At 37.5% G+C, this 107,852-nt stretch overlaps 7 protein-coding genes and 2 pseudogenes across 10 annotated transcripts; 4 read left to right on the plus strand and 5 right to left on the minus strand.

Moving 5' to 3' along the window:
• Window positions 1-5,261: 5,261 nt before the first annotated feature.
• On the plus strand, window positions 5,262-5,945 carry LOC113046462 (transcription factor SOX-14). Its single transcript, XM_026207311.1, has one exon. The coding sequence runs from the start codon at window positions 5,262-5,264 to the stop codon at window positions 5,943-5,945; it is 684 nt and encodes a 227-aa protein (XP_026063096.1).
• Window positions 5,946-7,964: 2,019 nt separating this feature from the next.
• LOC113046421 (claudin-18-like) lies at window positions 7,965-9,711 on the plus strand. The gene is made up of 5 exons (XM_026207278.1): window positions 7,965-8,222; window positions 8,560-8,724; window positions 8,868-9,039; window positions 9,134-9,232; window positions 9,347-9,711. Exons 1-5 carry the CDS (start codon window positions 8,003-8,005, stop codon window positions 9,447-9,449), a joined length of 759 nt encoding a protein of 252 aa, XP_026063063.1. The 5' UTR covers window positions 7,965-8,002; the 3' UTR covers window positions 9,450-9,711.
• Window positions 9,712-9,803: 92 nt separating this feature from the next.
• Window positions 9,804-38,588, minus strand: hfm1 (helicase for meiosis 1). Of its 3 annotated transcripts, none has more exons than XM_026206524.1 (40): window positions 38,435-38,588; window positions 37,769-37,860; window positions 37,575-37,687; window positions 31,510-31,729; window positions 31,134-31,384; window positions 30,368-30,409; window positions 29,932-30,002; window positions 29,721-29,853; window positions 29,457-29,608; window positions 29,296-29,373; window positions 29,054-29,209; window positions 28,768-28,968; window positions 28,588-28,676; window positions 24,526-24,569; window positions 24,328-24,429; window positions 24,082-24,227; window positions 22,956-23,050; window positions 22,706-22,839; window positions 22,580-22,627; window positions 22,414-22,494; window positions 22,180-22,271; window positions 21,972-22,078; window positions 21,608-21,655; window positions 21,412-21,509; window positions 21,134-21,268; window positions 20,941-21,026; window positions 20,744-20,827; window positions 20,217-20,374; window positions 20,024-20,127; window positions 19,678-19,842; window positions 16,740-16,817; window positions 15,471-15,583; window positions 15,224-15,306; window positions 15,006-15,112; window positions 13,490-13,573; window positions 13,112-13,384; window positions 12,921-12,993; window positions 10,608-10,638; window positions 10,336-10,466; window positions 9,804-10,260 (listed from the first exon to the last, which is right to left on the minus strand). In XM_026206524.1, exons 2-40 carry the CDS (start codon window positions 37,837-37,839, stop codon window positions 10,194-10,196), a joined length of 4,344 nt encoding a protein of 1,447 aa, XP_026062309.1. In that variant the 5' UTR covers window positions 37,840-37,860; window positions 38,435-38,588; the 3' UTR covers window positions 9,804-10,193. The 3 variants fall into 3 exon arrangements, with proteins under 3 accessions (XP_026062309.1, XP_026062308.1, XP_026062307.1); XM_026206523.1 differs by lacking the exon at window positions 38,435-38,588 and adding an exon at window positions 38,128-38,206; XM_026206522.1 differs by lacking the exon at window positions 38,435-38,588 and adding an exon at window positions 38,128-38,198 and having other exon boundaries at window positions 37,769-37,873.
• On the minus strand, window positions 34,771-34,887 carry LOC113046494 (uncharacterized; annotated as a pseudogene).
• A 265-nt stretch (window positions 38,589-38,853) lies between the features above and the next one.
• On the plus strand, window positions 38,854-58,845 carry znf644a (zinc finger protein 644a). Its single transcript, XM_026206525.1, has 6 exons — window positions 38,854-38,966; window positions 49,378-52,021; window positions 53,114-53,647; window positions 55,656-55,781; window positions 56,431-56,533; window positions 57,858-58,845. The coding sequence occupies exons 2-6, from the start codon at window positions 49,402-49,404 to the stop codon at window positions 58,048-58,050; spliced, it is 3,576 nt and encodes a 1,191-aa protein (XP_026062310.1). The 5' UTR covers window positions 38,854-38,966; window positions 49,378-49,401; the 3' UTR covers window positions 58,051-58,845.
• Window positions 58,846-60,761: 1,916 nt separating this feature from the next.
• On the minus strand, window positions 60,762-65,148 carry lrrc8da (leucine rich repeat containing 8 VRAC subunit Da). Of its 2 annotated transcripts, none has more exons than XM_026206526.1 (2): window positions 64,850-65,148; window positions 60,762-63,970 (listed from the first exon to the last, which is right to left on the minus strand). In XM_026206526.1, the coding sequence occupies exon 2, from the start codon at window positions 63,966-63,968 to the stop codon at window positions 61,494-61,496; it is 2,475 nt and encodes an 824-aa protein (XP_026062311.1). In that variant the 5' UTR covers window positions 63,969-63,970; window positions 64,850-65,148; the 3' UTR covers window positions 60,762-61,493. The 2 variants fall into 2 exon arrangements, with proteins under 2 accessions (XP_026062311.1, XP_026062312.1); XM_026206527.1 differs by lacking the exon at window positions 64,850-65,148 and having other exon boundaries at window positions 60,762-63,642; window positions 63,752-63,768.
• Window positions 65,149-66,432: 1,284 nt separating this feature from the next.
• gtf2b (general transcription factor IIB) lies at window positions 66,433-70,701 on the plus strand. Its single transcript, XM_026206529.1, has 7 exons — window positions 66,433-66,538; window positions 67,550-67,656; window positions 67,748-67,881; window positions 67,964-68,110; window positions 68,772-68,901; window positions 69,550-69,831; window positions 69,926-70,701. The coding sequence occupies exons 1-7, from the start codon at window positions 66,522-66,524 to the stop codon at window positions 70,057-70,059; spliced, it is 951 nt and encodes a 316-aa protein (XP_026062314.1). The 5' UTR covers window positions 66,433-66,521; the 3' UTR covers window positions 70,060-70,701.
• A 12-nt stretch (window positions 70,702-70,713) lies between these two features.
• On the minus strand, window positions 70,714-95,502 carry pkn2a (protein kinase N2a). The gene is made up of 22 exons (XM_026206528.1): window positions 95,109-95,502; window positions 90,865-91,156; window positions 88,117-88,271; window positions 86,085-86,214; window positions 85,852-85,997; window positions 80,586-80,814; window positions 79,771-79,953; window positions 79,533-79,642; window positions 79,262-79,405; window positions 78,954-79,029; window positions 76,116-76,275; window positions 75,902-76,019; window positions 75,515-75,636; window positions 75,354-75,438; window positions 74,233-74,324; window positions 73,966-74,142; window positions 73,817-73,879; window positions 73,642-73,718; window positions 73,424-73,566; window positions 73,015-73,122; window positions 72,844-72,924; window positions 70,714-72,738 (listed from the first exon to the last, which is right to left on the minus strand). The coding sequence occupies exons 1-22, from the start codon at window positions 95,127-95,129 to the stop codon at window positions 72,535-72,537; spliced, it is 2,916 nt and encodes a 971-aa protein (XP_026062313.1). The 5' UTR covers window positions 95,130-95,502; the 3' UTR covers window positions 70,714-72,534.
• A 2,402-nt stretch (window positions 95,503-97,904) lies between these two features.
• LOC113046463 (LIM domain transcription factor LMO4.2-like) lies at window positions 97,905-99,252 on the minus strand (annotated as a pseudogene).
• Between the last annotated feature and the right edge of the window lie 8,600 nt (window positions 99,253-107,852).

Genomic DNA, 107,852 nt, shown 5'->3' on the forward strand with positions numbered 1-107,852 from the left:
GGTTTCAGCCACATGCCCTATATTCAGAATCTCACAGATACAGTCATGACCACAAATATTGGCACCCTTGGCAAATATGATCAAAAAAGGCTGTGAAAATTCATCTGCATTGTTAATCCTTTTGATTTTTTATTTAAAAAATTCACAAAAATGTATATTTTCATTGGAAAATAAGAATTTAAAACGGAGGGGAAATATCATTATGAAATTAATGTTTTTCTCAAATACTCGTTGGACACAATTATTGGCACCCCTAGAAATTCTTATGAGTAAAATATCTCTGAAGTATATTCCCATTCATATTCACAATTTTGAGCACTCCAGCATGATTATAAACATGAAATTATCCAGCCATTGCTTCCTGTTTCACAGAAATATAAAGTGGAGGGAAAACAAAGCCCAAATTCCCTTAATCATCCATCAAAATGAGAAAAACCAAAGAATATTTTTCTGATGTGCAGCAACAGATAGTTGAGCTTCACAAATTGGTGAAGCGGCTTTAAGAAAAGAGCTAGAGCAGTGACAATTCCCATTTCCACCATCAGGGCAATAATTAAGAATTTCCAACCAACAGAAAATGTTACAAAACTGCCTGGAAGAGGACGTGTATCTATATTGTCCTAATGCACGGTGAGAAAGAGAGTTTGATTAGCTAAAGACTCTCCAACGGTCACAGCTGGAGAATTGCAGAAAATTGTTGAGTTTCTGGTTCAGAAAACCTTTAAAAAAATAGTCAAACATAACCTACATCATCACATGTTGTTTGGGAGGGTTACAAGAAAAATTCTCCTAGCTCATTCAAAAACAAACTAAAGCATATTCAGTTATCAGACACGACTGGAACTTCAAATAGGACCGGCTTCTATGATCAGATGAAACTAAAAAATGAGCTTTTTAGCAGTAAACACTCAAGATGGGTTTGGTGAAAACAGGGATAAAAAGTACACCATATGTACAATAAAATATAATGCTGTATTTTTGATGTTGTGGGCCTATATTTCTGCTGGAGGTCTGGGACATCTTTTTCAGATACATGGCATCATGGATTCTATCAAATACCAACAGATAAAAAAAACTCTAAGTGACTGACTCTGTTAGAAATCTTATAATGGGCCATGTTTGGATTTTCCAACTTTACAATAATCCAAACACAAACCTCAAAAACAACACAGAAATGGGTCACTGAGCACAAATCAAGCTTCAGCTATAGCCATTCCAGTTCTCTAACCTGAACCCTACAGAAAATGAGAGGAGTGAACTGAAGAAGGAGAAGCATCAACATGGAGCTGGGAATGTAAAGGGTCTTGAGTGATTCTGGATGAAGGAATGGTCTCTGATCTCTTGTCAGGTGTTCTCTAGCCTCATCAGGCATCACAGAAGACAGTTTTGAGCCGTTAAACTGGCAAATGGAGGTTTAAAAAATAATTCAATAAAAGGGTGTCCTTAATTGTGGCCAATGTGTATTAGAGAAAAACATTTATTTCAGAATGATATTTCTCCCCATTTTAAATTCTTATTATCCAATGTAAGGATACATTTTTGTGAATTTTTCAAATAAAACATTAAAGAATTAACAATGCAGATTAATTTTCACAGCCTTATTTGATCATATTTGCCAAGGGTGCCAATATTTGTGGGCATGACTGTATAACATTTATGATTGGCAGTGACCTCTAGTGGTTATAAACAGTAGGCAGTTGGTCATTATGAATTTTACAGAAAAACAAAGGTACAGGATGTTATTGAACGTAATAAACGTCATAAAGGATAAACGTCACAGGATGTTACTGAAAATGTGAAAAATACTCTACTTGTATTTAAAAATATATATTCTAATTTATCATAATGAATGGTGATTACTTTTTTCCTTGTTAAGAGTAAATGTACAGATTATCAGACTTATCTTTCTTTCTTTCTTTCTTTCTCTCTCATGCACACACAAAAAAATACCTGCATCTAAAACTGCATCTAAAAACTCAAAATATTTTTCTTTTCCTAACAAAGGTCAAGCATACCAAAGCAAGTAACATGCCATGATAAACAGCAACAAAGATTATTTTAGATATATGGAAAATAAATAAAACCTTCTGGATTACATATTTAATTGTAATGACATGACACTGATATGTGACAAACACTGCATTCTGTTCATCCCCCATCAACTCAAACTGAGTAAGTATTGCAATGCTTACAGAGCACCTTTCACGTAAAAGCTCCGTTTAATTTGCTCTGGCACATTTGAAGTCTTTAGACTGCATTTAGTGCTTTTCGCAGAAATGCCTTATTGCAAATGTCTCTAACTGACTGCTGACTGCTATGATTTGGGGCTTGCAGATAGGCAGGCAATAATGTCCCCCGGCTTTATCTCCAGTATTAATTTCACAGGGACGAGAGAGTGGCTGGGATAGATCATGACACCTAAGGATTTGAGCTGTCTCCGTCAGTCCTCCAACACCAATATTTCCATGAAAGGCTATTAAAGCAAAGCTTGACTTCTCTCAAATATGATTAAAATAAGCACAAGATTTATCCCCCAGAGCACAGGAAATCTGAAGGATTGCTCTTGAAGAGGTTTTCAAAATGCACCGCTTGAAGATGTCACTAATGCTTTACTATACTGAAGAAAGTCCAAGAGTAATCAGAGTCAGAATTTTATTTCATGATTGAATGCCTGTATTTACAGATTCATGCAACATGCAGAGAAAACGCTGTAGAAATTGCTTGAAATAATTTTGAGTGGTCAAAGGATTTTTGGGGCGTCAAACTGTATGTGCATATATTTATGTATATGTAGGTAGATGTTTGTGCATTTATATAGTTTTTGAATGATACAAATGTTTATATGCGCATAAATGCACACTTTGCCTTTACATACACTTTTTCTCACATTTCAGTACAATTTATTACAGTGTTTGTTACTTTCCCTTTTAATCTATTAAATACCTTTTATTGATTATCATTTTCATTATTATTATTATATATATTGCAATGATGCAGATATTTGTCAATCCTCCTGGGTAGTGGGAATTTAATTTAAATATATATATATATATTTTCTTTCCAACTTCATTTAGTTAAATGCAGAGAAAAAAAAAAATTATATATATATATATATATATATATATATATATATATATATATATATATATATATATATATATATATATATATATATATATAAAAGAAGAAGAAAGTTCCTTTAATGATTCTATCTCCTGGACACTCTCCTTTTATGTCTTTTTTCTCAAGCATTGTGTTTTCCATCTTCCTTATTAATTTGAAAAGATACTTCTGACATGAACCTGGGTTACAATATCACTTTTGCTTAGAGGAAGAACATATTATTCTGGTCAATTTGTGCTGTTAGCGACTTTAATCTAGCTAATCACTCTCTACAGGGGGCATATTGTCACATGCATTAGATTTCTCTTTCTCTCTTTCTGAGAATGCATCCATAGATGCAGACACAGCAATATAAACTATATATTGATAAAACTGCACTTAACATTTTTTACCTGGTGCAATGACCAAATATTTAACATATAAACATATAAAGTAAACATATTATACTTATGATTACTTATTTTAAACCTAAATGAATTAAAATGTTATAAACATTTGTCATTTTAAAGAAAAGTGCCTTATATTTATTAGTGAATGCTAAACTCTTTTCACACTATACTTGTCATTTGAGGTGATAAAAGAAGGCATCTAAAAGCAGGGTCTGGATTTGATAGCTCTTTCAATGGCTATTTTTTCTACCTGTAAAAGGCAAATGAAAAGCAATCAGCTTCCCAGCATGATCAGTGCCACCCTGTGTCAAAAATCCCTCAGTCAGGGAATACAATCTCATGATGGACACAGCAAATCACCAGCTGTCCTGTGGTCAGTTCATGCCCCTCTCATTTATCTGAACAATTCACACAAGCAGTGGGCTCGAGGCATGCATTAGGAAGGAATCTTTCTTTGACATGTAAGGATTATTCATGGCTAACGTGTTTATCCGTGGCAAGAAAATCCAGGCGTCTGCAGATGTTCCTTTTTGGACGTAATGGAAAATCATTTCTTTAGACTTCAGTCATTCTCATGCACTTTGCATTTTTACAAAGACACAACAGTTGGAAGGGTCAATTATCTGAGTATTATTTTGTTTCTTTTCTGCATGGTAAATAATCCAGTTCTTTATTCATACATCGGTTTATGATTAAAACAAAAACCGGCTATTAATAGAGGAAAATGTTGTTTTTGAGAATTTAACACATCTTCTACATGTTTATAAATTGCTATGCCATACTTGCATTTGTAACACTTGTGCAGATAAAAGTGGGGGAAAAAAGTTTAAAATGTTTTAGCTTGTAGCAAAACGTTGTGTGATAAACGTATAGCCTAAACATAATTGTCAAAGCAACCAGGAAATAATACTTTTTTAATGCTTTTTTTTTTAAGAAGTCTCTTGCTCACAAGAGGCTGAATTTATTTGATGAAAAATATATAACAAATAGTAATATAGTGAATCTAAAGTAACTGTTTTCCCTTTGAAAATATTTTAAATTATAGGCCTAATTTATTCTTTTCATTAAAGGATGAAATTTCAGCATCATTTCCAGCATCAGCATCTTCAGTGTCAAATGATCCTTCACCCTAATATGATAATTTGCTGCTCAAGAAACATTATTAATATTGTTAATTATTATTTCATTAAAAATTATTAACATTTTGATATGTATGCATGTATGCATTCAGGTTTGTTATGCCTATGATAGCTTTTGTTGTAAATAATCACTTAGTTTACTTAGTGTCCTCTTCGCACTGTAAGTTCAAGTGTGTGTGTGTGTGTGTGTGTGTGTGTGTGTTTGAGAGAGCGGCTTACCTAAACTTTTATAGGCAGCTTTAAAGTCATTTTTATTTCATTGAGTCTCTCTTTTTGAAGAAATCACTCTTTCTGGTGTTATTGTAAATGTATTATGTCGCTCACGCGCTGATTGGGCACGAGAGGTGATGATGTGTCAGAGCGCGCACCTCGCGGCAAAGCTTTCTTTGAAACTCTTAAAGAGATTTGAAACAAACATCCCACAGACCAAGCAGTCCTTCTCACACACTTAAGTTTCAGTGGCAAAACCCCTGCCTTTTAACCACCGCTGCACATCTCACCTCACTTCACCAGAGGAAGAACCCTCTCTTTCCACAGATGATTTCAATGGACTTTCAGGTGTTATATTAACTTTTTTTTATTATTATTATTGTGTGACACAAAGCAGCAAATGAACTCGAGAAACACGATGAAGCAGCCCATGGAGCACATCAAGAGACCAATGAACGCGTTCATGGTGTGGTCGCGAGGTCAGAGGAGACAGATAGCACTGGAGAACCCAAAGATGCACAACTCTGAGATCAGCAAGAGACTCGGCGCCGAGTGGAAGCTGCTCTCTGAGCTCGAAAAAAGACCGTACATCGACGAGGCCAAAAGACTGCGCGCCCAACACATGAGAGAGCACCCAGACTACAAATATCGACCGAGACGCAAAACTAAAGGACTGCTGAGGAGAGACACGCTGTTGACTTTACCGCGTCACGGCGAGCGAGAACTTCAAGCCATCTCAAATTTGGACAAACCTCGACCCCTTTATTCAGCTGCGTCCATGCAACAACCTTTCATGGAGCCGAGCCGGGCAAGTGTTAGCACTGGTTTTCAACATGAAAAACTTGCTTTAACCCCGGGCTCTTTGTCTTTCTCTTCAGCTTTTGGCTGTCAGAGTGGACACCGGTCCTTCGGGAGTCTGGGATGCTCGGGTCAGTACGCGCACACTCACTTGTCACCTGCAAACCCCGGATACCTGCTGCCCTGTAACTGTTCGCCCTGGTCTTCTTCCAGTCTCACACCTCCACTTGCCTATATAGTGTTTCCAGGTATGAGCCAGACTGCGGTCAGCTCTACAGCGCTGTGACTCAGTCCTTAAAATGTCATTAGTATCGCAGAAAGTTTTTTTTTCTCTCGAAGAGAGAAACAGATTTGTCTTTTCTTAGTTCAAGTTCAAGTTCAAGTGCAGCTCGTATAAATGTTGATTAAAATACGTTTAACTATTATTATTATTATTTACAATTGTATTTATTTGTTTGTTTGTATAGCTTACAGGATATTTGTTTTCACATTGTTATAAAGTCAATTTGCTAAACTATTATTGTAATAATGATAAATGTTACTGCCCAGAGTCAAAGATGACTTTTAACACAATCAAATGCAATGCACTGAGTTATGATTTGAATAGTCTTTGTATATTGACATTTTATCTTTGGAAATGTGAAGGCTGTATCATTGGAGCGAATAACTCGTTCGAAGACATTTTCTACATGCTAAACAGCAACAACAACACACACACTCATTATGATGTTAGTAATTTAAAATGCCCTGTTGATTTGTCCAGTATCTGTAAGTATTTTTAGCAGTAACTACGCATTTCAAATAAAACTTTATTTTTATTTTATTTTATTTTTTTATATATAATTACCGTATAGGCTACACGATATTTTAATATTATACAAAATAACCGAAATTTTTACTTACATTTAATTCGCAGTATTTGACCTGTGATAATTGCTATTTATTGACATTAGTCTTATGATTCATCCACAGGGTGTTATATGAAACATCCTTTGACCGCGTTCATAAGCTGTGACTGAAATGCTTAAGGGAACAAAACATTGTCATTAATTTTTCAATTGTAAACACATTTTCAATTGTCTGGTAAATGCTTGTCGGTTCTGTTTTCCATAATAAAGGCATATGTTAGTTCGGATTCCCTGGTTTCAACAAGTGCACTTTTGTGCTTCTGCCATTGTTTTCTTTCCCATATCCTGAACTCTTTTGCATGTTATTTAATCTTTATGTCGTTTATCTGTCCTCTGCCCTTAAAGTATGAATGATGAATGTTGTTCTAATTACAAATATGGGTTGCAAATCAGGGTTGAATATTTAGCCCAGTGAATAAAGCTCTATGGCTTTTTTTTGGGATCAACCTTTTATTGGTTTTCCACAATTCCATTTTTTTTTCTCCAATTCAATTTAACTGTATTGATAATCTATGAATATGTGTCATTGTAATATGTGAATTAATAGAAGCACAAGAGATGGGGGAGGGAATATCTATCTATCTATCTACCTATCTATCTATGCCAATTCTTTAGATCATAGATCATTTATATATATATATATATATATATATATATATATATATATATATATATACAGTTCATCTAACATTTGTAATTTCTTGCTAAAGCACTACACACACACACGTTTTCTACAGAAACTGCAGATTATATCTGGAACATATCCAAATGATTAACTACAATAAACAAGCTACAACTGCATGATATCATGCACAATCATAAAGGTGTTAATTTTTCCCCCCATAATTTATTGGATGATGTACAGCACTATACATCTTATCACATGCATCTTAATGTTATTAAATGCTATAACATCTTTGAAATCCTTGCTCATTCCACAATGGCTCATGTTTTCTAGGCTGTCCTCACAAATGTCATTAATTACGGTTATTAAGACTCTTTCATCATCTGCTGATTGTTCATGCATCAGTAATTGTCAAGTATTAAGCAGAGGAACAATCAGAGGTGAAGAAAAGGCAAAGAAAAGACTTTGTCTCGAGTTCAATGTTTACTCACCAAGTCAAAATGATCCTATAACTAGGTGTGCATTGTAAGGCCTGTCTGAACTGTTCTTAGATATTACACATCAAGTGACTTCAGGAATAATTTGCGTTAGTGTTCAGAGAGATGGGGCTTACGATGACTCCTTTCATATTTTTGTTGAAAGTAGGTGGAACTATGACAACTCAATGCTCATTCAGCATCACTTTATGAGTGTGCATGTGAGCTTTCACACTATAAAAAGCAGTTTCACCCTGTCCAGCTTCAGTCAACCTCAACACTTGTCACCACCAGCTTCACCAGATCATAGACAAGAAACGAAGACAGAGGCAGAATGAGTGCAACAGCGCTGCAGACCACAGGTTTTGTATCAGGCGCCATTGGTACGGTTGGAGTTCTTGCTGCCACGGTTATGGATGTCTGGTGCACCGAAGATCAGCAAGAGCACAGGCCAACCTACAGCCACCATTATAAGAGCCTGTGGAAGGACTGTGAGGTGTCCCAGACTGGACTCCCTGAGTGCCAACCTCTCAACAGCTACCTGAGCTACTCAAGTAGGTTAACATAATGTGATTATCTGTGTACAAACCCAGTAATGACATCCTATTCATCAATTCTATTTCTGAAATTAAATTTGTAAATTGTGCTGGAAATGATAAATTTTCACTAAACATTTCTAGTCCAAAAATACTGGTAAATAAAAAGTTTTTCCATGTCTCTGAAGAGGCGGTATCATCTGATTAAGTCCATTTTTAAAGGGACAGTTCACCTAAACATGAACATTCTGTCATCATTTACTCACCCTCATTGTATGGAATGCAAAAGATATTTAAAAATGTTAGTAACCAAACAGTTTTGATTCCTTTCTTTTCTTTTCCCTGTATTTTTCAGGAATTCTTCAGGCTATAAGAGCTCTGATGATTGTAGCGATTTTAGTAGGTGTGATTGCAGTGTTCATTGGATTCTTCTGCCTAAAGTGCCTCAATATGAGAAGCATGGATCTATTCACCAAGGGCAAACTGGTGCTGAGTGCAGGGATTTTGTTTATCATTGCTGGTAAACAAAAGCTTATTATTACTCAGTATTTAAACTAAACCCCACTGATCTTTCAACTGGTTTCTATTATGTTTACAAACTGTTATTGTTACAATAATTCCCAATATAATACACATGGCCCACATCAACTTTGTTCTTTTCAGGCATTTTTGATATTTCTGGATCATCAGTGTATGCTGATCAAATAGTGCCTAGTTTCATGATGCAATACCCAACCCAATACAATCAAAAGCAAGGAGAGAAGGGAGGAGTACACTGTGGGAATGGCATGGGCACCGGCACGGGTATGGGCGGACTTGATTCATTTGCTTCCAGGTAAGATGAAAAAAAAATCATATGATTCACAGGTGTCTGTTAAATGCTGAATGTCCAACTTCCTGTTATGTCTATCTTTGTTTTGAATGGTCAGGTACACATTTGGTCCTGCCCTCTATGTAGCCTGGGTAGGTGGAGCTTTGTTAATTTTGGGCGGAATTTTGAAATGCATCGCATTCAATACAATGCAAACGTAAGTTTCATTCCAACACAGAACTTCTATCTATCTATCTATCTATCTAAATATACTTTCTGTGATGCATATTAGGTTGATGGGTCATAAGCTAACTAGAATGTTCTATTTTAGCAACACTGATACGAGAGAGAGCTATTTTTACACAGCCCAGCGCAGTGGAACAAATGAAGACTGTCGCCTCCAGAGAATGAGAGGAGAACAACAACAAATTTAATCAAAGAAAACAAAAATCTTGTCAGACCTATGTAATGCCTTGCACTGATGAACTGATGTAATCTTTTTGAATGCTGATGATATTTGCATTTAAAATGTGTTCAGTGATTTGTAATGACTTTATTGTATAAGGGTGAATTGGCCAGATAAGGTGTGTGACACAGGGAGTGTCACAGGTGCTTAAGATTCAATAGGTCATCATTGGAAATAATTTGCCGTTTAAAATAATAATAAATTTTGCCACAACTATAATTGGCATGATGCAGCTTATTTTCTTGGCTGAGCCCAAATCATTTTCATCAATTAACAGAGGATGGAGAAGAGGGGGAAAAAATAGTCAAACTAAATGCTGATATTTTACAAGGTAGATATATTTTTTAAGGCACAAATAAACATCTTAAGGTGTATTCAGCTATGTAGATATCATAACATAGACTTGAATTTTTATATAAAGCTAATCAAAACTAACCCTAACCCTTAAAAAAAGGCCAGAGACAAAAACTTTTATCATTCATGACAATTTTGGACGTACTAAAAATCTGTGTCTTACAAATGTAATATTTACAGAGCAATTTTCCAATATTTCTTAAATATTCAATCTTAAAATACAGTTCAGCCCTTTCAAAATTGATAGAAAGCTCTTTGCCAACATATAACTTTTCTTTTGGTCATTCACATTCAACGTTAAACCAAGAACATTCTTACACAACAGTGTTAAATGTGCCAGGGATCCTTTACACCAACTCTAAAAAAGGCCATCAAACATACCCAGAAAAACACTGGTCTCATTGCAGATGTCCTTTGTGTGATCCCTGAAATTATTAAACAATGTTAACACACAGTAAATCTGTAATATGATAATTCAAGTTCTTTATTTCTTAAAATACCTGCTAACAGGTGTGTTTTCCTTCAAAGTTGCATCTGTCCATGTGATAAAATCAAATCTTCTTTGGACTGAAGGTGTTTTGGCTTGACTCTGGTTTGAAAGGGACTTCATACTCATTTCTGAACACACCGGCTGTGAGATGATTAATAAAACCAGCTAATAGTGACAAACACAGATACTGAGATCTTTTCTAGTACATACAAAATACATGGTACCATATTTTTCTTGAACAATTTGGGGGAAATATTCAAATAAGTAATTATGTATACTTACAATTTGAGAGGTAGAAGCCATTGGTAGGATCCTGAAAAATAAATATAGAAATGAATACATACATGAATAAAATGTTTTGATTTCATTTATTAATTTACTATTTAATTAAACCTTTTGGGGATTTCAACCAATACCACTACTGATTTTCCGTCATCACGACACATATAGTCTCCTAGAATTCACACTTTGCATTCAGTTAACTGATCCATACAATCATGCATGAAATAAAAGTTTGCATTATGTGCGTTACAGATGAACTTGAAGTCTTTATTCATTTGAAATGTCAATAGATCATCTTTGGGTTGGTAATGCAAGTTCATGATCCGATTTGTGAACAGATGATTCTTTTGAGTCAACATTTTAAAATAATCTTTTTGTTTAAAAAAAAAAACAGTGTGGAAACCAATGGTTCGCAAATTGGATAGATCTGAGGTGTAGGGCTCGCAAAATCACTAGCCCGACGTTCCGGGGCTATTGTGTTTTTCAGTCGGGCTCCAAAACTATCCCTGCCCTGCACGATGGGCTATTATGAATACTGATTTAAAATTCCTAATTTGATTCACGTTGTTTACTCGCTTGAAGGAGTGAAACGGATCGTAGCTGATCGTTTGCACTTGTTTCTAGTCTTGCCGATTCAAGTGTTTTAAACCATTCATGCGCGTTCAGAGCTTGTGTGGACTCATTCAATGTACACGCTGAGTGCAGCGTTTCAGACAATGCACTTACACAGAATTGATTACTCTTTTGCGTATCCTTGATTCTGAATATACACATACATACAAAATTATCTCAAAATAATTGTCTCTGCAAATATTCTCGGTTATGTCTTAAGTGAACGTATACAGTGGAGAAAGAAATCTCCTGTGCATTATTATATTCCTGTCCTTTTAATACCAGCTGCTCCATTAGGGGCACCTGATGTCAGAGAGTGAGATTTGCATCTCATTCACAAAGCTAAAATCGGACCATTCAGTTTTTACTTCAGTTTTTTTAATTATACAATCCAAATAACATATTTAGCATCTTTTTTTGGATAGTTATTGAAATTTTCTTGTTTAAATTGAGATAATTCTTTTAGTGGTATGATTTTTTTTAAAAATTTGATATAGGATTTGTTTTAAAATTTCAAGCTATTTTATTATTTTTATTATTTATTATTATTATTTACATTTCACAAAGAAATATGCAGCATTTTGTCTTTTGTCTAATAATGAAAGGACACATTTTCAATTATAATTTGTCTTAAATCTCATTTTGTAATAAATAAATACATATATAAATTGTAAGAAAATTGTATGGTGTAATCTGTATTGTGAATTTTATTGCATCATACGTTTATTGAATCATTACATTCCTTACATCATGCTGATTTGACCACAGTAATGTTCAGCTGACTACCAAAACCTGAAGCTACCAAAACCTGAAGAATGCCTGTCCGAAGAGGTACCAGGGATTTTGACTTTTGCCACCCCAGGCATGTTTTTCCCAAAAGCATCATTAACAACGTCATTGCTTGCGACTGTGGGAGACGAGCCCTGTCAATTTTGACTGAGCGATTCTTTTGCGACTCTTTTTCACTTAAAGTTTGGGCCATTCGTTAAATAAATCTATTGTATAACTTGGACAACTGTGCCTGTTGTTTTGGCTACTTTTATTATGTGTTTGGTGTGTCTGGATTCGTTTTGAAGCTTGGAATGCAGCACGAAACGGCCTAAAATCCCATTCATTGTATTCAAATTGAATTTATATTGATTGGAAGATTTAAATGACATAAAAAAAATTTCGTTGTTCATAGAAATTCTGTGGAAAATTTATGTTCTAAAAATAAAATGCAAAGAAAACACAAATCTTATGGCTGGTAGATGTCGGCAAGCATAAAAACAAGACATCAAGTTAATACGTTCCATTGTGTTACAAAGTATTTCAAAGTATTCTAAAGTATATAGATTAAGTTGCTAAACCTGAGTAATCTAACAAAATATGTTACTGATTACTTTTTAAAGCTTGTATTTTGTAGTCTGTAGTGAAATACATTTATATATATATATGTGTGTGTGTGTGTGTGTGTGTGTGTGTGTGTGTGTGTGTATTTCTTTCTGAGGCATTTGGCCAAAAGGATAGCTCAACAGATATTACAAATGACATAGAAACAGTTTCTTATTACACCCCCAGGACCCTAGCATTTTTGCTCTTAAATTCCTATTAAACATGTTTTTAATGAGTCGGAAGTGGACGACTTTCGGGTGATTAGAAAAATGCCCCACAACATAATTGCAATTGTACTGAAACACATTTGAATGAAGAGTGGGTTACCTTTGTGGCAAGACAGGACTTGCAGTTCCTTGTATGGTTTGTGCTGTACATTGTGAGGCTGAAGCCAAACCTCCTAATACACAAAAAACCACAAACTTTTAGTATTTAAAGTTCGACTATTTGACCAAGATTAAACATCCAAAGATACATTACAAATAGCAAAAAGTGAATGAAAAATGAGCCTAACAAACCAGCATTTGAAGATTGACCATGGTCTGTCATTGGGTTGTATAGTTTGTAATCACAGCACACCTCACTAGCTTCAACTAGGTTACCATCATCAAAATCATCCCAATCATTCACTCCCAGGTCAAAGGTCACATCAAGAGAACCAGACCAGAGCTGGTCAGAGTCAGCACTGTGCTCTGGGTTTGCATGGGCAGTATAAACACTTGCTTGATTAGCACTTATTCTGTTCATATTTCCATCTTTGCATGGCTTGAGCTGACTGTGAATCAAAACCCCTAAAAAAGATGATGTGTAACAGATTATTTCAGTTTTATGTAAGGAAAACTGCTTTACTATTATGAACAATCTATAGCAAGCATTAGATGCTCTAAAAAACATACTTTGAGGTAAAGCCAAAGGTTGAGAATGTCCTAATGCTGGGTCTCCAATTTCAGAATAAATGTCTCCCAGCTTATCATTGTAACCTGTAGAAAGTTTGACATTTTATACGTCAGACTTAAGAGCTCTTAAAAAAACTAGATGGAGGAGAAAAACGAAATATTCCTCATTTAAACTTGATGTACTAAAAAGAGTAACACTAAAATGACTAAAATAACAATCTAAGAACCTCACAGACATTCAAAAATGTGATAAGCGTTACAAAAACATTTTACTAAAATGTATAAAGCAAAATGAAATAAGAAAATCTAAAAAATAAATATTATAATATCTCAATGATAAAACGTGATCTGTGCTGGCAAAATGAGCAAAAAAAAAAGGGGGTCATTTTATTTTCTATTTTATTTTATCACTAGGTGTACCCTAGTGATTCAGGACAAGCTAAAAACACGTTTTGGAAAATGGATTCATGGTGTACTCACTTATTATGTTCATTTTTCTACATTTTGAACACAAACAAAGTTACGGACCGCAGCTCTGATTGGTTGTTTTTTTACCGGGAGCAGTCTGTAACTGCAAATGGCAATAGGACCACTGGGAGGAGCCAGAGGAGCTTGATTTTTTTCACAAATTATCTGTCTCATATTCTACTGTCAGGAAATAATGACATGTAAAAAATATTTTTTTACAAAAGTTCCCTACAGCACCTTTAATAATAATTACTTAATAATAATTGTTTTCTTAATAATAATTACTATATTAGTAAGCACAATATGGTTGTTTCTTTTTTTATATTTGTTATAATAAAAACAAATGAAATTAAAAACAGTAGAACAAATATAAGAAAAAAATAATGCATTACCTTTTCATTTTACATTTAAACAAAAACATTCAAGAATTTTTAAAAAAAATCCCTTTAATGTATTCAGTACAAATAAATTGATTATTAAAACTTCAAAAGCAGTTCAATCAAGAGCAGTGAATTTCTTTTCTCTTTTCTTTTATTTTCAGATTAACATTAGCGAGACAGACGGTCTATATATATCAATACCTACTGTAATGCACAGATCTAATATAATGCTACATATCAGAGGTTTTTCACCCAACAATTCCCCAAAATGTTCACTTAAGACATAACAGATTATGTCTGTAATGCATGAATACTTAAATAGTGTAATTATGTGTTTGTGCATATTTATTGGGATCGTGCGCTGTTGGGAGGGCCTTCATGCACGTGTTTCGGATGAGAGTCAGCATACTCCTCTCAGAAAATGTAAGCCATTGCTAGACGAGGGCTTAATTAAATTTTATTTTAGAAAACCCCAAATTCTACTAAAACAGGGGTTTTCTGGGGTTTTTTTGCCAGTAGCTCAAAAATAGCCCTTCCAACTCATTTTGCCAGCACGAGCCACAAATAATCAAATAACACTGATTCATCCTCATGTTCACTGTTAACTACAACATTTTCTGTCAAACTCTGAGTGTATGTGATAAGTATGTCATGATGAGTAAACATACCATCATGGTATGACTCAAATGATGAATTCACATGTTGAGCGTCAAAACTGGCCTCTAGATCCTTTATTTCATATGTACTTTGAGTGTAACGCTGACTTCCCTCAAACCTTAAAGAGTGAATGTCAACATCATGAATGTCAAAATAACACTATCTCAACAATGTCAACTTTATTAACATTAATAAGTTAACTTCTGTAGCCAGCAGAAAACCCATATACCTCTTGGCAGCAGGAAGTGTGTCTTTGGGTTTGTATGAGAACTGCTGCATGCTTGCAGCTGCTGTCCCATTATTCATTCTCATCTACAAGGAAAGTCAAGAAAACAGGGCCGAGACTATGACACATACACAATACAGCATACTGTGCAAAAATAAATTCTAGCAATTCAAGGGGACTATCCTTGATTATAATGGATCATATTTTTGAGAGTTATGTACATATATCCCTTGACAGTCAGAATTCTGACCTTTAAACGTTTCACAGGAGTCTCACAGAGTCTTTCGTTCCTTATTTTTAGATTGTTGAGGTACGAGGTGAAATTTGACTGACTTGCAGACCTTTTAATCACACCAATTTTGCCTATAAGAGAAACTAGATGACTCAAGCAGCACAAATAATGACAGAATGGTGTAGGATAGGGTTCCTCAATTTTTTTCCACTGAGGGCCAAATTCTGCCAACAATACCAATGGCCAATGACCATGTTAGGACAAAAATTTTTTGTTTAAAATCTGTTTTTAATTGTTGTTAAAAGATTAATATTCAAAATTTTTCCCCCAGTAGTCAAATAATTCCCCAATTATTCAAATAATTCTAAAAAAAAATTGTAATCAGACACAGAAAACAAAAGACCTTTGCTTGTAAAATATTAAAAACAAATCTGGAAGTCCTTTTCTGCCATGCAAGTCAACTGTTTCTGCTCTTTTGGATCTCTTCTCTCCACTTTCTCTAACTGCAGATTCAATTATTATATCTGTCATCATTAATATTTTTATACTTACATTTTTTGGGTGGAACTGTAACACCATGTCCCAACCATACGTGATGCGACACCATAAGAGGTAACTACTTTACTTTTCCTTGTAGTTTTTGTCCTAACCACCCACAACAGTGTCACACGACAAGTTTGAATTTTGAAACTGTTACTATTTTTTGCGATGTCACGGCTGAAGCAACATACAAACTATGACAGTAATAATCCCAGGTAATGATCCTGTGCTTCAGTGTTACAAGTGTTTAATGGGAGTTTGAATATTATTTTGCGTGACCTTTATAGCTATACTAAAAGCAACAATAGATACCTCAGATCTTAAAAATAATTTAAAGAAACTTGTGCTATGAATTCAATGTGAACCAGCACAAGTATTCCATAATTGATACGGTATCACTCACACAAAATTGTTCAGTCCAATCACATTTGAATTGTCTGTTTATTGTGTCCACTGTTCTTCATACTCGCCATGTTTTTGCTGTCACACCACATCCAGTATTGACAACATCACTGATTATAATGGAACAAATAATAATATTGTATTTTGTCATGCACACTACACTGCTCGCGTCCTGTTAGTGCACGATGTTAGTCTAATGACATTGCCTGATGAAACATTCAAATTTTCATGCCACATAATATAAAATTAGTGCAGGCCAAACATTTTTCTCTCAAGGGCTGGATGTGGCCTGCGGAGCACCTATTGAGGAACCCTGGTATAGGATCATGAGTCTTTCATACTCACAGCAGTCATGTCCACAGAGCTCCTTGTTTTTGCAAAGATGATGGCACTGTCTCTTACCTATATTCAGAGCCACTGGATCTATAAAGAAAATGACTATATTAAGTTAAATATAATCTTTGAAAGTATCCAAAAAATTAAGCTGTGGTGTTTGAGCCAAAACATTTTATACTTTATTCCATTTCAGCAGATTTATTGGAGGGTCTGGTATTAATATTAACCTTGGGGGAGAACCAAAAGATGTCTTTGAGATGGATATAACAAACACACGTATTTATTATTGTTAGGGATGCACCGGTTGACCGGCCATAAATCGGAACCGGACGGTTTTTGCTTAAAATACGCAATCGGCAATCGACAGGTTTTTGGTCTTTAGGCCGATTTTTCCGGAAGTGCGGCCGCGTGCACAGACTACATTGTAATCGTTCGCTATGTCGTTTGTGTGGAAGTATTTCGAAATATGTGCGCAGGACACGGGCAACCGTTCAGCACTGGAAGTGCAGAGCTATATGTCTGAGGCAAAGATAGCAGGGAACCATCAGCCGCTGGTGTACTGGCGCACAAATAAGAGCCCCTTTTCTGTGCACACTAAAGCTGTGCGAGCATATACTGTACCGGTCCGCGCCCTGAACACGAGTAGACGGTGTAGAGATGTTCAGATCAACTTCTCACGTGTTGGATGAGAAACTAAACGGACTTTTCGGAATTTTTTTTTTTTTGTAAAGTGGAACTTGCATACTCGTTTGAAAAGCCAGAAGTAAATGTCAGTTCTGTATAGGATGATTATTTTTATTTTACCTTAAAATTACATCGACTTGATTTAAAAATCACCTGCTGTAGCACACTGAGAAAAAGTGTTTCATTCATCCAATTAAAACATTTTAGGGTAATGATTCACATCTAAATTTTTTTTACTTGGGAGAATAGTTATTTATTTTTCATTGGCTCAAGTTAAAAAATATATAGATGTGAATCATTACCCTAATTTTTTTTTTTTTATTGGATGAATGAAAACGCTTTGCATCTTTGTTTTATTCGCACCAACATTATTTGATTTTAACATTTTGGAATAATCTATTTATATAGCATACTTTTATTTAGTCTGTAAATAAAGACATTGGTAAAGACCTTTTATTTAAAACCAAATTTAAAAACAAAAATAATGAATGCTGAACAAGAAACATCTTATTGAATGTGTGTTGACTGTGTTGTTTGGATTGTAGAACTATGCAGTTATTGCCTTTAATTTCACATGGTTACAGTCAGTGCCGGCCGAAGGGTTGTGGGGCCCTAGGCGAGATAAAAAAAAGGGCCCACAGGTGTAAAAACAGTGAGAAGAGAGCACATAAAATACAATTTCAATATTTAAGTGTATACATTTTTATTACCTGTAACAAACTCAACATGTAATACATGTATAAAAATATTTAATCAGATTTAAATTTGGAAAGAGGAGGAGACCTTTTTTTTTTTTTTTTTTTAGCATGAATTAGTGGGATGGATAATTAATAGATTATTTAATGAAACATGCTGAATGTGACCTAATTTTCTCTCACATATCACAAACGTATGCCTGTGATCATGGGCATCATCACATTTATTAAAACAAGTATTAATACTACACTAATAAATAATGTATTATGTTTATCGAAACATACCTTTACTTTGAGCCTGCTTTTCTTCATCTGCTTTTCTCTTCTTTCTTTTTTTGGCTCCCGAAAGATATCGTTTGGATGCCATTTAATTTCAAATTAAAATAGCATCAATGTGCATTGCATAAATTAGAAATACGTCGATCAAAAATAGCAACCAGACTTATGACGTTATATAACTTTAGACTTGTTTAAGACACTTTCTCGAGTATATATCGAAAGGAATTTACAGAGATATGTGGCTAAGTGGAATATGTTGAATCTGTACTAGGAATACGTTACGACATTCTAGTTCACCCAATAGCCTATTGAGGGATGTGTTATGCTAAATAGAGTGTGGTGCTGCTGTGTATGTTTCTAATCTTTTTTCCACTTTTATTTAGACAGTTTATTATTATTATTGTTATTATTATTATTATTATTGTTTTCAGCTATTTTTCATGTATGAATTATTCAGAGATATTCTTTTAATAAAATATGTTTTGTATTTTGCTCACTGTCATTGTGAATTGTATCATGTTTAATGGGGTTGTGACGAGTGGGGCGGGGCCGAGAGACGTGGGAACGAGGAGGGAGGACAGGTGTAGTGATTGGAGATGAGCTGCACCTGGCCTCCCTCCTCGTTCCCACGTCTCTCGGCCCCGACCCACTCGCCACAGGGGTCTGTGCATTACACAGGCATCATAATTGACAAATGATCACCTATGCTATTTGTTGACATTTGAAAAAATAAAACAATTAAAAATGCGTGACATCATTCGTGGGGCCCTCAAATCAAAGAGAGGTCCCAGGCGACCGCCTGTATTGTCTGTTGGACGGTCCGGCACTGGTTACAGTTCATCTTTAAATTTAAGGCCAGTTCTCTGTAGTTTCAACCCAATTCAAAAACAAAAGCTAAATGCTGATGTCTGTTACATCTATGTTTGTATTCAATGTAGGCTACTTATTGTGCAGTTACTGCTGTTAATTTCAGATGGTTGCAGTTATTGTTTTCAATAGCCAAAAGCCGGTTTGGCCTATTAAATACCAAATAATCATCTTGTTTATGCACACTTTCCTTCTTTCTTGTTTGTTGCTTAAAGATAAAAATAAAATTTAAAAAAATCGGAAATCGGAATCGGCCAGTTTGTTTGTAAAAAATCGGTATCGGTATGGGCCATGAGAAATCATGATCGGTGCATCCCTAATTATTGTGTCTTACCTACACGCTTGTAATTTAAATAGTTCAAATGTATTGTACTTCTATCTGAATCTGATCATATTGTGATCATGTTGTCAAGGAGTCTGACCTCTGTTTGACGGAGCTGGAGCTGTCAGTGTAGTGTCTTGTGTCTTCTCCATCTTGTAAATCCTCTGAACTCTCCATGTAGGGTTCTCTGTAATGCAGGACTCAGCTCCAAACCTTTTCACTCCTGAGTAGTAGACGCTGTACTTCTGCTGAACGTCCAGTCCCACTACACAATCAACGATCATTAATTAATCTAAAATATTACTAGAAATTACCAGAAGACTCTACATGAAGATATTTATGCTAGACAAATATTTAAAATTTTATTGAATTACACTATTTGAACATCCAAAAAACCATTATGGCTAGTTTAATTACTCCCAGACATGGGCTATGTGACCACTGACCGTATTCAGAGCTGATCAAATGAATGCTTAGCTCCTCTCCCTTTGGTGCTCTTGTCACCTCGATTCTCTTTGACCAGCTCCCAGATTTCGAGAGCAATGTGTTCCTTGAGAAAGAAATGAAGCATCTCTTTCATCTATTCATATTTTAAGGAAAATGAACTTGCCTTTGATTTTTCAATCACATAGATCTTACAGGATTTTCTGCTGGAAAACTACATTATTGTCACAGTCTCCAATAATGAGGGTGACATAATGGTGGTCTGGTGCTTTCTGTTTTGATGCCAACTCCTTGAAATTCATCAAGTTCACTGTGACAGAAATCTCAGCTGTGGAGAGACTGTATCGTGGAATCTAGGAAAATATGTGATTAAATACAATTATATAAGAAATAGTAAAATTATGATGGCTCAAAATGCAGTTTTTCTTATTATCTTTAATATTTTGAGATTAAGATGTTTATGTGATGTATACGCAAAATTATGTATTCTAGGTCCTGTAACAGGTTGCCATTTTCCATTTATTTGTACTTTTTTGCCTTTACTAGCTTTAATGTAGATAGTCCTGAAGGAAATTTTAAAAGTACAAATTTGTCATGTAGTCTATCATAAATGCTGCATTAATAATAATTGAAAATAATAAGCAATAGGCAGTTTAAAATAATATTTTATGGCGATTAGAAGGTTGTCAAACATAAAAAAAAACATATATATAAAATGTTACCTGTTCCAAAGTAACTTCACATTTCGGAAGTTTGCTGACAGCTTCCTTAATCTGGTTCCCAAACGGAGGGTGTCGGTTCACAATCTGACAAAAAAAAAAAGAAGTCTATAATAGTTCTGTAACAACAGAAAGACTCCATCATGAATAAATGTTCTTATAAACTTCTAAAAAAAAGTTTGCAAGATATTTTGACTTACTATTTCTAATTCTCTAGGACTGGTCTGCTCAATTTTGCTGAATGTTGTAAGCCCTGCATTCACCATAGCAGTGGCAAGTGTTAATCCTAAAAAAAAAAGACCCCAAATATAAAAAGCACACTCATTTAGCACAACAAATACACTACAATTTTAACATTTGAAAAATGTACGAATTTTAGAGATGCCACCTGACCTATCCTCTCAAGCTGTCTGGAGATGTAAGGCGAGTTCTCCCACAGTTTAGCTCGAAAACATTTGGCAAGAATTAAAGAATTGAGTCGAGCTGAGAAATTCGACTTGGAGTGATGACTGAGAAACTCAGTCAGATCTATCAGAGATCAAGAGCAGCATGTTGTTAAAACTATGATAAGTAAAAAGTGGCATGAGAAAGAATTGCACATTTACAATTTCATGGCCGTCTCATCAGACAGAGAGAGCAAAAGCTTAAAAAGAGACATGTAAGTAACATACATCTGCTGACTCTATTTCCATTTCTGAATATTCTTCCAGTGTCCTGTATGAGTCCAAACTCCTGAATGGGGATGCAGCCAAGCTGAGCTTGAATCAGACTAGGATGAGAACATAAATTAAATAAATAAATAAAAGACGCAAGCCATGCAATCAAGTGGTAAAATTGTACATCCAAAAGCTAATAGCAGGACCTTACCAATTCACTTTCATGTCATTACTTTTGATCTTTCCCTCCATAGGAAACCTAAAAAGAAAACATTACAACTCACATAATTTAGTCTAACTATTCAATATGTTAGCTACACTTAAAATAATGGTGTAGAAACAGTTTTCACTCCGAAATTGCTTTTAATTTTCACAAAAATTACAAAGAAACTACAAGTAAACCTGAATGTAACGTGAGAAAGAAAAAAAAAAAAGATATTTTCTTGTAAAACATACTCTAGAAATATTTTTATTATTACAACTTATACATATTATTTAGTATTATTTAACATTTTATTTATTACAAATACTATTTTATGGTATATGGTTATTAGGTAACTGAAGACAACTTTGACCTGATGGTGGTTCTGTTCTTATCCTTGTTCAACATGTTCAAGGTTTTCTTTTCATTTACTCTCAACTGCACATCACTGAATTCTTTCCCCTTCGATATCATTTCAATCTAGAGTGAAAAAAAGTGTTTATATTATTATATGATGTTCTGAAGTAGTTAATAATATCAATGGATCAGGAAATGCTGCAAGAACAACAACGTTTTCTTACCAGTTCGGGTAATGTTTCTGTTCCTGTCACCATACTGAACTGCTTCACAGTGTCAAAAGCAACACAGTACCTGGCCATGAGTTTTCCAATCTCTGTGTGTGTAACCATTCCATATATATGGACATTACAACCAAAGACAGATTTGATAAAGACACTAAATAATAATAAAAAGTGAGAAGGAGAGTTAAATTAAACTTCATATATTGTAAGTGGAAAAAGAGCATCATCAGCAACCTGTGGGCTTGATGTTAATGTCTTCATCCATGGTTATCAGGTTGAAAGAGGCCAAAGAGTTAAGGTTCTTCAAGCACAGCTCTAAAACACAGAGTACATTTACAAAACAAGCAGCTCAGTGTAGTCAGTTTTCAAAGTACTTATGAACTGACTCACTTTTTCATACCTTGTAATTTAGTCTCAATTCCGCATTTGTCAAGCTCAGGAGAAAAACCTGTGAAAAAATATGAGAGACTAATAAAGAACAGCTAGGAGCAAAATTTATGTTTGGGATTTAAGGTTTAGGATTTACCATAGTGTTTGGGGTTTTTCAAAGCACGGATGTACAGGAAGGTGGAGCGGATCCAGTCTAGAGCCATATTCACGTCAGATATGGTATGGAGAACTATCTCTGCATTCAAGTGCTCCACCAAGTTTGTATGCAAGCTGAAAATAGTTATTTTGTTGTATTTATCACATAAATAGATAACACATAAATAACCTATATCATATGTTTTGGGAAAATAAAAATCCTTTCTGAGACTGAACAAAATGTTTTATACCTGCTCTCAATGCTGTCTATGCCACTCAAGAAATGTGTGTATTTATCCTTTGTCTGAGATCGGGTCATGATCACTGCAGTTGCTGTTGTATCAAACTAAACAAAAAAACAAATCCAGTGTGTGCTGAGGTCTCCATCTTAAAGGGGTCATCAGATGCCCATTTTCCACAAATTTATATGATTCTTTAGCGTCTTAGGTCTCCATCTTAAAGGGGTCATCGGATGCCCATTTTCCACAAATTTATGATTCTTTTGGGTCTTAATGAAAAGTCTGGTGTCTCTAATGTCTGGTGACAAGCCATTGTCATGAGATTGTTTACTTAAGCCACATTTAGCCAAAAAAATGTCTAACTGGCACATTATTAGAAAGGCAATGTGCAAAAATTCATAAAAGAACCATATACTCACTTCTTCTCACTAACTCACTTTCATTACAAATGGATTGCGCGAGCATAAATGCATTTATGTAGATTGGGGCCACATTCCCTTTAAAAACAAAAGTAACCCACTGTGTCCTCAGCGTCTCAGATGCCAGGAGTAAATGACGACTGCTATGTTCATTATTACATCCAACAAAAAAACACCTCTAACTCTTAGGAGACATTCTTGTCTACATCTGGTCTGGCGGTCAAACAATGATGGACTGATGACAGCTCACTCAGGGCAGTTCTCAGGTAAAACTCTAGTGTCAATCAACAATTGTGGGAGTGGCCAGGGTCTGTGTGACATCGCACAGCCAAGAAGCTGAGAACAGCTTGATATAAAAAAGGGGAAATTATGTATAGGTATTTAAAAAAAAAAAAAGAGTGGATTTTTATCATTATAGGGAGCATGTATATAAAACCGTGCCAACACACATTTCAGTTCAAACAACATATGAAACTGAATTTTGCATCCGACGACCCTTCAATAGTGTGATGTGTGTTTGCATTTTCAGTTGAGATTCAGTTCAGTTGATTGTTTGAAATCTAACCACATTTTTATATATAATAAATACATATCTTGTAGCTTGGTTTGATTTGATACAACATAGTTAAATTATTTCTAGATTATTATAACCTATACATAAAGACTTTTGGGTCAGGAGGCAACTTCTGGAGTCACGCTCTGAATTGTGTTAGCAGTACCTGAGGTCTGCCAGCTCTCCCAATCATCTGTAAAAGGTCAGCTTCACTGTACTCTTCACATGCACCACCAACATAGTGCAATGTGGATTTGATTACCACAAGGTGTGCAGGCAGATTCACACCCATAGCAAGGGTGCTGGTTGTAACTGAAAAAGGCAGGGTTTTCCTATTTTTTCATTTGCTTTTTATAATACGTTATGAACTGAATAATCAAAACTAAAGTGAAAACCTATTTGCAGAACTTACATAACACTGGTAAGTCACCCACAGTAAATGCTTCTTCAGTCATTTTCCTGTCTGACACATCCATGCCAGCATGATGATATCCAATGCCACAAATAAATAGATCTGGAAGAGGTATACAAAAATGTTTAGTATACCTTCAAAAAACAGTGACCAATGTATTCATGAATGCAAAATAGCATAAGTAATTTATGTACACACCTCTGAGTTTTGCATCAAGCAGAGAGTTTGCATATTTCATCAGTCTATGAAAGAGTTAATGAGTTATAATTAGAGATGTCCACATTAAGAGTCATCTTAAAAATACAGTTCAGATCTTGCAAAGCATCTGTATGTATGTATGTATATGTACACACACACACACACGTGCGCACACACACATACTGCGGGGAAAATATTTATTTGATTCCCTGTTGATCTTTTATGTTTGCCCACTTACTAAGAAATAAAGGGTCTTTTTTTTATGGTAGGTTTATTTTGAGACAGAATACCCACCAAAAAAAACACATTATATAAAGGTTAGAGATTGATTTTCATTTCAATGAGTGAAATAAGTATTTGATCCCCCACCAACCAGCAAGAATTCTGGCTCCCACAGATTGTTTTTTTGGCCCATGTGGAACATAGATTAGTCCTGTCACTTTAAGAAGTTACTCCTAATGTCAGCTCGATAGGTGTATAAAAGACACCTGTCCACACAATCTTTATCTTCCATTCCAACCTCTCCCACCACCATGGGTAAGACCAAAGTGCTGTCAAAGGATTTCAGAGACAAGAGTGTAGGTCTGCACAAGGCTGGAATGGGCTACAAGTCCATCAGCAAGAAGCTTGGTGAGAAGGAGACAACTTTTGGTGCTATTATTCGGAAATGAAAAAAAAAAAAAAACCTCTACGCACACCGTGGCATTATAGTCGCCATTTGCTAGTAAATTTGTCAGTTTACTCGCCAGACTACTATTTTACACACACACACACACACATTTATATGATTCCAATCAGCTTATATTTGTAAAATGGCACAGCTTCTTAAATCTTAGTTTCTTAATCAGTCAGTAAAGCATTATATTATGGTTTTAAGCACTATTTAATGATATAACTTAATTGATTAGAACTCAAACTTGGTAATCATGTATGAAAGCATATTTGTCATTTTAACTGAACTTAAGACTGGTGGTGATACTTAAGTTATTGTTGGTCATTCAGGGTTTCTAAAAAAAAAATAAAAAAAAAAACATTCTACTAATTCTACTACCATACTAACAATATACAATGCACTATGGATTGATGAGCTGCTGGGTTCATGAATATTATTCACGTTGTCTGCGTTCAGTCGAACTGATTTGCTGAAATCAAAACAGGGACGGTAATAGATCAGTGCCAGCCAATGAAATTGCCGTTTGCGCATTAGCTCCGCCTACTACCAGAGAAACCGGCATACCTTCTGCTTGTTCTAAAAAGCTGAATATTTCTAAAATAACTCCATTATTTTTACAGGAAAATACAACAAAGAATATAGTTTACATGTAGTGCGTCGATTCATCATGGTAAGACTCTCGCTCTGTCTCATGGCATGTGTGAGAAAATCGCTATCAGCAAGGCAACAGCGAATCGTGCGCCTTCACACAGAGTTTAAAGTTCGGCAAATACAGGTGCGCAAGTGCTTGAAAAAGCTGTAAACTAATTCCACATTGCACAAGGTGCAAACAACCTTACGCCTGTTTCGCACATACTCCGTCTGCAGTGCGTATGCGTGGTATATTTTTTTACGCACCCATGTTAAGGTGAAGGTGAAGTGACATTCAGCCAAGTATGGTGACCCATACTCAGAATTTATTCTCTGCATTTAACCCATCCGAAATGCACACACACAGAGCAGTGAACACACACACACACACACACTGTGAGCACACACCCGGAGCAGTGGGCAGCCATTTATGCTGCGGCGCCCGGGGAGCAGTTGGGGGTTCGATGCCTTGCTCAAGGGCACCTAAGTCGTGATATTGAAGGTGAAGAGAGAGCTGTTCATGCACTCCCCCCACCCACAATTCCGTCCGGCCCGAGACTAGAACTCACAACCCTTCGATTGGAAGTCCAACCCTCTAACCATTAGGCCACGACTCCCCAGGATTCCAGTTGCATTCCAGGAGCGGTGCGTCTGCAGCAGTGCAGAGATCATTTACGTACCGAGTAGTGGACTGCAAACACGTCCTGTGTGAAAGCACATCGAGTCCGTGCTGCACCACATACGTAACGTACACGGACTGCATACGCACTGCAGACGGAATATGTGTGAAACAGGTGTGAGCAGGGCCGTAGCTGGGGTCAGTGGAGACCCGGTGAAGGTTGTACCAGTGGGCCCTGTTTGAAATTGTTTAATTTGTATGTTCGTTTATTTTTATTTATTCGTGCTTAAGTTTTTTTCAAGTTTGTAGATGTCAAGGTACAGAAACCAAATAATTAAATGTAAAATAGCACTGGATAGTCTTCAAAGTAAAAATGAAATATACAATCAAACTTACATTTATTCAGACACCTTCAACAATTCTCACATTATTACAGTTTTTCAATATATATTATATATTTTATCTGGTGTCTGAATAATTTTTGGTTTGACTGTTAAAACTACAAAGTAATTCAGTCAAGAACAGTGAGTGATTTTCCCACCACTAATATATATACACACACAGTCATGGCCAAAAATATTGGCACCCTTGGTAAATATGATCAAAGAAGGCTGTGAAAATGCATCTGCATTGTTAATCCTTTTGATCTTTTATTAAAAAATATGTATCCTTTCATTGGATAATAAGAATATAAAATGGGGGTTAATATCTTTATGAAATGAATATTCTCTTTATGAATATTCCCATTCATATTCACAATTCTGAGCATTCCAGCATGATTATAAATATGAAATTATCCAGTTATGGCTTCTTGTTTCTCAGAAATATAAAGAGGAGGGTAAACAAAGTTCAAATTCCCTTAATCATCCATCAAAATAAAAAAAACAAAGAATATTTTTCTGATGTGCAGCAACAGATAATTGAGCTTCACAAATTGGTGAAGCGGCTTTAAGAAAAGAGCTAGAGCAGTGACAATTCCCATTTCCACCATCAGGGCAATAATTAAGAATTTCCAACCAACAGAAAATGTTACAAAACTGCCTGGAAGAGGACGGGTATCTATATTGTCCTAATGCACGGTGAGAAAACGAGTTTGATTAGCTAAAGACTCTCCAACGGTCACACCTGGAGAATTGCAGAAAATTGTTGAGTCTCTGGTTAAGAAAACTTTTTAAAAAATTGTCAAACATAACCTACATCATCACATGCTGTTTGGGAGGGTTACAAGAAAAATTCTCCTAGCTCATTCAAAAACAAACTAAAGCATATTCAGTTATCAGACACGACTGGAACTTCAAATAGGACCGGCTTCTATGATCAGAAGAAACTAAAAAATGAGCTTTTTAGCAGTAAACACTCAAGATGGGTTTGGTGAAAACAGGGATAAAAAGTACACCATATGTACAATAAAATATAATGCTGTATTTTTGATGTTGTGGGCCTATATTTCTGCTGGAGGTCTGGGACATCTTTTTCAGATACATGGCATCATGGATTCTATCAAATACTAACAGATAAAAAAACTGTAAGTGACTGACTCTGTTAGAAATCTTATAATGGGTCATGTTTGGATTTTCCAACTGTACAATAACCCAAACACAAACCTCAAAAACAACACAGAAATGGGTCACTGAGCACAAATCAAGCTTCAGCTATAGCCATTCCAGTTCTCTGACCTGAACCCTACAGAAAATGAGAGGAGTGAACTGAAGAGGAGAAGCATCAACATGGAGCTGGGAATGTAAAGGGTCTTGAGTGATTCTGGATGAAGGAATGGTCTATGATCTCTTGTCAGGTGTTCTCTAACATCATGAGGCATTATAGGAGAAAATTTTGACCTGTTAAACTGGCAAATGGAGGTTTTAAAAAAGTATTGAATAAAAGGGTGCCATTAATTGTGGCCAATGTGTATTGGAGAAAAACATTTATTTCAGAATGATATTTCCCCCCATTTTAAATTCTCATTATCCAATGAAATTATACATTTTTGTGATTTGTTTTAAATAAAACACCAAAAGAATTAACAATGCAGATGAATTTTCACAGCCTTCTTTGATCACATTTACCAAGGGTGCCAATATTTTTGGCCATGACTGTATATATACACACATACATGATCTCTGCAATGTAACTATAGTACCTTTGTTTGTGGTCGAGGCTCATAATGAATCTGGCATCCTTGGCGAGCACAGAAGCAGACTGTTGAACTCCTTTTCTTGTGGAGCAAAACTGTTAAATTCAGACAAATGTATAACATTTATTTATTAATTTTTTTCAAAATACACACCCAACACATCTGCATTTACAAAGATTCACTTACCACAAGGGTTGGTTTTTGATCAGAGTAGGTTTGAATAACGTTGGCCATTTTGTAGTTGAGAGAAAGATCAAACTTGAATTCATTCTGATTATTTCCACAGGGGAACCCGAGCACCACTTTCCTCAGTTTCACAGGCCTGTGAGTCTCATCCATCTCCAAACAAGTGGCAGGCCCTGACTCATCCGAAAGCCATTCAGATACCTTTAAAATGGTAAAGAAAATAAGGAATAATCTTAATTAACCTGAAAAAATATTCATCTCTTTGGTACTTCCTCAAACAACTTACATCCTGGATGTTTGGGATGGTAGCTGAGACAGCCACAAATCGTGTTGATGCTTTTGATTTTGGATTTACAGCCAGTTGATACGAGTGCATGGTTTTCATTCTGCTGACCACAACTTCAAGAGTTGCTCCACGGGTTTTGTCTTTGACTACGTGTATCTAGAGAGGGTATGTAGACAAAAATATCATTCATTCATGAAACACTGTCATCTGTTATCAAATACTAAATCAGAAATAAATCAGACCTCATCAATGAGGAAGAGACTAACAGATGGCGATAAACGGTTATCCTTCCACCTCCTTGTCATGCTGTCCCATTTTTCCTTTCAAAGGGAAAAAACTTTAAAAGACTTAAAAGGACTTGTTGGAAATATGTTTTATGATTCTACCTTATGTAGCAACTTACAGGAGTTGTAAAAATCAGATGAGCATCTTGGATTTCAAAAATGTCATCAATCTCTGTGTCTCCAGTTAACTCCTTGCAGTTTAGTCCAAGGGGTCCAAACTTCTGTTTCCAGTTTTCAAAACGCTGACTGCAAAGAGCCTTAATTGGTGCCACTAAACCCAAAAAATGTCAAACAGTATTGTTATGAATTAGTGAATGAAAAGTCTCAAATAAAAAATGCTTAGTTATTAAGCTCAAATAATAATAGCTAGAATTGTAACTCACTGTACACAGCTCTGACATTGTGCCAGTCGTCTGAAGCCTCAATCAGTAGTTGAACAATGGCCAGCTCAAAGAGCACAGTCTTCCCAGAGCCCGTTGGAGCACAGGCAACAAAATTTTTATTGGTGTACAGAACCTGAAATAGAGCAATAATTTGCTGCACAATGTGTTTTTTGAACTTTACATTTAATAGATATAAATGCTAAAGATTTACATCATCCAGTGCTTGGGACTGCACATAGTTGAAGTAAGGAAATTCTTTAAACACACTTCTGAATTTAGCAGCTTACACATATATCAAGGAAAACAATGAATGTGATAATGCATCATTCACAGTCCAAAGGCATGAATGTAAATTGAACAATTTAAGGAATAATTTAAAGTCCCCTTGGATTCCGAGTTTTCCGTTCTAAGACTAAAACAGGATTTGGGTAGGATGTTTTGTACAATATAATTTTCTATATTCCCAGAAGTGAATCTTTCTATTTTTTTTATGTGAATGTTGCCCAAAAGTGAATTTTGTCAGTGTTTAGAATACAATAGCATATGCTATAGATTAGTTAAACAATAGTAAACCACAAAGCCACAAAACTCTGATTTCATGAGGTCTTTAATTATATTAAAATGTATTTCTTAATGAAAGAGGATACGAATTTCAGAGACTGGACGTAGTGCTCCTTTTCCAGATGACCCTTGAAAAACGATATCAATATTAAAATGACAATATTCAGATTAACACTAATTTTGTTCTCTATGTATGGAAATTGTTACAGTTTTTGCACATGCTCTAATAACTATGCTAGGAACACACTGCATGATTTTCAATGTTGCTGTTCATTTCACACCACACGATTGTCTGGGGTACCATTTATCTGCTGTTGAGTGCACACTACAAAACAAATCATCGACGTGGGTCAGACATCATATTGAGGGTAAGATGGGTTTCAAAGTACAAGTTTTGAAAATTAAACCCTTATAAACTATGAAAATGCAAACCTGAGAAAACATTTATGTCATGCACAAATGTATTATGTGTATATATTAGAAATGTGTATGTGCACAGGAAAAGTGATGTTGTCAGCTACTGGCCTGGCATGCATAACACAGTGTTTTCTGTATGTGAAACTTTTGTGTTTTTAGTATCTAATGGGCATCAGTGACGAATCTGCGCTTCTCTAAGATTGAGTCTTTGACAACACACAGCACACAATATGTGACAGTCACTCACATGCACGAGCACCAATTTGCAATTGACTTTGTGCATCTGAATGAAATCATGCAGTGTGTACCCGGCATTAAAAAGTACAGAGATTTAACTTTTTAACAGGTAGTATAGCTGGTTAAATTTGTTACAACTTTAACTCACTCTATATTTTGACATTCAAGTTAAGTAATAGTGCTACAATGATATATTACCTTCAAGTTCTGCAGGTTTGAAACCAAAATGGACATTATGGTTTGTTTTTGAAGGTGTCTCACATGTTTTTTCTGTTTGGCCAAAGTCAGTAAAAGGACTACAGGTAGCAACAGCATGTGTAGTCTGTGGACCTATGTTTGTCATGGCAACCTGACCAAGGAAACCCATGTCATTTGTTGTCGACATCATCTGATTTGGGATACTGTCTTCATCATTCCCTGAGATCCTTCTCGTGGGAGCTCTGAACAACCTAGGTTTACAGTAAAAACCTGTCTGTTTACCCACTTATTGTTCTACTGCCAATATCTATTTCACAAAGAATTGCTTGTTACATCAGCAAATTTTGTAAACTCAATCAAGATTGAGTAACCATACCGAGTCTTGAAGGGAGGAGCACTGGCAGTAGGTGAAGGCCCTGCTTCCACAAAACCCATCTGGTCGACAGCTTGATGTCTTTCTCTAGAAGGTTCATGGGTCCACAAAACCGATTCCTCCAGCTCATGTGATTTCACAGTCTGCCACTGGACACTTGCGATGGGATTGTGAATAGGTTTTTGTGCAGGAGGCAGAAATTTCTTTGATCTCTGAGAACAACCTTCATAAATGAGAAATTAAATAAAAAGTAACACTCTTCCAGTAAATTCATGCAATATACACCTGTACAAATAAATGTACACACACATTGCAATTTTAGGTTGCATTTTATATTTTAAAAGTGTCATATGATGCTTTTTTAAAGATTATTATAGAGGTGCTCCGATCACGATCGGCCGATCGTTATGCGTATCTCCTCAGTAAAGCCGGTTTTCTAATCAGCGGTTAATTCCATCAGGTGCGTGATTTCACATAGAGCAGCTGTTACTACACAGAGCCGTTGTTAATAGAGAAGATGCGCAAATCACGTTAATTTTCAGCGTTTATTGGCCCATCTTCTCAGTTAACAACGGCTCTGTGTAGTAACAGCTGCTCTATGTGAAATCACGCACCTGATGGAATTAACCGCCGATTAGAAAACCGGCTTTACTGACGAAATGCGCATTAACGATCGGCCGATCGTGATCGGAGCACCCCTAGATTATTATTTGGTGTATTTGGTGTAACAGAATATGTTGACATGCTTTCATTTTCAAAAACACATTATTTTTCATATACTGTACATTATTATATGTCCTCTATGCCCTGCCTCTCTCAAACGAGTCGTTTTCTACAAAGTCCCTACTTCCGACAAGCGCAGTCTGCTTTGATTGGTCAACTGACCCAGTGCATTGTGATTGGCCGAACACCGCAAGCACTTGTCAGAAATGTAATGCCTCTTTCCATAATGGTGAGCTTCCATCTTTCAAAATAAATGTAAAGACAGTTAATAATGTCCCTAATTTTACCATCAGTTCAAGCCCGAAAGGAGAACAGAGCGGCGTGACAGACACAGTGATGAAGCTTGTACATGTTAGCAGTACACAAGCCACAGATGGTTAAGACACCTGACTCCACTGTCTGACCATCTCTCTCTCTCTCTCTCTCTCTCTCTGTCTCTCTCTCTGTCTCTCTCTCTACGCCAGATTGTCATAGCAAAGTCAGAATTATCTCCTCTCCTAGGTTTACGAAACGGTCGTCCATAAAATGCATTGCTGTTCTGTTCTTCTTTGAATCTTAAAGATTCCTAAATGCATCTACTTTAAGAAGGCAAAATGAAGTGTTTTTGCTTTCTCCTAGATACACAGAGCATCTCCCTGACATGGCTGCTTCAACACTAACTGCAGTTACTGAAACATGGCTTTTCTTTGTGTGAACATTTGGGCGGCATTACGCAAAAATTTCCACATAGTGATGTAGACATATGGGGCGTGTTTGAATGAGCCGTTTTAGGTGGGCATGGCAGAGTCTTAACCTTCATAAATAATAATAATTCATTACATTTATATAGCGCTTTTCTAGGCACTCAAAGCACTTACATAGTCAGGGGCTATCTCATCATCCACCACCAGTGTGCAGCATCCACCTGGATGATGCGACAGCAGCCATATTGCGCCAAAACGCCTACCACACACCCATAGACAGTAAAAGAAATGGACACAGCGACCCCATAGGAACTCAATTGAGACAAGTGAAGCATATTTTTAGCCATTTTTAGCACTTCCGTTTCTGACGCACAGACTCAAACCAAGCTTAATGACATCAGCAACCTGTCTGACAGATGTAAATCTTCTAGTAGCTGTAAGTGCAAACTCCCATCGTTAATCTTGCAGAGACGGCGAGCTTGAGCGGGGAGTTCATCGGCGTGAGTGAGCAGGAGTAAGTATTCTGATTAATTATTTTGTATAGTATTTTAAAATGTAACGCCAGTACGCCATATTAAGTTAATTGCCTGCGAGCTTCTCCTCCTGTCTATACGGTAATTTCTGTACAGTGCGACAGAGAGTCGAGTGGTTATGACGCAATCGTTAGCCTATTTTTACAAAGACTGTTTCTACGGGGCCATAATGTAACATAGAAGGTAATGGAGCCCTTTATACATTGTCGTGTATCTTTAGAAATAAATAATGGACAAATGGAGTCTTTAAACACCTCAGATGTAAAGTTATTCACTGTGAAAGTGACAGCAAAATGAATGCAAAGTCAATGGGATGCTAACTGTGCGTTCACACCGCCAGCGTCGAGAGCGTCAAAAATCGCTCTTGCTGCTCTGCTAACGACGCTGCAGAAACATTCGTGAGCGCAGATGCTCTGACGTAGATCGAATGCTTATTTTGTATTTTAAGTGGCCACAAAGCAAACAAGCTTGCTGATCTTGTGCAGACTAACCACAAGGAGGGTAACGTTATAAGTTAATCTCATTAAATATTGTTGTGGACGAAATATTAAGATCCTTTACTTAAAATGAACAAGCTCAGACACCTTGGTCCACGTATCACTTTTAATTTATTTTTTATGTCCCTGTACGCAAACAGGGACACATTATAGATTATTGCGAACGCGAAACAGCAATAATCAACCTGTCCTCCATTGTGCTTGGGAACTAATGTGGTCGGAGCTGCGTTCTATGGAATCCTCTCAAGCGGTGGACTTCTACGTTCCGATTGGTTGCTGCCCAACCGCGTCATAGCTCATTACCATAAAGTTGCCTTGATTTCAACTCTTCTCGACGCTGTCAACGGCCAAGTCGCGCCGCGCCGCTCCTCGCCGCTGCTCGACACTGACTTACATTGAAAATGCATGACTTCCGGCCACTTTGACGCTGGCGGTGTGAACGCACAGTAGCGCAAGTGACGTTCTGCTACAAGATGGCAGCTCGCGGCCGACTTTAACTTCCGGTTGACTTCCTTGCTGCCTGCACACACCAGCCTACTGGTGGAGAGGAGACAGAGTGATGAAGCCAATCAGCAGATATGGGGATGATTGGGAGGCCATGATGGTCAGAGGCCAATGGGCGAATTTAGCCAGGATGCCGAGGTCACACCTCTAGTCTATTCAGAAGACATCCTGGGATTTTTAATGACCAGAGAGTCAGGACCTCGGTTTAACGTCTCATCCGAAGGATGGTGCTTGTTGACAGTAGTGTCCCCATCACTACACTGGGGCGCTAGGACCCACACAGACCACAGGGTGAGCGTCCCCTGCTGGCCTCACTAGCACCTCTTCCAGCAGCAACCTAGTTTTCCCAGGAGGTCTCCCATCCAGGTACTGACCAGGCTCAGCCCTGCTTAGCTTCAGTGGGAAACCGGTCTTGGGCTCCAGGGTGATATGGCTGCTGGCCTTGATAAAGAATATCTCTTTGGATTTGTGACTTTAGTCTTTACAACTTTACAGTTCTTCTTTATGCACCAAGAGGTTGATATACTCCAAATTCAAAAACTTTTGACTGGTAGTGTAAGATGATTATTCTTATAGATTGAAACAGCAAAAAGTATAAATAGATGATTGTCTGCCATCAGGAACTGAGTTACAAGAATGCAGTATTGTACAGAGTACAGAATTCTTCTGCTCACCAAGCCTGCATTTATTTGATCCAAAGTACCGGTACAGCAAAAACAGTTAATTTTTTACTATATAAAATAACTGCTTTATTTAAAAATGTAGTTTATTCCTGAGATCAAAACTGAATTTTCACATCATTACTCCATTACTTCAGTGTCACATGATCCAGAAATCATTCTAATATGCTAATTTGGTGATTATCAATTATCAGAGTTGAAATTTTTTTTTTCAAGATTCTTTGATGAATTTAAAGATCCAAAGATTAGCATTTATCTGAAATAAAAAAAAACTTTTGTAACATTATACACTATTCCATTCAAAAGCTTTGAGTCAGTATGATTTCTTTCTTTCTTTTTTTTGGAAGTAAATGATATACATGCAAGGATGCTAAATAAAAGGATCAAAATTGGATTGATCAAAAGTGATGATTAAGACATTTATAATGTTACAATTTCTATTTCAGATAAATCCTGTTCTTCTGAACTTTCTATTCATCAAAGAAACCTGAAAAAAAATCTGCTCAGCTGTTCAACAAAATAAATTATTTTTGAACAGCAAATCAGAATATAAGAATGATTTCTGAAGGATTATGTGACTCGAGTAATGATGCTAAAAATATAGCTTTGAAATCACAGGAATAAATTAAATTTGAAAATATTTCCATATTTTCTTATATTTCTCAAATATTTTCTTGCTGTATTTTGGATCAAATAAATGCAGGCTTGGTGAGCAGAAGATAATTTTTTTAAAAACATTAAAAATATACTGTTCAAAAACGTTAGACCGGTAGTGTATATTAGGCTATAGTTTGAAGTTAGATATTAATATTAATTAGGTGAGTCTGAGACATATATTTGACAGTGATTTCACATTTATTGTTTGTATGAAGGCTTAATAAAAAATAAAATAAAAACATTAACATGAACATTAACTTTGTGCTGGGATTTTTTTTCTAAAATATTATATGGTTTTAAATAAGCTGTCATAGACTTGGCAAATTCATTTTTCATAAGTTTGTATGCACAGACATCTGTTGTGGACATTCTTGGCCGTTTTTACGAGGCTTATTTAATAGTGTTAGAATTATATTCTACTGACCGAAATTAAGAAATATATTATGATATAAATTTGGGGCATATCGTCCAGCCCTACTGGAAGAGGATGTGTATCTATATTGTCTTAATGCAAAGAAAGGTAGTTGCCAAAACTCTCCATGAAGAACACCTGGAGAATTGTGGAAAATAGTTGAGTCTTGGGGTCAGAAAGCCTAATAATAAAATATCAAACAGCACCTATATCACCCCAAGCTGTTTGGGAGAGTTTCAAGAAAATACTAACTCCAGCATAATCAGTTTCCAGAAACTACTGGCATTTCAAATGGGACTTGGTGTTATGGTCAGATGATAATAAAAAATTAGATTTTTAGCAGCAGAAACTCAAGATTGGTTTGGTGCCCACCGCCCACCAGGGATGAAAAGTACCATACAGTGAATGAAACATACAGTACTTCTATATCTTTAATGTTTTGGATAAAGAATGTTCTGTCCTAGCCTGTTCTTCCCTGACCTGAACCTTATAGAAATTGAATGGGGTGAACTGAAGAGGAGAAGCACCAACATGAAGCTGGGAATCTAAAAGGTCTGGAGTGTCTGAAGGAATGGTCTGACCTCTTGTCTGACCTCTGACCTCACATGTTCTCCAAACTCATCAGGCATTATATAAGTGAAGATTCAGAGCTGTTATCTTGACAAAAAGTATTGAATAAATAAGTATTTTTAATAAAAGACCAATATGATTAACAATGCAAATTTACTTTCACATGTTTCTTTGCTCATATTTACCAAGGATAAATATGGAATAAGGATTACCAACACAACAGTATGTATGTGTGTGTGTTTGTGTATATACAACCTAAATGTACACAGTTTTAGGTTGTGTGATATTTTATATATGTATTATATATATATATATATATATATATATATATATATATGATTTTAGGTTTATTTTTAAAAATCTTTTTTTTATTAAATATTTAAATAGATAGATAGATAGACAGATAGATAGATAGATAGATAAGGGTGACCAGATGTCCCTGTTTGCAGGGAACAGTCCCAGTTTTTGGTGTCCTGTCTCCGACTGGAGTTCTCAAAAACCACTGTATCAACTATGATATTAATGTATGGAACCCACAACAATAAATAAATTTAAAAAAAAAACATTGTCCCTGTTTCAGTGATTTCAGTGATATTTTGACCACTGAACTAGGAAATGTCCCCGATTTTCATTTCATACATCTGTTTACTGATAGATAGATAGAAAGATAGATAGATAGATAGATACACTTATTATAAAAATAAAACTTTTCAAACTATCAATCCTGATGTTGATAAAAAATGGATATGATATGCTGAAACTACCCAAACCTCTAATCTTATTTTATCTTAAATACAAACAGGACTCACTAAGTGAGAAAAGGTGTGCTGCCTCTCCCTGGATGTCTTGAGTTGCAGGTATTTGTGATAATGAGGGTGGAGCATCAAACGTCCAGGAGCCCTGTCCCTGACATAATGGTTTCCTAAACAGAGTCATAAGAATAACCAGTTTCTCGATTTATTCAGTCTTAGATAACTGACATAATGTTTAAAGGCCTACTCACACTTTATGAATTACTGGCCCGTCATAAAACAGGTTATCCACTGACGAAACGCCTTCTTCTGAGTCTAACATCGTGTGGTTGTCACTGACATCCTAAAAAAAACAACTGTGATATAGAATATTGAAATATTAAGCTGTTCTTAGGCATTGCAACATATTGAAGTAACGCAAGTTCACTGTAACGTTAGTACTGTGAACCACCGAGTGTAGCTTGTAGCCACTGGCTATCGTTTCTCTGAGGTAAACTAATTAGCTGAACACGTAAAGCAAGCGGTGGACTGTCTGTTAGTAACGTTACACTCTGTTTGGCAAAAGTAGAAAAGCGATTATTAACCTTCTTAAAATAGTCCATATACGTACGTTTTAACAAACTAATTTGTTAGTAATGTATCTGGCGCTCTCGTGAAGGCGGCAAGTGAGCCCGCGAGCTGTGATAGGTGTGAATCGCGCGCAAGGTCACGCGATCATCTTCACAAAATTAAATACTGGCATTTTATTATAGAAAAAATATAATATCTGCTGAAATGCTCATTACATTACATTTCACGGATTTAAAGAGAAGAAAGCCACAATATTGATACTGAATTCATAAATACAACGCATTTAAAATTCTTTAGTATGATATAACGTTAGCTGTCTGACTAGACGTATTTTTATGAAAAAACACCTTTGATGGAATTTGTTGTGTTTCTCCAGTTCAGACTTGATGTATAAATGCATTCATTACTTAACACAAACGTTGGGCTGTGATATACCGGGCTATGAGTGTTATTTTGTTTTTAATAATTGGTTGAGAGAGCCATTGCCATTATTTCTGCTTATCCTCTTCTGTTCACTTTACCGTCAGTATTTCTACTTGCCACCTATCGAATTTGGAATAGTCCACTTTTTGTTTGGGGGGCATTATTTACAGGACTCATACAAATAATTAATTTTCTCCCGATTAAATGTATCTAACATGTTTATGTTTTGTAAGATTATATCACACATAAGTGGTTGCCAGTGGGTAATCACAATATTAACATTATTTTTTAATACATTTGATGAAATTTTTGGAACTCCCCTCGTTGTGGCACAGTGCCTTTGTCTGTGGACCATCGAGCAAATATGGCGGCTTCGCAATAGATGGAAAGCTTGAGCGAGCAAAAATGAAATGATTTCACTTCAGTGTTATTTTACACAATCGCAGCTGCATAAAGGTAGGCTAAAATGCATTTGGAAACAACATTAAAAGGTGAAAACATCAAAGTGCCGCCTATATTTTGATAGGGGCAAGGGGTTTTAAGCTTGATGTTGAACATAATGGGGCTTGACTGCTACCTTGCTAGCACACTCTCATAGTATGTAGTAACAGCAATCCCTAAACATAAAGATGTCAGTGATAAATATAAGTTATTAATGCACGTTAATGTTGATCTTAACTGCATCTCTGAATTATAAAAATTACTGTTTATGAGTAAATTTTTTGCAGGGTTGAGTGCATGTTATGTTTTGTGAACCACTAATTGTACAAAATAGAACTTGATCCACAAAGATATAATGTGTTTTTTAAGAACTTTAATCACAACAAGAATACCATGATAACTGTTAATGCCTTTAAACGTGTTCTTATATATCCATACATAAATGTTTTACTAAAGGTACTTTTCTCGGAGCATGTGATTTACATATCATTGTCAAATGAAGAGATTTATCATGCTATCTGTTGGTGATTATTTGTACAATGTTAGTGGTAGTTAGTCCGTAGTTTCATTTATTGATTTATTGTACAGTGTGTCACAATGCACATAAAAAACAATCTGAATTCCTTCTCATATTTTTGTGCCTGTAGTTGGGATCTATGTGCTTCTGCTCTGAATCAGGTGTAATGAAAAAAGCTTATTCTTTAGTGTTGTTATAATATTACTGGCTAAAACACCATCTAGTTTTGTGTCATTTCCACTTTCACTTGTGTAAGCATGCAAGACCAACTAGTTGGGGGTGCTTACCATATTGCATGTAGGGCTTGATTGGCTTAATACATTTATACATGTTGAAACTTATTTAGAATTTTGATGACATTGGTCATAAGCTGTCGAATGTAGCATGCAATGATGTTGTTAACCAGCTATACAGTGGCTGTTCATGTGTAATATTTGTACAGTAAATAAATGTTATAACAGTAACATATTAGTTTTTTTATGTTTTAGTTGGTAAAATACATGTGCACCACCAGGTTACTGCAAAAAATATATTCTTAATAATAACGAACAAAAACTACAATTAATATGTGGCTAATCATGGCTTCTTATTACTATAGCTTAGGGCTGTGTATTGCCAAGAATCTGGTGATACGATACGCATCACGATACAGGGTTTGTGATACGATATGTTGCGATATATTGCTATACTGTAAGCAAGGTGATATATTGGTATATTTCTTATTTTAGGAATAGTATATATTGTAAGGAAAGCTGTCATTGAGAACACACCATCATATGGCAGTGGGATATGAATTTGCAATAGTCAGTCCCTGTAACATTCAACGTTATTGAACCAATTTTTGTGCGATTTGAGTAAAGGGTGATAAATTAAAGTGCTTGCAGGGTTCTTTAGTTAAATGTATAACACGTATAAAATGTGAGACCACATATATATATATATATATATATATATATATATATATATATATATATATATATATATATAAGACCATGCTTTAAAGGTTCACAGTTTGTTTACAATTGTGACATACAATGTCATAACATTTTGATCTGAACAAAAAAAATTACATCTGCTTAATATCAATGAAAAATAATGTGCTAACAGCATTCCTGAAGAAAACAAAACACTTGTAAAACAATCAAATTAATACAGATGATGAACCTTTCCACTTGGATTTCACAGGTTTTTCCGTTTGTATGTATTTTCCACATAAAATCGCTGTAACTGCGACGTGAGCACCGCACCAACTTCTCAAAAGCCCCCAAAATGAGAGAAAGCTGCAGCAGCAGGACGACCCTCCCGCAGGCTGTACCCAGTGTGAGGCTCTTCACACGGATCGCAGCAAGGAGCGAAACTGAGATTATGCCAGCACCACAGTCCCACGGTGGACTTATCACAAAAGCCCAAATGACGGCACACTTCAGTGTTGTACACCGAAACATGAACTGTGACAATTCTTTCACCCCCCATTACTAACTACATTAACGCTAACATTAGTGGAGTCAGAGCCTGTTTACGGAGAGCCTTCCCACTCCCTATTAAGTCCTTTTGTACCTAATTTTGGTTGCAGTACCACCAGAGTTCCACTGGGGACGATCGCCATGAGTACAAAATGAATGGGAGTCTATGTGGCTAGACTGCTAAATTTGTCCCTTCCATCTGATTGCCATTGCGAAATCTCATATCTGATTGTAGGTTTTGCATGTTCAACATGGGTTATAGGTCGAAAGTTGAATGAACGAGTACTTATGTCCTTTCGATTTCTTACAGGTTGATTGTTGTTGCCCATAACCCGGTGGTATTCTGCTAATGAATGTGAATGTGTATGACGTCATTGACATTTTAAAAGACTTTTTAAAGCAAATAAGTGACTCTTAAAAAATCTAACACCCCAGCAATGTGTAATTTCTTTGCATCTCCTTTCGAATACGACATTCAAATTACTAGACAAAAAATTAAATCTTGAGAAAAGTGGATTTTGAGGGGTATACCGCCATTGACCTCCATTCATTCTGCACTCGTCCTGTGAGCACCCTCATGTGGAATCAGAGTGGAACTGCAACCAGTTCAGAAGCCGGAAGTGTAGTGAGAGTGAAACTTCTCGCCATATTAGACATTCTCTGGTGGAGTGCTCTAATGCTAGTATTTCCTGTCACTCAGGATTTGTTCAGAGATAAAGACTGCCATCCAGCGGTCGGGAAATGAACTCAAAACTAAACATCTTCCATGAATAATGCATGATTATTATAATTTTTTTAATATCTGTATTCCATTTTTGAGAAATACAGTATACAGTAATACTCATGTGTATCGATATTTTCCTACACCTCTACGTTGTTTGTACAAACATGAATGGCAAAATCGTCTTTGTGACCCATGTACTAGGTCCATAAAGTGTAGCAAATCTTTACATTGAATTGAATTTTGCAGTTTCAAATGTTGTTGCTGAATGATTTTTAAAAATAAAGACATCAATATATACTTATTTTTATCAATACCATTTTTTATTAATGGTATTAGTAAGGCACAAAGCAGAGTTTATATCATTTACAGTTGCCAGATAACTTTGTAACTAGCCACAGTAATATAGAAACTTTAAAAAATACTTACAATACTTGCGTGAATACAAAGTAGAAAGAGTGAAAATAACTTAACCTTATCATAATTGTTGTTTACAGTAGTGTTGTTTGAAGTTACTATCATTTCAGCAGTTATTATCCATAGCTAGATAATAGCTATAGTTTTCCCTTCTTCCTTTCATTGCAAAAACACTTGAACGAGCTGTGTTCAACCAAGTCTCTACATTTCTCACACACAACAGCCTCCTTGACAGCAACCAATCTGGCTTCAGAAGTAGACATTCAACTGAGACAGCCTTGCTCTCATTTGTTGAAGCTCTAAGACTGGCAAGAGCAGAATCCAAATCTTCAGTACTTATCCTGCTTGATCTGTCCACTGCTTTTGACACGGTTAACCACCAGATCCTCCTATCAACCCTACTGGCAAAAGGCATCTCAGGAACCACACTTCAGTGGTTTGAGTCTTACCTATCAGATAGGTCCTTCAAAGTATCTTGGAGAGGTGAGGTGTCCAAGTCACAACATCTAACTACTGGGGTGCCTCAGGGCTCAGTTCTTGGATCACTTCTCTTCTTTGTCTAAATGGCATTGTGACGAGTGGGGCGGGGCCGAGAGACGTGGGAACAGGAGCGAGGCCGGTGGAGTGATTGGAAATGAGCGACACCTGCTCGACCCACCAGTCTCGAGTCCCACGGAGGAGATGGAGGGATATAAAACCGGAGCGATGACAGTGACGGACAAAAGACGACCAGGCCTGGGTTTTAGTTGTGTTTGGTTTTTATTTGTGCGCGTCAGTCGTCCGTGAGGGGCTGATGCGCTGTTTTGTGTTTATTTTGTAATTAAAGTTTGATTTGATTGTCTGCCGGTTCCCGCCTCCTCCTTCCCAATAATTAGGAAGTTTTAATTCGTGGTGCCGAAGCCCTGGAGAAGGAGGGATGTGCTGCTGAAGATCTCTCACCGCTGTGGTGAATCCGCAGTGCCATCGAGCAGGCGAGGGAGTGTGCCGCCATGGACGCTCGAAGCGGTGGGCTGGAGCCGGCCGCCCGTGATGTGGAGGTCCGGCTGCCGTCCGTGAGGTAGCGGCGGAGTCGGCGCCGTTGGCTAGGGGGCCGGAGCCTGCTGCCTTCGTGCCACCACCAGGCATGGCGGAGGAGATCACCCAGCTGGTGGAGGGCCGAGCAGCAGTGCGTCTTTTTATTTTTTGCTCCTCTCTCTCCTCTCTTGTCACTGTCGCTCCTCCTTCCATCTCCTTTTCTCTTGCCTCGTCTGTCCTACCCCCAGGTTCTTCCTCCAAACACGGCGAGTGGAGTTTATACCAAATAGTTCTATTTTGGTCTCATCTGACCACAAGATCTTCTCCCATGACTCCACTGGATCATCCAGATGGTCTTTGGCAAACTTCAGACAGCCCTGGACATGTGCTGGCTTCAACAGGGGGACCCTTGTGCACTCTGCAGGATTTTAATCCATAACGGTGTAGTGTGTTACTAATGGTAACCGTTGAGACTGTTGTCCCACCTCTCTTCAGGTCATTGACCAGGTCCTCTCGTGTAGTTCTAGGATCTCTTTCTCATGATCATTGATACTCCACGAGCGAGATATTGGATGGATACCCAGTCTAAGGGAGATTCTAATAGTCTAATAATTATGCCTACAGTTGTTGCCTTCTCACCAAGCTGTTTGCCTATTGTCCCAGCCTTCTGCAGGTCTACAATTTTATCCCTGGTGTCCTTATATAGCTCTTTGGTCATGCCCATAGTGGAGAGGTTGGAGTCTGATTGATTGAGTGTGTGGACAGGTGTCTTTTATACAGGTAACAAGTTCAAACTGTTGCAATTAATACAGGTAATGAGTGGAGGATAGGAGGGCTACTTAAAGACAAACAGGTCTGTGAGAGCTAAAATTCTTGCTGGTGGGTAGGTGATCAAATACTTATTTCATGCAATACAATGGAAATTAATTATTTAAAAATCATACGATGTGATTTTCTGGTTTTTATTTTACATTGTCTCTCACAGTTGAGGTATACCTATGATGAACATTACAGATCCCTAAATCCTTTTAAGTGGAAAAACAAAAAAAATTGATTTAAACATCGACACCATCGTGTCAATTGATTAATATGCACAAGGGAGTGAGAGCAAGACAGCGCTCGTGTTGTTTGAAGGTGCTGAGCATGCGGCCGGGGCGCTCTCTCTCTCTCTCTCTCTCTCTCTCTCTCTCTTTCTCCCTCTGTCTCTCTCTCCCATCTGTCTCGTTCTCTCTCGCTCTCTCTCTCCCTCTGTCTCTATCTAGCCCCTTTCACACTGCATGTCGGACCTGGAAGTGTCGGGTCGCCTTCTGTGTGAAAGCAAACACGTCCCGGGATTGATTCTGGCATTGAACCCGGGTCGGAGACTCGGTAACATTGTCTGGTTCAACCCGGGACGAGTAGTCCCGTGTCGAAGTGATGATGCACGTTATCGCGTGACTCTTTTACTCACTGTCAGTGTGAAAGTGCAAAATCTAGCGACCTGTGAACAATTGCCCGAACACTTAACCCATGTATTTGCCGGAATGGCAGTGTGAAAGGAGCTTCTCTCTTTCTCTCGCTCTCTCTCTTTGTCTCTCTCTCTCTCTCACTCTCTCTCTCTCTGCCCTGTTAAACTGACAGGACTTAAAAACACATGCAAAAGATAAACTTTCACTCTATGATGGTTAAGCTGTGCAATTAATCCGCGAATCACATTCGTCAAGGGCCGTGGAGCAGCTGGCCATACAGTTAATGAATAACGGATCAACTATGACTCAACCTCATTTCGTTCCAAACCCGTAAGACCTCTGTTCATCTTCGGAACACAGTTTATGATATTTTAGATTTAGTCCGAGAGCTTTCTGACCCTCGGGTCTGTTGTGAGTGCGACTGCTGTGACAGTTGACGTACGACGCTGCTGACGTGTTTTCTGGTGCGCCCAATAACAAAGATAACATGTCAGCAATGTCACTGCAGTCTTGTGAACACGCTCACAACCGACCCGGAAGAGAAGACAATGCTGAATAAAGTCGTAATTTTTTGGACCAAAATTTATTTTCGATGCTTAAACAAATTCTAACTGACCCTCTGATGTCACATGGACTACTTTGATGATGATTTTATTTCCTTTCCGGACATAGTATACTGTACATACATTTTCAAAGAAGGGTCAGAAAGCTCTCGGACTGAATCTAAAATATCTTAAACTTAAAATAATATTAATTATATTTAATTAAGTATTGTAAATATATAAATTTCCTAGGCCTACATACAAACGAAGGCTATCTTCCTTAATTAAAAAAACCTTGTGACGTCACCTTTTTTACACTATTGCTTAACTGATGTCACACTATGGCCTGTGCATTCACTTTGTCTGATATTCTCATATTCTCACGGTTCACGCTTGGTAATGATGGCTGCGGCTGCAGTAAACAAAATGTTCACGGTCACTGTTCAAAGTCATACGGGTGTGGGAACCATAACACATCTAAAAAATTAATTAAACCAGCTTGACACTGCTTTAACTCGGCACGAAGTTCTGTAAAAACTGCCCAGATCTTTTCCCATCCCTTCAACCGTCTAGTCTAAAACCGCGTCCGTGTCGACAGTCACTTTATGTTTGAAAATCTATTGCACAAATTGATTGGACCAACCAACACAAGTTTCGAAAACGAAAATAGGAAATTGATTTTAACAACCTTCTCTCGGAGCGCGTCCATGGTTTTTTTAATTCTTTTTTTGGAGTGCGTTTTGGAACACGCGTCACACTGCAACTGCAGCTTCGGACACACAAGCATAACAGCAAATAATACTTCTGCACAATGTTTCTCTATTTACAACAGAAATGTGAATTCAGCCAGTATTCAGACAGTCTCATGCATACAGATTCAGGCTAGAATGGGCTAGGGCTGTCAAGATAGCTGAAAAACTAAATTAAATTTTTTACTTAAATATGATCACAATTCGAATTGTATTCAAATTTAAAATGCATAATGATTTCAGTTAGGGTGAAGAAAAGCATTTTGCTTCTCTTCTGAGGTCTCAAGACCTTCAAGTGAAAAAACAACGTAATATTTAAAATAATTTTTATGAACCAATTATTATGATTAAGTTGCTTAAAGAACTATAAACAAAAGTGTCATGTATGCATGCATTGTTAAATAAATAAAAAGGGCGTGTAGTTTTTTTGTAGTGGCTTCAACTGGATAGGCTAACATAACCTTATAATGCAATCTCGTGTGCCACTGATATAGATCAAGTATACTTCGGCCGTCTGCACAATGTCTACATTATGTCCTTTTCATCATCCGCGTGTGGGCATTTTTTGAGACCGCGCGGACGGTGAGCATACACGAGGTGAAAGATGAGACAGCAGCTACTGCGTGTAAAGCTTGTCCGCCTTTTGAAAGTTGTGTAGATACGGCTGTGCGCGCGGCGAGATGGAATGGAACATGGACTGTGAAGTACCGGGGCTAAGGCAGCTTCCTTAATGCACACCTAAAATGCGAATGCAATGTTTTTGCATTCGAAGGTGGACTTTTATTTTAAATTCAACAATCAATTTTTTTTTAATTTTTTTTTGACAGCCCTAGAATCGCCTATGTGATTTTTTTTTTCTTGTTGTTGACATTTCTAATCGTAAACACAGCCATGTTGATGCCTGCAGTAAATGTTTTGCATTATGACAGTCCACTATGCTTATTGATTTTTGAAAATGTTGCACTGTTTGTCATTGTGCACGTAACTTCACGCCGATAAATCATCAGAATTATTTGTCTTTTCATTCGTCCTGCCTGTTGTTCGTGGACTTACCTATATTTTGTGTTATTTGCCGTATAAAACTTATTTAGACATGCAAAATTGATTTTACAATCGATTCAATGAACACTTGTCACTCAAATCAAACAGGAATTTTTTTCACAAAAGTGACAACCCAAGAAAGCAAAGTAAATGGTCTCTCATTTGTAGGTTGCATTGATACCTAGTGGTGGATGCAAGTAAAACAGTATAACAGTACCTAATTTTTCATTCAGTAAACATGTTTTTGACAAAGATTTTAATTTGTTTGTGGTCTATATAGCCTGCATCAAAATGAGGTTTGCAATTATGCGCCTGAAGGCATGGGTTGAAGACCCAGTCAGTGACGTCACAATATGTTAATTTGTTTAAATTCATACCGACGTCATCACCATCACCAAAATGTCCTTCTTTTTTTACATTAAAACTTGAAAACAAAATATAGACTGACCTACCAACCCTTTTTTTTAAATTACTGTTACTGAAAACCAAAATATTTTTAAGGATGACCTTAGATCCGCTGAGGCTGAGCCTTTTTACTTCGCTGTTTCCACGGTGTTGTTCTATACAGTCCCCAATGTGTAATGGCATGTCTCGCTCCCATCTCTCAGAGTACAGAGGTTATCATAGTAAAGGGAGACGTTATCCATCATTAGAGATCTTGATAAGATATTGTTTATCAACCGTTGCACTCTGCCATATAGTCTATGCTTGACTGAAGTAAGTTCTGTGGATGTTATAATTGTTTTACATAGAATGTAGCACAGCACATTCCATATAACAAACTTTATTTTTCAAATCCTAAAGGCCAGGACACACCAAGCCAACTTCAAAGAACTTGAAGGAACGATAACCAACAGTGTTGTTGCTTTGCGTCAGCAGCGTCAGACCAAAAAGGAGTGCTTGAACATGCGCAAACTAACACGCATGTTCTGCACCTGTGTGAGAGGAATTAGCTGTCTATCTTAGCAGCTATCAATAGTATATATTCGTCATTCAAGAGAAGAAGCTGAAATAAAAGGATACGCAGATATATGAATCATAAACATTAGGGATGCTCCGATCACGATCGGCCGATCGTTAATGCGCATCTCGACAGTAAAGCCGGTTCTCTAATCAGCGGTTAATTCCATCAGGTTTCGTGATTTCACATAGAGCAGCTGTTACTACACAGAGCCGTTGTTAACTGAGAAGATGCGCCAAAAAACGCTGAAAATGAAGTGGATTTGCGCATCTTCTCTATTAACAACGGCTCTGTTTAGTAACAGCTGCTCTATGTGAAACCACACACCTGATGGAATTAACCGCTGATTAGAGAACCGGCTTTACTGACGAGATGCACATTAACGATCGGCCAATCGTGATCGGAGCACCCCTAATAAACATAGCAGAGTTTGCTTAGCATTTTGAATATATGTTATTGTTTCTTTTTTTAGCAGCTCTTGTTGTTATGAAAATATTCCCATAGGCTATTGAAATGCTTGGGAAATATCGCATAACATTAGAAAAATCTTGTCTGCATAGTCTTCATTTACTTGAAGTTTCATCTCGTTTTCATCACTTTCAAATTGTTTTTATTCTCCTGCACTGACCCGTTTGCTAAACTGATCATCGAATCAGAATTCTCACTGACTACGTTTACATGCATCATTTTTGATTCAGTTGGACTGAATTAATTTCAAATGATGAATCTGCATGTAGTGTTTACATGAACGCTAAATAAAGTGATCAGGTTGATGTGCTTGTTTATATGTCACAAGCTTCAAATCAGACTAGATTTCTTTTGACATGCGCACACTGCACAATTATATCACTCTTTGCACATAATAACCACTCACCTACACATCTGTTTTTAACAGTAGAATTAATATTTATCCATTTATTAGTTGTCCTGCTACACTTCACAGTTGCCAAGTGAAAGGAGAGTTTTATAATGACGGGACAGCATTTATACAACACTTTATTCATACGTCATTACGTATTTCTGCATCATTGGACGTGCGCACGCTTTCAGTTTTTTGGTTCAATCCGATCAAGTGTTTACATGCACTCTCAATAGTATTAAAGCGGAATAAACTACCCCCTTCAATTGGATCAAAAAAGCTCAAGCTGATCAATTAAGGTGTTTAAATTAAGGCTTTTCAGTCCGCTTGAGCCGTCAATATGAATACAAACAGATTATTTGGTTGCATGTAAATGTAGCCACTAGCCAGCCACTCTCACCAACGGCGAAGATGGCCCCAACGGCACTTCATCAGGTAGAATTGGGCAAATTGCCACAGATGAAAGCCGATGTCTGGAACACTCTAAACAAACTAGCCCGACAGTTGAGAGCCAACTGCCGATCATCGGCTTGGTGTGTCCTGGCCTAATAAATTCTGTAAAATGTTCATGCTGTGGATCCAACTGCCTGTATTTGCTATAGGGTAATTTAATGTTTAAAGTTTCTTGAAGCTTACATTAGGCTAATTCATTTAATTATTGATATGCATTCTCATCTAATTTTTTTCTCTACAGAAACGGTCCTTGGGATTCCTAGGAATGTCTGGTTTGGAGGAGAGTGCCAAAATAGAGGAAAATGACACCTCAATGTCAAGAAACTCTCAAGACCTTTTGAACAGCGAGACATTCTGTACAGAGGGAACTACATCAGGACCATCAATGCAATATTCTCAAGAGACCATGGCATTACTCAGTGACCAAGGAGACCTCCTGACCACTGTTGGTTTTATGGACACCATCTGCTCAGATGGACCAGCCAAGGCTGCTTACGTCAATGGATCCACCTCACCCCATATCTCAGATGAAATCTTGCTAGATATTTCAAAAAATGTACCAGGATTCCTTCCCAAATCATTACATGCTCAGAATTCAGTCACAACCAATGTCCACTTTGAAGGACCTGATCCACTCAGAAAAGAGGGGGAAATAACAATCAGGCAAACGTTGACTGCGGAGGATGTGGAGCATAGGGGCATATGGGGCTTTGATACAGAATCTCCAGAAAGCTCATTAGATCATTATGATGATGGAAATGACCTTAACTGGAATCCCCAAAGAGAATTTATGAAGTTCCTGTGGGATGATGATAATGGTCTCGAAATGGAGGGAAAACTGTCCCCTGTTCCTTCACCCATCAACCATAAAAGAAGAGCTCCTTCACCGCTCGGCCATAAAAGAAGACGTAAAGAAAAACTGGTGTTAAAAGTTGATCCGTCAGAGGACATCTACCATGAGTTGAATTTTAAATCAAAAAAAGATCACCTTGGTGAAGGAAGCCAGATAGAATGCAGAGCTGTTAAGAAGACACGTTCCCCAAGGAAACCATCCAAATTAAAGTCACCCATTGTAAAACGTACCAAGTATTTTAATGGAGCTGCTGAGGCAGTCAAACACCTGTTTGCCAAACCAGCAAAAAACCCTGTTAGCAAGACTCAAAAGTTGGGATTAATTAGAGAAACTTTGCCATCGGACTCATGTTCTAATGAGGAACCTACATTTTTTCCGCGTAACAGTGGTTTTAAAGAGAAATCTCAAGAACAGAGACAAATGTCAAGTAATACAGACACAATTAGTTCAAAGCCATTTATATGCAAGGAATGTGGACAGTGTTACCATGATCAGAGTTCGTTGTTAAATCACATAAGTGTTCACCGGGCCAAGCGGCGGAAAATTACTGATGGAATAAATGAGTTGCATCAAATTAAAGATGAAGGTAAAGATGCAAAGTTGCAGTGTCCCCAGTGCACTTTTGGAACGAACTGTCCGAACACCTTTGTGCAACATGCTAAGACCCACGAGAAGGACAAGCGGTACTATAGCTGTAATAAGTGTGATTTTGTCGAAATGAATGAAGTTGAACTGAGACGCCATTTGCTTCATAAACATGGCATCAGTGGGTCTGATCTGACTGTTTGGAAATCAGATGGATTTCAGGAGCGTAAAGTCAATAAATCAGTATGTCCAGTGTCCTTCCCCGATTCTTTTCAAAGAAAAACTAAAAACACTGGAAATCATGTTGAGGCTTCGTTTCAACCACAGTTTATTGAAGAACAGGCATCCTCACATTCCCTTGACAATTGTGATGAAGAACCATCTCCAACTGAACAATCATTCTCTGTTTGCAATGTTCTTACATCATGTGCAAAACCAACAGCAAGGTCGCCAAAACTGTCACTGAAGATCCGAGCACCAGACAAAAACAAAAGCTTTTCGTCCAGTGAAAAGTCTGGTCTTCTACGGAAGAAAAAATTGTGGATAAATAAAGGTGTCCAAAGCCAATCAAGACTTGACAATTCAATTCAAACACTTTTATCCAGAACGAAATGTAGTAACCAGAATAACTCAGAATGCAACACTCAACAGGAGCCTGATGAAAGCAGTACAAAAGAGTGTCTTGACAATTCCCTCAATTGCGAGACCACCTTTTGTGGAACAGGTGCTAGTTTGTCCCCCTTAAAGTGTCTGAAAAGATCAGGTCATTCTAAAGAAGGGAACACTAAAGGAACTTCCAACTCTGATGAAAACATTACTTGTTCAGAAGATGTTGGAAACTCCAACTATATGCATATAAGTTTGGAAAAGCAAACATTAAAAAAGTCACCATCCAAAAGGAAAATGTCTACCCCATTCCACAATATGCAGGGCCAAGATATTCTTTTAGATTTCCCAAAATGCAGACAAAATTTTAAGAAACCTGAAACATCCACAAGAAGTAAAGAAATGATCAACAACGGTCATTTTATGTGTGATTCTAATGATGACCTTGGACATGAAGAATGTGAAAGTAACGAGAATGATAATGCACGTTTTGTTAAAAAACAGACGACACCTGCAAAAGCAAGTCTTGGTGCCTCAACTGATCACTTTGGGAAAAATCACAGTTCCCCAAGGATGCTCTCTGTCAAAGATGAATGCAAGGATGAAGAAATCTCGGAAGCGATCACAGTTGTAAAGCGTGAACCGGGTTCAGATGTTGAGACTGATCTGAAGGCTTGTCCGTACTGTCCTGCTGTGTTTGAGTCAGGAATTAGCCTCTCTAATCATATAAGAGGACATTTACACAGAGTGGGCCTGAAAGTACGGAAAGCTCCAGTTAAGGTGACTTCTCGTGACAAAGTACCTCCAGTTCGACGACGAACACTGGCACCAGTCAAAACAGGTTATGCTTCTCTTTCACTTGATATAATTCCTTGCATGTATACATAAGTTTTCTATTTTATTTTTTAATGAAATCAGTAAAGTTATTAGTTGCAGAAAAGCCTTTATTTGTGATAGTTAAAAAAATGTAAAAGACAAATTAAAAAAAAATTTAGGAAAACGGCAGAGTTCAGATAAAGCTTTAGTGCAAGGCTAGATATTTTATTTAGCATCTGGTTTTGCATTTACCATCCATAACAAGGAACAATAATTATCGGCTTATCCATATTGACTAGAATTTAGAAACTAGAAGTGCATCCATGGAAAACATTTTGTACTGGCATATACCAGTAGATGCATTTATGCTACAGAGTTTAGAAATGTTACATAATTTAGCAGTACATTTTTCAGGTTTGGTCAGAACAGTGATGATAATCTAATTTTCTGATAATTGGCCAGTAAGTGCTTACAATGAGGAAATTTTCAGCTTTTTCATATACTGAATATACAGTCCATTCGATTTGCAGAAAATTGATTTGATTAATTACAATTTTACAAAAAAAAAAGAATCTTTGTATATAAAAATTGTGAATGCGTTGTCAAAATTGTATGAATAATCATTGCGTACACTCAAAAAGGGCATTGAAAAGTATGTATGACACGTCATGTATGGCGTGAAGCATTCAAATCAGACAGACTCAAATTCCAGCTGTTATAACGATTATAATTTAATGGATATAATCAATTCTCATTGAAAAGGCATTAAAGCATAAGCTGTAAAATGGAAAGATTGGAGATTCACTAAAAGAGTAATGTTTCATTTCTGATGTTTTAATTTTCTGAGCTGTTTTCCATTCCAGGTGCTCCAATCCTGGCCAAATGTACTTGATTTGTTCGTAGTCAGGAAATGTGTGTGTTGGAGCATCACTGACAGGCGTAAGATATTGATGTTTAAAGATACCTTTAAGGTAGTAGTTTAAAATTGCAAGTTAGCTAACATGCAGGCTGGTTAGTGTAGGCATTTTCAGTTTTAGTTTAGACAAACTGAATTGGCTTCTAAGCAATAAATATCTGATGTAAATGAAACTGATTGCATATGGTTTCTTTGTTGCAGAAGAGGATACATCCCAGATTAATTATCCAGCAGAGCTGAAAACTGACTGCCAACAGACAGAGCTCATCTGTCCTCTCTGTAGGGACTGGTTTGACACAGGGACTGGGCTGTCAAACCATGTACGAGGCCACCTGAAGCGCCTAGGCAAACCCTCTTCCACCACGTCTAAATCCCCAGTGATCATATTGAAAGAACTGATGCGTGACAAGAAACAGTTTCAGATGAAGCTACAGGTTCTTGAGAAGAAGTGCCGCGCCACCAATTCTTTCCATCCTATTCGGTTGAGTAACGGTTTAATATTTGCATCTACTGTCAAACGGAAGAAGGATGATAGGGAGGACAAGAAAAGGTTAGACACTGGTAAAGTGTCACCACCAAGTGAACTGATTGGAATTTTGAAGAAAAGAAGAGCCCATGAAGAGACCAAAGCTAAGCAGTCATCCCACACAGCGAGAAAGGCTATTCTTTTATCTTCAGACAGAGACTGTGGCATGGAGATACAACCTTTAAAAGCAGTGCCAAATTCACTAGCAGGTAATGTTTCAATGAATTAGTGCAGGGCAACGATTAATCGCAATTAACCTCATCCAAAATAAAAGTTTTTGTGTACATAATATATGTGTATGTACTGTGTATATTTATTATGTATTTGTGACCCTGGACCACAAAACCAGTCATAAGTGTTAATTGGGGGAAATTGAGATTTATACAGGATCTGAAAGCTGCTTTCCTTTGATGTATGGCTTGTTAGGATATGACAATATTCGGCTGAGATACAACTATTTAAAAAAATCTGGAATCTGTAGTTTTAAGCAATGCGTAATACTAATAAAAAATTACGCTTTTATATATTTATGATAATTTTAGATAAAAATAATAATTTTAAATAAAAAAATTCGATAATTTTGACCCATACGCTGTATTGTCGACGACTGCTAAAAATATACCTGCATGACTTATGACTGGTTCTGTGGTCCAGAGTCACAATAAATACAGACACGTGCATGTATATATATTTAAGAAAATTTTTGTTTATATATTAAATATTTATATATAATATAAATTATATGAAGTTAAATATATACATGTAAATATTTTCGAAATATATACTTCATCTGTGTGTCTTTAAAGTGATGTGACATACAGCCTGGCCCTTACTCAGAATTCGTGTTCTGCATTTAACCCATCCAAAGGTCACACACACACACACAGCAGTGAACACAAGCACACTATGAACACACACCCAGAGCAGTGGGCAGCCATTTATGCTGCGGCACCCGGGGAGCAGTTGGGGGTTCAGTGCCTTGCTCAAGGAGGCCTCAGTCCTGGTATTGAGGGTGGAGAGAGTGCTGTACATTCACTCCCCCCACCTACAATTCCTGCCGGCCAGAGACTCGAACTCACAACCTTTGTATTACAAGTCCAAATCTCTAACCATTAGGCCACGACTTCCTTTATATATGCATAATAAATATACACACACATATTATATAAACAAAAACTGTTATTTTGGATTAATCGCGATTCATCTTTGCCTAGCATTATTAACCATACCCATATGCTTCAAATGCAGATTTTTTTTTTTAAAACAGTGAGAGGTTATAATGACAAAATTATTTTTTGAGGGTAACTATCTATTAAAATAACATAATAAACCCTCATATTTAGTAGCTGAAAGCTGAATAACTATGTTTTTCATTGATGTATGGTTTGTTAGGATCTGACAATATTTGGCTGAGATACAACTATTCGAAAATCTGGAATCTGAGGGTCCAAAAAAATTTAAATACTGAGAAAATAGCTTTTGAAGTTGTCCAAATGAATTATTAGCAATGCATATTACTAATCAAAAATTAAGTTTTGATATATTTACAGTAGGAAATGTACAAAATATCTTCGGAACATGATCTTATCATGTTATAATGAACAACCTAATGATTGTTGGCATAAAAGAAAAATCGATAATTTTGACCCATAAAATGTTTTTTTGGCTACTGCTAAAAATACACCCCAGTGACTTAAGACTGCTTTCGTGGTCCAGGCTCAAATTTAATTTGTCCATTCGTATTTGGTCAAATAGCAAAATAAAAAATGGACAATTTTTCTACGACTATCCAAAACAGAAAAAAAACTATAACAATTGATTACAGCCTGAAGAGACAAAGATCAAATGTACTGTTAATTTACTTTTAGCAGTGTTGACGTTTAGCCCAAACTAGTCTTTGAAATGTACAATAATTTATATAATGTTTAAACTATAATTAATTGGTTAATCTAATTATGCTGTAGAAATTTGTTCAATTTTGTCATCACAGTCTGTGAAAAGGGTCCATAGCCATAAATCTTAATCTACTATAGAAATGTTTATATATGTATCTAGATAGATAGATAGATAGATCTATTTGTAGATATATAGATGAATATACATTAACATTTTATATTAATGCATTAATGTAAATGTATAAATGTTACATGTATCATAGTATGACTATGTGTTTATGACTGTAAGTGTTTAATTGTATATGTTGTGTTTCTGTTACAGAGAAAAGTGAACTCAATAGAAAAGTGTGTGTGCACTGTAATACCACATTCCACAGTGGTGTCAGTCTCTCCAATCATTTGAGGGCATATGCACATAGAAAGAAAAAAGCTCTTCTGGACGGAACTAGTATGTGTTCTTCTTTCCTCCTGTGTTTAATACATTTTGTACTTGCGTTTGACTTCCTGTTTATGAAGGATGCTGCACCTCACCGTCACTTTGATCTACTGAAGAATGCATGCCACATGATCACTGCTACGTTACTAAACTTTGCTTTGACTGTGCCAATTTCTCATAACAAGTAACTGAACAAGTAACTTAAGGTATAATTGTTTTTGAAAATCTGATTCAGGTGCTTTTGGTAGCAGACATTTATACTAACACCTGATGGTTTTTCAGAGAATCGTTGCAGCACGATGCCATTGTAGAAGTATTGTTATAATTATATTTTATCTATTCATACTCAACTGTCCAATAATAGAGGGTTACTGAGATCAAGTGACTGTTATTTCGGCTGGTCATGTGATCTCAATATGGCGGCGAGTTGTTCACCACAAGGGAAGTGATATTTACATTACATTCGTTTTGAAAGGTGTGGAACATGGTGCACTTTTGGATGAAAGATTAATGAATGTTATATATGGAATGAATGCTTTAACATATTTTGCTAAATGTAAAAAAAGAAAAAAAAGAAAATGTAATCGTGAAAGCCTATGGTGTGCTTTTTAAAATGCCCTTCATTTGTTTGTAATTTCTAATAAATACATTATTATTGCAGCTTTTGACTGTAAACAGAGAAAGCAAAGATCGAGGTCTGGGACGAAGAAGAAAATGTACCCTCTGCTGCACACACCAGAAGAAATCTACAGACTTACTTGCAGGTAACCTCTATGTTACAAACATTAATAAAAGTAGATTTTATATATTAAAGGGGTCATATGATGCAATTTCAAGTTTTCCTTTATCTTTGGAGTGTTACAAGCTGTTCGTGCATAGATAAGATTCCTAAAGTTGCAAAACCTAAAGTCTGAAACCCAAAGAGATATTCTTTATAAAAGTTAAAACTCATCCACACCCTCCTAAAACGCCTCGTATAAACACGCCCCCACATGTCTACATCACTGTGTGGGAAGATTTGCATAACACCGCCCAAATGTTCACGCAAAAAAGAAGGCTTAACTTTGATTCTCACTGTAGTATTGTTGCTGCTGTTGCCGCCATGTCGTGAAAACACTGTGTGATTAGGTGTTAAAGGGAAACTTTACTTTGTTTGAGGAGCAACAATAATGTACATTATGTGGAAAATGTGTTTTTTTTAACCTTAAACCGAATAAACATTGCATTACACCAAATACACAAAGCAATGTCATATGACCCCTTAAATAAAAAAAATCTAAACTTTTATTTACATAAATACATATAAACATTTCTTCTATTTTTCACAGCCACTAAAATGTAATTTAGTGTAACAGTAGTTCATACAGGGCCTAGTTCTCTAGGGATGGTAGAGGGTGCTAAGTGCCCTCATTTCAAGACTTGGCAAACTATCCAGTGTACTTTTGTTTGCACTCTGGAAAGCATCAGAAATTCCTTGTGCACTTTAGAGAGCTTTCATTTGTTATAACAGAACTTTGCGAGATCGTGATGTTCCAAGACGAGTGACCATTTATTGGAAACATACGCTGTAAAAGGTCAGGAATGATTCTGCATATTTAGCCTATAGGGGATTCACTCTCGAAATAGGAATGATTGATATATATATATATATATATATATATATATATATATATATATTTATATTTATATTTATATAGTGATAACCACATCAATGGATGGGGCAAAAATGTACACGACAATAGATGTCCATTAAGGCTAGAGCACCCTCACAAATTTCAGAACCACTTTCAGTGATTTAATTCTGGAAACAGACCTAAGTTCATATAATTATAATAAATTAATCTCGTTAGACACATTTACAACAAGAATTGTTAATGACATTTAAATTATTCTATTTAAGGATGACAGCATAGCCCCCCAACACCCCCCCCCCCTTTTTATGAAAGTCATTTGAAACATTACTTGATATACTTTCCATGTACACTATATACTTTTTATGTGTATATGTGTGTATTTGACATAAATTTCATACCATTTAAATATTACGTTTACTTTGTAAATCTAATGTGCAATTGTTTCTGTGTGCAGGTTTTGTGATCTAGTCTTCCAGGGCCCTTTGTCAGTGCAGGAGGACTGGATAAAGCATTTACAGAGGCACATCATGAATACCGCTGTACCGCACACAGGGGCAGGGATGGTGGAAGTCACCACTTTCCCCAAGGACTCTTGTCCCAACACAGACCCACAGGCACAACCTTCAGTGATGCAAACATCCTCATGAGCCAAGGAAAACACAATTTGTCCTTGGAATATCACTTGTATGTAAATTGTTTGGTTCCCATTTGAATTTTATATTGCCATCAGTAAGGACTTCAGTTTTTTACTCTTATTGAGGATCCATTGTTAACAAAGACCTCTTTTTAGATATTGTTACATTGTGCTGGTGTTGAACATTGTCAAAGAACGTACAAACGGTGGGTGAATATGTTGAGATTTCAGTGAAACCCACCAAAATACAACCTTTACCTCAGATCCTTCTCACACAGTTTAATCTGTCAAGGCAGATTTATGCTCTACAAAAACTGAAATGAAACTGTATGTGGATTTTATGTCAAGCCATTTTAATTTGAAAACCAACAAAAAAATGTTTTGTCCCATCCATGGATTTTTAAAAGGTGCACATATGATGCATGTGTAGAAATGTAAGAAGACTATATATTTACTTCAGAATTTTAACTCATGTCAACACACCAGTTATTATGTGAAACAACCCATATTGATATTAGCAGTTCAGACAGTATGCATGTCATAACTCCCTGTTTAAACCATTTCTGGTAACATTTGGGTTTTTCATTTATTACCCTGTTTTGATTATCTTTAATCTGTAAGTTTGCCACGTGTGGAAAAAAAAAAAGAAACATTAACTGTTACTCGTGTAGGCCATTTTTTACGGTTCATATATTTTTGTGTATAAACCTTTTTAGGTAATTTATGTAAAAAAACAAAACAAAAAAACAAATTGTAAATCACTATGAACAGTTTTGCTGTTCAGAATAAAATGTTTTGGTCATCTTTATCTTGTATGTTCAGCTATGAATTTAACAATTTATTTGCAAATGCGCAGTGCTAGATTCAACTTTAGAGTAAATGACTAGTGATTCTAGGATATGTGCAGAAAGCAGAATCGTCCTCTCTAATGAAGCAGAACTAGTCAAGTGAAAGAAACTGGTGGATTTGTTGGTAGATCCAGAACAGTTTGTGGGAATATAAATTCAAGCAGAAGGTTTATAATGTCACATTCAGCTTCAGTCACACCCATTGCTAAAAGGTGTTTAAATATAAGAACAATCATCCATTCACAAACACTTGCAGACTGTATTGAACCAAGGGGCTCAGTGTTATCAAGATAGAAATGTCTACAGGAAACAACAGTAAAACCAAACAGAAGGGGGTGGGCTAATCCTCTATAAACCAAATATTAAAAAGGGTGTTAAAAATAAAAGAAAGTAAACAAGTGGAAACAGTGTAGTAATTTAATTACTTAATCTACTACAGTAAATTAGAATATGCAAAATAGGTCTAAACAAAAAAAAAACAAGACAATCTTTTCAGGTACAGGGTACCTCAGGGTTCATTTTTGATCAACAAATTTAATGACTTTTAAGACCTTCAAGAATTAAAATTAAGACCATTACCACGGCAAAAATATATATATAAAAGGACACTCGACAAAGCTGTTCAGGTTAACAAAGCACATTTGTATTTGAGCAACAGTGCAAATAATCAGTGCATATTTGTCCTTGCCACAACTAAATGTTTTTGCACATTCCGAGTCAGGGAACATTGCCCTGAAGACGGTGCTCACGTCTTCATTGGACGTATAGGAGTGATGTCGGCTAATCGTGTGCAAAACCCACAGCATTTCGGCCTTCAGTGTAGTGGTTGGGGAGAATGTACCGAAGGCATTACTTGTACTGGGACCCAAAGACACCAACGCGGGTGTAACGTTAGCCTTTGAATGGGGACAGTTGTTGCCTGACTGTCGGCATAGCGCTTGTGCTTCTCCCCTTTCATATGTGCATTAAGGGCTCTGCAGCCCATTGTTCCCAATTGTATCGTCTTTTTGCAAAGTCTGCACCGCACTTCGTATTCCGACATTTTTTGTAACCAGCCGCGATATTTCTCATCATCGAGCCAGTTATCATTAAACCTACACTTCCCCATCTTGGCTTGCGTCTGTCACGCTCATAGCTGAAACACTTCTTCGTCTGTTTCTATGAAAGGCCTACGGGGAAAACACTGCCCCCTAAATGAAGTATGATGCCTGTGCTATAGGCACACGCTACTTACTTTTTGCTGTCTTTAGACAGGGACGTGCGCTGGTGAAATTACTTTAGCATGGAAAATAGTTTTTTCCAATATCTTTCTTTCATTCTGCCCAGATGAAATTTAATGCCGCCCAGATGAAATTTAATGCCACTTTCCGAAAATTTGCGAAATTTAATACATTTTAAGACCTTAAAAAACTTATATTTTATTTAAGACGTTTTAATACTTTTTAAGGATCCGCGGAGACCCTGAGGTAGTGTTCTTTGTAATATTAGCCCTTAATGCTAAAACTGATGGTTAATCTAATTGCTTTTTAAAAACACTATAACTTGTCTTGTTCATACACATTTAATAATCAGAGAACAGAAAATATAAGGAATTAATAATTACAAAACGGAGAATGTTAGGGGGAGTTGTTCGAGATGTTCTATGACAAGTGTCTGGCTTCTAAGATATAATCATAATGACAAGACAAGAGTAAAGTGAGGGCAGCTTTACAAGGTCACTGTGGTTCTAATCATGAGTTGCAGGGTGTACACACACACACACACACACACACATTCTGGCAGTACTGAGTCCTTGACATGCCTCTTATCAGCACAATACCGCAAAACATTTCACTCTTTAACAAAGAAAATACAAAAACACATTCTCCAACTCAAGCATGTTGCAATATTGCTGTTATTGCTACAGGGAAAAGGTGTTTCATCAAATCTTTCATCATGTCGGATCTTGTCTTTTGAAGTGTATAAAATGCTGAAAAGAGCAGCTCCTGAACTTAAAGGACAAATCTAGAGATACATTTACATGTTTAATGTTGTAAAAAAAAAAAAAAAAAAAACTTAAATGATTTCTAAGTTGGGATTGTTTCCATATCTAAAGAGTTAAAAGACCTCACTGAATACTGAAGTTTTCCATACTTGACCTTTCAATACTTAAAGGGAAAGTTCTCCCAGAAATGGTCATTCTGTTTATGTTTTTGTCCATACAATTTAAGTCAGTAGGGTTGGATGTTGTTTGGGACCCCATTAATGGACAAAAACAGTTCAAAATATCTGTTTTTGTTCCATAGTAGTCATACAAGTCATACAAGTTTGGGATGACAAGTAAATAATGACAGAATGGCAATTTTTGGGTGCACTGTCTCTTTACAATATGCATTAGCCTGCATATTCAATATGACAAGAAAAAATATATATATGTCAATAACACAATGTATAAGTATAACAGGACATAACGGAAACAAATGGCAAGCAGAAGCAAACACAACCCTGTTCTTTGCAACATGTGTATTTGCATCCTGTCTTTGAGGCCCATTTTTAGACCATATTTTTGATGACAGGCCCATAGAAATTTTTAAAGATTTCTTGCAGAATTTAAATGTCCATCAGTCCATTAATCACTAGTACTGATACTTTCCTTGACCTCCAGAGGCAGTGTGTTGAAAAGATGTTCCTCCACGAAAAGGAGGTTTTTCCGAAGGCGGCGACACTGGCCAAGCTGGAATGGAAGGCAATCTAAGCAGTTCCCTTTGAGCTCTAGATGGGACAGCTGAACTAACTGCCCAATCGCCTCTGGGATGGATGTGATGCTGTTCTGACCCACACATAAAACCTTTAGTTTTGAACATTTAAACAGTTGATTAGGCAGAACCTCTACCTTGTTCCCAGTGATCGCGAAATGTTGAAGGTTGTGGAGGTATCCAACCTCCACTGGTATACTTGAGATGCAGTTGTGGCTGAGGTCAATGTGCCTCAGTTTGGGCAGATGAAACAAAGCTGGAGGAAGGGTCTCTAGTTTATTTTGACAGATAACGAGGGACTCCAGACTTTTCACTAAGCCTATCGATGTTGGAATAGCAGTGATCTTGTTGTACCATAACTTGAGGCACATCAATCTTCTCAGGTGCTGAAAGCTTATGATCTCCTCAATGGTCCGGATATTATTATTCTTCAAATCCAGTTCTTGCAAGTTAGCCAAGCTAAAGATTGCATGGGGTATCCTCTCCAAATCACAGTTCTGGAGCTCCAAATCAACCAGGCTCGTCATCTTCTTGAGACTGTTCAGTACCAGTAATTTAGTTGCATCATTGTGTATCACCAGTTTAGTGAGATGTGGTGAAAGTTCTGTTAGATTAGTTGGTATTTTGTTGAGATTGCTTTTGAGGTACAATGTCCTCAAGTGTCTCAGATCTCTAAGTGACTCCAAACCAATCATCTTGTTGTGTTCAGAGTTCAAGTTTCCAATCAGGTTCAGTTCCTTTAGGCTCCTCAACAGATAAATCCACGGTGGGATTTCTGCTACATCAGTAAACTTAATGTGAAGGCATCGCAGATGGTCGCGGAAAAAAGTGAAAGCAGTTTGTTCAACTTTAGCTGGGCAGTGATATAGATGTAGTTCTCGTAGGCTGGTCATTTGAGAAACCTTAGCTGAAATCCTGACCTCAGGAATAAGCTCTAACTTGAGGACTTCTAGATCGGTGAGGTCAAATACAGCATTAGGGAGTCCCGACAGCATAAAGAGGTGAAGTTCTTGTTCATCCTGAGCATTGGAAGTCACATGCTGACGTAGTTTTTCAAACGTCCATTCATGGTTAAGGCTTATTTCTCGTAATTTGTTCTCACTCACCTCAGAGAGAAATACACCAAATCGTTTGGAGTACAACTGGTCATATTGGTCGACCATGTGTAGAAGAAACGCAAAGTCGTTTTTGACATCAGGAATATCACTAAAGCTACTTTCCTCTCTGACTTTTTCAAAAGAGTACTCCTTAAGAGGTCTCCTGAAGAGCCAGTAGAGTGTATACAAACACACCAGTCCATAGAGACATATCATAGCCATAAAAGTGAAAAGAAGTTTCCTCAACATGAATGCCATGTTGTGCGTGCAAAAGAACTGATCATACCCGATCAAACTTTCAATTTCAGGACGGCATATATGGCTGAAACTGATCTCTGAGGCAAATGCTGATGTATAGCTCAAGATCAAAACGATCTTTAGTGCTTTTATCGCTGTCTGAGCCACGTAGAGTTTATAGATGAAGTCACTGTCTTCTACATGGACTCGAAATTTTCGCACTTTCTCAAAAAGAGCCTTGGCTTGTTCTCCATCTTTTTTGTCTAAGGTGGTCAGGCTAGGAGCTTCTGCAATAAGCTTTTCAGTTGGAAACTGCACCTTTGGAGTGTCCATTAAAGGTGTAGACTGACTGTTGTCATCCGAGGATACGTGTTTCTGGAAAACCACACCACCTGTGAATCTCTGCTTTTCCTCAGAATCTTCACAAGCAGTTTCAGACAAAGCTTTCGTTGTCCATGGTGATTCAAAGCACCGCCCCAAAATGGAAACAAAGTGTTCAATCTTTGAGCTGGTCTTTGGGTACTTGAACCAAAAATTGCTGCTTACCATTAGCATTATGGTGTGTATGAGGGCAAGGTATGGGAAGTATTTGTTGTACCACGGTAGGGCATCATGGTAGCACTTTTGGTTGACAAAAACATACTGCTGAAAGTCCAGATTTGTTTGTCGTCCTCTGGGTTTAGACCACCTATCTTCCCTTTTTAAGTGAGTAGGTTGAGTTGTAAGGAGTTCATTTGCAACACTGTCAGGAAGGTCTGTGGTTGTTGAGGGTGCAGAGCCCAGAACTGATGTGGGACATACTAGTCGATTTTGTGCTGCCTCAGGATTTATGCATTTCTCAAGAATGGGAAGACATGCCACTTGGTCTTTGGATAACTGCATAGTCCCAGAAAAAATGGCTAACATCAACATTATTACTCCAATATAATCCATGAACACATCCCACCATGGTTTCAGAATACGGTACTTCGGCTGGACGTCATTAAGGGAGGCAACTTCAGTTAGACTAAACATCCCTGTAATGAAGAGAAGTGCAGTCAGTGCATATGAAGTCAGTGCATGTTTGAACAGAATTAATTTGAGTCTATTACATGGCTCAACATTCTTCAAAGGTCTTTGGTGTTTACGATAAACACCAAAGATAAAGTAAACGAAAACTATATTTTATTGAGCAGATTTACTTTGTCATATTCTTCAATGAAAATGACTTACAGTGTGAGTTAAACCACGTACAGTGCATGTACTAACTATGCATAATTCAACAAATACCTGCTAGTCGAGACTCTCATGTTTGTGTAGCATGAAGTGAAACACGTGTCCATTCACTTCAGATGTGATTCCTGATTCTGGGTTAAAACATTTTTGGCTGCCAAGTGCCAACGTGGTATTAATAGCCCAATTCTGTTTTTAAAATCCCAGTGGCATGCACACAGTTCGTGCACTGCTTTATTTTGTGTCTGCTATTTTCTCAGTGTAGTGCATGAGAAATAGAGTCTGGAAACACATGGCAGATGTTAATCATTAGAATTGTATGTGTTAACCATTTAAGGGATTTAAGAAATATATAAAGGTTTTTATATATTATAATGAGTTAACTTTTTCAATCACCCATTCAGAATGCAGCTATTTAGTCGATGACACTGTAAATATAGTTTGAAAACGTTTCTAGCTTGTTCTGAAATGGATATTATCAGGCTAATGTAAAATAAATATTCTAATTTGTATAATGCAGTAATTTGATGTCAGGATCTACAATGCAGACAGAGTCTGAAACGCCAAACTGCTGACCTCACATATGGAGCCCCTGGGAATAATATATTTCTAGGTAACTTAGAGTTAGTAGGAAGAAATAAGCCTCAAAGACCCAGATAAAAACAGTAAAACGGGTTACTTACTTTCTCTATGCTGTTTTTCACTGGGATGGAAAAGTGCGCGCTGTCCTTATCCTGATTGTAATATTGCTTTAGACGCTAGATTTGTCAAAAGTTGTTGAGCAGGAAACAGACTACAAAAGTCAAAAGCATAATCGCCACCAAACAGTCTTGTTTCGGGATAGTAAGTATCCATCAAGCACTGCACACGCTGTCCAGAGCACTGTAACTTCGGCCTGGGGTTAAAATATGCGATTCTTTGTCCGACCTGCCCCGACTTGTAGATCAGCAGTCAAGATGACGGAGCTGTTGCGTTCGTCAACTGCGTATTTCATTGGACGCTGACAGCGTAGCCTTTATGAAAGCACTGGATAAAATGCGTTTAGAGCTGCAGACGCGCCCAGTACACAAAATAGTGTTTTAGATAAAGCTGTTTTTTAAGTAAAGGTGGAGACTGTGAAGTATTACAGTCCTGACAGCCATAACTATTTAATAATTAAGACTAACCCCGATCACTCTTCTTATATACTTTATTTTCTTCTCCATTTTTATGAGGAAACTAGGACCCAGATGCTTAAATGCAGGAGTAGTGTTTGGTTGGCACAGTGTACAGAAAATGTTTTTTTATTTTATTTTTATTTATAGTTTGTAAAGAGGAACATATATTTTCCTTTGCTGTCTTACCGAGTCATGAACACGTGTATTTTTCTTCCTCTTTGTCATTGTTTTATTCAACCAGTGTTTTGAATGCTTTTGATTATTCATAAACAATCATAATATAGTTCATAATATGACAATTTTAAATTACAGAAGTTTAAATGATCTACACATTTCTACTATTTCTTATTTCTAACCCATTTTATTTTACACATGTAGCTGCCATAAAAATATAGCTATAAGATGTCATCGCCTGTTTATCAGTGCATTTGCTCCTTTATTGCTCTTGAGGTGAGAGAGATATGAGTGTTCTCCATTGCATGATTATAAAAGGGCCCAACCCTTGGTTTCTGAGAGCACTACACGAGGAATTAAACCAGTAATAACTTTGTATGAGACATCTGCATTATTAAGCACAAATGATTAATGAATTTAGGGATGGTATATAATTTTTAAATACAGCATTGTTGAAACTTTCAAGGCCTTGTCAGTAAACATGGAATGAAAAAGAACATATAGTCACAAATAGTTTTAAAATTAGACAGCAAATCACGTGCATTTTCCATTTAAGTCAAATTAAGCCATGTGCAATACTGTGCCTATGTTATGTTTCAGACAGATATTGTAATGTATTATACAGCACTATTTATAATCGAATTTCTGTTAAAACAAACTACAAAATGAGATGCATATTGTGCTAGGGCTGGCTCTAACATTTAATAAAACTGTTATATTGTTATATCAACAGTAATAATGGATTCCTGGAATGTCAGATACAGAGACTAGTTAATATGAAAAAATATATATGTATTTTAAGGTTGAAACGGAACATATAAAATGTAAGGAGAAGAAACGGCATGTAGCATGCAAGAAACAATTTCATATTCATTTTTTATACAAATACATTTGTAAGTTTGGCACTTATGGCTTTCCGTCTCCTCCGTGTACACGTGACCTAGAAAATCTATAAATATGGGTAGCGTCCGTCCATTGTGTGTTCACCGGAGAGTCGCTGCCGTGGACAACAGACATTGACAGTATGGCGTCGACGAGCCGGTTAGTTACCATTTCTGCTGGTTTTGTGTCTCTGATGTCGTTTTGTAAATGATGATGTAGGTGACATCTGGATCTGTGCGGTGTGGGCCACTATAGCCTTTTTAGTCGTAGTGGTGCGTATAAAGCAGATCTTGGATAATTAATACAATGTCATTTTCTGCCAGCGCACGTTGGCTAAGTTAACTGTTCGCTTCGCATCGTATGAAATACGACACAATGAGAGCTAATTTCTGTAAAAAAAATTGTTTCAAATCTGCGTGGAAGGTTGAGACTCCTGTCAAAAACAAACAAAGCAACACAGTCACCACAGAGCTAACACCACGCACATCACTAACAAGATGGGCTCTTAAAAACTCTCAGGATACGATTCCCACTGATTATTTATCTAATAAACGTTTTCTTTATTTATCCTAACTCATGTCTTCGTTGTTAAGGCTTTAACATGAGTGTTTATTTGCAATCACCTTCTGTAAAATCCAAGCTACTCTTTAGTCCACTGTTTTTTCATATTTATATATTTAAAGCTTATGATTTTATGGAGATTGCACAATATATAAACTGATGCATAACAAGCCCTTAGCTGAGCAAATAGCATGGCTTATTCAAAATTATAGCTAGCTTAACAATTGAATAGGGGTCAGGGAGGAACACTAAAAGTTGATGTGTCATGTTTAAAGTAAGTAAGGTTTAGATTATTTTATATATATATGTGCACATGTAGAAGTTCGTATATAGTCTGTAGTTCTGCTGTTTTAAATAAAGTTAAGAAAAAAAATGAATAAAAGGTAATGATGCATCAGGATCTTCTCTAATGAAAGAATCTGTACCCAATAATAAAAAAAATATCTAATATGCCCCTGCTTCATATGTGTATCTGTGGTGGTTCATTTGGCATCTTTCTGTAGTGTTTACTGTATCCTAATCCACAGACAAACAGTTGTTTACTAATGTCAGTAGAGTTCAAGAGTTCATGTGGATTTTTACTGACCTCTGGAATTTCGTCTTTTTTAGTGGAGACTCATTTCCTAAGGTGCAATGCCCCAATCACCCCGATGCAATACTAGTGGAGGACTACAGGGCAGGAGACATGATCTGTCCTGACTGTGGCCTTGTAGTAGGTATGAGTTTCCACCTGCTTCTCAGTATATTCATTTTTCATCACTAACTTAAACAATAAAACAATAAGCTTGTGTTTTCTTTCTTTCTCAGGTGACCGTGTAATTGATGTAGGGTCAGAGTGGAGAACGTTCACCAATGAGAAAGCAACTAATGACCCGTCTCGTGTTGGTGACGCTCAGAACCCTCTCCTCAATGGAGGAGACCTCACCACCACGATCAGCAAAGTAAGGGACTTGTCTACCTATTTATAATGCAAACATGCATACATTTGTGTTTTCATCATGATTTTTAAATCTGGTATTTCAGGGGACAGGTGCAGCGAGCTTTGATGAGTTTGGAAATTCCAAGTACCAGAATCGAAGAACCATGAGTAGCGCGGATCGAGCCATGTTGAATGCCTTCAAGGAGATCACCACCATGGCTGACAGGATCAACCTCCCCAGAAACATTATCGTGAGTGTCCCAGCCTACTAACTAATCGAAAACATTCATGGTTTTTGTTAAAGGGGTCATATGATGCAATTTCATGTTGTCCTTTGTCTTTGGAGTGTTACAAGCTGTTGTATACAAGCGTGCATATATAAGATCCGTAAAGTCACAAAGATTAGAGTTTAACTACGAGATATTCTTTCTAAAAGTTAAGTCATCCACGCCCTCCGAAAACAGCTCATTTAAAAACACCCCTACAAATCTTTCACTGTGTGGGAACATTTGGATAGCGCAGCCCAAATGTATACACACAGAAATAATTCATAACTTTTATTCTTGTTGTAGTATTGAGTTGTCGCTGCCAACATGTTGTGGAGATGCTGTGTGTTTCCAAATATGGTAAGGGGGGGGGACATCTCCATCATATGCTTGAGGTATTCGGCCAATCACAACGCACTGGATATCTGGCCAATCAGAGTACACCTTGCTTTTCAGAACGATGAGCTTTCAGAAATGCGGGGCAGAGACTAGAGGAGCAACCGTACTATGTGGAAAATAATGTGTTTAGAAACTTAAACACATTGCATTACAGCAAATACACAAAAGAATGTTCTTTTTAGCAACATCATATGACCCCTTTAATCAGTATTTCCAACCTCAGTAAAGTTTCCTTTCTCTGTTACAGGACCGAACAAACAACTTGTTCAAACAGGTTTACGAACAGAAGAGTCTGAAAGGCAGAAGTAATGATGCGATCGCTTCAGCCTGCCTTTACATAGCGTGCAGACAGGAAGGCGTCCCTAGAACATTTAAAGGTATAAACCACTTGCTCATTTTTTATTTTGTTGTTTATTGATCAACTATATTGTACTGAATTGACTGTTTACCGTCAACGCTGGCTCAACCAAAAGAAGGCAACAGTGGGGCTCCAAAAGAATAAATTATCTTCATTTTCTTCGCAGGGCAATTCTATTTTGATCAGTAACTTATAAACTATTAAAAACAGACTTACTGTGAGCTACATGCTTCGGTAAAGCTAAGAATTATTTAGCCAATTGTTATGTTTTACCATCAATTAAATACTTGATTTAATTGTTTTGGGGGTTTGACGTTTGTAATGTTCAAAAGCACTTCATATCTGGTTGTTTCATAACTCTTAAAAATACTTTTCTAAATCCCTGTGGGAAAAAAAATTCTTCCAGAACAAAGGCTACTGAAAAAGTGGGTGGGCACTGTTGCCCTCAATAGTGAGTTTATTTGTTTGAGCGACAAACAAGTGGAAGGCAGAGGGAATGTTCTGGAAAACCTCTTAGTTTTGTAACTCCAGTTGGTGATGCATTTTGTCCAGAAATGACACACTTCACCTTTAGCATGACGCTAGATAACTCTATAATTAAAGATATTTAGCCATCATTATTTCAGCAGGTCTTGGTATATATAATTTCTGTCTTCCTCCACCCCAGAAATCTGTGCCGTGTCTCGGATCTCGAAGAAGGAGATCGGCCGCTGCTTCAAGCTTATCCTGAAGGCTCTTGAGACGAGCGTGGATCTCATTACAACCGGCGACTTCATGTCACGTTTCTGCTCCAACTTGGGCTTACCCAAACAGGTGCAGATGGCGGCCACTTATATCGCCAGGAAGGCCGTTGAACTGGACTTGGTTCCAGGGCGCAGTCCGATCTCAGTGGCAGCCGCAGCCATTTACATGGCCTCCCAAGCATCTGCTGAGAAGAAGACACAGAAGGGTAAGAGAGAACAAATATATAATCCAGTCAATGAGTATAGTGATAATCATAAACGAAAGGCGGTATGAATGGAAGTTCTTTTTCTCCTGTGCAGAGATTGGGGACATCGCTGGAGTGGCAGACGTCACCATCCGTCAGTCATACCGTCTCATTTATCCCCGCGCTGCCAATCTCTTTCCTCCAGACTTCAAGTTCGACACACCAGTGGATAAACTTCCTCAACTGTGAACACCCATGTGCCCCACACTCACTGCTCTTTGTACTTTCAGAATTTTTTTCCCCTTTCTCTTTGAAATTTGCACGTTTTGCTCTTCCCCCGTGAAGGCCGAAGCCTTTTGAAGATGACGGCAGGGATCCGACAAAGTACAGAAGACACATTCCAAGTTTAAATCGCAGATTGCAGGCTCTACTTTAATTTGTGTGTATATAAATTGTACATATGTTCATCTGAGAATTTGGTGATTGCAATTAGGCGTATTTCTTACTGTAACATTTTCCTTTGTAGGAAATGATTTTGTTAGCTTGTTGCATTATATTTAGTAACTTAAATAATAAATGCTTTTCAGAAAAGCATGGTGAATATTTCAGAAATACCCAGAACAGGTGTAAAAATACCATGAGCTTTGAAAGCGTGTAGCTCACGAATGGTTTTATTTCCCCTTCTTTTTTTATTTCACGAGGGGAATGGTGTGAAGCAGAAGTTTCTGTCCGTGTGTTTCTGTTCCTGTATCCACAGCTTAGTTAATATAAAGATTTCATGAAACATCAAATAATCTTTTTTGAAGTGACAAATAAACCATTTACAACCTGATTAGGTCTACGAAATGCAGAAAGACTCATGACTTACATAATAAACATTTAATTTTTGCATTCATGATTGACTTTTTTTTTTTTTAGCAAAACCTGTTATTTACACCATTGTCAAGTCAAACTTCACGACTGTACCTTTGAAACTTTTCTTCTGCATCTTGCTCCAACATACAAGTAGTGGGTAGAAAAGCTTTGTACAGTCCATTTGTTTTCCCACCATTTAGATAAAACATGGATATTTTAAACAAAAAATGAGTGCTTCCAGCTTGATAGTGTTTATGTAGTGTAGCCCATATAATACATCAGACCTCCAACTATTATCTTCTACTCCACTTGAATTGCTTATTACACATATGAAGGTAGAGGCCTATTTTTGAACATGTAGACCAGTTATTAGTATATTTCTATATATATATTTGGTGTCTAGTATATATTCCAGTCAGTCATGTCTCATGACCACATAAGAAAAAAAGAAAAAAAAATGGAGGAATTTCAGTAGGGAACAACTAGGCAATGAGGTAATGTGATTGCCTGTTACATTCACACTACTGTTTAAAAGTTTGAGGTTGGTAAAATTGTTTAACCTTATTCACAGAAATCTCTTTGAAAAATCAATTTGAACAAAAATCCAGTAAAACGGTAACATTGTTAAATAATATTGACATTTTAAAGCAACACTATGTAACTTTTTCGGCGTTCAAAATTAGCAAAATGTATATAGTGAGCGAGTACATTATAAATTCATCTACCAAGACGCGTTTTTGTCTTATCCCAAATCACTACGATACATTTATAAGTGATTATTTTAGCCAGTTCGGTTGCAGTTACCTGCGTGAATCGCACTTGTGAATTTGGTGAATTCTCGAATTTAGAGCTTTATGTAGCACCGGTTAAAATGTTCTTCCGCGGGATGCGTGCAGTTCTGTTTATTAACCGCCAGAGTGCCAAAATTAACATAGTGTCGCTTTAAATTACCGTTCAGTATTTTAATACATTTTAAGACGTGGTTTACTCCTGTGATGGTTAAGCTGAATTTTCAGTGTTTAATTACGTACAGTATTAACATATTAACTTAAAAATCCTACTGACCCCAAACTTTTAAACGTAGTGTAAATCCACCGACAGCTTGAGTCTGGTTAAAAAAAAAACACATGACCCCCATCCTGAAACGTAATTAAAAATAATAATAACTTACTGAATGGAAGTAAATGCATTTTCTGTGTCAAAGCATTGACATGACTAGAGTTGTAACTGGTAGTAATTTGCGGTTTTCATTCTAACTTGCATCATAATGCATTAATACTGCACTGTAGGGAAGAGTATAGATTCCATCAGATAAAATGGCTAGATAATTTGGAAATAGTGGCAAACTTGACATTCATTGGATGAGGTACAATGTATCACCTATTTTTTCGGTCTATGGCTTTAAAACGCTTTCACAGGATTAACCTTGACAGCTGACAGATTTTTTTAAACTACACGCATTGTAAATGCTTCAAAAACAAAGGCTCATAGTTCTCAGTATAACTGAAGAAATTCTGTGGCAAGAAGAATGTGGATGTGGCCTGCTGACTTCCTCAACACTAGGGGGTGTCAGTGAGGCACCTGATCACATGGTGCATTGTGTAAGTCCAGTTGTAAACTAAACTGCTCAGTTTATGTTTTTCATGATCAGTGCTTAGGTCCTGATGAAATTGAATAATTATCCCGAACCTGAAAATCAAAGTTTCTTCTTCATGTTAAAATGGAAAAGGGGTTGTGGTAATCCTAAAATAACACTGCAACAAAAAAGGGATATTTGCAAATGATCCGATTCACATTTTCTGTATCTGTGTGTGCGTGTGTGTGTGTGTGTGTGTGTGTGTGTGGAGAGGGAGGGATGTCAACACATGGCTAACACCAATCTGCAATATAGTCAAAGTCTGCAAACAGGTCCTGCTTGTCCTGGGTCAAGGGCCGAGGCTCTCTGGGAGGTGTGAGCACCGGAGCCTCTGAGGTAAATTCATCGTCAAAATTACTAACGTCACTGGAACTCTGGATTGTGGGTACAAATGGTGGCTTCGCTTTCTTTGCTAAAAGTCCATCCCAGTCAATATTCTGTAAAAAAACAATAAGGCACAGATAAGATTGATATTCAGAGAAAGGGATAAATACATTGCTTGGAATGAACTGAGACATGTAGGCAGATGGTTCAGAAGTTACCCTGAAGAACAGATGTTTCTTCACATCCTCTGCGTCACGTTCACCGGCTCCAAGTCGTCGCTCGGGATTCCTTCTTAATAACTGTGTGCGAAAGAGAAAGAAGTTAATAACAAGACTGGTATTCGTGTCCACACCTGGTAAGTTCACACTGGTAAAGCTCTTAGTACCAACCCTTCTCATAATGGAGATGGCTTCTGTTGAGAGGAATCTTGGGTAGCGAACTTCATCATTCACAATGCTGTCAAACACCTCCTCTTCATCATCACCAGGAAATGGAGACTATAGAAACATGAATTATGAATAATGTTATTTCTATCTCAAATAAATGCATAATGTATAATGGTTTCCACAATAATATAAACTATATATTAGAATGATTTCAGAATTTTTTTTATATTAAAATATATATTTTTTATGTTTTATTGTACTTTTAATTAAATGATTAAATGTAGCCTTGGTGTGCATAAGATACTTATTTAAAATAAAATAAAATAAAATAAAACTCTGAGCCCAAACTTTTAAGGTAGTGTATTTGGAGAGATTATGAGAAAAGAATAAACCGAAGTGGATGAGGTCTGACCTCCCCGACAAGCATCTCAAAGATAAGCACGCCGAGCCCCCACCAGTCCACCGCACGTGTGTAGGAGGTTTCGGTTAACACCTCAGGTGCCAGAAATTCTGGAGTGCCACAGAAAGTGCTCGTTCTGTCCCGGTAACCCATTCCTAACACAGAAAAGAGTAGAACATTTGCCTCTGGATTTTGTACAGCAGACAACACAACAACAAGCTTATCCTTACCTTCTTTACAAAGACCAAAGTCGGCAATCTTGACGAATCCCTCTGTGTCAAGCAGTAAGTTATCCAACTTCAGATCTCTGAAGAATACATTTATTAACCCTCAAATGCACTTAACGAAATACAATGAATATTTATGTCAAAAATTCAATAGTAAAGAACAGATTTTTTCTAATACCTGTATACAATCTTATGCTCGTGTAAAAACTGTAACCCCAGGACGACACAGGCTGCATAAAACCTGCAACAATCAACAACAACAGAACATGTAAAGATGACTTAAGCCTGATTACAATCATCTAAAAGCATGACTTTTGTGTCCCTCACGTGGCCCGTGGCTCTGAAAACACATCGGCGTGAATGTGCATCATGAGGTCTCCTCCCGCCGCATACTCCATCACAAAACACACATGCTCTTTGGTCTGGAAACATGCAAAAAGATTGACGAGGAACGGGTGCCGCACACTGTTCACAGTCTCGAATATCCTCTTCTCACACATCAAACTGGGAGAATACAAAATAAGACAGCTATTAGTTAATACATTTTGCTCACACATATATAAAACATATATAAAACAGAAGAGAACAATTTACCTTTCAACCTCATCACGTGTGACAATATCTCCCTTCTTAAGGGCCTTGATGGCAAACATTTCACCTGTAATACTGTATTCCGCTAATAACACCTGGAGGAAAAGGGAAAGTGAAAACAGATGGTGTTTCCTGCTAGAAAAGTCACTGTCACTATTTCGGGTATTTGTCAAGGTATATGTAGTGCTATATGGTTGTTAGGGCATTTATGGTGGTTGTTTACTAGTCCTGTAAGACCACGCTCGAGTCTCGACGATATCTTGATAAAGATACCATTCACTCTTTAAATGTAAATATAGCATTTTTTGCCAGCTGTATGATCTGTGTATGTGTATGATCTGTCACAGAAAACAAACATATCACTTACAAATAAAGTTAGGTAACACTTTACTTAAAGCCTTTATGTATAATGGCTTTCAGTAAAGTAAGATAAAGGGTTATTAGAGGCTATAATGCATTATAATCATTCATAATGTGCATTGTTATACATTATAACACTGTTGAAAATATTTATAACCAAATTTAAAATGCATAGTGTAACAATTAATTGCTAAGTGTTATAATGTATTAATTGTGGTTACAGTTATTCATGAGATTGTACGATGCATTATAAATTGCATTACAAGGCACAATTAATGCATTAAAACTAAATTTATAAAGCGTTATACATAAAGGCTTTGAGTAAATTGTTACCTAAAGTAAATAGCAAAAAAAAGTAGGAATGTCATTTTTTTGTGAACAATAACCGATAAATGGTCAAATACAGAAAAATATCAAATACAGATTATATTATATATATTACATAAACATTTTTCTAAATAAAGACTGAAAACTAAAATCAAACATTTTAAAAGCGACAGATTAATTAAGGCATCACAAAATTATAATGCCCAATATGAAAACATGAAAAAGGGATATTTTGAGACCTAAACAAAGTTTTTTATTTGTATTTTTTATTAACTAACATTAAACACTGAAACAAATGTTTGGCTCATGGTTATCGACTAACATGAACTGATATAACCTTATTGTAAAGTGTTACCTGAATATCCAAAAATGATATTGCCTCAGCAATCACCACAAAAAAAACAAAAAAAAACAGGAAACTGTAAATAGCCTCATACCTTTCCAAAATGGCCACGGCCTAACACTGCAACACATTTAAAGTCTTTAAGACTGAAATGAAACTGTTCTTCCTCCTCTTCATCCCTACAACAACAAAAGTCCTTTAGTAAGGTCGTGCATACTGTACTTGCTAGTACAAGACAAACTATAAATAGTTCACCTTATTTCTGTGTTGAGCTGTAACGCTGACGGCTGAGTCTCATGTTCCACGACTTCTTCAAGCTCAGATTGAACAATGATGCTATTTCTGTCATTTCGGTAGTCAAATGAAGTCAAAGCGTCCTGTAAAAGAAGAACATAAGCCTTTCAGCTGCCGCTGTTTATACAAGATGACACTGGATAGCTGTTATCTTTACGTTATTAAAGGCAATGGTCAATTCATTTCCTTTTCCTTTTAGATGCAAAACATGAATTACACGTCCGCTTCAGATCTTTATCCTCAGAGTTTAAAGGAGTCTAACTGTGCTTTCAAAAAAACAGATGACATCAACACAGATGCCTGGACAGCTTATCTCTACAACAACCACATGATAGTGCGTGCTGTTACCTGTTTTTGCTCTTTGTTTGGGATCCTGTCCTTAGGCAAGACTTCTCTTACACTAACAGGAGAGTAATGCTTTCTTGTAGCGTCTTTGTCAAAGTCCAGTTTTGTCACTGTTGGGTCACTAGAGAGGGCAGACGAACACAAACAGACATTTGAAAGCACTGCATAATGACAAGTTTAACAAAGTAAGTGTGTTCATTATATTGTATGTCCATGCCTCCTCAGAGCAGGGGTTCCTGGGTGACTGCTTTGTCCAGTCTCAGCTGCCAGCTCTGCCACTTGAGGACTAAATGAGTTATTGGGAGAGAGATTGGCCCTCCTCACCAGCCGGCCCCATGTACCGATGCTCATCTGCGAGGCCTGTAGGAAGGGTTTCCCTGCAGACATGGGAGACGAGAAGAAACACATTTATCAGACCCCTATAAACCTCTAAACTTCGAGATCATGGTAATATAAAACTGTAGCTACAACGACAATAACATAAACTAAAACAAATGGTGTTTCACAAAGGAAAGCTTTCAGAAGGTGCAGGTTTGGGACCGAAGCCCATGTTTGTTGACAGGTGGGAATAAATCATGGTTTTGCTTTATTACAAGCAGTTTGCCTGTATTATGAAAAGGAATTGTATTTGTAAGTGGCCCATAATTAGTTTTTTTGTGACAGCTTTAATATTTAATTTATTAGCTGCTCTTAAAAGTCAACATTTTCTTTTTGAAATAAAACCGTTTGAATTTCTATGTAAACATATTGTAACTGTCTCCCGAGCTTGCTATGAAATTTAAGATTTTGTTACATCACAAAAATAAATACAATAAAAACAGCCTGCCCAGTATTAGACCTAAACACAAACCCGTAGCCAGCCTACACTACCGTTAAAAGTTTGGGGTCAGTAAAAAATTATTTTTTTTGATAAATTAATACTTGGATTCAGCAAGGATGCATTAAATTGATCAAACCGACAGTAAAGAACGTTATAATGCTATCCAGCTCTTTCCTAAAGAGCCTACTGTGGTTTAAATTACGGGGGGTACTTTCAGTTTGGGGAAGTTCCACTCAAAAAGACTGCGACAAATCATTTGAGTTCATAAGGCTGCGATAGAAATACTAAGTCAGGTTATGTTTGGTATATTAATTCGACTTGATATAAAAACAAAATCTATAGAATAGCTCTTTTCAGCCCACTGCATTATTTTCATGCTAAGTATAATATTTTCCACTGTAAGTATATGAAAAAAGCCAACATATACTGTGCATTTGTGATCTGTTCTCCCAATTTAATTTATGATATAAATTATGAATAATTCCCTGGAATGCACTAAGAATCTTTCATTTTTCTACTCAAATCCCCATATCTCTTTCTAGGTCTGTTTTCACACAGATGATGTAAAATGTAATTGTTACGAAATATATTACTATTACTATAATGATATTTAACACGTACTTATATTGCTGCGGGTAGGAGGAGGATCTTTAAGAGTTATTTAGGTTATGTTGAAAGTGATTCGTAAATGCTTTTAGACTTAAAAATTTCCTTTTAATTATCGATTGTTGAAGGGTGAGTAAAATAGTGTCATCTCATTGTACCCAGTTTTTGAAAATGCTGATTGTTTACAATGTAAACAGACATTTATCTCATAATTTGCGCAAAGTTGCTGTTTTTTTAATTTTCTATTCATCAAAGAATCCTGAAAAATGTATTACATGTATTATTAAGCATTAAAAGTATAAAAATTAAGTAATTTACATGTATTATTAAGTATTGCACTTTCCACCTAAATATTAAAGAGCCACACAGATGGGAAATCCAAAATTACCTGTATTACAGTGTATGATGTATCTGTCCATCAGTCAAGTAAGGAGTCGAATCTGAATCGCCGAAACGAGTCGTTATAGATTTCAAATCTTTTGCCCATCTCTATGTACGTCTCTAGGAACACTTTGCAAAATAATCTCCGCCTACCGTCTTGGGAGAAACGGAACTCTGACCTGCACCCCCCCACCCCCCCCACACACAGTTGCTCTGGTTGGTGTGAGAGCATCATGTCGAGGAAACAGTGTGTTTTTAATTGTAAAGGCAAGTTTGTTTTATTTTCACTGCCAAAGAATGAAGATCAGAAGAACCAATGGCTAAAATTAATTTTTACCACAATACCAGAGCAGTACAACAAATCCTTGTTGTGTTCACAACATTTCACTGATGAATGCTTTTCTAATCTCGGTGAGTACAGCGGGATTGTCAAAGCGTTTGGCCATAAAAGAGGGTTCATTACCAACTTTATTTAGACCAACGAGCATCTCCGAATCACAACGCGAAGTATGATTATGAAGTTATGTGTTTGTTTTCTCCCGAGCGTCTTATCAGTATGTGTGCTGTCTGCGCTGATCTTCATTTACAAACACGTCATTAAAATGAAGTGTAACTCCGTGAATACTCAACGAAGAGACATGAGAGAGATATCTATAGAAAGCTTGACATGTCTACTTTAACACTAAACAAGTGCTGCCGAAAACAGATATACTGTGATAAAGTAATCCATATGAAAACAACGCGATGTCTGTTTTTCATGTCTCCCTTCGTTATATCTAATGTGACCACGGCCCCGCGCTGAACGCGCTTTTCAGATTCAAACTGAAGCGCGCGGCTTGAATACACCCACTAAGAAGAGAAAGAAGCGAGACAGTTCAAGTTTTTGATTTTACTGTTTGCTTCGCGATGAGAGGAATAAGACATAATTCACCCCAAAAAGATGCTTAGGTATTGTTTACCGTGAAGTTGTGTGCGGAACAATCAATCAAAACTATGTCAGTTGACCAATCAGTTGGCCGGTCCGAGACTCGAACTCACAACTTTAGTGTTAGGAGTCAAACTCTCTAACCATTAGGCCATGACTTCCCCACACACAAAAAGGGTACAATTTAATTCTATAGGTCTTGCAAATGGTCCTACAAAGCTATTTTTCAACATTTTTTTATTTTGCTCAAGAAAACCATTTTGATGAATTGTCAAATTGCTTAACGTCAATATTAATCTGCTGTGTCGAAGAAATGCCCTCACCTTGTTGTTTTGAGAAGATCTTTTTCTGCCTTTGGAGTTTGGTTCTTCTCTCAATGACTGGATTAAAAAAGGTAACCTGCAACAAAAATGGCTTTTAGATTGAGCTGTGAAACTAATCAAATTCCACTTCAGATCTACTAGGTTCAGTTTCTTTAGAGAAGCAAAGGTGGGAAAACCTGCCCGGGGGATTCAGGGGCCACTGCGCATGAGGAATTCCTCTTTGATTTTCTCACAGAGCTCTGGGCTGCTAATCAGAGGGAGCTTTGTGGGAAAGTATTGATCGCTGAGAGACAATATTGTAAAGGTACCTCTGCAAATAGAGTCCCTTGTGGCTCAAGGTAAAGGCACATTCCGTGCCGCTGGTTGTCCAGGAAGTCCTCCAGTCGCAGGAATTTCACAGCACAAAGGGACCGCCAATCTCTCCAATACACAGATATCTCCAGCTCACGAGACTGTGGTAAACAAACGTACAAATATATATATATATATATATATATATATATATATATATATATATATATAAACAAACAAGACCCAGAAGCATTTTATGCATAAATAAACAATGTACAGTGAGTTTACCCGGTCTAGCTCTAATGTAAACTTCTGGTCCCATGACTGATTACTGACAGGTTTCCAACTGGTCTGACCAACTACAGTGTTGTCAAGCTTCAGAACAGCACTAATCTCATCTGGAGACAAACAGAGACACATACACACATTAAGCTTCTGAACTGCCACAGCTTTGCTTTTTAGTTGTAAAGTCAAATGAAAGGCTGGTGAAAAGCCACTTAAAAGAAAGCTCTAAGAACTACTCAACTGGACAATTCGTCATTTTTGGAGAGATTCCGAACGCTGGTTCCTCTACGGTTCCCACGACTCATGAAAGAGGAGCGCGTTTCACTGGGGCTCCAACCGGGCAGCGGCACCGATGTGGCTTTAGAACGACCAGGAACATTGTCTAACAGGTCCTGACATCCCATGAGCCGAACCTCTAATTTGCCTGTTTTTGTCAAAAACAATCACCATTAAAATATGCTTCCATTTGAAAGTTTGGGGTCAGTAGGATTTACAATTTTTTTTTTAAAGAACCCTTATGCTCACGCAGTCTACATTTATTTGAAAAATATAGGGGAAACAGTAATATTGTAAAATATTATTACAATTTAAAATAATGGTTTCTATTTTAATACATCTTAACATGTAATTTAAAAGTGCCAAAGCTGAATTTTCTGCAGCCATTACTCCAGTCTTCAATGTCACATAATCCTTCCGAAACTATTCTAATATGCTGCTTTGATGCTCAAGATACATTTTTTATACAGTTGTGTTGCTTGATATTTCTCTGGAAACCATGACATTTTATTTCAGGATACGTTGACAAACAAAGTTCAAAAAAATATAATTTATTTTAATCAATTTTAATCAATAATAAAACATTTTTATTAGAATCAAAGATTCTAAATGTCTTTAATGTCACCTCTGATGAATTAATGCATTCTTGCAGATTATATTGTTTTTATTTTAATCTGCAGAATATATTGTTTTTATTTTAATCTTAATAACCCCCGTTTGCAGCTTCATGACACTTTAATAACATTTAAGGTAAATCTGAAGGTAATATGTTTTGGTCACCTGTGAGTGCAGCTGGTTTGGTGCTGTACTGGTTTTTAACAGTGCTGTTGTGGTTCTGTGTCGATATGAAGCTCTGGCGAGGACTGAGGGCTGGAGAGGACATAAGCGATAACTCCTCCATGATCAGACTGCTCTTGGGATGGTTCTTTGGAAGCTCGTTGAGTCTCTGCTCCAGGGAATATTTCAACAAATCCAGCTTCTGGCTGGACTCATTAAACCTGGCTTGGGCCTGAATTTGACAAAATTACAGCAGAGGAATTAATGGCAGTTGGATGCACAGATATTAATCTAAAGGTGCAGTCACATTTACTGTTGCTTGTTGAAATGCTGTGGGTGAAATCCAGTCATAGCAACAGAACTCTTCACACATATTTTGCTTTTACTCAAGTTGGTTATGCAAATAAACTGCATTGATGAAGAGAAAGCTGCTTGGTTTGAAAGTAACTTCTATGTAAGCTGTGCTTCATACATTGCTACACTACTGACAACAGACTATGGACTTTTTCTGCACACAAATATTTGTCAAACTTTCTGTAATGTTGCCTGCCGCACCTTGTAGATGCTAAACTGAAAAATAACATTAACAGAACAATTCACCATTAATGAACTTTGTCTTTATTAATATATACACACACACACATTAATTTTTTTAATCTAGATTAATCTCACTGTAATATTGGAATTAATCTATATTAATCTAGATTAAAATGGCTCATCTGAATTCTGCCAAAGGCATTCAGAATATGTGTGCTACTCAAAAAAAAATAATGACTAAAAGTAAGTCTTTTATAACGGGTTTCTCAAGCTAGGTGGTGCATTAGACTAGGGGCTCATCTCCTGTTTCCAAAATGCATCACAAAGTGCTTGAGAAAGCTGTAAACTAATAACACATTGCACAAGGTGCAAACAACCTTACGCCTGTTTCCCACATACTCTTCTGCAGTGCGTATTTGTTTCATATTTTTTTTACGCACTCATGTTAACAGATTCCAGCGTTCACGTGGTTGCCGTCCGTCAGTGCGTTCCAGGAGCGGTGCGTCTGCAGCAATGCAGCGGTCGTGTACGTACCGAGTAGTGGACTGCAAACACGTCCTGTGTGAAAGCACATCGAGTCCGTGCTGAACCACATAGGTAACGCACACGGACTGCATACGCACTGCAGACGGATTATGTGTGAAACAGGCATGCGTCTTGTTGAGGTTTCCATTGGGAAGCTTCTTAAAAAAAAGATTTTTCCCTTAAGCAAACCTGGCGGCTTCAGCTGCATCCATGTTAGCACATCACGTTTGATGTGGTAATTTCACAGTAGGCATACACACAGGTTCGAAGACCCCCTACAGTGCAATTCGCTTAGTCATACATCCGCGCTAAAATATCAAGGTGAAAGTTATCACAGCTCGCCTAGTATAGACCCAGCTCTCAACCCAACTTTGAGAATAGATTAACAGCGATTTTTTTTTTATCGCCCGATAAGAGTCTCCCGTTAACGCAGCACATTAACGGCGATAATGGCCCACCACTAATATATATACAAGTTGTCCAGCAGGTAAAGGGTGGCGGCTTCTTCTAGAGGCCGTATCCTGCTCGCTGGACATGGGGCCTGCAAAATATACTATGCTAGGTTTCTTTTCATTTATTTTGAACAGACAGTAGTAGAAATGTTAAATTCCATTTAGATGTGAAAATACTAAAAAATACTTATATATATATATATATATATATATATATATATATATATATATATATATATATATATGTGTGTGTGTGTGTAATAAAATATGCAGTACAGACATACAAGGAATTAATTCTTGCCTGAAAAAAAAATGCTCTGGTTACTCACATAACCTCAGTACCCTGAGATAAAGGAATGAGCATTGCATCATCATGGACGACTGGTTGGGGAAACTCCTGTTTACTCGGTTACTGAAGCCTGATTTGTTAATGTTTGTGTAGTTGCACAAACCTATGGTGCTCAGGCTCGCCAGAGAGGGTGTAGCCAACTGCTATACAAGTTGGCCTGGAGTGGCATTTCATTGGATTCAATTACTGAAGCGACAGCCATCAATTCACTATAGCAGTGATCTTCAAATCTGGCTCGAGAGATCCACTTTCCTGCTCCAAAAACACCTGAATTTGCTAATAAATTTCTTTAAAAATCACAGGTAGGTTTTCTGATTAGGGTTTTTTGACCTTTTGATGCTGAACTCCTGTTGTGTCATCATTAACGACTAGTAGGGAATAGTATCCATTAACTCCATGCTAAGCAGATGCAGAAAGTAGCTTGTTCCGTGAGCTTAGCCCAGGAACACTCAGTAAGGGCTCCATAAATTTGAGCCACAAAGAGACCCGGAATGTTCTGAGGTCAACTTGAGATAACTTTCCCCACCCAAGAGGGGGCCATTCCTCTGGTGGAATGGGCCCTCACACTCAAAGGGCACTGCAAGCCAGCTGAGGCATGAGCAAGAGCTATAGCATCTACTATCCAATGAAACAGCCTTTGCTTTGTGACAGGCAGTCCTTTAGAGCTGTGATGGCTGCCACATAGACTTTAAGCCAAGAAAGGGTGCACCCCTTATCCAGCTGCTCCTGTAAAAAGGTTAGCTCTTCAGAGAGAAAGTAGTTGGGAGAACAGAGCAGGGAGGACCACCTTTGTGAAAGAATGTGAAGCATGACTGAAGACGGGCGAGATTCTTGGTGAGTGCAGCCTCTGCATGAGAGACCCCCAGACAGGCGACACACTCATTGTGACTGTGGGAATCTCCTTCCACTGCAGTGGCTTGGTTTGATCGCGAAGGAGCAGGCTGTGCTTCTTGCTTCATCACAGAGTCAGCGAAGAGATCGTCTCATTGCTGAAGGAGAAGATTATAATTAAATGGCCCCCCTCTGGTGGGCTTGAGCACCATTGGTTTGTTCAACTACACAAACATCAACAAATCAGGCTTCAGTAAGAGTAAATAGGAGTTTCCCCAAACAGCCGTCAATGACAACGCAGGGGACAGTATGACATTTAACGTATGCTGAGTTTCAGTTCATTTTTGTGACACAATTTGTTCATAGAATTTGTTCATAGAAAAGAAACTCCTATTTATTTTCTTTATTTTACAAAAGCAAAATGTTTTGTTTTCATTGTGAGTGTACACGAATAAAAGTAGATCTTTAACAGTGATGCATTATTAATGAGTTAATTCTGCTGGTATAAGGAAACAGTTGAAGTGATCGCGCAGGCGCATACACACACAAAACATATCAGTTCCAGCACTGCTAACTTGACAGTACAGTTGGCACTTTATCAAAATAAAATACAGTGAACCAAACATCAGCGTGCCTGCCTCTGTAACCATTGGAATGTGACTGAAATACAAAACCTATAATTTACATAATAAATAATAGTTTAGCATTCAGATACATCGCAAACATGGAAATATTATGGAATACTTGGATTTGTGCCGAATGAGAGATATAGGATACAAAATCACAAAGCTCCATTTCGCAAACAGTTGAGTGCGCAAGCCTTTAAAGTATACACCTTTCAGTCTATGTGAGAGACGCATTCAGAATCAGCACATGGTCACTGTCTTTGTTTTGGCTTTGTTTTCAAGTGCGAAACTCATGGCATTCGCTTGTTGTTCTTCTGCTGGCGGTTATTAAACAGTGTTGCATTACTCAGGGCGCCCCCTTCTGGATTGAGGGTGAATTGCCTGTATTCGTTGTAAGGCACTGAACAGAGATATCTGTACCGTGACCGTTCAGTATGAATATATGTATCATTACACCTCTAATATGCATACATACATACATACATATACAGTGGGTACGGAAAGTATTCGGACCCCCTTAAATTTTTCACTCTGTTATATTGCCATTTGTTAAAATCAATTAAGTTCCTTTTTTCCTCATTAATTTACACACAGCACCCCATATTGACAGAAAAACACAGAATTGTTGACATTTATTAAAAAAGAAAAACTGAAATATCACATGGTCCTAAGTATTCAGACCCTTTGCAGTGACACTCATATATTTAACTCAGGTGCTGTCCATTTCTTCTGATCATCCTTGAGATGGTTCTACACCTTCATTTGAGTCCAGCTGTGTTTAATTATATGGACTGGACTTGATCAGGAAAGCCACACACCTGTCTATATAAGTAAGACCTTACAGCTCACAGTGAAAGTCAGAGCAAATGAGAATCATGAGGTCAAAGGAACTGCCTGAAGAGCTCATAGACAGAATTGTGGCAAGGCACAGATCTGGCAAAGGATACAAAAAATATTTCTGCTAGATTTAAACTTCCTAAGAGCACAGTGGCCTTCATAATCCTTAAATGAAAGATGTTTGGGATGACTAGAACCCTTCCTAGAGCTGGCCGTTCAGCCAAACTGAGCTATCTGGGGAGAAGAGCATTGGTGAGGGAGGTAAAGAAGAACCCAAAGATCACTGTGGCTGAGCTCCAGAGATGCAGTCGGGAGATGGGAGATGGGAGAACGTTGTAGAAAGTCAACCATCACTGCAGCCCTCCACCAGTCTGGGCTTTATTGCAGAGTGGCCCAACGGAAGCCTCTCCTCATTGCAAGACACATGAATGCCCCCATGGAGTTTACTTAAAAACACCTGAAGGATTCTCTGGTCTGATTACACAAAACCAAGATAGAACTTTTTGGCCTTAATTCGATGTGTGTAGAGAAAACCAGCCAGTGCTGTTCACCTGTCCAATACAGTCCCAACAGTGAAGCATGGTGGTGGCAGCATCGTGCTGTGGGGGTGTTTTTCAGCTGCAGGGACAGGACGACTTGCAATGGAGGGAAAGATGAATGTGGCTAAGTACAGGGATATCCTGGGTCTGAATACTTAGGACCGTGTGATATTTCAGTTTCTCTTTTTTAATAAATGTGCAAAAATGTCAACAATTGTGTGTTTTTCTGTCAATATGGAGTGCTGTGTGTACATTAATGAGGAAATTAACTTAAATGATTTTAGCAAATGGCTGCAATATAACAAAGAGTGAAAAATTTAGGGGGTCTGAATACTTTCCGTATCCACTGTGTGTGTGTGTGTGTGTGTGTGTGTGTATATATATATCTCAAAGGTTTTAAATGGATCAAAACCTTTCATCAAAGACTGTAAAAATCTTTTTTTTACACACCAGCTCATACACTGCTGGTAGTCTCTCTGGTCAAGGTCAAAGGGTTAAAACTTAAAAATAGTGCTAAAGGTCCGACAACATGGTCAGTTCAGAAGGTGGTGATGATGGTATAGTTGAAAATACCTCTGAGTGAGCCCTCTTCTCAGCCAGTTTACCAGAGCCCAAGAGCTTCATGACATTCTTGGCCCCCTCTGCTACAGCATACTCTATCCGTGTGTGATGGCAGAGTTCCTCCACCCGCAGGTCCAGAGGACTGATGATGGGTTTGGCTGCAACACAACACCACAGACATATTTATTGTTTGTGCTTGTTGAACTGTGAATGCTAATGCTGGAGGAACTGTGCGTTAATGTTACCAATGACATCATTGTTGTCAAAGCTGAGCTCGCTGGTTTGGCTGGCTTTGAGAATCTGCATTCGGATGAACTCGATCTTGGTTTTGCTGTCTTGAAGCATCTGCTGAGCTGTTGCAAGCAGTTTTCTGTCCTGCAAAGTCAACAACAGATGCATAAAATCAAGTCATGCAAAAACAAATACAGATTTTATGTGATGACAGGAAATATTCTTTCAGCTAAACTCAGTTTTTGTTATCCATTTAAAATAAGGATGCACAATAATATATCAGCATCAGCCCGATATGAAAAATTAAGGCAATATTTCTTGCCCATAAAGACGAATACATTAACTCAAAATGTGCTCAGGGTGTGCTAGCGATTAGATCATGTCAGCAGTGTGGCTCATTCCTGAAGTACAGTTTTGCCTGAATTATGATTAGAATCGTTGTTTTGGATTGCTGCATTTAAACTGAGAATCCACGTACAGAATGACATATTCGGTGTGTTATAGAGTCAACAGCAATAGACTGTGCACCGACAGCCTCCCCTGGGTCCTAATTACCTTTCTGTTTAGTTTTAATTCCATCTGAGGCATTGTTTGCCTACCCCTAAAAAAATGTAAGCAACATACACAAATAGCATTTAGACTGTTTCTGATTAAATACAGCAGTAACTGATGCCATAATATCATGAGTATGTTTTGATTTAAAGTTCAGCAGCTATAGCTTACATGAAAAAAAAGTCACTTTAATAATATTATATATACTGAATTATTCATTAATATGTTATTGGTTATATTTTTTAAACAAATTATGAGCTCTAAAAGATTTTCAGAACTTTTGCTTTAGAACATTTACAAATGTTAAATCTTAAATCAAAGTGAAAAATAATTTGCTAATAATTTCTGCACATGAGAGACTTGGTGTTGCTTCTAAACAAAAGAAAATATATCGGTATCGGCATCAGCTATCGGCCAAAATGGGTTGAAAAATATTGGCATATAGGATACCGGCAAAATCCAACATTGTGCATCCCTATTTCAAAAGTGTGAAAAGTTTTTTACTTCTTCATTTAATTAATTAATGTAAAATATTTAACACTGTTAGAACTCTTGTGCAAGCTAGTCAAAAGCTAAACATTTTCCATGGACTTATACAGTGCCAGAGTGTGCAAGAAGGAAAGGCTTCCGTTTACAAGTCATTTCCTGGTTGACATCAGCCCTTGCAAATTTCCCAGAGGGCTGCACCATGTGTTTGTGTTTGTGTGCGTTTGTGTGTGTGTGTGTGTGTGAGTGTGTTGCCAGAGGGGATAAGTTCATCACCAGCACCACTCCTATGGCCAAACCTCTCAGGCAAGTCACAGAAGTTGAACTCATGTCATTGAAGCAAAGCAGTAGAACTGGAGCCTGTATTTCTATCCGAGTGTATTTGAAAAAAAATTATTTAGACGTGTTGGCAATTATCGCTTAAGAATGCACTACCATTTAAACAATTGGGGTCAGTACAATATTTTTTTTAAGGATAGGAATAGCCTACATTTTCCATCAATTATGCAATTAATTGATAAAAAATTATGGTAAAGTCATTTATAAAGTTCCAAAAGATACTAATAGTGCTACTTTCTATTCAGCAAATAATCTTTAAAACGTGTAACATGGTTTGCACAAAAATATTAAACAGTGCAATTGAGCAGCATATGAGCATTTTAGAATGATTTCTGAAGGATCATAAGACTGAAGTAATGGCTGCCGAATAAATTACATTTTTAAATAAATTAAAATAGGTAAAATATATATTAAAATGTAATCTTATTTCCCAATATTGCTGTCTGAATTATATTATTCATCAAATAATTGCAGCCTTGGTAAGCACAAGAGGCTTCTTTCAAAAACATTTTACTGACTCCGAACTTTTGACTGGTTCAGGGCCAAGATGGTTATATAGTGTTCTCTCATGTGCTTTGTAAACAACAGAACCTGGATTGTGCATCACTGGTAATAAAAAAAAAACCCTCAAGCGAAAAGAGTCATTAAATAAAACCAAATGTACACTACCTTTGAGGAACCATTTGAATACATCTGGATCATGTTCTCGGCCCCCTGTTTCACCTTCAATTCAATGTCGTTCTGTTTTTTCAGAGCTGCTAGTCTGCTGCTGATAGTGCATGTCCGTGCTTCACTTTTAGGGCTGTCCAGCGTAAGAGGGCACTCTGGGAAAGAAATGGTAAAAGTTAGTAGGACCCAAACAGATTCTAAAGACAGACTTCCTAAAGCAATTTAGAAATAAGAGGATTGTTCTCCCAAAAAATATAACTCTTGTCATTATTTATTCACCATCATAACAAACCTACACTCAAACCTGTATGAGGTAAAGGAGAATTTGAGAAATATCTCTGTGTTTTTTGTCAATACAATCAAAGTCAATCCTCTCCAGGGTTATTTGATTGCCTGCTTATATCTTCAACTACTTCACAACACCAGCACCAACTAAATAATGATACTTTCTTTGGATCAGAAGAAAGAGGCGAGTAGTCTGAGAGCAACAAAATTATGTTTATGCAGTTTTCTGTGGCCACTTCCAGATTTTTGGCTAAACCATAAAAAACAGGAAGGATGTTGCAAAAGAGTACCTGATTCTTTGTTTGACCTTTGAGTAACATTAAAAAATCACGTTTAAAAGCGGCACTAATTCAAGTAAGAATATTTATGCTTTTGATTAATTTGAAATTATTTTTATTGGTTAAAAATATGTTCATATGGTGCAAGCACTCTTATGAGGGTGATTTCTTAATTCTGTAAGTTTTGCAGCTTTCCAGGAACATATTTTGGTTGCTTTGATGAAGGACAGGGAAAACGGAAATTATTTCAATGAAGCACAGCAATACTTTTCATGTCCAGACAAGTAAAAACTCCCCTACTTCTACAGATAAATGAAACCTGTTAGACTTCTGCAAATAACAAACAAAAACATCAGCTGTCATAAAGGCACTTTATGTGACTGCAGAGCTGGGCAATAAAAAAAATAAGGTGGTAGGCATAACACACACAAAGAAACAGATGTTTTTGGTAGCATCTATGATTTAATCTTCAACAGCAATAATACAGTTGGTAAAGTCAATTATTATTTTAGTTTTCAGTTAAATCAATATGGTCTCATGTAATAAAAGTCTAAAATGTTAATATTACTGTGGGTGCATGAAAAAAAATTCATATATATATATATATATATATATATATATATATATATATATATATATATAGCATTTATCCAGATTTAGATTAAACAAACATTTTAACATAGGCAGCAATGGCAGGATTTTTTAAATAATCATTCCTTTGACTGAAGAAAAAAAAAAAGTTAATTAAATACTTAATTTAACTTAATACTTTTATTTAGCAAGAATATATCAAATTGATCCAAATTAAAAGTCAAGAAGGAGACATTTAAAATAATACAAAGGATCCTTAAGGGTCTTTTGAATTTTCAATCCATCAAAGAATCCTAAAACGATCAAGAAGAAATACTTCTTTGGCTCCACTTCCAAATATTAGAATGATTTCTAAAGGATCATGCGACACTGAAGACTGGAGTCATGGCTGCTGAATGGTTGCTTTGCATCACAGAAATAGATTAAATAGATTTGTTAATGAAGAACAAGCGTCTTTTGTTAAGCACCTGGAGACTCCCGAGTCGTCATATTAAGCAAGGCATAAATACAGATCCCTGTGTTGTGGTTATTATTAAAAAAAAGTCCACAGGGTGAGGAAAAATGCACCCACACAGGAGGTATTACAATGAGACTTCAAAGGTGCTTAAAAGTAGACTGAAGACCTATAACATACTGGACTTACTATTTATTTCATACTTATTTGCTACACACAATAACAAACATACGTGTCTGTGTAATGGATGTAATAAGAGCTGATGATAAAAATAAAGTGCATAAGGCTTGAGCCATCAGCAGTGAGTAGAACAGCCTGACCGACTCCCAACAAGTGCTGCTCAACCATGACATCACCAGCGAGGCACGGGCACTGGAGCGCTGTCGTCTTCCTGTGGCATCTGCTGATTTCTGCTTAGCCGACACAGACTGAGGTGTGACATGGAGACATTCCTCTCGCGCTGAGTCACCAAACAAAAGCCCCTTCTCATCAGATAATATCCATGCCAGGCTGCATCTTGTCCCGTATAAGGATGTGGTTAGCAGGATAAGAGATCTGACCAAGCTTCTTTAAGATATCCTCACAACTAAATATTATTGTCAAGAACTGCTACACCTGTAGTGTGCGACTGTCTAGGCACACATATCTCACATGTAAAAGCTATTTATCTTCAAAACAATCAAAAAGTGATTTGTGGATACTGTGGAGAAGCATGTTATGAACTGAAAGGATGACTGATTTGTAAAGTCTTGGCAGCATCAGTAAGAACAGGTGAAAATGGGTTTGTCATGTATGCCGTCACTGGGTTTAGGAGTTTATGATCATCTTGGAGTTCCTCACTCTAATTTGCTGCTCAAAAACATTTATTATCTTTCTCAATGTTGAAAGCTTGTGCTGCTTAACAGTTTTGTAGAAACCATGATACCTTTTTTTGGACTCTTCAAAGCATTTATTTGAAATAGATATCTTTTATAACATTATAAATGTCTTTACTAACACTTTATGCATCCTTGCTGAACAAAAGTGTTGCTTTGTTTAAAAATATATCTTCCTGACCTCACACCTTTGAATGGAACGTGTGTAGAAATACTGATGGCACTAAAGATGGTTAAAGTTTACTTATGAGTGCTTTGCTCATACCTAAGAGAAGATCCTCTGGGTCCTTCACCACAATATGAGCGTTGAGCTCCTGCAGCTCTTGATGCAGCTCCTCTAACTTCTTGTTGGACTTCTTGAGTATATTATCAACATACGCCAGTCTCTTTTTTTCTGTTGTGACCTTTCTAAGGTTCTCCACCCCCTCTTTGATCCTCAGCTCTTTGCGGATCTCCCTCTTGATCTGCTCCTTGATTTCGTCTAGCTTCTGCTGCACCATGGTATCAGACAGGTCAAGGTTGTGCCCCAGGCCCAGCCGGTCCGAAACCATGTGAGCCTGTACAAAATGAACGTATATTAATATATTTGGATGTTAATATTCTTACCTTAGTCTTTAAAAACAATTTCAAACACTTCCTTGGGTCTTTTTTTCATGGAAACACCTGAAGGAAATACCCTCCTAAGGCATAACTGTATTAGGTAGTATTAGGATTCATGATATATTGCATTCACATTACCCAGCACACCCTGCACACTAACCCCCAAGCATGAACGAAAACACACACAGGCACACAAACACATAAAGAAGCACAGTATCATTGACATCAGCAGGGAGGATAACTGGTCTGAGAGAGTGGGTGAGCCAGAGCCTGCTTAGCCCAGCTCTTCATGAGTTCACTAACAATATGTAAGAGAACTGACACGGCTCCTCTAATCTTCGTCCAGGAGAAAGTGGAACCATAAATAAAGCTAAAAAAAATTTAATAAAAAACCTTCAGCAGAATATGCTCATTCAGGTCTAAAGGAAGGTGAGGGTTATCAAACATGCACAGACAATAAGCAAAATATCTAGAGATGCACCGATGTATTGGCCGCCAATCGTTATCAGCCAGGTTTTGATTACTTTAAAGCCACAGGCATATTGAAAATATCAAGAAAAGGGTCAATACCGATGGTTTATTAATTAACTGCATGGAGACAATGAGTTGCATGTCTGTTGCCTAATGCAACGCTTTTCTCTGGGCAAAAGAATTAAATACATGCCAAAACAAAAAATCTGTACAAAATATAATAGTTTGTTAGACGGTATAGTACGGCCATATGCAAACGTGCTGCTTTCGCATAAAAACGAGTGAAATGCCCACACTCAGCTGTAAATTCATCATGGTAAGTCATAATGGCAATGCATTGGCGTTAGAGTTTATCCGAGGATATGTCATTAACTGCCAAGCATTAAGCCTGCATTTAAGTGAAAATGAACGGCAGGTAATATGCAGCTTTTTGTTTGAAACCAGTGTAAAACACGGATTTACACAAGGACACATCATGCACCTGCAGCATTACTGTAAACGGAGAAAACAGAATAAAACTATAAAGGCTACATAAAAAGGAATATATAGATACATTAAACAGATTAACAAAATGAAAGAAAAAAAATAGTGCTGAGTTTCGGATAATTGTAACACGCTCCAAAGTTCACGGGGAAAAAGATAGCAGAAAGCAATTTTCTTTACTTTACAAAAGCTTTACAGTTTTGAATGATGTTTTGCTTCTATCTGTATAACAAACCACCATTGGTATGACCATAAAATACGGAGTAATAGTTGGGAAAACAATGCAGTGATTGCGTTATCTGCAGAGCCTGCATTATCAAAATAAAATACAGTTAAAGAAACATAAAATGTTATACTGCTCAATTTGAAGTGAAGAACAAAAGCCTATAGTTTACATAATAAATAATATGTTTTTTACTCAAACCCGTTTCTCAGAGGATCACAGGAACAGAAATCTTTAAATTAAAATTCTGCTCGGAGGGAACCAACTTAGTTTTTCTTCTTGTTTTAAGCTCTGCTTTATGCAATTCACCAATATTGGTATCGGTATCGTATCAGGCAAAAAAAGGAAAAAAAAAATCTATCGGTGCATCACTATCTGAATCCATAACATTCATATTCAAATAAATCAACATTCAAATTGTAAAAATAGAGATGCACTGATAATATTACTCCGGAAGATACCAATATGATCAACTGATAAGTTACTTTTTTTATTTTTTTTGCCTAAATGCAAAAAAGAAAACACTAACAACAACTAAAATCATCAAGTCATTTCATTGCTACAAGTGAGGCATTACAGCATTAATGCACAGAATGAAAAATGTATAGTTAATCTGAGACCTGCTGACAATTTACATTTAACAGTGTGTTTTAAAGATGAACTTTGAGTAAGCATTAGATGACAGCAGAGGTAATCTAAATTTAACCTCAATGAACATGTACATTTAAAGGGTATGTTTTCCCATTTCAAACCAACTATGTATTGTTGCAATGTCTGTAATGAATGCAAGTTAACATTGTGTATTATTTTTCCATTTTACCAGGACCAAGATGTGCCCTTATTTTTGCCAGCAAAATTCCACCAGATGACGTAAATCAAATTTTAAAAAATGTCTTTTTACTGCACAGACTGCCAACTTTTTATTAAAACCCCATCTTGCCAACAGTGAATTACACCTTTGAATATCCAATATTGACAGATACACATAAATTGAAATACTGTCCTCTGATGTTTGTGGGTAATTGATATGTTAGTAATATATTGTGCATTCTTAATACAAAATATAAAGCTGAACTGGAGTGAATGTTCTGAAATTTTAGCTTTGGTGACCCCCTTGTTTATATACTTCATCCATGACTTTAAAATCTCACTGTCTACAGAAAGAAATAAAACTTATAAAAAATAACTGACAAAGAAATAAAACAAATAAAAAATAACTGACATACATGTTTTGACACTCTCTGAGTCTGCTTGCACGTACAGCACTGACTCATGGGGCAACTGAAGGTCATGGAAAAGCAACTGTCCTACATTTACGGAGCCAGCTGTGACTTATCTCTTCCTCACTTGTGCCGCTACACTCAGGTGAAACACACAAAACCAATATCAAAACAGCACAATCTGCATGACAAAAAAATGTTCCATTAAATAATGCATTGTTCTCATTAATACTCAAACTGTTGAGGGTTAAAATCTTCCTTTATTCAGTCCTGAGGAGCACTTCAACCAACAAGTGTCTCCAGACCTCTCATTCACCACATAACACCAAATTAAGCAGTATTGTCTCATCCACTTTCCACAATAGTCTTGGGACTTATCAGTTTTGGGAAAAAGGCTGACAAATCATGTTTCAGTAACAACAGTGTCATTTCCAGTTTACAAAAACACAACAGACTCCTGGTTGTAATTTGAACGCACTGACAAAATGACATCTGACAGGACGTGATTTTGCAGACAACTGAATTCACAAATGCTCAAAATTGTGTCATTGTGAATAACATAAAAAGTGAAATTGGGAGGATTCAAATAACTTGTAGTAATAGGATACAGTTGCTTTCCATAATAATGCATTTTAAAGAAGTCAATTTATAATGGCTGACAACTCTTTGCGGTTACTTTCATCCCTTTACCAAAAACATAATTTTGATGTTTAAGTCTTAAAGGCAGATAAACACACACACACACACACACACACACACATATATATATATATATATATATATATATATATACATAAGAATCATTTATATATAAATTGTTTAGTATAGTTGACTTTAAACAATGAACCACTCTACACTATCCTGATAACTAGTTTCAAAGTCTTGGAAACAAGACTGCAGTTCAGCACTAGTTCAGGACAAAAAGACAAGCCCAAAATCATGTTGAAAAACATAAGCATAAACCAACAGAACAGAACTTAATTCGAAACTTCCCAGTATAGAAAACTTGACTATACTACATCTCACAGTAGTGAAGCTATGGTAATACCACGCTAGAGGCAGTGGATTTATTTCACAATTATCCATTATCTTCATTTAAATCTGACTTAGTTAACCTCTTCAACTAGTTTTGCTGTCTAGGTAGGCAGCTCACTGGGTTTTGAGACACAACCAGTGTGTACAATTCCAACACATCACAACTCCGTGTTTCCACTAGGCAACATGGCATAAAATTTTAATTAAGTGTTATGTGGAGACACTAATATGACTGTACGGGAAAAATACAAGCTCTAAACTCCTGTCATAAGCGTTTTCGGACCACATTCCCCGTTTTCCCGTGTCATGAGCTCGACAGAGAGAGCAGCTCGTCCCAAAGGAAGAAAAGTAGTGGCTTGAAAGTGCGCGAGAGAGCTGCGCTTAGGGCGCATACTAGGGTTTTAATGCATAAAAGTCGCCGTGCACACTTTAAGATTATTTACATATATATCGTATGAAATAAAAAACTTTTCCTACCTGCATGGGATCGGCGGCCATCTTGGTTGTGAACTCTTTTTTTTTTTTTAAATCAAACTCTGGGGAAGGGGAGGTGAGTCACTCCCAAAAAACAAGCCTGTTATGTTTCTGTCTCAAGCGAAAAGCGCTTTATTTGGAGTACGATCCATAGCATGGCCGGGATACGGAGGGGGTCCCATTGTCGAGCAGTCGGTTTGTTGTAAACGCAAGGGCTCAGAGTGAGATCCGCGCTTTTGGGGTGAAGGCAGAGCTGTGCTGCTAATATCGGAACAAGGGCAGGCGGGTGGCAGAGCAACACAAGTGCAAGTTTCTGTTCCCGCACCCAGTTCAGCTACGGCCAGTCCACCCTTGATCATGTGATCAATAACAGATTTACAGACCCCGCGTCCCAATGTGCATACTATCCACCCTTTGAATAGTACTGAAAACGACTAATATCACATAGTATTTTGCATGGATAGTGTGCATAGTGGGACACAGGAATAGGCTTCAACTTAACAATTTGATTCTATAGTAGGACCACGAATTCTTTTAGATTAATTTAAAAGGACTTTATTCCGTTAAAAAGTTATTCTACTGCGATTATTGCATTGGGGCATATTTTACAGGAGTTGAACACTAATAATTCATCCTGTACGTACTTTTTACATAGAAGTTTTTGCAGAATAAAAATTTGTTCTATCGCGATGTATGTATGTATTTTTTTTATTGGGACAGCTCATTTTGTTGTAAACTATTTTAGGAGTGAACATATAGAGCTTTCTTTAATGTATTCCAACAGTAGTTCTCAAAGAGGGCCGGGGGTCAGGGCCCACTAGGGGGCCTCAGTCACAGGATGAGTTAAAATGATTTCAATTGTAATAAAATAGGCCTAATGTCATGAATGTCTTTTTTTTCTTTTTAATAGAAATGTATACGTCATCTGAAAGCTGAATAAATAAGGTTTCAATTGATATATGTTTGTTAGGGTAGGACAATATTTGGCCGAGATACAACTATTTAAAAATCTGGAATCTGGAAAGGTTGCAAAAAAAAAAAAAAAAAAAACCCAAAAAATTTAATATTAGTCCTTAACAATGGTTTTTACTAATCAAAAATTAAGTATTGATATATTCACTGTAGGACATTAACAAAATATCTTCAGGGAACATTATCTTTACTTAATATTCTAATGTCTTTTTGCACAATTGTATTTTGGGCTGTTGCCACAAATATACCTGTCACATTTGTCTTCTTCAGTAACGATCATTTTTATTCAAGAATGTACAGTTGAATCACAGCATAATTTGGTGGGTCCTCAAATCTGTTTGACATAACACAGCACTCACTCTATTGTGATTTTTTTCTGTAGGAGTACCAATGCATATAATTTTTACTGCAACTTATTATATAGAAGCAGCATTACTTTATTTATAGGGCGTTATATAACAGAGAATTCATATTGTGATTTTGTGAGAACAGGACCTCATTCTATATTTTATTACCACTTCTATATGGATCTTATAATTTTGAAGCAGTGAAACTTATTTCTATTTGATTTATTTTATAGGATCATAAACAATATTCTGTATTATTATTATTATTATGCTATAGGGACATCTTCTGTAGACATAACTTTGACTACAGGCCAAATAATTTGACAGTCATTCAATAAGGATTTACTCTATAAAAGCACCACTTAATCTATGGAGATATATTTTAACAGTTTGCAATATATTTTACTTACTGTATATAAAGGAAAAATCCTTAAGGAATCAATATTTCTCATCAGAAACAGAATACAGACTGGTTAAGAAGGCAGAACCATAGGAGATACACGAATCAGTTACAATAAAAAATCCACATTACAATAATTAGAGATTAAGACATGATAAAATGGTCTTAAACATGACATTCAGCACAACACTGAAGAGGCTTTAATACTACATCGTGTATTTTATTATGTATTCTTTAAACAATAATAAAATGTTTTATAAAATGTTCTTGGGTACTTTTTTCTTCTTTTCCAAACTAAGAAATTCAACAGATTAATTATGTACAAAGCCATCATGTTGCTTTTACTGGAAATTTTTTAACAAAGGCATATAAAAATAAAAGCTTTAGTACTGTGAGTGACAGAATTTCCTTCAGCCAACAGATGGAGTTGTTCTCCATAAATTCGGTGTCTGTCAATGGTTTATGTAGAAACCATTATAATAGTATCACAACAACTGAAAACACAGCTCACATTACTGAAAAGATCCTTCATGGGGTTTTTAAATATTTGTAATAATTTTAAATAAAGCAAATATTACTTCACACACACAACACACTTTAAAGATCTAGTCCTTTATAGCAAGCTTAAAATGTTTTTTAATAAAAAATAATAATAATAATAATAATAACAAAAATGCTTTCTAAGAGATCATCTGGAGATCTGCTTCCAGGATTGATTTACGGACAGGTTAATAGCACTGATACTGTTATTGCAGTCCAGGAAGAATAGCTGTCCCATGACCAAAAGATAAACGTCACTCACACCAGAGAAAGGTAGGGTTTTCACTTCCTAAAAGTGAAGTACACCACACTATATCAAAACTAACAGACACCACAACTAAACTGCAGCTCCACGACACATAAAGAAAAGGTCATTCTCTGCAAAACCAATTCATAATTGATTATGATACGCAAGGATGCTTGCTGATATTGCTTTTCAGCTCCAATGGTTAACCTCATTTAAACTGCCAGATATTACCATATACGGTGAATTTCCACAATATTAGGCCTTCACAAAATTGTCTGTAGCTGACAAAGGAACTACTGGGTTATATGAGGTTTTGAATATGAAACTAGGTGCTCTATTAGTGTTTCTTTCTTCTGTTCGGATATGCTGTGCTCCCTGAGTGAATCCAAGTGGTCATTTCTGTATGCAGAAGCTGTTGGTTTGTCCCGCTCACAGTACAGTTCTCCATCTGTGTAGTGAAAACGGTCACCAGGTACTAGCTGGTTTTGTCAGAGAGAGCATACAAGCCACTATATGAGTGAAGAAAGGAAAGACTGAGAAAAAACATAACAGGGTACCCTGCCCTACCCCCCAGATCAGTTTTTAATTGACTGTATTTGAATGGGTCAGTTTAAAAGAGTAAAATTACCTTGACATGGAAAACATTGCCCTGTGATCGCATTACAATTTCATTTGCTGGGATGGACTTACTGCAAGCCCCGCAGGCTGCGGGGTCACCGAATAATCTGTAGTGAATATCATAAATCACAAATATTTATTTTAATTAGCCAGTCATTATAAATGTTATAAGTATTTTCCATTAATTTAATAAGGCATTTAAGCTTTTAAATCTACATAAAGTATAGCTTTTTGAACTTTTGCTTACGTGGTTTCCTCTATTAATACAATAGTTTAACCCCAAATTAAATTTGGTCATTTACTCATTACTTTTAACCACACATTGAAAATCAGTGGGGTTCATTGTTGTTTTGGCCCAGATTACTTTAATTGAAAAACAATTGAAACATTTAGAACATCTTTTGCGTTTCCCTTAAAAGGATATTCACCCAAAAATATAAATTCTGTAATTTATTCACCCTTATTTAGTTTTTTTTGTTTTTCAAACCTGTATGCATTTCTTTCTTTTGAGGAACACAAAAGATGATAGGATGATGATAACCAAACAGCTCCCAATCACTACCATTTTATTTTTTGTCTATACAATGGAAGTCAGTTGAAACTGAAAGTATTAAGATCCCAACATTCTTAAAAATATATTTTGTGTTCCACAGAAAAAAGACTTGGAATAACATGATAGGGAGTAAAATTTATATTTTTAACACCATTTTCTTTGTTATACTAACAAAACAGAGTGTTGTTCCTGTAGTCTAACTTTATATAGTCACTTTTGCAGAGGATCAAGTCACACTTTGTGAAACAGGATGAGCCAATTTCTACCAGCTGGGCTTGACAGCAGGAGTGCTTGAGACAGTGGCAGCGCCGGTACCCATCCAAAGCAAACAGGAGGAAGCGGTCTGAAATCTTGCATCCACATCCAATGCATCACTTCCACGCCAGGACCTCCATTCTGACATGAGGTGGTTGTGCATTACAAGAAGTGTTCACCATAATTAATGGGTCACTACCTGGAATAGAATGCATGTAATCTCAACAGATGTTTCAGTTAACTGGACAACAAATACAAACTGTATTCAATTAGTTTATAAGTAGACAATAAATTAATCAGAGGGCCTCTATGCATATGACACTACACAATCTTGTTAAAGTAAACAAGTTCAACTCACTCACCTGCTTCACAACTTCAAATAATCGCGTTCAGTCTGTCAGTTCGGATAGACACAGACACCCGTCCATTTCTTGTCTGTAGGCAAAAAGGACAAAAAATACATTTAAATGACGTCTCGCTTGCATCTCCTCGTGAGGTCTGAACGCTGCTAGTTAACGGCGCTAGTTACGCAGACTTCTATCCCCTTTAAACTCTGTAAATTGACGTCAGGCGCGGTTCAGCCAATCAACAGCCACTTAAATTTTAGTCTCTTGCTGGAGCATCCTAGCAGAAGCAGATGTTAAATTAATGATGTTTTTAACATCTGAATAGCGCATTCGTCACTGATATTTCACTATATTTAATGTACTGTTTACATTTTAATTGTAAATCACAAAATTAGCTGGTAGAAATTGATTTGCCAGAGTGACTTAAAGAAATTTAGAAGAACTGCCTCCCTTTTCTCATTCGGAGTCATTTACAATGGGGCCTAATCATCCTTATTAAAGACCTGATTACAGCACACACACAGTCATTGCCAATCAAATCACTATGAAAAGAAACCTTGACAGCAGTCTGATTGGGTGATAATAGAAAATCATCTGTGAGAAAAGGATCTGGCCTTTCTTCATCTGTCTGTCATTTAGCCATGATTACCATCAGATTAAATACAATCAAAGCAGTTTGGGTGAAAAGTGGAAGTCATGGGAACCAGCGAAAACTGTTTATCTTTTCAGCTGATCTTAATTCAAACCTGCACACTCTAGATTACAGAGAGGGAGGAGAGAGGGGAGAGGGGGTTGTGTTTGTTGGCTTCTGTCACACATTGTGATGTATTATATCACTATTCAATGTAGAAAATTAGTCTGATGACACGACGAAGCCATAAGAGTGGCTTAGTGCTGATATATAGTGTGCTGTTTGCTTTAAGGGACCTAAACCTTCTAACTCCATGTTTAGTTTGGTTTTGATGCTGTTAATATCAGTTGCACTCTTTGTATATTCCCTGTTTGGTGTCTGGCTTTTGACTTTTATGTTGAAGGTTAAGTGTTGGTTGTCTTCCCTAGAGTTTAGCTGGTGTTCTCTGTTCTGCTTCTTTTTTTCTTTCTGGTTTTGATCATTTTTTGGAATCTTTTTTTTATTATTATTATTCATCTTTAGTTTATCTCATTTGGATCCAGTTCTCCCTTGTTTCTGAGTTTACTACTGTATTGTTATTGTTGTATGAGAAAAAAAAATACATTATACCACTAAAAACAAAAAAAAACAAAAAACACAGTAGCTTTGTCATTTCTGGTTGCCTGAAATTCACTGTCAAAAGTATGTGGCAAAGTGCCAAAAAACACTACACAGAATCTTGTAGATTACAATCTGCAACTAGACGGATGTACTGTTAAAACGCTGGACTTTTGGTAGTTCCTAGGATAGCAAAGTCCACTAAAGGAGGTAGAGCTTTTTCACATTTGGCTCCCAAACTCTGGAATAGCCTTCCTGATAATGTTCGGGGTTTAGACACACTCTCTCTGTTTAAATCTAGATTAAAAACACATCTCTTTCGCCAAGCATTCGAATAATGTATCTTTTATTTGTGAGTGTAGTTGCATCTGATCAAAGGTGCATTTTTATTCATTAGCTTGGGTTAAACTAATTTTACTTTGTTGGATCAGCAGCTATGCTAATGATGTCTCTATTTTGTTTCTATGTTTCGCCACGGGATTCACATCCCGTGGTAACTAGGATTTACACAAGCTCCAGTCTGGATCCAGAACACCTGAGAAGAGATGATGCTGACCCTCAGAGGACCTCAGATGATGCTAACCCTGAATCAACAAACAGAACTAATAATTATTGCTAAATGTGTGACTGAATCATATAATAACTTAATAATATTGATAGTTCATTGTCTAGCTGACTCTTGTATTATTATTATTATTTTAATGTTTTCTAAAATCCTGTCAAATGTGCAGAAACTACTAGCTACTACTAAATATTGTAGAAACTTAATTTTCTGTAAAGTTGCTTTGTAACGATTTGTTTTGTAAAAAGCGCTATACAAATAAAAAACTTGAATTGAATGTTTTAGGTATTATGGCATATTAGTACCTGAATATTAAATAATATGATACAATTTTAATATACCATAATCTGCTTTGTACCTTAAAATGTACTGATAACCATAATAAAACAGTCAAAAAGGTCAAATAGAAAGTCACATGTTAAATCAGCGTTGTAACTGTCCTGTGTCACGGGCCAGGCTAGAACTCCGGTGTCTTGTGTGGTGGTTGAGAGATCTGCCACTAGGCCACAGAGGCTGAGGTGTTGGACCCAATTGAAATACTCAAGGCAGTACTTCAAGCAATATTGGTTTATTAAAAAAAAAAAAAAAAAAAAAAAAAAAAAAAAAAACTTTGCAAGCCAAAAAAATCCAACAAAAGTTCTTCTCAGACAGAGGAATTAATAACAAGAGAGATCATGGGAAAACAAAACCACAAGGGAAAATAAAAACTCCACAAGGGGAGAAAACAAAACTTGAGCATGTGAACAATCAAATAACTAGGAACACCTTACTTGAGGTAGCATGGAAAGGCTTGGAAGGAATTGTAAATACAGAGTTGGTAGCATGCAGCCTGGACTCAAAAACCAAGTGTCAAACAAAGGGAAAGACTCAGCTAAAATACTCTAAGAGAAACAAGGCACAGGTGACCTGGATAACGTTAACAAGAGTGGACAAAGAAGAACAAAGACAGAAGGGAACACAGGGGACCTCTAGAGGCACGGAGACAAACTACAGGAGGTCAAATGCTGACAGGACCCCCTCCTCTAGGAACGGCTCCAGACGTTCCTTCCAGAACACCCGGGGCTCCGGGTGTGAAACTCCCGGATCAAACTTGGGTCAAGGATGTCTTTGGCTGGAACCCAGGAACGCTCCTCTGGCCCGTAGCCCTCCCAGTCCACCAGATATTGTAATGAGTTCTGGACCCTCCGAGAGTCCAGTATCCGGCGCACTGTGTAGGCTGGCTGGCCGTGATGATCCTGGGAGGTGGAGGGGGCCTGTGCGGGGGAGCAAACGGAGAAGACAAGACAGGTTTTATTAAAGAGACATGAAACGTGGGGTTAATTCGAAGGGAACGAGGGAGAAATAAACGATTAGAAACAGGGTTAACTTTCCTTGCTATGCGAAAAGGGCCAATGTATTTCTGGGAGAGTTTCTTGGATTCGACCCGGAGGGGCAGGTGCTTAGTAGATAGCCAAACTCTTTGACCAGCTCAAAAGTTGGGGGCTGTCCGACGGCGACGATTAGCCTGAACTTGGTATCTCTGGGAAGTCCGAAGGAGGGTACGTCTGGCCTTCCTCCATGTATGCCGACAGCGTTGGACAAAGCGTTGGGCCGAGGGAACACCAACTTGCGCCTCTTCCTCTGGGAATAATGGAGGGGTATATCCAAACTGGCATTCAATGGGGGATAGTCCAGTGGCCAAGGACTGGAGGGTGTTGTGGGCATATTCAGCCCAAATAATATAGGTGGCCCAAGACGTGGGATTGTTAGCCGCCATACACCGTAGGGTGGTCTCCAGGTCCTTATTAATACGTTCTGTCTGGCCATTAGACTCCGGATGTAACCCAGATGATAGGCTGGCCATTGCCCCAATAAGCCTGCAGAAAGCTCCCCAGAACCGGGACGAGAACTGGGGACCTCGGTCAGAGACAATGTCCAGGGGAATACCAAATATGTGGAAGACATGGTTCATGAAGAGCTCCGCAGTCTCCTTGGCTGAAGGCAGCTTGGGCAGGGGAATGAACCGGGCCGCTTTGGAGAACCGGTCTACAACCACCAGGATGACTGTATTGCCCTTGGATGGCGGAAGCCCGGTAACAAAGTCCAGAGAGAGATGGGACCATGGCCTGCGGGGAATAGGTGAGGGACAGAGCAGTCCCTGAGGTTGCTGATGTGCAGACTTTCCTTGGTTGCATACGGAGCAGGCCTCCACATAGACTTTAACGTCCTTATTGATGGATGGCCACCAAAACCGCCGCTGGAGAAAGTCAAGGGTGCGGGCACTTCCTGGATGGCAAGTCAAGGGAGACTCATGAGCCCACTGCAAGACCCGGGATCGGGCCGCTTGAGGAACGAATAGGCGTCCAGGGGGACCACCACCTGGATCAGGCTCATGGGCAAGGGCCTCTCGCACCATTCTTTCCATTTCCCACTGAAGGGGCGCGACGATACTAGACCTCGGAATTATTGGTGCCAAAGGCTTCTCTTGGGTCTCAGGAGAGTAGGCTCGAGACAGGCCATCTGGCTTGACGTTCTTGGTGCCCGGTCTGTAAGATAGGAAAAACTGGAATCGATTAAAAAACAGTGACCACCTGTGACGGTTTTTGTGGTCCGTGAGAACCTGGAAAGGGTGCTGGGCCCCCTCGAGCCAGTGGCGCCACTCCTCCAAGGCCAGTTTAACTGCGAGCAACTCACGATCCCCCATGTGGTAGTTGCGCTCGGCATCCGACAGGCGACGAGACATGAAGGCGCAAGGGTGTAACTTTCCATCTGTACCTCTCTGCGACAGGATGGCCCCAACCCCCACCTCTGAGGCATCCACCTCCACCACAAAAGGTCTGTCTGGGTCAGGGATCAGAAGAATAGGAGCGGAAGTGAAATGGCGCTTGAGATCGTCGAAGGCCCCCGCTGCCTCTGGGCCCCACTAAACCTTGGTTCCTCCTCCCTTAGTAAGTGCTGTCAAGGGGGCAACAACAGAGCTGAAATTCTTAATGAATTTCCTGTAGAAGTTTGCAAAGCCAATGAAACGTTGTACCTCTTTCACATTAGTAGGTATGGGCCAGTTGTGGATCGCCTCTACCTTCTTAGGGTCCATCTCCAGGTGGCCAGGAGTGACAATGAATCCGAGAAACTGAGCCTGGGTAACATGAAATTCACACTTCTCTGGCTTTACGTAGTGGTGATTATCAAGGAGTCTCTGGAGAACCCTGCTTACATGCCCCTCATGCTCCTCCAGTGACTTTGAGAAAATGAGAATATCATCAAGGTATACAAAGTCGAATTGATTAAGAAGTTCCCGGAGGACATCATTAATTAGTGCTTGGAACACTGCGGGGGCATTGGTGAGTCCGAACGGCATTACGAGATACTCATAGTGGCCTGTGGGGGTGTTGAAGGCAGTCTTCCATTCGTCTCCCTGCCGGATCCGCACAAGATGGTAAGCATTGCGGAGATCCAGTTTAGTGAAAACAGAGGCTCCTTGAAGCAGTTCAAAGGCAGTGGCCATGAGCGGTAGGGGGTATCAATTTCAAACCGTGATCTTGTTGAGGCCCCGGTAATCAATACAAGGCCTAAGACCGCCGTCTTTCTTCTGAACAAAGAAGAAACCTGCCCCAGCTGGGGAGATTGAGGCACGGATGATACCGGCTGCCAAGGACTCCTTAATGAAGAGATCCATAACTGAGCGCTCTGGGGAAGACAAGGAGAAAATCCGACCTCTGGGAGGGCAAGAGCCAGGGAGCAATTCAATAGCACAGTCGTAAGCGTGGTGAGGTGGTAAGGAGGTGGCCCGGGACTTACTGAACACTGCCTTAAACTTATTATAAACTCTGGGGACTCGAGACAGGTCGATAGACTCTTGAAACTCAGGACAAGGGGCTGGGGAACTCTGAAGTTGGCAGGAGAATTAGCAAGTAGAACCCCTGCTTAGGAAAGTGCCAGTGGGCCAGTCGATAGGGGGATTGTGTCTGCACAGCCAAGGGTGACCCAGGATAACAGGGTACTCAGGGGAGTCAATAAGATAGAGGGTCTCCTCCTGCTGGTGTTGAAAGATGGTAAGTCGCAGGGATTGAATGGCCTCTGTAACTTTGCCCGGTTCCAGAGGTCTGCCATCCAAGCAGTAACTGCCTAGGGGTGAGGAAGAAGTTGTGTGGGGATATAAAGTTTCTTTGCCAAGGTTAGGTCTAGAAAGTCGCTTTCAGCCCCAGAATCAATCATAGCCTGTACCTGACGCTGGTGACCCTCCCATGACAACGTAACTGGATCTGCTAGGACAGCATTAGCAGGAGGAGCTCTAGTTTTCCCCATCACAGCCCTCCTGTTGCTGTATGGGGACAGGCGTTTCCCAAGAGCTAGGGGCAAAAGGAACGGAAGTGGCCGGAAGCACCACAGTAGAGACAATGACGCTCCCTCATGCGACGTTCCCTCTCATTTGGAGAAAGCCTGGAACGGCCCAATTGCATTTCTTCTGGGGAATCATGGAGCGGTTCAGGAACTGGGGAATTTCTGGAGGAAGGAGCACAAACTGGAGAGCCGGACCTCCTCAGAGGAACTTGGGACTGAGACTCCTTGCGACGGGCAGTCCTCCGCTCTCTCAGACGATTGTCTAAACGGATGGCCATTGCTATGAGGGATTCAAGATCTTCAGGCATTTCTCGAGTGGCTAACTCATCTTGAAGGGGCTCAGACAACCCTCCCTGAAAGCAGACCCTCAGTGCCTCATCGTTCCATCCACTTTTTGCAGCTATGGTACGAAACTCAATGGCAAAATCTGCAGTGTTTCAGGGGCCCTGACGGAGAGTGAGTAGGCGCTTAGAAGCCTCCCGACCACTGACAGGATGATCAAACACTCGCTTGAACTCTTCCACGAGTGCCATGTAAGACTTACAACAGGCGTCCTGGGATTGCCACACTGCTGAGGCCCAAGAGAGTGCTTTGTCTGAGAGAAGGGTGATAATGTAGGCAATCTTAGAGCGATCCGTGGGGAAGCTTGATGGTTGGAGCTCGAAAGTGAGAGAACACTGGGTGAGGAAACCCTGGCAGGAACTGGGATCTCCAGCAAAGGGCTTAGGAGGCGGTAATCGGGGTTCCGCCACAGGAGAAGGTGATGCAGAGGAAGGTGAAGAACCCGGGAGGCGTTCAAATAGCTGGCGGATGGAGCTCATCACATCAGCCAGGAGTTGAGAATATTTGGTCATTAGCTCTTCTTGTCGGCTGAATGGCGCTGAAAGGATGCCTCACGTTGAGCAATCACTGCCAATAGGTCCTTGGAACTGAGTGTTTCTGGGTCCATGAGTGACTTGGTTTTTCTGTCACGGGCCGGGCTAGAACTCGGGTCTCTGGTGTGGTGGTTGAGAGATCCACAGTACTCCAAGCAATATTGGTTTATTAAAAAAAGGACTTTGCAAGCCAAAAAATCCAACAAAAGTTCTTCTCAGACAGAGGAATTAATAACAAGAGAGATAATGGGAAAACAAAACCACAAGGGAAAATAAAAACTCCACGAGGGGAGAAAACAAAACTTGAGCATGTGAACAATCAAATAACTAGGAACACCTTACTTGAGGTGGCATGGAAAGGCTTGGAAGGACTTGTAAATACAGAGCTGGTAGCATGCAGCCTGGACTCAAAAACCAAGTGTCAAACAAAGGGAAAGACTCAGCTAAAATACTCTAAGAGAAACAAGGCACAGGTGACCTGGATAACGCTAACAAGAGTGGACAAAGAAGAAGAAAGACAGAAGGGAACACACGGGACCTCTAGAGGCACGGAGACAAACTACAGGAGGTCAAATGCTGACATCCTATCTATTAAACAAGGCTAGTACTGGTAAATACATGTGCATGGGATCATACACACAAAGAAAAAACATAGGCATAGCACACGTTAAATAAGTAAAACGAATGAAAAAAAAATAATATAATATATTAATAATATAATATATTATGTTATAAAAAGACCAACATATATTTAGAATGTAATCATATATAATACCATGCAGTCTTTAGGTAATGTCCTTTTACAGTTGATTTTATTACCATAAAATTTATAGTAATTTGATTTAATTTTTAATTGCAAAACCCATACATTTGACAGTATATTACTGTAAAAATATGTATAATATAATATTAAACCATTTACATTGTATGTTTTCACTCAAATAATTTATACTTTTTTTTCTACAATTTTTGCACACATTTTCTTTTACTGTTATACTCCCGTTTACCCCTGCCCAATATTAAAAAGAGACATATGGACACATGTAGATGTGAATTAAACAAATGAAACTATGAATGTTCTGCATGAGCTATTCATTTTTTCATCCCCCTGTTGTTGGTTTTGCCTGTCTAGATTTCCTGTAAACGAGACTAGCCACCCCGCCATCCCCTGGATCATTATGTTTATGTAACGAGGTCCCAGTCGTTGATCTAATGGCAGAGTGCAAAGTTTGAAATGCGTGTGGGAAGCGGGGAGTAATGGAAAATAAGTGATTTTCTCCACAGCTCCATTACTTTAATTGTTTACTGGGCAGACGCATGTTGTGATGTGTAAGTCACATTAACAAAAGAGGTGAGCTGTCTGAGCACATACAGATGGAAAGCATGAGACAGAGGCCACATTATTTGGTGTCTTTTGAGCACAAGATTATCATCATTGCTGCTCTATAACCGAATCTGCGAAACATTTGACAATGATGAGCAT

This window comes from Carassius auratus, chromosome 27 (assembly GCF_003368295.1).
Source record: "Carassius auratus strain Wakin chromosome 27, ASM336829v1, whole genome shotgun sequence".
NCBI classification, from domain to species: Eukaryota; Metazoa; Chordata; class Actinopteri; order Cypriniformes; family Cyprinidae; genus Carassius; species Carassius auratus.

Excerpts from the sequence above, each read along its gene's own strand:
- LOC113046462 (XM_026207311.1), top strand. The coding sequence starts at position 5,262 with ATGAACTCGAGAAACACGATGAAGCAGCCCATGGAGCACATCAAGAGA.
- LOC113046421 (XM_026207278.1), top strand. The coding sequence starts at position 8,003 with ATGAGTGCAACAGCGCTGCAGACCACAGGTTTTGTATCAGGCGCCATT. Across the intron at positions 8,725-8,867 it reads GATTTTGTTTATCATTGCTG|GCATTTTTGATATTTCTGGA; the intron begins GTAAACAAAAGC and ends TGTTCTTTTCAG. Across the intron at positions 9,233-9,346 it reads GCATTCAATACAATGCAAAC|CAACACTGATACGAGAGAGA; the intron begins GTAAGTTTCATT and ends GTTCTATTTTAG.
- hfm1 (XM_026206524.1), bottom strand. The coding sequence starts at position 37,839 with ATGTTAGACTCAGAAGAAGGCGTTTCGTCAGTGGATAACCTGTTTTAT. Across the intron at positions 31,385-31,509 it reads GCTCCTCCCTTCAAGACTCG|GTTGTTCAGAGCTCCCACGA; the intron begins GTATGGTTACTC and ends CTGTAAACCTAG. Across the intron at positions 10,467-10,607 it reads TGGCTTCTACCTCTCAAATT|CCGGTGTGTTCAGAAATGAG; the intron begins GTAAGTATACAT and ends ATCATCTCACAG.
- znf644a (XM_026206525.1), top strand. The coding sequence starts at position 49,402 with ATGTCTGGTTTGGAGGAGAGTGCCAAAATAGAGGAAAATGACACCTCA. Across the intron at positions 53,648-55,655 it reads AGTGCCAAATTCACTAGCAG|AGAAAAGTGAACTCAATAGA; the intron begins GTAATGTTTCAA and ends TTTCTGTTACAG. Across the intron at positions 55,782-56,430 it reads AGCTCTTCTGGACGGAACTA|CTTTTGACTGTAAACAGAGA; the intron begins GTATGTGTTCTT and ends TTATTATTGCAG.
- lrrc8da (XM_026206526.1), bottom strand. The coding sequence starts at position 63,968 with ATGTTTAGTCTAACTGAAGTTGCCTCCCTTAATGACGTCCAGCCGAAG.
- gtf2b (XM_026206529.1), top strand. Across the intron at positions 67,657-67,747 it reads TGACTGTGGCCTTGTAGTAG|GTGACCGTGTAATTGATGTA; the intron begins GTATGAGTTTCC and ends TTTCTTTCTCAG. Across the intron at positions 68,111-68,771 it reads ACCTCCCCAGAAACATTATC|GACCGAACAAACAACTTGTT; the intron begins GTGAGTGTCCCA and ends TCTCTGTTACAG.
- pkn2a (XM_026206528.1), bottom strand. The coding sequence starts at position 95,129 with ATGGCCGCCGATCCCATGCAG. Across the intron at positions 76,276-78,953 it reads GATCTTCTCAAAACAACAAG|GGAAACCCTTCCTACAGGCC; the intron begins GTGAGGGCATTT and ends CCATGTCTGCAG. Across the intron at positions 75,439-75,514 it reads CAGCTCAACACAGAAATAAG|GGATGAAGAGGAGGAAGAAC; the intron begins GTGAACTATTTA and ends TTGTTGTTGTAG.